Source organism: Manihot esculenta, chromosome 10, assembly GCF_001659605.2.
Source record: "Manihot esculenta cultivar AM560-2 chromosome 10, M.esculenta_v8, whole genome shotgun sequence".
Classification (NCBI taxonomy): Eukaryota; Viridiplantae; Streptophyta; class Magnoliopsida; order Malpighiales; family Euphorbiaceae; genus Manihot; species Manihot esculenta.
Genome location: NC_035170.2, coordinates 26,010,655 through 26,154,833, shown reverse-complemented (window position 1 = coordinate 26,154,833; position 144,179 = coordinate 26,010,655). Strand labels below are relative to the sequence as shown.

General features: G+C 36.7%; 6 protein-coding genes and 1 long non-coding RNA gene across 15 annotated transcripts; 1 reads left to right on the top strand and 6 right to left on the bottom strand.

Annotated features, from left to right (window-relative positions):
* The first annotated feature begins 25,622 nt into the window (after nt 1-25,622).
* Nucleotides 25,623-25,904, top strand: LOC110625338. The gene is made up of 2 exons (XR_002489571.2): nt 25,623-25,660; nt 25,800-25,904. It is a non-coding gene; the product is annotated as an uncharacterized LOC110625338 (long non-coding RNA).
* Nucleotides 25,905-30,177: 4,273 nt separating this feature from the next.
* Nucleotides 30,178-31,169, bottom strand: LOC110623909. The gene is made up of 3 exons (XM_021768931.2): nt 31,041-31,169; nt 30,848-30,950; nt 30,178-30,636 (listed from the first exon to the last, which is right to left on the bottom strand). The coding sequence occupies exons 1-3, from the start codon at nt 31,046-31,048 to the stop codon at nt 30,352-30,354; spliced, it is 396 nt and encodes a 131-aa protein (XP_021624623.1). The 5' UTR covers nt 31,049-31,169; the 3' UTR covers nt 30,178-30,351.
* Nucleotides 31,170-43,345: 12,176 nt separating this feature from the next.
* On the bottom strand, nt 43,346-45,201 carry LOC110624730. Its single transcript, XM_021770001.2, has one exon. The coding sequence runs from the start codon at nt 44,596-44,598 to the stop codon at nt 44,119-44,121; it is 480 nt and encodes a 159-aa protein (XP_021625693.1). The 5' UTR covers nt 44,599-45,201; the 3' UTR covers nt 43,346-44,118.
* Nucleotides 45,202-45,562: 361 nt separating this feature from the next.
* On the bottom strand, nt 45,563-52,746 carry LOC110624729 (auxin response factor 1). 3 transcript variants are annotated; one of them, XM_021769999.2, is made up of 15 exons: nt 52,413-52,742; nt 51,582-51,671; nt 49,925-50,040; nt 49,704-49,799; nt 49,485-49,541; nt 49,218-49,370; nt 49,039-49,123; nt 48,335-48,425; nt 48,083-48,247; nt 47,843-47,962; nt 47,686-47,761; nt 47,352-47,517; nt 46,768-47,264; nt 46,285-46,475; nt 45,563-46,192 (listed from the first exon to the last, which is right to left on the bottom strand). In XM_021769999.2, exons 2-15 carry the CDS (start codon nt 51,628-51,630, stop codon nt 46,015-46,017), a joined length of 2,040 nt encoding a protein of 679 aa, XP_021625691.1. In that variant the 5' UTR covers nt 51,631-51,671; nt 52,413-52,742; the 3' UTR covers nt 45,563-46,014. The 3 variants fall into 3 exon arrangements, with proteins under 3 accessions (XP_021625691.1, XP_043816885.1, XP_043816884.1); XM_043960950.1 differs by having other exon boundaries at nt 46,768-47,517; nt 51,582-51,699; nt 52,413-52,746; XM_043960949.1 differs by having other exon boundaries at nt 46,768-47,517; nt 52,413-52,746.
* Nucleotides 52,747-56,341: 3,595 nt separating this feature from the next.
* LOC110623950 (auxin response factor 1) lies at nt 56,342-123,500 on the bottom strand. 4 transcript variants are annotated; one of them, XM_043960575.1, is made up of 14 exons: nt 119,121-119,319; nt 118,363-118,478; nt 118,101-118,196; nt 117,927-117,983; nt 117,660-117,812; nt 117,445-117,529; nt 116,955-117,045; nt 116,695-116,856; nt 116,441-116,560; nt 116,285-116,357; nt 115,828-115,984; nt 115,376-115,743; nt 114,582-114,772; nt 56,342-56,632 (listed from the first exon to the last, which is right to left on the bottom strand). In XM_043960575.1, exons 1-14 carry the CDS (start codon nt 119,152-119,154, stop codon nt 56,554-56,556), a joined length of 1,782 nt encoding a protein of 593 aa, XP_043816510.1. In that variant the 5' UTR covers nt 119,155-119,319; the 3' UTR covers nt 56,342-56,553. The 4 variants fall into 4 exon arrangements, with proteins under 4 accessions (XP_043816510.1, XP_021624675.1, XP_021624674.1 ...); XM_021768983.2 differs by lacking the exon at nt 56,342-56,632 and adding an exon at nt 114,127-114,246 and having other exon boundaries at nt 115,376-115,740; nt 119,121-119,318; XM_021768982.2 differs by lacking the exon at nt 56,342-56,632 and adding an exon at nt 114,127-114,246 and having other exon boundaries at nt 119,121-119,316.
* LOC122724794 (cationic amino acid transporter 4, vacuolar-like) lies at nt 81,341-84,285 on the bottom strand. Of its 4 annotated transcripts, none has more exons than XM_043960578.1 (5): nt 84,118-84,285; nt 83,712-83,825; nt 83,487-83,605; nt 83,306-83,402; nt 81,341-82,368 (listed from the first exon to the last, which is right to left on the bottom strand). In XM_043960578.1, the coding sequence occupies exons 1-5, from the start codon at nt 84,223-84,225 to the stop codon at nt 82,342-82,344; spliced, it is 465 nt and encodes a 154-aa protein (XP_043816513.1). In that variant the 5' UTR covers nt 84,226-84,285; the 3' UTR covers nt 81,341-82,341. The 4 variants fall into 4 exon arrangements, with proteins under 4 accessions (XP_043816513.1, XP_043816512.1, XP_043816514.1 ...); XM_043960577.1 differs by lacking the exon at nt 81,341-82,368 and adding an exon at nt 82,632-83,048; XM_043960579.1 differs by lacking the exon at nt 81,341-82,368 and adding an exon at nt 82,632-83,044 and having other exon boundaries at nt 84,118-84,283.
* Nucleotides 123,501-125,014: 1,514 nt separating the features above from the next.
* On the bottom strand, nt 125,015-127,340 carry LOC110623949 (pentatricopeptide repeat-containing protein At5g46580, chloroplastic). Its single transcript, XM_021768979.2, has one exon. The coding sequence runs from the start codon at nt 127,256-127,258 to the stop codon at nt 125,111-125,113; it is 2,148 nt and encodes a 715-aa protein (XP_021624671.1). The 5' UTR covers nt 127,259-127,340; the 3' UTR covers nt 125,015-125,110.
* Nucleotides 127,341-144,179: the final 16,839 nt, after the last annotated feature.

Below are 144,179 nucleotides of genomic sequence, written 5' to 3'. Positions count from 1 at the left end.
TTCGGGCTCCAAAGAGGCTATGGGCTGCTGAGAGGTCTGTTTTGACTTTATCTTCCTTTGAGGAGGAAATTTCCCCGACGTCCAGGTTATCTTCTTTTGATATAAATGGAAGTGGCGAAAATGATCAATTTATTACTCCCTTTGGTGTGAAGTACCTGTATTATGAAAGACTGAGATCTGCTGCACTCAGTCAAGCTTCCGACGATACTTCCGAACATCTGCTTTGTGATCTTCTTGAGGTCGTAACTCGAAGACTTATGTTTTTCATGCGTGAAATTCGAACAGCATATAATATCTGAGCTTGTTCGAATGTACCGTGCCTCACACTTGGGCAACCGAATATTTGTCCAAAGGGAAACAATGAGAAATGCTTATGGGAATCAACTTATTCAGTTCTCCTATAATAACGAAGCAGGGTTCGGCCGACCTACCGAGCTCGTTTCCCGTATTGAAGAGTTCCTCTGTATCGAAAACTAGGATAATGATAGGTGATAGTGATGTAAACGCAGACGATGTATCTGGTCATGTAAATCCTCTAAGGATAGCTTTTCGTTCTGTTATGTGGGTATTTGTAACGCGCTGTAATGAAACTCTTGTTTTTCATTTATACTTGAGTTGTTCTTCCTTTGTCATGGGTGAAGTACTGGGACTGCTTTCTTCATAGTTTTATCCAACTAAATTTTGTTTTGCTTTTCCCGAGCTGGACTGACCATATTCGTGAGCTCTTGCTTTTAATCGATGAGCTGAGCTCCGGACTCACTTAGCCAACTGAGCTTTCGGTTAACTTTTTCCGAACTAGACTATCCGACCTGTGAGCTCTGTTTATTCATGAGTTGGACTCTGAGCCCTCAGCTCTTGTACAATTCCAGAGTGCCCTCATCGCTTCTTTCCGATCTCGTAGCCTTTGTTTAATAACGATAAGTCAAATCTTATAACTTTTTCAGTGGTGAGCAGGTCTGACCTTTATCATGCTCCTATCTGCTTGTATTTTTGGGCCTTTTCATGACTTGCCCCCTTATTTCCTCGGTATTTACCATAGGGGTGGTGAAGTGGTAAATTTTTGTAAGTTAAGCTGCACTAACTGGGAAATCCGGGTAGAGCCTTGTCTTCAAGGTTCGGACGAGTTGGGCTCGTATTATGTAAACGGCGAATGGGCTTTTGAATGATGGGTCGTCGTCGTGGACCTGGCTCTTGATGGATGTGGATAAGCCCAGCGATCATCTTTTTGCCCCTTTACCTTCTCGCCGGTTATTACTAACCGTTGAGAGGGGAAACTTCGAGAGTAATTAATGATCGCACCGTTCCAAGACAAAATTGTTCAAATCAACGTTCCTTCTCATTATTGCCTTTCATTTCGACTTCTTTCTGTCTTCTGAAGAAACTAGCTCTCTTCTGCTTTTTTCACCCTATTGCATTTTCAGGTACGCTTTTTGTTCTTCCATGGAAGGTCCAAAGCTCCCCGATGTCGTTAATCTTAGGTCGCATATTACTTCCTCCAACATAACTAAGCACATTTCCCAGAGGCTCTTAGATACTCCTCTGTATCTTATTCGAGCGCCTTTGCAGAACGAAAGGATAGTCCTTCCTAACCCTCCTCCTCCTGGTTTGATGGATCCCCAAAGGGGTCGCTGTATAGTGTTCTTTCTCAAACAGAGGGATTTCGGTCTACCGTTTCCTTTTACCCCTTTCTTTATTGAGGTTTTCTGGTACTTCGGGGTGACCCCTCGGATGTTATCCCCAAATTCTATTTTGTTTCTGTCCTGTTTTGAGTCTATCTGCCTGAGTTGGGGTTTTACCCCCACAGCGTGTTTGTTTGTCACTTTTTTTCGTCTGGTTAGGGCGGCCCAGAATTTTTATTACTTTCCCCCCGTAGTGGGTTGTCTCTTTTCATGGGCTACAAGGATTTCATAAAGGGATGGGTAGAGAATTTTCTTGTGGCAGAGCTGAAATTAGAGTCTGCTCGATCATGGGAGGTGGATCTAAGTTGGGAGGAGGTCCATCCGGGTTGCAACGATCTGCCCCAATTAAGCCTTATTGAGCAGGTGGGGTTGCTTCGACTGACTTCCGTTGAAAGGAAGTATGACGTCGAGAAGTGTATGTTCATGTCCAATCTTAGGGATATCCGGGACACGGGTATATTGCTTTGTCTAGTGATTCTGTTTCTTCTTTGCTCATGATATCAGAAAGTATGCTGACTCTTTGTAATTTCGTGTTTTTTGTAGCTTCTGAGGCTAAAATGGATGGAATCAAGTTCCCCAAGAACTTTGTCCTGTCTCGGGACAATATGCACGCGGTTTTCGACGCTTTTTCGGCTGGGCATTCGGTGTCTGAGGCTGCGGCGGAGGTGGTTCAAGCTGTTTCCTCCAAAAAGGTTAGCCGACCTCCTGCCAAAGCTTCTTCTCGAGCTTCTAAACCAAGCTCTCGCGGTACCAAATCATGTCGGCCATCTAGCCGTGGTGGATCAAGCTCAACTCTTAAGCCCGCTGAAGGGTCTAAATCTACTCCAGCTGCTTCGGAGGGCGCGGGGAAAACCTCCCTAGCCATTGTGGAGCAGACCCAAGTCGTTGAACAAGTGGAGTCGGGTCTTGTCCATTCTCCTGAAGGGGTGTCAGGGGGAAAATCTAAGTCCCCCGTTACTGAAGACAAGGAGGCCTCTGGGACAGGGATGGAGATCATCCTCATAGAGGACCAAATCCTAGATGTTCCTCCCCGAGATGCCCCTGCCTCTGTGGGGACTGGGCTTGAGGGGTCTGAAGGCATTCCACTAAAGACCGGGGATAAGCGCCCAGCCCCTTCTGGAACATCTTTCCCCTCTCCTGCTCGGAAGAAATCCAGGGCCGCCACAGGATCTTCTCCAGCTCTTCCTCCCATTGGGAAGGAGAAAAGTGTTCCTGCTGTGCCTTCGCTGTCTTCTTCTGACAACGCTCTAAACGCGTCGGGCATTACCTCTGAATCTCCGGCCAGTGCTGTTGCCGAACTTCTTAGAGAGCGAATGTTCGGCGGAATATCCGAGGCCTCAGATCCGCGTCTTCTTGCCCTGACTGGTCTCTTAGCCAGTTCTACCAAGGAACAGGCGTCCTTTCGGTCTCGCTCTCGTGAGGAGCTCGGATCGACGATTAGGGAGATGCTTCTGATGGTAAATTACTTTTCCACTTCTCATTTAATTTGCTTTATTTCTTTTTGACGATTGTTATTCCGTACTAGGTGACAGGCCTCTTTATGGAGGTGGATGTTCGTGATCGCTCCTTTCGGGAGTCTGTAGACCGTCGGATTGAAGAGGCACGTCTAGATGAGAATTTGTCTGCAACTAGTGACGCCAGGGGTGCCCTTGCAGCAGCTCGGGAGCACACCCAGTCCCTCCAGGTAGAGTTGCACTCTGCGTTGGAGGTCATTAAAAAGGCTGAGGAGAAGGCGGCTGAGATAGCAGAGCACACCAAGTCTTTGGAAGCAGAGCTGTCTCATACTCGCAAGGTCCTCAAGGAGTCTGATGAGAGAGCAGCTGCCGTGGAGGCTCGTTGTGCAGAAGTTTTAAAGCAGCTGTCCTCTATGACGGAGGCCCTTCGAGAGAGAGATGAGGCTGTGAGCCAGAGAACTGAGGTCCAGCGTCAATATGAGGCCTTAAAGGCTGAGTCTGAAGGACTGCAGGTTCACCTGAAGGAGGTGGAAGCTCAGAAGGAAGGGGCCCTAGCTCGGGTGGAGGTCCTTGAGCAGGAGCTGAGTGCGAGCTCTGATCGTATTAGGGACCTGGCTTCGTCGGCTGAAGAGTTCAACCTTCGCCACCAACAGCTCAACCATGAAGTCAGGACCTTGGAACGTAAGTGTTCAGCCCTGCTCAAGGTAGTAAAACATGTTGAAGACAGGGCTCAGCTAGAGCGTGAGCAATATATAGCGGAGTATCAAGAGTCTGATGAACTGAAGAGGAAGATCGAGCAGGCCTGTGAGGTTCACCTTCAGGACTACAAAGATTCTTCTGAATTGAAGGCGTTTGTAACTGAGGCTTGCGAAGCACATCTTGATGAATATAAAGCTTCTGCTGAGATGGAGTCGGCTATTTTTAAGAAAGCTTTCCGTATGTACGTAACCGGTTACAATCGTGGTTTAAGGGAAGCTAGACACGCTCCTGATATTCCTTTGGAAAAGCTTCGTAAGCCCGAAGTGGACTCGGATGGCGAACCAGTGTTATATGGGGAAGATGATTTTCCTATGCCCAGAGGGGATTGTCGCGTCGCAGGCCGGCCATCTGTGTCTCCTTCAGAAGAATCCGATTCGGAGGGGGAGGACGAGGAAGTTCCTGGGTCAAAGGGAGATGACCCTAATTCTGAGAAGGAGGACCCCCACCTAGGGTCAGAGATTGCCCCTGTTGTCAATGTTGAGAGGCTTGATCCAAAGGAGGCCGTTCTTCCTCCAGATGTAGCTGTAAATAAAGATAGTGTAGGTGAGGATGTTCTCACAGATGTGAGTCCTTTGAGGACTATTTTTCCTTCTACTTCGTCCGAAAAATAGATTGTAACAGCTATTTTAATGAAACTTTTGATTCCTTGAACTATTTCTGTTCTTCATATTTATCTCTGCTTTCCATACTTGTAATTTTTACACTACGTGTTCTTATTCATAAGCTTTTTCCCCACTGAATCAGTCAAGTTGTGAGCTCAGTTCTTAGCTAATTTTCTGAGAGATCAAGTCTCGTATCTTTTAATAGCAACTAAAATGTCTGTTTTTCTGTTTTTAACCCTTTCTTCTTGGTTGTGACTTCGGATGTCTGTTCCAGACAAACTGATTTGGGCTTTGAGTATAGCCTTTTTTCCTTTATTTATCTTTCTGCTGGTTTCTTCGTTTATGAGCCTTTTTATAGAGGGAGCTCAGCTTTTCGCTCGGCCTTTATACTTCGAGCGTTAGGGTGCAGGACTATCCGAACTGGGAGCTCGGCCCAGGCTTTAAGTATTAGCAGTCATTTCGAGGTCGGTGTTTTTTAGCTATTATGCCTTGAACCCCTTCAAGAGGTTGGAACCCCTTTTGGAGGTCGGAATCTGATTTTTGCTTGATAGCTTTGAGTCCTTCTTTTTGTGAAGCTGGAACAGTATTGTTATAAGTTGTCCCTGCGTATGATATGAGAAGTTTGTACTTCGGGAGGTTTTTGGGACCTTCACCGACCGTTCTTGTTTTGTTTTTCCGGGAGTTCTTAGGGGATCCCATCTTTCATGCTCTGGGAGGTCCTTTAAGGTCCTTACCGGCCATTTTTTGTTCCGGGGTGACCTTGGGGCCCCGCCGGTTGCTTTTGCGCCAGGAGATCTTACGGGATCCTGGTTAGTTTTTGTTCTGGGGTGACCTCGGGGCCCCGCCAGCTGCTTTTGCGCTAGGAGATCTTACGGGATCCTGGTTATTTTTTGTTCCGGGGTGACCTCGGGGCCCCGCCGGCTGCCTTTGCGCCAGGAGATCTTACGGGATCCTGGTTATTTTTTGTTCCGGGGTGACCTCGGGGCCCCGCCGGCTGCCTTTGCGCCAGGAGATCTTACGGGATCCTGGTTATTTTTGTTCCGGGGTGACCTCGGGGCCCCGCCGGCTGCTTTTTGCTTCAGGAGATCTTACGGGATCCTGGTTATTTTTTGTTCTGGGGTGACCTCGGGGCCCCGCCGGCTGCCTTTGCGCCAGGAGATCTTACGGGATCCTGGTTATTTTTTATTCCGGGGTGACCTCGGGGCCCCGCCGGCTGCCTTTGCGCCAGGAGATCTTATGGGATCCTGGTTATTTTTGTTCCGGGGTGACCTCGGGGCCCCGCCGGCTGCCTTTGCGCCAGGAGATCTTACGGGATCCTGGTTATTTTTGTTCCGGGGTGACCTCGGGGTTTTGCACAATATCCAGGCACATTGGCCTTACTGTCGCTTCGTCATCTCCGCTGGTTTTGTGTCTAACTGAGGTCTTGTTTTTCAAGGGGTCTCTCTGAACCCTATTCGTTCTTTTTCACAGAGGAGTATTATTCACAAAGATAATCACATTGTATAGACAATTTTATTCACTCATGTGTGTCAGAATACAATGTTTTTCTTTACAAATATATTAAGGGAAATACCTCTTTAAGTGTTTACAAATATATTAAGGGAAATACCTCTTTAAGTGCTGGATGTTCCAAGCGTGGGGCTCAGGGTTTCCTTGCATATCTTCGATCCGGTATACCCCTGGCTTGACCACTTTTGTCACCCTGAATGGACCTTCCCAGGTCGGTGCTAACTTGCCCGCGGCCGCTCTTTTCCCTGTAGCTTCTAGGTTTCTTAAGGCCAGGTCTCCCACTTTCAAGCTTCTCTCTCTAACCTTTTGGTTGTAATATCGTGCTGCCCGTTGTTGATAAGCAACAGTTCGGATTTGGGCTTCTTCCCTAACTTCTTCAAGAGCATCTAGGTTGCTTCTTAACTTGTCCCCGTTACTATCTTCACTAACGAATTGGACTCGGTGAGTGGGAATCTGCAACTCGACTGGGACTACGGCCTCCGTGCCATAAGCAAGTGCAAAGGGTGTTTCTTTAGTGGGTGTTCTGGGAGTGGTTCGGAGTGCCCACAGGATACTGTTGAGTTCTTCAGCCCAATTCTCCTTTGCGCCATCTAGCCGTTTCTTTAACCCTTGGAGGATAGCTCTGTTAGTGACTTTTGTTTGGCCATTAGTTTGAGGATGGGCCACAGAGGAGAATTTGTGCCATATTCCCATGTTCGTCGTGAAGGCTCTGAAGGTACTGCAGTCAAATTGCCTGCCATTGTCTGAGATAAGCACTCTAGGTATGCCGAATCTACAGATGATATGCCCCCACACGAAATCTATCATCTTGCGAGCTGTGATTGTGGCTATCGCTTCTGCCTCTGGCCATTTTGAAAAGTATTCTACAGCCACCACTACAAATTTCCTTTGCCCCGTAGTCTTGGGAAACGGTCCCAGGATATCGATTCCCCATTGTGAGAAAGGCCATGGACTGGATATGCTTGCTTGAGGAGTGGCAGGGGTTCTGATGGCATTAGCAAATCTCTGACATACGTCGCACTTCCGGACAAACTCTTCTGCTTCTTTTTTAACAGTGGGCCAATAGTATCCTTGCCTGAATACTTTGTTGGCTAATGTTCCTGCTCCCTCGTGGGCTCCACACAGGCCTCTATGTATCTCTTCCATTACCTTTGTAGCCTCTTCCGGGCTCACACATCGGAGCCATGGACTGGATTTTTCTTTTCTGTATAAGGTTCCCCTTATGGCTTGGTAATTAGCGGCACGAGCTGCTACCTTTCTGGCTTCATCTTTATCTTCGGGGAGCTCGCCCTTTTCCAAGTATCTCAGGTATGGGGTCATCCAAGTTGGGTTTTGTTCTACCTGCAATATCGTATTAGTTTTATTAAAAGCAGGTGTATGGACCTGTTGTATGTATACTTCATCGGGAAGCTGTTCCAGTTCTTCTCTGGATAATCGGCTGAGCAGATCTGCTTCCTCATTTTCCTCTCGGGGTATTCTTTGAAACCTGATGGTTACTCCTCGACCCATGAGCTCGGCTTCCAAAGTTTTTACTTTATCCAGGTAGTTCTGCATGACGGGGTCTCTAGCCTGATATACTCCCGTCACCTGGTTGATCACTAGCTGAGAGTCGCTATTCACCTCGAGGTCGGTTACCCCTACCTCCAAAGCTACCAACATTCCATTCACCAGGGCTTCATATTCTGCTACATTATTCGAGGCTTTGAACTCTAGACGTAGGGCGTAACACACCTTAAACTCCTCTGGCCCCTTGAGCATTATTCCGGCACCATTGCCCTCAGTGCTTGATGCTCCGTCTACATACAGCTTCCAGTTAAATTCTGGATGAGGCTCCCTCTCACATTGCTGTCTTGCTGTCCCTGAGGATGATCCTCCCTGCACCTCGTTGAATGAGCACTCTGCTATGAAGTCAGCCAAAGCTTGGGATTTTATAGCTGTCCTGGGTCGATATTCTAGACAGTAAGGGCTGATCTCGACGGACCAAGCCAACATCCGACCTGAAGTTTCCGGCCTGCGTAGAATCTTCTTTAAGGGTTGGTCTGTCATCACAACTCCTTGGTGGCCCTCTAAGTAAACCTTGAATTTCCGAACTGCTAGCAATAGGGCGTAAGCCATTTTTTCAATGTTTGAGTATCTGACCTCGGTATCTCTGAGTACTTTGCTGACGTAAAAGACGGGTTTCTGCTCCCCCTCTTCCACCCTCACTAATACTGCGCTGACTGCTTGTTCTGAGGCCGCCAAATATATCAGAAGTTCCTCTCCTTTTATAGGGCTGCTGAGTACATGGGGTGAGCTAAGATATTTTTTAAGCTCTGCGAAGGCTTTTTTGCAGTCGTCCGTCCACTCGAAGTTCGGTACTTTCCTCAACTTTTGGAAGAACGGCAAGCACTTTTCTGCCGATCTTGACATGAATCGGTTGAGCTCCACTACTCTCCCAATTAGTCTCTGGACGTCCTTTACACAGGTTGGCTCTGGCATATTTAATATGGCTTCCACCTTCTCCGGATTAGGCTCGATGCCTTTTCCGCTTACCATGAATCCCAGGAATTTTCCTCCTCGAATAAAGAAAGCACACTTTGCTGGGTTCAACTTCATTCTATACTGGTTTAATACCCCGAATACTTCCCTCAAGTCTGCCATGTGCTGTTGGAAGTTTGGGCTTTTGACCACCATATCATCTACATAAACTTCTACATTCCTGCCAATCTGATTTTTGAAGATTTTATTCATCAATCTTTGGTACGTTGCCCCGGCATTCCTCAATCCGAATGGCATAGCTCTGTAGCAATAAGTCCCATCTTCAGTTATAAACGAGGTCTTTTCCTCATCCGACCTTTCCATTGGGATTTGATGATAACCAGACATAGCATCCAAAGAAGACATATAATCAAAACCGGCTGTAGAGTCGACCATTTTATTAATGTCAGGAAGTGGATAACAATCTTTAGGGCAGGCCTTATTTAGGTCAGTAAAATCTATGCACATCCTATATTTGCCATTGGCTTTTTTGACTAATACAGGATTTGCCAACCACTGTGGGTACATAACCTCCCTAATAAAGCCTGCCTCCTCAAGTTTCTGCACCTCTTCCCTGGTAGCCTGCTGCTTTTCTCTTCCTACTACTCTCTTCTTCTGTTTTACCGGCTTGGCTTCGGGGAGTACATTCAGCTTGTGTGTCATTACCGTGGGGTCAATTCCAGGCATGTCGGAGGGCTTCCAGGCGAAACTAGACGCATGACCTCGGATCAAGGCCATGACTTCAGCTTTTTGTTCTTTAGTGAGGCCGGCATTGAGACTGAAAACTTTTTCTGCCTCTGCTTCCGATAAAGGGAATATCTCTAGCTCCCCCACCGGTTCTGTCCTGACTTTTGTTTTCTCATCCCGAACCTCTAGAACTTCCGAATCTAGAGCTTCTCCAGTGGAGCTCGGTTCTGCTACTGTGGCCAAGTACACTGCTCTTGCTTCTTCCTGGTTGCCCCGGACTATTCCCACTCCTTCTTCTGTTGGAAATTTGAGCGCCAAATACCTGATGCTGGTGACAGCTTCGAAATTGAACAGCGCAGGCCTCCCCAAGATCACATTATAGCTTAACGGAAGTTTGACCACTAAAAATACCTCGTGGTGAGTACGAGTTCTGGGTGCTTCGCCCAAGGTGAGAGCCAGCTTCACCTTCCCTTCTACGACCACCGGTACTCCTCCAATCCCCTTGATTGGTGCTTGGTCTCGGACCAACTGTTCTTCCGGAATTCCCATCTGCTGGAAAACCCGGTATGGTAGCAAGTTGACTTTGCTCCCATCATCCACTAAGACCTTCTTTACTCGATAATTATGAATGACGGCTTCAATGACGAGCGCGTCATCATGGGGCATCTGAATACCCTGAGCATCTTCTGAAGAGAAGGTGATTGTCATGGGAGAGTGGTCAACGATCTGCATGACCTCGGTGCTGCTGGTCTCTCCCTCCCGATTTCTCTTCTTCCCTCGGCGGCCCATCCGTCCTCCCGTTCCTCCTACAATCATGTTGATGGTCCCACTGGATCCATCGTTCACCGGTCCCGCTCCTGTTCTCCTCGGTGCCTGAACCGCCGGGCTGGATTGAGGCCTTTGTCCCTCTGATTTCTTTACAAAATTCTTTAGGTGCCCCCTCTTTATCAACCTCTCGATCTCTGCTATCAACTGGAAGCAGTTGTTGGTATCGTGGCCATGCGTCCGATGATATTGACAGTATTTGTCAGGATTCCGATGATCCGCTTCCGACTTCATGGGTTTGGGCCACTGGAGAAAATCCTTGTCCTGGACAGCCATGAGCACCTCGGCTCTGGACGCATTTAATGGAGTCGGCTATTCAGGGACCCAAGGGGGAGGCAACCTTGGCTCAAGGGCCCGTGGAGGGGGAGGCCTTTGATCCCTTCGCTCCCAGGCCTGCTTGTACGGTTCGGGCCTCTTGCCGTGTTTCCTTTCATGTTTCTCCGGCCTCCTTTCTTCTGAGGCTTTTTCTTTTCCTGCCATCCTTTTGGCAAATCGGCTCGTTACTAAGGCGTCATCCTGCCTTATATACTTCTCCGCTCTCTGCATCAGCTCGGCCAGGGATGTGGGAGGCTTCCTGCTCAAGGAACCGAAGAACTCGGCAGAGGTCGTTCCCTTTTGCATTGCCTCTACCGCCCTTCCTTCATCAAGATCAGGAATCTGCAGGGCCTCCGTATTGAAACGAGCGACATACTCTCTGAGTGATTCACCCTCTCTCTGCCTTACTGTCTCCAAGTAGCTCGTCTTCCTCTCCGCTGGCACCCCGGCTATGAATCGACTGATGAAGCGAACGGCTAGGTCTCCGAAACTCCTGATACTTCCGGCCTCAAGGCTGTTGAACCACGCCCGCGCTGGTCCCGAGAGCGTCGTTGGGAATACTTTACACATTAAGGCATCAGATAGAGTTTGTAACTCCATGAAGGTCTTATAGTTCATGACGTGCTCCCTCGGGTTACCAGTTCCATCATAAGCCGCCATTGATGGCATCATAAACTTCTTAGGGACAGTCTCTTGCTGCACCCACTTGGAGAAAGGGGAAGAAGTAGGCAAAGAGGTTTGGCTTTGGTCCTTCTTACCTAACTCGGCGAGGAGCTGTTCTCTCAGTTTCTTCAACTTTTGGTCCACCTTCTCGTCTTCTGGGCTGAGTTTTTTCTCCAGGTGGTACTCCTCCTCCTCTGCTTCAGTTCCCGTCCACCCGGTTATTTCGGCGGAATAGTTATCCACCTCCTCATTTTCTATCATCTCTCTCGCCCTCCTCCCATGGATTCGGGCCTCCGGTCCTTCCTCTTCGCCGGCTCTTCTTCCTCTTTCTTCAGTATCGCGACTGCTGGTTTGAAGACGATCAGGTGCAGGTCGGGGGTCATTGGTCTGAGGTTCCTCTACAACCGGGAGTGTATTTGCTGGGGTGTTGAGGCCTCTCTGTTGCATTATCTGTCCCAACCATTGGGCTGTATTCTGTAACTGGAGGGCCATGTTTTGAAGATCTTGGTTAGACAAGGTAACAGCGGGAGTATTCCCTGCCAAACTTGACGAGGGATTAAGAGGAATAGGTGTTTGGTTGTTTAATGTCGTAGGGCTAGAAAAAGAGAATTGTTGCCCGTCTTGGGCAGAGCTTAGGTCATTTGGGACGTTAAGGTTACTTTCTTGGTGATTAGCCATTGTGGATCTCAGTGGGTTTTGTTAAGAGTGAGAACTTCGGTGATGAAAGGATCTCCGTCGTTTCCCACAGACGGCGCCAATTGATGATCTGAGATCCAATAGAATAGGGGTTTACAAGGGTTTTTGTATTGAATCCTAAAGCTTAAACATTCTAAGGAGAGGACTCCCCTTTTATCCATTTCGTCTTGCTTGCTGGTGACGTGTAAAGGTCTCTCCAGGATTGGGCCACGCGTCTCTGCCATGCAGATTCGGGCGTACGAGGGTATCAGGCGTCTGTCCCATGCGTAACGGCCTCTGATTCTCCCTGTGCGTACGTTCGAGCGGATCTGCCAGGCTGTCTGGTGAGTATCATTCTGGATACTGGGTCGGGCCGAGAGTTGGGCCAGAGAGGAAGGGTCTGTTTTGAGCGGATTGGGTCGATCTGGACGAGGAGGTTTGGTCGAGCCCGGCCTTGGAAGTTAGATGAGCCGGGCTTGCTTTGGGTGCCAAGTATGTGGGCCTTTACTTTGTGGGCTTTAGGTTTTGGTCGAGGTCCTGGACTGGGATGAAGGAATCCAGCGGTCATCATTGAATATTTTAAAAATGAGCTTAATCTTAAAATTGAAATGTTTAATCAACAGGTCAATTAGGATAGGTGGAAAGGGATAAAACTGGTAAGAGGCCAGGCTAGATGAGAAGAAAAAAAAAAAAAGAAAAAAAAAATTAATTTGTAATTTAAATCAGAAATTAACAATAAAAAGAGTTATTATTTTGTTAATTTAAGCCTGAGATTACATGTAGTGATTCAGTAGCTAGCTCTTTTTTTTCTAATATTACGTACACTGATCCTTCCCACTGCATGATCAACTTGGACCACCAGGAGGACTGCAACTAGGGTTAGCAGGAATAGAAGAACAAGGAATTCCTTGTAGTAGGCTTCTGCTCATTATCATATGATTGTATCTAAAATTGGCATCACCATTTTGGTTGGAAGCTGAAGCAGCAGTTTGTATATTTTCATGTTTGCTTCTGAAATTTCCTATCATATTTTTCATATGATTTCTCCTCGCATGATCTTCAAAACCCAAGTAGCTCTTCTTCCCAGCATTTGATTTCCCTGCAACTTGAGAACCAAAACTTTTATTTTCTGAAGCCAAGCTTTCAAGTTCAAATCCAAGAGAACAAAGGACTGTTCCACCAATAATCAACATTAGCAGTAGCAGCAGCTTCATCATCAAACTGGACAACAGACATTATATACTTCAGATTTTATATATGCATGTATGAAAGGAAAAAAAAGAAAAAAGTAAGGTGTAGGTGAAATTTAGTGTTAAGAAAAGAAGAATTATTATGAGATTATATATATTTTTATTAAAATGTAATTCTAATTAAATTATTAATTAGTTTAATATAAATATATTAAATTTAAATATACTGAATGTATACTTTATTCGTCTAAGTGTAAATATATTGTATTAATGAATATTTTAATCCATCTATTAAGAAAATTATTTTCTAATTTTATAGCCCACCAATTAAGAAAATTAGGAGAGTATATCAAGTTGCATGTAATACGGATGTGATTAATCTTAACAATGCACTTTTAAGTCTCAACTCATTTTTCTTCGGAGTAACATTTTGGCAACGACTTGACAAGATCAGAATATTAAAATACTAAATTTGATAAAAAAAAAAAATAATGGATTTGTTACTAATTTATTTTTTAAGCTAATATTTGTTACTAATCCGTTATTACTTAGAAATATATTCATTATTATTTTTTGTTTTTATCCGCTTTTATTTTATGGTGAATGAGTCTAAGATATAAAAAGTTGATATCATTTATTTTTAATTTGTAAAGAGATTTACTTATTTATATTTTGAATTTATAGTGGATAAGATGAAGGCAAATTTTTTTCAATTAATTGGATAGACTTGTATTATCAGTCTCTCACTTTATTAATTAGTCAATACCGACACTAAACACAGTCACGAAAAACTTAGAAAAATATTTACTTGGATCTAATATAAACAAATGTGGATCCCTATATAAAAAAGAGATGAAATCCACTTAATAATCATCTCATAATTTGGAAAATCATGCAGCACTCTTGATCAATATTTGAGAGTACAGAAAAGGGCAAAAAGAAGTAGAAGAAGAAAAAGAATGAAAAAAAAGAGATGATAGAAGAAAAGGCATCCATGGCTTGAGTGAGAGGAAAAGACAGAGTTAATGTATAGATGAGTGGGTGGATAATAATCATTTCTTTTTATTTTATAATTATGCCCTGTAGGCTTATTAAGAGTCATAAGATATTTTCTGTTGGTTTAATTAATAGTCAAAATTTTGTATTGCAAATTAACATTTTTCAAAAAGTATTAATGGGATAGTTTTGATAGACTTGGACTATAGAATCATAAATCTATTAAACATTGATATTTGATTGATAGCATTGAATTTTGATGCCATGCCACCTTCCTCGAAAATTCAGAAAATTTTCAAAGGAAGAAGTGATGAGAAATATTGAACCCCTTATATACCAGGCTTGATATAACTCAACAGCACCTCAAAGAGTTAGGCAAGACCTTGTTATTCTCTGATTTGATTTGATTTTGATTTTGGTAGATGATGAAGTTGGTGATGTTAATGGTGTTGATTGTTGCTGCTTCATCCTCATTTGCTATTCAACTTAAAGGGGAAGCAAGGAAACAGATCATTACTGCAAATTTTGCCTATGAAGAAGAAGAAGATGCAGGAAAGCATATGATGATGGAAAAATATGATCCCCACCAAATTAAAAAAGCCAACTTTGTACACAATGATGATCAGATGCCACAACTACGCAGGATTCTAAGAAATGGTGATGCTCCTCCTAGTCGCACCACACCAAGTGGACCTGGTTATTGATCAGGAAGATGCAGACACACACACACGAGGAAACTTCTCAAAATTAGATTGTTTGAATTCAGGACTTTTCAAAATTCAATTAAACACACTTATCGCGAAATAAAGTCAGTAAATTTGCATATTTTCTTACTTTCACTGTAAGTGTCTATCATCGATTCTTACTAATACTTAATGTTTAATTATTGATCACTATATACAATAATAAGACCTAATGTTTAATTAATGATCACTATATATAATGATACGTGTTAATATTCTGAGATTCAGAGAAAATAGAGTTTATAGAGATGTGTAAATTTAGTCTAAGAAGTTATGTATTCTTCCTTTATTATTATTATTTTTTTTATCCTCTAGTGACGCATAACCACTATTCTGCTATACTGTCACCTATCACTCAAATCCGTACGTGCGGACGTACCACCGCGAAGTAGCTGGGCCTGCTATCTTACCTCTCGTCATGTCACTGAGCTAGGCTTTCCTCTGATGGATCAGAGTCTAAGGTCAGTTCGATCTACTTTAATCATAGGATGGATGGTGCGATAATGAGTCGGCCTGCTCGGTGGAGTCTATTAGGCTTTGAACTTATTTTCTTTTTCAAGATCTGGTCTCAGTTCAGATATCAGAAGTACGATGATTATCAAGAGTGTCATCATTTTGCTAAGAATGTTTAATTAGTTATGTTTTAATTAAATTATGAATACTTTCTTATTTCACATATTATGGAATTTGATAATACTTTCTTTAGTCCCTTTTGATAATAATAATAATAATAATATGAAAAATTTGTAGAAGAGATTGGATTGCATATTTTGGTAATTAAGGATTCACTTGAACTTCCGCTAAGAAAGGGGAAAAGGAGTAATATACAAATTTTTCCTAAATTAGATCCTTTATGCCATGAAGACATTTTGGTCCAAGTCTTGCCACCAATTCCTAAATTATAATAAAGGTTGACTAGTTAGTATGCAGAGGGAATTTCATTTTGCAAAATTTTTGCTTATCGTATTTTAAATAATATTTTCTTTAATTTTATATAACATATCATATCAATACAGTGATTCAGTAAGCTAAAATATATATATTATTATATATATAGTAAAAAATTGAAATTTTTTTAATTATTTTAAATAATTATTAAATTATTATTTTAGTATTATTATGAAAAAATATATATTTTTTTTAATCTAGGATGAGAATTCTCAAGTTAATTTTTGCACACTCCCTCCTTAGGCCATTTTAAGAGACGAATCTCTCGTTGTATCTGATGCATTTAGAATAAATAATTTTGAAGTACTGTACAATAGAATCAAATCTTGTTGATAAAAAAGGAAGAGCTCTTGTCCTTACCAATTGAACTAACTCTATTGGGTTATTTTAAAATAAATTTCATTACAAATACAAAAATTTTAATCAACTGAATAAATAAATTCTTAGAAAAAATTTTAAACAAATAATAGAATCACTATTAAATTAATAATATTCATACTTTAAATTCAGGGCGTCTTAATTTTCTTCTGCAATAAATATATATATATTTTTTAAATAAATAAATTACTAAAAATCCCTTTAAATTATATATATATATATATATATATATATATATATATATATATATATATATACATACCAATTAATTTTATTAAAAAATTAAATATATTTGATCCAATAAAGAGTAAAGGGTGGAAAAATCTCAATTTCAAGTTTTCTTTTTACCTATTAATTGTGAGACTTATCTCTTAAATTTATAATAAAAATTATTATTATTTTTTTAATTAGAATAAAAATTATATAACAAAATTATTTTCAACTATATATAGCCCACCAATTAAATCAGACATTTAATTAGTTTAGTGGAAATTAACCTTGAGTGAAAGGTAGAGGTTGACCAGGAATTCCATTTCTAAGAGCACGAGATTGAATTTTTAGCATTATTTCTAAATTAATTAATTAGGAGATTAAATATATCAAGTTGGCATGTCATACGGATGTGGCTAATCTCAACTATACCCTTTTTAAGTCTTTACTCATTTTTCTTTGGAGTAATATTTGGGAAAGACGACTGGGCAGAATCAGAAAATTGTAAACTCTGCATTAATTAGTTTTTTTTTTTTTTATCAAAAATAAATTTCATTAATAAAAGTGATATTCTAACATTTAAAAAATAAAATTTTAGAATTTTATAATGTGTGCAAACTTCGTTGGGAAATATCATCAACTTTTCCTTTTATACCTTTTTGTTTTATCTGCCGGTACCGTATAATTGTTTTTCTACTACAGCATCACCTGTCTCTATATCTCAAATCGTACGTACGTACGAGTCAGAACACCCATTCATATCAGGCGGTCATTTAATACTTTCGACGTGTATGCTAATAGGGCTGCGAAGTGACTGCACCGGCTATTCTTCCTCATGTCATATCACCGGGTTAGATTATCTTCTGTTGGACCTGCGCTCATACCTAATCCGGCCTATCCCTACGCCTCCAAATTAGAGTTTGCGATATTGGATCAATCTGCTTAAGAATGACTTAATGAATTTTGAATTTGTATTTTTCATTAGAGTACGACTTCACCCTAAATATAGAAAGTCCGGCGGTAATAAAAAAAATTCAATGCTAGAATACAAGAAAAGTCCATAAATCTACTAGCTATTGAATGTGGGTTTGATTAATAGTCAAAATTTTGAATTACAAATGAAAACTTCTAAAAAATAATTAATGGGTAGTTTTGGTAGACTTGGACTATAGAATCATAAATCTACTAGCTATTGAATTTTTTATTGATTGCATTGAATTTTGATGGCATGCCACCTTCCTCGAAAATTCAAGAAGTGATGAGCAATATTAAACCCCTTATAAAAACCAGACTTAATACTACTCAACAGCACCACAAAGAGTTACTTGCTTGATACTAATTAGGCAAGCTCTTCTGATTGTTTGCTTTGCTTTTGTTAGATGATGAAGTTGGTGATGCTAATGATGTTGATTGTCGTGGGTTCAATCTCATTCGCTATTCAACTTAAAGTAGAAGCAAGGAAAGACAAATTTGGCAATCAGAGGATCATTGCTACAAATTTTGCCTATGAAGAAGAAGATGCAGGAAAGCATGTGATGTTGGGAAAATATGATTCCCACCAAATTAAAAATGCCAACTTTGTACACAATGTTTATCATCAGATGCCACAACCACGCAGGATTCTAACCGCGGGTGGTGCTCCTCCTAGTCACAGCGGACCTGGTGGACCCGGTCGTAACTGATCAGGAAGATTCAGACACACACAGGAGGAAACCTCTTCAGATTTATATATTTATATATTCTGCTTTGAGTGAAATTAATCATATTTTACATTTTTACACTAGGAATCTATATAAATCTGATTTCGATAAGAATTTTCTCTTATTATTTTATATTATTTATTATATATAAATAAAATATTTATATGTACATATTTTTGCATGTATGCTTATACATATATACATGTAAAATAATTATATAAAATATGTAGGAAATAAAAATAACACAAAACATCAAACTATAAAAGATTTTTATTGATTAAAAAATTATAATAAAATCTTTACAATGAATGTAATAATATTATAAATTAAAATTATAGTTTATACCATTAAATTAACAGCTATCTAATTCTTATATAATTCAAAAAATTATAATCAAACTATAAAATAACAAGATTAATTATTATATGGTATAGTGACAAAAGATAAAAAAAAATAATGATCATCAAAATTAAATTAAAACTTTGAAAAAAAAATTAACAAATACACACGTGCAAGAAAAAAAAACTTGACAATTTAGTGTTAAGAATTAATTACCTTTCCATTAGAGCAACTTAATTGAGATGGAAGTTGTTAGATAAATATTTAGTCGGTTCAATTTAAAATCGAATTAAATTAAATAAATTATAAATTAAAATTTTGGTATTTATAAAAATTAAACTAAATCGATATTAGTCAGAAATCGAATTGAATCGATTTGATTCAACTCGATTCGATTCAGTTTAGTTTGATCAATTTGAAATTTTAATAAAATTGTTTATTTTTTACTTCTTATTTTTATTTTTAATATTTTAAAATTTAATTAAAATTTAATTAAAATATTTTAATTTTAATAATAAAATAATAAATATATTAATTTTATTAATTATAAGTACCACATTATTTATGCCGTATAATTTTCCAAAAAAGCACAGGATAATTTCTTGATCAATGAGATATTTGTGTGTGTATATGTAACATTATTAAAGTTAAAAGACCCGCGTCACGAATTTTACGTTATTAAAATATATTAATTTGTAATTTAATAGTGACTCCATTAGAATAAATTTGATAGAGATATTAAATTTTATTTTTTTTAATTTTTATTTTTTTATTATTTAGCCTAAAAAATTAAAAAATATATATTTTTAACATTATTTATAAATTAATTAGGAGATTACATCAAAGCTGCATGTCATAAGAATGTTACTGATCTCAACTATCCACTCATTTTTTCTTTGAAGTAATATTGGGGCAAGATGACTTGACAAAATTAGAAAATGATGCCAACTCCGCATTTATCCACTCATTTTTTTCTTTGAAGTAATATTTCGGTAAGCTGGCTTGACAAAATTAGAAAATGATGCCAACTCCGCATTAATTAATTGAAACGACGTAGTATTAGTATATGAAAAAAAAATTTTAATTTAATCTGTCATAGACTCAAAATAAAAAAAAAGAATTTTTTTTTGTATAAAAATTAAATGTAATCTTAAATCCATGATGAATTAGATTAAAATAATAATTTACAGAGACAAAATTTGTCTCACTATATATTCTTAAAAACTAAATTATTGTCTCTAAAACTATTTTAAGAAATAATAAATTAAATAGCTAATTTTAATAAGGTAAAATAATAATTTTTCCCTAAATTTATTTTAAAAATTAAATAAATTTAACTCTATTAATATTTTTAGAGATAAATTGCCTCATGTTTACAAATTAAATTTTCAAATAACTTTAGTTAAAAAGATTAGACAACAAGGTTCTAGAAGGACTTATTAAATTACTACTTGAAATTGGAGGAGGCATCTATAAAAAGGAAGAAAAAGATAAGTCCCTCGTGGTTTTTCTTATTTTCTAATAGATTGTCATACTTTAATTTATATTTCATGATTTAAAATTTCAATTTATTAATATACATAATTAATAAAGCGTTATAATTAAATTTATTATAATTATTATAATATTTATAAGTTTTTAAAGCTTTTTCAGGTGTAATTATAAATTTTTTTAAAAAAATTTAAATTATTTTTCTTGAAATTAAAATTTATAATATTAAAAAAATTTATTACTACTATAAAGTTATTAATTTTATTAATGATTTGCTATATCAATTTATTTTAATTTTATCCAAAATTAACCCATATTCTAATTTTTTTAAAAAATTTATACTAATTATTATTGTAATTTAAAAAAAATGTCCCATCAACAATATATATTAATTATATTTCATAATAAAAAATATAAAATTATATTTCACATAATTTATTTTTAAGAATATAAAATAATAAATAATTATAACTATTTTTTAATACATTTTTTAAAATAGTATTTTTTTTATTTTCAACAATATTATTAATTATATATTTTTTAAGCTACAATAATAATTAGAGTGACTTTTAAAAAAATAATTTAAAAGGTGAGTTAATTCAGAATTAAATCATAATAAAATTAATATACTAAATTATTAATAAAATTTAAAATTTTATAATAATTTTAAAAATTATTTTTTAATATTATCAATTCTAATTTTAAAAGAAATGATAAAAAATCTTAATGTTTAAAAAAATTTATAATTGCTGATTTTTAAAAATTTATCAAATTTAAAAGCCCGTAATCTGACGTCACAGAATGATATAACAATAACGTGTTGGATGATATAATAATTTTATTAAAAATTAATGAAAAAATATAAAAATAAATATAAAAATATTAAATTTAATTGGTCATATATGATAAAAAAGGGTTTTCTTTTGTCATTAATTAACTCCTTAATTAAATTATACATACTTCTTATTCCACATAGGAAAATTTTTTAATTATAATATATGAATAAAATATTTATATAACATATTAGCATGCTTATCTGTATACATATAGAATAATTATATAAATATGTAGTAAATAAAAATAACACAAAACATCAAACTATAAAATATTTTTATCGATTAAAAAATTATAATAAAATCTTCAAAATAAATGCAATAATATTATAACCATTAAATAACTTCATAATGATAAAGAAAAATTAACATCCATCTAATTCTTACATAATTTAAAAAAAAAGCAAATTAAATTATATATAACTCTTCATTTGAAATTAAAAATCTCACAAAAATTTAATTCAATTAATTAATTTTTTTAATAATTATTTTATTTGAAATAAAATAATTTAATTATTTTTAATTAAAAATTTTAAAAATTTTCATTTTAAAAATAATTAGAAATTTTACATAATTTTATAGTAATTTATTTATTTTTTTACAAAATAAATCATATCAAATAATTACAAATAATTATTATAAATAATATATATATAAATATAACAACAATAAAAATTATAAACAATGTTATTATAAAATATTTATTATTATTTTTATAACAATAATATATAACAAGTTTTTTTTAAAATGGTAATAGAAAATTAGAGAAATAAAATTTGAAATCTCTCGAATTTAATCAAATGCACTTACTGTAATACCCGGCTAGACTCTGGCATCGGAATTCCTACTTTCCGGCGGTATTTCCGTTAGAATCCGGAATGTCACGGATGTCGGAGCCTTCCTGAAGGGTAAAACAGAGGTTTTTCAAAATGTTTTATCATATTTTTATGTTTTGATTAAGGAAAAATGAGTTTTGAAAGGAAAAGATCAAGGAGGGAAAAGAGAAGTTCGGCCGCCGAAAGTGAAGTTCGGCCGCCGAAAGTGAAGTTCGGCCGTCGAAAGTGGCTTAGTTTTGCTGCCCCCGAAAGCCATGTTCGGCCGCCGAATGTGGTAGAGTTGCGGGTGCAGGTTAGGCCGCCGGAAGTGGTTGACCAAGTCACCTATAAAAGTCCCCTTGGTCAGCAGAGGAGTAAAGTTTATTCCTCTTTCCGAACCAAGGTGAGTTCATACCCTCCTTTGGTTGATCTCGTGTTTTCTTCAAGTTCTTGCAAAGGTTTAAAGAGTTTTAACTTGGTTTTGAAGGTTTTAAGCAAAGAAGCTAAGTTTTGAGGCTTGGAGAGTTTGGATCGGTTTTCCTTGACATCTCCGAGTTTGGATCATCAATCATCTCGTTCTTCAAGAGGTAAGCATGGATCCTCACCTCCCTTTATGTTTTAAGTGAGTTTTATGAAGAAAAAGGGTTAGGCATGCATGAGTTGCATGAGTTGTGCATGTGAGGGTTTATGTACCATTTATGCTATGATGATGTTTTTGGGGTTTTAAGCTTGTTTTAAGCCCCTATGTGCATAGATAAGGGTATATGCATGTTTTTGAGAGGTTGGCTGCATGTGTGGAGTGTTGGGAAAGGTTGTGGAGGCTGAGTATGTGTTTTGGACTCGAGTTCTGCCATCTTGGAGAACTCAGGTAAAGGGAGTTTCGGCCGCCGAACCCCTTGAGGAGGCTGTTTAGGCTGCCTAAACTCGCCCCCGAAAGTTTGAACTTTCGGCTCTGGCAGAGAGTTTCGGCCGCCGAAGGTTGGGACTTTCGTCTCTGGAGGGTCTTTCGGCCGCCGAACCTTGCCCCCAAAAATGCATGACTTTCGGCTCTGGAGGGACTTTCGGCCGCCGAACCTGCCGCCGAAAGTGCCCTGTCCAGCCTTCTTTTACCTGTTTTTCCATGCATGTTTATGATGTTTTAGGGGAGTTTTGGGGAGATGTTTATGGTTATGTTAGAGTATGTTTGGTACCTCATTTGAGTCGACATGTGTAGATGCGGACCTGAGGAACCAAGGAGGCCCCCAGAGTTAGTTTTTTCAGAGGTGATCAGCAGTTGCTAGAGGTGAGTGGAACTAACTTATGATTTTAAATTAAATGAAAGTTTTAGCATGAATCATGCATCATCAATGCCATGTGTATACTAGGTTGTATCGCATTAGAAATCACGAATATGACGCATTGCATTATTTCTTGTGAATGGGGACGGACACAGAGTATTATCCACTAGCCCTTGGGATATAGAGTCAATGAAGTCCTGAGGAGCCCCATGAGGGCCGGGCACAGAGTTCATGTTTATGTGTAACAGAAGTCTTGAGGAGCTCCTTTTCGGGCCGGGCACAGAGCCGAGGGAATTTTGGATCCGTCCGTCCGAATGTGATTACTTGTGATGTGATGCATTCCATAATAGCATATGTATTTAAATGTTTTTTTATGTTTCTGCTCACTGGGCTCTAGTAGCTCACCCCTCTCCCTAATCTCCATATTTCAGAGCCTCAGACAGAAGACAGAGTATAGCAAAGGGTAAAGTTTAAGAGTATGTATAGTAGTGGACATGATGATGTAAAGCAATGATGTAAAGAAAAATTATGTAATGTACAGAGATGATGTCATGTAATATAATGTATATGGAGTTATAGTATTGTGCTTGGCCCTAGAATACGTTTAATCCCTTTTTATATACATGATTTTTATAAATGAAATGAAATGTTTATGATGAAATCCAGCTTGATGACCCATCTAGAGTATTTGATGAGGACTCTAGTATGTGGTTCTATATTAGTGCATGTAGGGGTGAGCAGTAGTCGGTTCAAACCGAAAAAATCGATCGAACCGAACCGATTTGAAAATTTGATTCGGTTTTTATACATTTCGGTTCGGTTCGGTTTTTATTTTCAGAAATTTTGGTTATTTCGGTTCGGTTCGGTTTTGATCAGAAAAAAACTGAAAAAACCGAACCGAACCGATTAGTAATAATAATATGTTTTTTCAATAATATAGAGAAATTAAATTATATTAATATTAAAATATTTTAATTAAATTTATTTTAATATTAATTAAATTTTAAAATACTAAAAATAAAGTGTAAAAAATAAAAAAATTATTAAAAATCGAAACCGATCAAACCGAATCGAATCGAACCTAATCAAACCGGTTCGGTTCGGTTCGATTTCTGACCAAAATCGGTTCGGTTCGGTTTTCATAAACACTAAAATTTCGGTTTTCTGTTTATTCGGTTCGGTTCGGTTTTAAATCGAACCGACCGAATGCTCACCCCTAAGTGCATGCATAGGTCGAACTTGGATAATGAAAAAGTTCAAATTTTTATAGAAATATATGATCATGTATGGGATTGAACAGGTACACAGAGTTTACAGCAGACTTACTACGGGTTCCGGCGGCCTTAAGCCGACTTGAATCCTAGCGCCGGTAGCGGTCCGGTTTCCGGGCTCTTATACTTACCACCAGATTAAATATGTGAGTGCAATATACAACAAGCTATATATTAATATTTAAATTTATATTAATAAATTTAATAAAAATATTTTTACTATTCGTGTAATGTATGTATATTAGTAAATTAAAAAATTTATATATGCATCAATTATTGTGGCGTAAATTTGGTTTCGTGGCATCAAGACTTTTGGTCCAGGCTAGGTCTTCCCACTAACTTCCACGATGTTCATGCACATCAATTTGATTATTATCCGCTTTATATTAGCCACTGATTTGCGAGAAGACAGTTATGTTATCCTAATAAAATTCAATTCCCCTTCATTAGTATTTCATCACATACATAATAGTGAATTTCCAAAATAAATAAAAAAAAATATTGTATTTCATATTAATCTTTTTCAAGATAAGTTGAAATAATTGCCAAGCTCTAACAAAAAATTATGAGGATAAGAAAAATAATTCATGAAAATAAATTTAATTTTATTTTTAATTTTACAGAGAAAGATAAAACAAATTTAATTATTTAATATTTTTTTGCCTGGCTAGACTTTAAAAGGCTTAATAATAATATCAATATAAAAATTACTATTTAATTCCTATGATATTGAAAAAATTTGTTAATTAATTTTTTAATTTTGATGCATTAAAATATTTTTAACATTTTAAAAAGTCTACTAGCTAATTTTTTTCGTTAATTTTATCGTTATATTATTTATTATTTAGTTTCTACAATTTTTAAAAATTTATTAATTAGTCCCTCAGATTTTTAAAAAATTTATTAATTAATATTTGCATATCATGGCATTTTAGACTTTTTTATAACATTTAATGGATAAAATTAATATAGAAATTAATTATTAGACTTTTTAAAATGTCAAAAATATTTTAATATATTTTTTAAAATTAAAATATCAATTAATGAATTTTTCACTTCTATTAATAATATATAAAAAAAAAAAAAGAATGGAAGAGATTGAATTGTAGACTTTGTAATTAAGCTTGGACTAAGAATTGAAGGAGAAAAAATAAATGTATTGATTAAAAGAGTAATATATTGATTTTTTTCGGAAAAATGACTATTTTTAAAAAATAATTATTTTAAAAAAATTAATTTATTTTAAAAAATAACTTATTTAAATAAATTATTTTATACGTTGAAAATATTATTAACACAACTATATAAAAAATTTTAATATATTTTATTTTTAAAATTATAATTAAACAATAAAAAATAAATTATTTTATAAAAAGATATTTTCTATTAAAAAAGTATTTTTTAATATAAATTATTTTTTGTAAATAAACGAAACCTTAATTTTAAATTGTGTTGAAAATAAAATAAAATAAAATAAAGTTATAATTATTAATTTATATCTTAACTATAATTAAATGAAGTAGACTATATTTTAAGATAAAAAAAAATTAGATAAAATTATGAAATAAAGAGGAATTAAAATTTTTGAAAAAGAATAAATGGGGTAGTTTATGAATATTGATTGATTGCTTTGAATTTTAATGCCATGCCACCTTCCTGGAAAATTCAAAAATCAACGGACGAAGTGGTGATGAGCAATATCAACCCTTTATAAGTACCAGACTTGATACAACTTAGCAGCACCATAACAAGTTGCTTGTTTGATACCAATTAGAAAAGATCTGGTAATTCTTTGATTCGATTTTGCTTTTGTTTTTGCTTTTCCTTTTTAATTATATTAATTTTGTTATTATTTGTGCTCATCATCTTATTTTTACAATAATTATTAACATCTTAATTAGAATAATATATAACTGAGTGCAGCGTTCTTGAAAGTAGGTAGACGATGAAGTTGGTGATGCTAATGATATTGATTGTTGTGGGTTCAACCTCATTTGCTATTCAACTTGAAGTGGAAGCAAGGAAGGAGAAAATTGGGAATCAGAGGATCATGGCTATCAATTTTGCTCATGAATATCCAGGACAGCATACGATAATGGCAAAATATGATTCGGACACAATTAAAAAGGGCAGCCTTATACTCAATGCTGATCATCAGATGCCAAAACTAATAGGGGAGCAAACACCTTCTCCTCCTAGTAAAAGCGACCCTAGTATCAGCAACCCTGGCGGATCCGGTTGAGAAGATGCAAAAATAAATACATATTAAAAAAAATTTTAATTAAATCGAATTTCCATATATTCGTAATATAAATGTATGAGTTGAAATGTGAATAAAATATCGAAGTCGATTCCATAACATACAAAGAAATTCCATTTGTAATACCATGAGATTGAATTTTTAGCATTATTTGCAAATTAATTGGCTTGGAGCTAATATCAAGTTGTATGCTTGGATGTGACTCAACTTAATTATATACTTTTTAAGTCTTAACTAATTTTTCTTTGGAGTGAAATAAAAACCCAACTCATTTGTGATGAAAAATTTTCCATGATTCAATTCTATAATTTTAATATTTTTATTTATTAAACACTTAATCATAATCTAATAAATATTTAAATTTTAAAAAATATTACTTTCAAATACTTCAATTTTAAAAAAAATATTATTTTATATACTTAAACTTTAAAAAAAAATCTACTTTTAAACACAATTTTAAAATTATAAATTTACAAAATTACTTTTAAATACAACTTTAAATTCATAAATTTAATTATGAATTTAAAATTTTACTTTTAAATATAATTTTAAACTATAAATTTAATAAAATTGTATTTACAACTATTTTTAAAAAAAATTTTAAGTATTTATTAAATTACAATTAAAATTAAAATATTTAATAAATAAAAATATAAAAATATAGGGCCATAAGTATGTATTAACTTTTTATATATAACAAAAGATTTTAAAAATTTTTAACTTAAAATTTTTCATTTTAAAATAAATTAAAATTATATAAAATTTTATAAGAATTCATTTAATTTTTTTTTATTATAAAATGAATCCTTTCAATCATATATCGATATTTAGAATACCAACTCTAAATTAATGGAATAGACTTGGCTTTTTTTTTTTATAAAAAATATTTTTAAATTTTTTAGTGTTGGATACTAAAAGTATTAATTAATAAAAAATATTTTATTGTTAAAAAAATTTAAAAAAATTTTAAAAAAAAGATATTATCATTTAAAAAAATATTTTCTGCATTTTAAAAATTTTATTAACGTCGTTTTTTATAAATCTATTAATTTATTTTATTTTTTAAATTAAAATTAACAATAAAAAATAAGTTATTTTTTAAAAAAATATTTTTTAAAATTATTTTCACAAATAAACGGGTATTAGTATTACTATTCGTAGTCTCACAATTAACCAATTAGTTGACGACAACATTAATTAATTAAGGGTCATGTGGGACAAAGAAACAAAGAAGGATTGGAAGATAATGGAAGAAAGGGTATCCATGGCTTGAGTGAGGAAGAGGGAAAGATACAAATATGGATAGGGCCGGGATTGGGTAGATAGATTTAAATTTATTTGGGGGTAAATAAGTAATTCAATTACTTTAAATTTTAAAATTCTGCCCTGTACACTATGATTTGAAAATTAGAGATTAAAAGTGATAAGAGATTTTATATTAGTTTAATTAATAGTCAAAGTTTTGTATTACAAATTAAAATTTAGATATCTCACTATTATATACTTTTTTCTCCTATAATTTTATTTATTTTATTTTTTTAATATATAATTATTATGTAAAAAAATAATCTTAAAATAATTAAAAAAATAAATAAAAATTATAAGAGAGATAAAATATTTAATAATTTTGGACACTTTCTTTTAGGATATTGTAAATATAATATGCCTCTAAGATGACCCTAAAAACTATTAGGAGAGACTATATCTTACATTTTTAAATAAAAGATATATATAATTTTTTATGGATTTAGTTTTACTATTTAATTTTTATTCTATAAACTAACTTATTAATTAATTTTTTAATTTTAAAAATATATTAAAATATTTTTAATATTTTAAAAAATCTACTAATTAATTGTTTTTTTAATTTTATTCATTAAGTATTTTATTATTTAATTCTTATAATATAAAAAATTTATCATTAATCATTGTAATGAATTAATTTTTTTTATTAAAATTATTTTAAATTTTTATAAAAATTAATAAAATAATTAATTATTAAATTTTTAAAATTTCAATAATATTTTAATATATTTTTTAAAATAAAAAATTAATTAAAATTTTTTTTAAATTATATGTACTAAATAATAATTTTCTTTCTTTTTATCTACATAGGATAATTTATTTAATAATACGGAGTAACATACTTTTATGTACTTGATGTTTATTATATTGTTTTCTCATTAAGAATTTATTTTTTCTAATACATGGGTCCTCACTGAATTACCTGAAGGCAAAAGAGCTATTGGCTCCAAAGGGGTCTATAAACTTAAACACAATCCAGATGGATCCATGGATAGACATAAAGTTAGATTGGTTGCTAGAGGGTATAGCCAACTCCCTGGAATTGATATCCAAGAAGTTTTCTCACTTGTAGCTAAACTGGTCACAGTACAGGTTTTTCTTACAATAGCTACAGCCTTTGAATGGCTTATTCACCAATTGAATATCAACAATGCCTAGCTCTATGAACATATTGATGAAGAATTATATATGTAACCTCCAGAAAGTTATCAAAAAGCTAAGTCGGGACAAGTTTGCAAACTGGTTAAGAGTCAATGGAACAAGGAGCTTATTGCTTCCCTACAAACTTATGGGTCTAAGCAGTCACCATTTGATCACTGCTTGTTTGTTAAAGGGTCCAATTCTACTTTTCTTGCTTTAATTGTCTATGTTGATGTTCTCATTTCAGGCGCTAATGAACAAGACATTACAAACCTCAAACACTACCTGGATACTCAGCTTCTCTATTAAAGACCCAGGATTTGCTCATTATTTCCTAGACATTAAAGTAGTCGGATCCACTAGTGGTAATTTCCTTAGCCAGCTAAAATATATTCTTGACATCCTTGAGGATGCTAGCTTCACAGAAGCACAACCTATCCTTGTACCCTTTCTCGAAGGGGTCAAACTGATAGCCGAAACTGGCAATCTGCTTCCCGATCCAGAGAAGTACAAACGCCTGATGGGTAGACTCTTGTACTTAACTCTCACACACCATGATATTACTTATGCTACTCAACAGCTCAATAAACACATTCAACAATCCGAAGACACACATTGGCAACTTGCCATTCATGTTCTTAAGTATCTCAAAGGAAGCCCCAACAAAGGTCTCTTCTTTCCCACTGGCAAAGATTTCAAGCTTCGTGTTTTCTGTGACACTGATTGGGCCGCATGTCCCATCTCCCACAAATCTCTCACTGGCTTCTACATCTTCCTTTGTCCCTCCCAAATCTCTTGAAAAACGAAGAAATAGAACACTGTTAGTCGGTCATCCATGGAAGCAGAGTACTACAGTATGGCCTCCACTGTTTGTGAGATCAAGTGGATAAGTTATCTCTTGTGAGAATTTCATATACAACTAGACTTACCTATACTTCTCCATTGCGACAATCGGGCGGCTCAACACATTGCCACAAATCCCATTTTCCATGAATGCACCAAAAATCTCGATATCGACTGCGATAATCGGGCGGCTCAACACATTGCCACAAATCCCATTTTCCATGAATGCACCAAACATCTCGATATCGACTGTTATGTCGTTTGAGAACAAGTACAACAAGGATTCATTCTACCGGTGTATGTCCCCTCTAAGCTCCAAATCACCGATTTATTTACAAAACTACCTTCTAACTCTTGTTTTCATGCCCTACTTAGGAAAATGAGACCTCTCTCTTTTAACTCGTTCTCATCTTATGAGGGAGAAATAAAAAAAAAAAAAAAAGTGTAAAGAGATTGCAAAACGGTGCGTTGATACCAAAAGCTAAATGGGGCATTTTGGTATCAGGCTGAGAAAACACGTTTCTTTCCTTTTTTTAATTCTTTATTCTTTCATTCTTTTTCTTATTCTTTTAGCCTGTTAGCATTATACAGCTGTATAAGGAATAGATTATTCTGAAAACTATACAGGCCATCATCCAGAATCATCTTCATTCATGTACAAATTCATAGTCCTACAGTAATAAAATTATCGTTGTTTGGCCCATTTCCTCTGTTATTCTCTTGCTCTTTCAGTGGCGCCATATGAATAACAAAATAATGATCATCAAAATTAAATAACAAAAAGAAAAGCTTTCTATTTTATTAATGTAAGCCTAAATTTGCATACAGTGATTCAGTAAGCAAGCCCTTATTTTAGCCTTTTTAAATGCTCGCTTAATTTTGACATTATCTCAACTTTTTAATAAAAGAAAAAAAAACACTACATAATCAACCTCTACCACCAGAAGGACTGCAACTACCTTTACCAGTGGTATAATGACAAGGAATAGGTTTAGAAAATGATGCCCCCTTTTGTAGTAGTCTTCTCATTATCATATGATTGTGTCTGAAATTGGCATCAATAGTTTTGTCGAAAGCTAAAGCAGTTTGTATATTTTCATGTTTGCTTCTGAAATTTTCCCTCATATGGTTTCTCTTCACATGATCTTCAAAACGCAAGTAGCTCTTCTTCCAAGTATTTGATTTTCCTTCACCTTGAAGATCAAACCTTCCCTTTTGTGGGTTTTTTTGAAAAGAGAAGAAGATAAAAGAGTTGATATTTATCATATTGCTATTCAAATATAATTGAAAAATCTAAATACAACAATAATAAATAATTTAAATTTTAAACAGATATTATTTAAAAAATTTAAATAATTATTTGAACTTAAATATTAAATAAAATATTATTAATTTACAGTTTACTAAATCAAAATTTTCGCACCTTTTTTGAAGCCAAGCTTTCAAGTTCAACTCCAAGAGAACTAGGGATTGTTCCATCGATAATCAACATTAGCAGCAGCAACAACTTCAGCCTTGTAATCGAACTGGACAACGAAGAATATATATTTCAGATTTCATATATGCATGTGCAAAAGAAAAAATATACATGAAATTTAGTGTTGAGAATTAATTACCTTCCCATTAGAGCAACTTAATTTTGATGGAAGTTTCTGAACATATAGTTTGCCTAAATTGTCTTCCTCATCATAGTTTATGGGTACTATATATGAATATGAGATTATATTTTTTTGCTATTACCAAAATTAGACTTTGGGAACATTCAAGAATTAAATCTCTTAGACTCCATTTATTTTACGAAAAATATTTTTTAAAAAAATATTTTTCATTTTCTTAATGTTTTGAGTATTCAAAAAATTTTAATCAACAAAAAAATATTTTTTTAGTTAATAAAAAAAGTAACCCATTTAAAAAAAAATAATTTTCTCTTTTAAAAAAATTATTTTTCATATATTAAAACTTTTATTAAAATCTTTATATATAAATTTATTAATAAATTTTATTTTTTAAATTAAAATTAAAGAATAAAAACATTTTCTATGAAAAATATTTTGAAACGAAAAGCATTTTCAAAGTCTTCCCACCAACTCCCACTGCATTAATGTATGCACATCAATTTGATTCTTATCCGCTTTATATTAGCCACTCATTTGTGAGAAGAGAGTTATGTTATACCAATAAAATTTAATTCATTTTCAGTAGTATTTCATCATATACATAATTCTGAATTTATAAAATTAAAAAAAAAATTATTTCATATTAATCTTTCCAGATATAAAGTTGAAGTAATTGTCAAGCTCTAACAAGAATTATGAGGCTAAGAAAAAAAAATACATGAAAATGAATCACCCTTCTCATTTTATTTTTAATTTTACAGAAAAAAAAAAGACAAGCAAATATAATTATTTAATAATTTTTGTAAATTACTTGGGTGATATTCTATCAAGTTGCATATAATATGGATGTGACTGATCTTTATTATACGTTTGATAATAAAGTCTAAACACGCACTTATAGAATTAGTCTGAAGATAAATACATTTAAATATCTTTAAAAAATTTCAGATTCTACTATCCTAATTTTTAATTTTTATTTTAAAAGAAAATAAAGTCTAAACACACTAATGATATTTGGAACCACATGACATATGGACTTGGAAAATACGTCTAACTTCCATTTATTTCAAAAAATAATTTTTATAAAAATACTTTTTAATTTTTTGATATTTGAAACACTTAAAAAATAAAATAATTAATAAATAATTTATTTTAATAAAATTTTATAATTTTCTTTTAAAAATAAAAATATTATATATTTAAAATAATTAATAAATAATATGTACAATACAATTGCATAAATACTAAAACTTTGCCTATGAAATTATCTAAATTAATATCTAAAAATTATTTATTAATATTTAAAATAAAATTGTATCTAATTAATATTTTTACTATTAATAAATTTTTTAGTGTGATTTAAAAATAAAATATAATAATATTAATTAAACTATTAAAATAAAATAATTAATAAATTATGTGAGTAAATACAAAAAAAGAAATAAAATAAAAAGGCAAGAGAGAATAAAAATGGAAGATGGATGATTAGAAAGAAAAGAAAAATTATATTTTTTATTTATTGTAACTTGAAATCTGTAGTAATAGGTGAAAAGGAGTTTATGAAATTAAACTAAAATTTAAGAAGTTTTAAGAAAAAAATTACAATTGAGTAATTAAATTAAAAATACACTAAAAATTAAATAATTTAAATAAAAATTATCCCTGAATTAAGAGACAGGATAATGCTTATCCGCCCAAATCATTAAAAGTTATTAATATATTTTTGTAAATAGCAGAATCTACTATGATTTCAGCAATTTTAAATTTTGATTGGACAAAATAATTTAAATAGTCAAAATTTTGCATTGCAAATTAAAATTTTCCAAAAAGAATTAATGGGGTAGTTTTGGTAGACTTGGACTAACTAGTTTATTGAATATTGAATATTGATTGCTTCTGCTCGGAATTTTGATGCCACGCCACCTTCCTGGAAAATTCAGAAATCAAAGGGAAGTAGTGATGAGCAAGTACCAGACTTGATAATAACTTAACAGCACCAGAACAAGTTGCCTGTTTGATGCCAATTAGGGAAGATCTGGTAATTCTTTGATTTGCTGTTGCCTTTTCTTTTTAATTATTATTATTATTTTTTTTGTTATTAACATGAACTTTATTCTTGCTCATCATCTTATGCATACATTAATTATTAATATTAATTAATTAGAGGTGATGAGCATTATTAACTCAACAGCACCGCAAAAAGTTATACTAATTAGGCAAGCTCATTCTAATTCAAAGCCATCTCTCTCAAAGTTTCTTAGAAATTCTCTAATTTCTTTGTGTTGGTCGTTTAAGATAAAAGGCCTTCATCACTATTATATCTAACTTTTATACATAAAAAATTAAATTAAACTATAAATTGCTAAATTCTATATAATAGCATATGATTAAAAAATAATTATCATTAAAATTAGACCAATTAATTTAAAAAGGCTAAATATTTGCATGTACTTATATTTTAATCTAAATCTTTTAATTTTGATTTGATTGGTCAATTTTGCATTTTTATATAAATTTAATTAATTTATAAATTTTTAAATTTGATAGTGTTACATAACAATTTGATTGTTTAACGTATTATTGTTTTTATTATTTATATAAACTAATCACCAAATGAATTGAAAAAATCTAATATTTATATTATTTTAGACTTTAATCCAAATATTTAAATTTTAAATTAATTATCTCAACATTTACATTTTTTAATTGATTTTGAAATATCAAAATGTATCTGTCAAATACAATGACAAATTTAATATTTTATTTTTTTAAATATAAACTAATTTTATATATAAAATAATATTAATTCATACGTATTTAATTTTAAATCTAATAATAATCTTACAGTTAAATATGCAGTTGGTAATTTTAACAGTAAATAAAATTTATTTTGCATTAATAATTATAAAAAATTTATAATAAATATAATATTTTTAATTATTTTATATATGTTATTATTTTAAATTAAATAATATATTTTTTATAAAATATTTATAATTATTATTATAAAATAAAATTTATTACTGTTAAATATATAAATTATATATTTAATAATTAAATTATTTATTTTTAAAAATTGACTAAAATTATATTTAAATATAAACAACGTTTATATTAAAATATAAAATTAAATAAATGTTAGATTTTTTTCCATCGATTAATTAATTAAAATAATAATAATATATATGTCATCCAGTTAAACAATTAAAATTAAAAAATTTAAATTAAAATACAAATATATATAAATGTTAATTTTTTGGATTAATTAGCCTTGAAATTAAATTATGAAAAAACTAAAGATTACTAAAATATATAATATAATTTTATCATCTTAAAATAAATTTATATTTAACAAAAATTTGTATGAGGATTGAGATTGCAAATTTTATCTAGTGGGAAATTGTACATAAAATAATGTTTATTTTTTATTAAATAAAACAGAAAACAAAATGAGAGGAAGGTAAAAAAATAATAAAAAAAAAAGTAAAAATAAAATAGAAAAAATTTCCATCTAATTTTAGGTTGTGCAATAAGAAAAATTGTTAGACCAAATTGGTTTAATTTAGTAATATGTAAGTTCGAGATGGACTGAAGGATTGAATTACATGGTCTGAAACATTTACACGCACGTGATGAGCTTCGTTGAGCCATTGTTGCTCGAACTTGTGTCTACTGTGGAAAGGAAAGATGATCTTAGAAGTTCAAATCAGAGTTTGTAGCAGAAGACGTGGAACTCAACTCTGCAACTGTTCTTGACATCCCTCAACTCTTCATATCTGTTGATTTATAATTTTGGCTTAATTTTAGTTATGAACAAAAATCAATTTTAACCAAAATTCAATTTAACTATTTGTCATTTTACTTGATTTTTTTAATTATCTATTTTTTTCTCTATCTTATTATTATTATTATTAATTAATAGATAATTCTATTTTTTTAAAAGAAAATAACTTCAATCTAATAATAATTAATATGCATATTTAATCAAATTTATTAATCTTACTATTATTCCTAATAAATATATAACCTTTTATTTTTTTAATATTTAACATAAAAAATTTAAATACAATTAATATATATGTGTGAGAAAAAAAATTTTAAAAAAATTCTTAAATTTAAAATTAATAAATAAAAATAATTAAAAACACGTAATAATTAACCAGTTAATCATAATTTTAACACATGTTATATTTACTTTTTAGTTATATTTAACTCTTAATTGTTGATATTTTTTTCCTGAAACAATACTTCTTATTGGTCTTATTAAATATATAGTCATATTTTTATTATTAATTACTCATTGATATGATTATAAAATATTTATTTAAATCTAAATTTATTTAAATATTATAACATTGAATTTGTAATTAAAGCTGCAACATAAAATTGAATTATAATATGAATATAAATATGTAAATGACAAGTAAAATGAAAAATAATTAATAAATTATAATAATGAATACAAAAAGTTACAACCATAAGTATATAAACATGAATGAATGTCAAATAAAAATAATATTAAAAAATAATATACTCTATTTTAATAAAAAAAATTGTCTATAAATATAAAATCATTACAAATCTCTATTGTTAAAATTCAGAAGCCAAAGCAAAAATATATTTGAGCATGATAGAACAAAATTTTCACAAATATTTATAAGATATGTTCTCAAAATTTTATTTTTAATATTTTATCTAAATTTATATATTATATTTTTATTTTATTAATAATTTTAAAAATAAAAATACTTATATATCGCACGGACAAGCATTTAGTTCTTACAAACAAGATGACGACTAGGGTAAGTCAGAAATATCAGGAGCAAAGTAACCGTGATATATTCAATATTAATAATTTGAAAAAATTACTCTTTAGTTTTTAAAATATGAAAAAATTTATTAATTAATTTTCTATTTTAAAAAATATATTCAAATATTTTTAACGTTTAAAAATATACTAGTTAATTTTTCTATTAATTTTTTTATTAAATATTTTATTATTTAATTTTTATAATTTTAAAAAATTTATTAATTAGTAGATTATATTTTTAAAAAGTTTAATAATTAGTCGCTCTAGGAGTATTTTAGATTTTTTTTATAATGTTTAATAATTAAAACTAATGGAATAACTAATTAATAGGCTTTTTAAAATATTAAAAATATTTTAATATAATTTTTAAAACTGAGATATTAACTAGTAAATTTTTATATATTATAAAAATTAAATAATAATTCTCCCAATCGCACACTCATCCTTCCCACTGCAAAATCAACCATGACCACCAGGAGGACTGCAACTAGGAACACCAGAAGTGTAGTGACAAGGATATCGCTTCATAAGTAGTCTTGGCATTATCATGTGATTGTGTCTGAAATTGGCATCAAAATTTTGGTTGGAAGCAAAAGCAGTTTGTATATTTTCACGTTTGCTTCTGAAATTTCCCCTCGTATGGTTTCTCTTCACATGATCCTCAAACCCCAAGTAGTTGTTCTTCCCAGCAATTTGTGAACCAAACCTTCCCCTTTGAGAAACCAAGCTTTCAAGTTCAACTCCAAGAGAACTAGGGATTGTTCCACCAATAATCAACGTTAGCAACAGCAGCTTCATCATCAAACTGGACAACAATCAATGTATGCTTCAGATTTTGTTATAAATATACATGTTAAAATACATACATATACATACACGTGTGAATGAATTTGGTTTTAAGAAAAAGAATTACCTCGCCATTAGGGCAATTTCACATGGAAGTTGCAGAATACTTTGCCTTATGGCCTCATTGTACGTATCTCATGAATAGTTTATATAAAAATAAATAAATGATTATAATAAAATATTGTAAATTTCTCATTAGATTAAATTTTATGGTAAGAAAATATTTGTTAATTATCTTTTGATTTGTTAATAGATTTATTATTAGCCTACACAAACTCTCTAATTTAATTAAATTAATTGCTTATTAGTTGATAGTCAAAGTTTTGAATATATACTCTTCCATTAAGAAAAGATGCTGCAATTTCATGGTGCTTAATTCCTCAGAAATTTCGGTCCAGATAATTCTTGGTGACTTCGTGCACAAGTTTAAAACATGATAACATTCATTAGTTTAAAAAAAATAATAATAACATAGCTAATCTAATTTTTTTTAAAGAATATTAGTTTGAATATATACTAAGAAAAATACTAAATAAATTTATTATTTTAATTAGAGATAGTGATTAAAAAATATCTACTAGTTGTTGAATTTTATGCCTTGCCACCTTCCTCGAAAATTCAAAAGCCCTTTTTAAGTACCAGAACTTGATATAACTTATCAACAGCACCACAGGAAGTTGCTTGCTTGATATTAGGCAAGGTTTGGTAATTCTTTGATTTGTTTTTTTTTTTTAAAACGAAAAACCATTATATGTTTTTATTTTTAATATTTAGACGTTGAGTGTAATTCTTGAGAATTAAAGTCGAATGACTAGTGTCAGGGTCATAGAGTTTTCAGGGACCAAAACTGTAATTTTCCAACATTGGAATTCCTAGAAAGCAATATTAGGATAAAATAGTAGAAATTAGTAGGAAGATAATGGCCGAGACAATTTGTTGTAATTCTTTTCCATGTATTTGTTTTAGGGGGGGTGTCATATGAGACATGTTGATGTCTCCTCCTGCCATAGGCCAAGTTGTTCTTAAGGCTCTTTAGGGGGGAGTGACTAGTTGGCCACCAGCTGGGGCTGGGCCCAGTTGGCTACCGTAGGCCTACGGAGATCCAAGTTGTTCCTTCACTCCTTGTAGACCGTCCCCCCTGTCTACAAGAGAGGTGAGAATTATTGTAACGATTGCATCGATGATAATGTATAATTACTATTTTGCCCCTATAATAAAATAAGTAGCCTGTTCATGAATTTCCATGTTCAGTTCTTATCTTTTGTACCTACTGTGAGGCTTCTGATGGAATGCTGTCTGTTGGCTTCGTTGTTCATTTATATAACATTGACTAATCAGGGTATTCATGTTCACAGGATATTGGGTGATTCTTAAGGCTGACTTGGCTTGAAGGTGTTCAAGTCAAGTGCCGCACGGTTCCTGGCGATTGCTAAAATCTGAAACCGTGACAATTGGTATCAGAGCAAGAAAGATCTGCGAGCAATATAAAAGAAATGCACGAAGACCATTGAGAGAAGGGTGAGAATCGTGCTGCCTGGTGGGTTGTCTATACCACTTAAGAGGAGAAGGCGTTGGAGATTGATTCTGGTTAGAAGTGCTTTGAGGCACTAGAAATGGGAAAAAAAAAAATGAACGTTGTTGGCAATGATAGCCAAATTGGCGAGAGATTGAGGCCATCCAAAGCCTCTTTCATGCGAATGACACCCAGTGGGGTGATCTTGAGCATAAAGTGGGGAAAGGGGGAGGTAGTGACCTCCCAATTATGAAGCTACGTGGAGTAATAACACATTGTGAGGCAAAGAAGACAAAAGCATGAGCCTTCGGGCTAGACTGGCCATATTAACTAGAGGTGCTGCACGCTCCATCGGGACACCATTGGGAGTGAGGTAATAGCCTAGTACTGCACACTCCATTGGAAATGTCTTCTGGAGAGAGGGTAATGACTAGGTGCTACCTACTTCCTTTTAGTGGCCCTTGGAGAGGGAGTAATGACCTCAGGTATAGTGATAAGGGGGAGGATGAGCCAATAGAGCTTGAGGCCATCTGAGAATCCCGAGACCATTTCACTCAAAATTAAGGCAAGAGGCCTTCTGAGACACAATTGAGGCAAGAGGCCTCCTGAGATAGAATTGAGGCAAGAGGCCTTCTGAGACAAAAGTGAGGCAAAAGCCTCTCATGTATTGTTTTTGCTTGCAGGAATGGTGCAAGAATATTAAAGATAACATAGGAGAGACTATGAGCAATACTTCAGAAGTGAACCAGAGGAACATTTATTAATGGCGTGCATTACGAGCTAATGCCTATGAAGTAGGCAATGGTGGAATCCCAGAACCTCAATCTGTGTCGTGGGATGGAGGTAGATGATTTTCTCTTTAATATGAACTTATTTGTTAATATTATTGGGAATTGTGATTGTGCATATATATAAAGAACAACATTTATGTGATCGAACTATAAAGCTAAATTTATTCCAAGGATGAAAGTGTAAAGTCTTATGGATAGAGAGCGTTCCCACTGGACATGAGAAAAGGGATATGAAATGGTAAGCTTCAATTTTACTACAAGTAACATTCGTTATTCAAGAGAGTTGGTAAACTCCAACAAAGTGTTCATAAGGAAAGTACATAAAGGAATTGTTTAGCATATATGGCTAACACGAAAGAATGTGGCACTTGACTTTAATAGAGTAAGCGGATTGTGACAACAGATTCAAGAGACATGGATGAGCTTAAAACCTTCCTGAATATGGTGTAGAGCAAAGGATGACTAAGATTGAGTTGATTCTATTACCAAGGAGTTAAAGAGATGTTCAACTCTGGTATCTAATTGATAGCCGCCTAAGAAGATGGGCTAAAGCAGTAAGTGGGGGAGCGATCTGAAATGTGATTAACAAGATGACATAGAAGTGGCATAACTAAGCAGTATGAAGTGTTCTCTATGAAGAAAGCCATATTATTCTACAAATTGCTTGGGCAAAAATGCTTCGAAGGTCTTGAAGGACTTGGTGAGTAAGGGAGGAGGGAACATAAGGTATAAATCATAGAGTTGTCAACTCTAAGTTGTTTGTATTTTCTTGTTCCTCCTCGTCTAAGGTAGTATTGTTCGCGTGAAGGGATCAAGCATGATGGAAATATTCTGCGAGTTATGTGTCAAATAAGGGACATGGGACGGACGAGGAGATCTTTAAAGTCTCATAGAGGACTTTAAGAGAGGAAATGAGAATCGGACCTAGTATAAAACAACATATCATTGCCCGGTGTCAGGTACATTGGAGTTGATGCTACGAAGCGGGCACAAGATACAAGATTCGTGGACCGTTTACACAATTGCTAGAATCAAGACTAAAACTGAAGTGGATGATATGAGGAAATAGAGATAAAGCGGACAACTTGAGTGCAGGGATTAATGTGAGCATGTCCTTTGACAAACTCGCTTAATCAAGGACATCAAAAAGCAAGATGGACTTCACAATTCCTTCCTGTAGTGAATCCGAGACGTTAATGGGTGTGGCGTCTCCCAAGAAAGGCACAAGTTATCTCTGTATTGTCCAATAATTGTTCCTTGATAAAGGAGAGGTAAGCAAGAGTAGTGAAGAAGAACCTAGTGGCTATCTAGCACGAGGGGGTGCAAGAGTAAACTCGACAAAAAGTAGCATTCGATGAAGTATTGTCTATTTGTGAGTAAGTGGAACAAAATAGGTAAATAAATAAATGTGGTCATTATGAGAAATGAGTACCATGGTTATCAACTGTTATGATATTCTTTTATAAATTACTTGATCCTGGTGCGTAATTAGTGAGCAAGTTATTGCTCCTGTAACTCTTGCTAGGTTGTGCAATGTTGTTAGTGCAGAAAGAAGAGCCTTGAGGGATCCATGTGAAACACTGGTGTGGATGAGATGGTGATAGATCAAAAGTGGTAGTTGCCTCATCTCTCAAAAACATATCCTTTACAGGAATACAGAAAACGAGCATCAAAATAGGAAAGGCATACCCTAAAAAGGAAAATAACAATTACAAGAGTATGAAACAATGGATGATAGGTGCCAACCAACTATGATTGCAGAGCACATGTTCATTCTCTTTGAGGTAAGTGAACATTTTGATCGGACAACCAAGAGGCATGTAGGGTGACATTGGGCGAGAGTTGTATCAAATTCCATTGAGAGCAACAGGGCTGTGAAAGCAAGGAATTCACTCGTCCTACGACACAAGAAGGAGGATAAGTGGAAACTGGCAAAAGTGAGGACCAGTGAGCTAGTCAAAGGAGTGTGGGGCTCAAGGTAATGAGGAGAGGTGGAGATCCTTAGTGACAATTCAGTACGAGAGAAGGGAATTTAACAAGAGGGAACTCTCTCACACCAGACAAGTATAGTGCTTTGGTGTTTCCTGATATTATTCTTTGTCTTACTTCATTTTAGTTATTCATTTTTTAGATATTTTGTGTATTATTGAGCCAGGTTCCTCGTGATGTGGGACTTGACAAGTTGGTGCTAACAGATATTGTGAACATACAGGGTATAGCTTCCTTAAAAAGAGGATTGGAAAATAATGTATAATTAAAAGGACAAATTTAGTCCTACCCTTGTTGTTGAGCAGGAAAGAGACCTCAGGGCTAAACAAAAGTTCTCACAAGTGGATCAACATGGAAGAGGACCGAGATAGGTCGAGAAGCACAGGTTGCTTAAGCTAAGTTGGTGAGGCAAGTCGATGTTGAGAGCTATGATGAAAGCGGCATAATAAAGGGGGTATCTTCTAGTAATTTCTTATTATTGAATCATAATGATGATATTAATTGCTTTATGTATAGTCAATCTTAGTAGCTGTTTTGAGTAGTCTTCTGCGGCTCATAGGGTTCAGTGGTCGTGGTTATTTGGTGTGTGATGTGTGTCATTTTGTAAGCATTTTGCTTTAACTACATTCTTAGGGAGAGAGAAAAAGGAGATTAAGTGAGCATAATACCAAAGCTTATGAAGGGAGGACTGTAAAACGGACAAAAGAGAAAGAGAGTGTGGAGTGATCTCTATTGACAATGGAGACACCGATTTCTTAGGAGTATTCGCCGAGCTTCGCTGCAAGTGGGATAATGTGGTGTTATGTCAAGGGAATGGATAAAATCAGTTCAAGTCTTAGTGGTCAAGTGTGATTGGCACACCTGTTGAGTTGTAATGGGTTGTATTTTAGATGACTTGCTATACTAATTTGTATTTGAATCTGACATGGGTGGTACTAATCTTTCTTATGAGACTATTACAGGTTAATCACGATGTCGTGTGGCACGAGTGTATGCAGGTTGATAGATTTGTTGCCTGATGGGGTCATGCTTTTTGAGGCGAGGAGTAAGGTCGACAAGTAAAGACGAGTAATGGCGAGACAGGTTTAGGAGAAAAGAACTAGTGATCAATGACTTCAGGCAATGAGTTCGTGCAGAGAAAAGAACCAGTGATCAATGACTTCAAGCAATAAGTTCGTGCAGAGGAGGAGAGCAATACTTTCTAGCACCGTTTGCAGTAGTCTAAGGAATCAAGGGCAGAACATTTACCACCAGAAGATAGAGCTTTTGTAGTCTCATCATCATTAAGAAGTAGCAGTCCACAGAGATCAATTGGGAGGAGATACTAAGGATTAAGGCTGTCCAACAATTTAATGGAGCAGGACTGGGATCAAATCACACTACAAGCCTAAGAATGTCGGACTCAAAGATTGAAGAACCCCAACAAACCCAGTCGACGAGGACGTCGACCGTTTAAGTGGGGGAGTGTCAGGGTCATAGAGTTTTCAGGGACCAAAACTGTAATTTTCCAACATTGGAATTCCTAGAAAGCAATATTAGGATAAAATAGTAGAAATTAGTAGGAAGATAATGGCCGAGACAATTTGTTGTAATTCTTTTCCATGTATTTGTTTTAGGGGGGGTGTCATATGAGACATGTTGATGTCTCCTCCTGCCATAGGCCAAGTTGTTCTTAAGGCTCTTTAGGGGGGAGTGACTAGTTGGCCACCAGCTGGGGCTGGGCCCAGTTGGCTACCGTAGGCCTACGGAGATCCAAGTTGTTCCTTCACTCCTTGTAGACCGTCCCCCCTGTCTACAAGGGAGGTGAGAATTATTGTAACGATTGCATCGATGATAATGTATAATTACTATTTTGCCCCTATAATAAAATAAGTAGCCTGTTCATGAATTTCCATGTTCAGTTCTTATCTTTTGTACCTACTGTGAGGCTTCTGATGGAATGCTGTCTGTTGGCTTCGTTGTTCATTTATATAACATTGACTAATCAGGGTATTCATGTTCACAGGATATTAGGTGATTCTTAAGGCTGACTTGGCTTGAAGGTGTTCAAGTCAAGTGCCGCACGGTTCCTGACGATTGCTAAAATCTGAAACCGTGACAACTAGCATAGACTATAAGCGTCGTTTTTTAAAATTGGGATTGGAAATTGAAAAAGTAGAATTTAAAACCTTTTATTTATTCAGATTCACGTTAAACCTAGTATGTACAAGTGTCTTTATCACTCCGGTTTAGATAGATATTTCATATATTTTTATTTTTGATATTTAGAAACAGGTGTAATTTTTAAGAATTGAAGACTGCAATACACTGCGCAAGACCTTCAATTTGTTTTTACTTTTTAACTATATTACTTTTTTGTTAACTTTGAATTTTATTTATGCTCATCGTCTTATTCATACATTAATTATTAACAAAAGTGCAGCAAATTTGAAAGTAGCTAGGTAGATGATGAAGTTGGTGATGTTGATGATCTTGATTGTTGCTGTTTCATCCTCACTTGCTATTCAACTTGAATTGGAACCAAGGAAAGAGAAAATTGGGAATCAGAGAATCAATACCCATTCATATGCTTATGAAGATGCAGGAAAGCATCCGATGATGTCAAAATATGTTTCCGACCACATTCAAAAGGGCAACTTTATTCACGAAGATCAGATGCCAAAACTCCGCAGGATTTTGACAGGGATTAATGCTCCTCCTAGTCACAGCTCACCCGGAGGATCTGGTTGAGAATATGCAGACACAGACACAGTCACATTCTATTATTGTATGTATAATAATTTATTATAATCACCTTTGTTAAGATTGTTTAACTATGTTTTGATTAACGTTGTAACTTCTTTCTATTCGAATTATGGAATTATCAAGAATTTTCCACCAATAAACACTGTTTATCATCGAAAATTACTCAAAAACACTATATATAGCATGTTATTAGCGATTTAATCTACAAATATTCATGATGAGCTAATTCATACAAGAGCCTTTTCTTTTCTTCTTCTATTGATTAACAATAACAAATAGAAACCAAACGATATATATGTATATATAATCATTAATAAGAAAAAAGGAAGGAGGGGAGATCTATGCGCTGCGTCTTTTATCAGCTAGACTTCCATGCTTCAATTATCAGTCAACTTCTCGAATGCGAAAACAAGGACAGAAGCAACGAATTAGATCCACACCATAGCTAATAAGACATCCAAAGAACCCACCTGAGCTCTCTCTTCTTGGCGTCTCCACAACAGGCACCCCATAAACAGGATTTGGAACTGTATATTGCTGGTACGTTAATGGGGTAGTCTCAATTGGTAACGTAGGACAAATGGGATTTGTTTCCACAATAATTTCTTGAGATTGGAACTGGATTCGACTTTGGTAGCTTACTTCTGGAAGGTACTGCTGCACCCCAGGTGCAGTAACGGTCTCATTGGTCTGGTCAGGCACCAGCCATGGCGGCAGCGGTGGAGCAGAAGGTTGAACTGGAGAGGAATAGGAGCAGCAACAGGGGCACGGTGGCGGAGGAAGATAATGAGGTTCTTGATGGGTCTTCTTTCTTCTCTTCTTTTTTGGCCAGAGCTTCTTCAACTTCTTCACTGCCTTTATCATTTTCTTGGTAACTTGGTAATGGCTAGATTACAAGATGGTGGAATTGGAGGCTTTCTGGTTTTTGGCAATTGTGAATATAGAAATAGGCTAGAACATTGGATACATTAGTGCTTTTGAAAAGAGAACTTGATGGTCAGTTGAAAGATCGTAAAAGCATTACATAAAGCTTTTTGCAAGGATTAAACTTTCTTTGTTACAAAATTTTCAAAAATTATGACCGTTGCCCACCTACTTTCCCAGGCCCCAGCCTATCTTTTAGTAAAGGACAAGGAGGAGCTGGGTTAAGCCGTTGGGATCACCACCATCACACAAATGGGAAAAAATTGCTTGGAACCGGTCCTACTTGGATCATCTACAAGGTTAAGCTATTAGGGTCACCACCACCACATAAACGGAAAAACTTGTCTGATCCGATCGAATTTGGACTTAAGACAGGCAAATAGATTTTGTATGAAAAAATTAAATGAAATCTATTATCATGTATTTTAAATCAATAGTGAACTAAATCCATTTAAAAATTTCTCCATACATCAGAGAGTCAAAAGGCAAACATAAGTAAGTATATTTACAAAAGCTGAGGCTCCAGCAATTGGGCATTGAGAACAGTAATGGCTTAACAAATTTACAAAAGAAAACATGTAACATGTAGCATGTAGTTAAAAAGCAAATCGATCAAATAGTTTGTAAAGTGACGATTAAATGGTAAATTTTTTGACAAAAGTGCACAGCTAATATCTATAAGCAATTTGAGCACAACAGGAACCACAGAAAATTTGCCCTTTGAAGTTGTGGGAAGGTAAACAACATCTAGAACAGTAAGCCAAAGTTGAGGAGGCCTTGCTCTTTCCTCTGGTGAACTGAAAACTGAAACCTTCAGACAATTTTGTGAAGATTTGAATAGCAAATCAAATACAAATATAGTAGCTTTTCAAAGGTGAAGGTGAAGTATGCAAAGGAAAGCAAGTGATAAGAAGGCTGCATGCTTATATACAAAAGGCTGGCTATGCCATAATGTAAACAGTGGTCAATTCTCAAAAGAAAAAGAGGAAAGGCGAAATTGAGAGAAACTGAATATTCTCCATTCTTCATTTGCTGAGCAGAAGAGGTGGAATGGACAACTTTTCAGCCTTGTTGAATCCAAACAAACAAGCACTATTAAGTTTCCCTTGCAAAAATACAAACTTGAATCCCAAAACCTATTTTTAAAGATAAACAGTCTCACTCTCCACAAATGACGTTCAGCAAACAGCCACCATCCATCTCAACAGTTATTTAGTGCTGCATGTCTGGAAATGTCACTGGCCATTCCACGTACACCACTGTATTATAAACATCATCTTCACCGAATTCTCCCTCTTCATCACTCCTTTTCACCACCCCTTTGATAGCCATTCATGGTAAAACGACACAGGCCTATTAGCACCCAGGCCCAACAACAGATGATTGGTCCTCCATGTTAACTGCAGCATCAGGGTCACCATCAGCTTTGGTTGCTTTGATCTCTTCATTGACTGGGAGTTTAATCTTGGGTGATAACCTCTTCACTTCCTCAGATGTATATATGAAAATCTTCCTCACCATGCTGCAGAACTCACTGCCATCAAAAGAAGTCATCAACATAAAAATCCAACACAAGCAAAAACATGTATAGCAAGAACAATGAACTAGCACGTCAAGTTAACTTACTGCCATGGGTCATCCCCAACCATCATCATGTCATCTTCATCATCCGTGTAGACAACTTGCCATTTCTTTGTTGATCCACTGAGCTCACCTTCAATGTCAAACATATCCTCCAGCTTCATCAGCAAGTCCTCATAACATTCAAACCGTGTCAAATCAACAGCTCTACCAACAGCAATCCCTTGCATGTGAACCTAATAAAAAAAGAAAACCATATAAGCCACAGCCATTGAGCATTTAGATCAGGCAGCACAAAACAGAATATCACATCAGAATTAAAGCATACTCATGTTCGAACATTCAAAATATCAAGGTCAATAGTCTTCAACATTTGAACTATATTAATTTATAGAAAAATACCTAATATGCCTAACTACATCTGTAGGAAGTCGGAGAGATCTGAAGAACGAAAAGGACAGCAAGAGAGATATTGAAAATTCTTCCATAATATTCACAAGAATTCAATAAGAGAATACAAGCTATTACCTTTGTGCAGCTTCTGATTTGACGGCTTTGTGACTCTTGAGGAGATCTGAGGCATGATTTCTCAGGCTCACAACTTATTGAAGGGATTTCAGATCGATTAATATTTGATGGCTCAGAATTTTGATCAGATTCAGCATCCAAGGACACAATAGGGCAATCATCCCCCATTCCTGAAGCAACAGCTAAAGGTGAAGTTTCTTCCACATTGGAGTTGTCAACAAGTTGAATCCCAAAAAGCCTGTAACCATTTCCAGTGCTTTGTTTTCTCTCTCCAGAATCTTTGTTAATAACTGGGACAAAAGAATCTGTAACACTTTCCACCCGGTTAGGCCAATACATTGAGTTGGGGGAGACACTAGACAATAGACTATTGCCACTAAAGCCAAGAGAGTTGGCCTTTGCAGTTGTAGAGAAATTGTGAGATGGATAAAGATCTCGTCCACGTTGAGAGTCCCCATATGAGAAAGCAGGAGACTCAGTTGGGGGTTTCCACACATCTAATGCACACAGGCACCACAAGGTTATCGTTACAAACCAACATAAACAAATGAAAAGATGAAACGCTAAAGGGAAAGATAACATACCAAGTGCAGACAGATTTGGCGTTGGTGAAGGTAAAACAGATGGCCGAGCGCGCTTGTTCCTTTGCACAGGTTGGGAGTTTGAAGGAGCAGATGCAACGAGTGGCTCCAATTCCCATGGTGATACTCTATCTGGACGCAAGATTGAAGAAGGCTCATCCCATTGAACCTGGCAAAGAAAATGATACAAGCCACAAATGAAGAGATGATAAGATGACTTCTAAGTTTTAACATGAAAGCAGAAGAGACACTTTGTTTGATCAAACAAACTTCCACAAACCATTAAATCAATAAATCTAGAAACCAAAGCAAGAAACTTATCAACAAATTTGTCAACCTTTAAGGATCTCCACTCAGAATCAGCCCAACCAGACGACATATTATCTCCAACACCAACAATGGTGCCGCTAAACCTGCAGCTCAATATAAACTAACAATTACAAATAATGTTATTACCTTCTAAAGCTAAATGCCAATCCAGTATAAGATGATACCTTCGTTCAGGTACTTCTTCGCCCTCAAATCTCATCTTAAACCTCATCCCAACAGAAAGCTTGTGGCTCTGAGCTTCAAGATACTTGTTGACACTTACAATGAACTCAGAACGACTGGTTCTGAAAATGAAATGCTTATTTAGTAACATGATTATGCAGGTAACACAATTACAAACAAATTACTAAAACACAAAAGCAAAACAACATTAAATAAATGAAACACATTGAACAGAACAAAACCTTGGCTTGTAGAAGACAGAAAAAAGAGTTCCTGTATTAATTGCATGAGATGCAGTGGCAAGAACCCCAAGGTGCATGCTTTGGCAAGATATAACAGAAGATGGCATACTAATCTGCTGTCTCATAAGCCTCCTTACACCAACCCGAAGTTCTCCATTTTCTCCCCTGTAAAAAGCATATCAATCATCAATAAATTTAACGGAGACCAAAGAAGTCACTGAACAAGGAAGTAATAATATATGATAAACTTGCCTCAAGAAGATGAATGCATCTCCTGCCACTAACTTCTTTGAACTAACAAAGACACTCCACCCGGTTGTAAGTAGATGGCGTCTAGGTTGACCTGAAATTAACATTTTGATCAATGTCCAGCAACTAAGCCAGCATTACCTTGCCAGTTTCATTCCGAGTATAAAATGATAGGCAAAACAAATTATCCAGCCGAACACATACCAAATATCAAACACATTTAAACAAAAAATAATAGGGACTTTATGTGATCCATGAACAGGTTGCAACCTATTTGAATTACAACAGATCACTACTGTACTAGTGATGTTGACCAGCAAAGGCTCAAGAAAGTAGGACGCAAATCATGCAATAATCACATATTCACATTACCTGAAAATAAAAAGCAGTAGGCCAAATCACAAGCTAAATAAAACTTCATTTGAAAGTTCTTAGAATTGATTTAGTTCAAACATCCAATTCCAAAATACAATCATGTTATCCACTAGATTGGAGGAGTGAGCTGAACATTTAATAGGCATAAACTGAAAAACTGTAGACAGAGCAATAAAACAATTAGAGATACTAGTACATGAAGAAGAATAGAGGTAACCGCTTCAAGTCTTCAGCAATAGTGGTAATCAAATTGCCAGCTATAACCATTTGGCATCATATGAGAAACAATAATATAATAATAATAATAACTAAACAAAGCAAAACTTGCTAACCCCGAAAAATGTGTCGGAAATGCCATGAATTCCCATGCAAGTCACTGGCAACCAACTCTTGCCAAGGTGGCTGCTGGGACATATCCTATACAATAAGAAAGAGAATGTCAACATGCAAACAAATGAATTTGAACTGCATAATCAGAAGCGCAATAACAAATTAACAGTTAGGTCCTGACCAGGGGAGGCAGACAATCATCTGCATGCCTTCGAAGAACAGAGAAACCACCATGAGTGCTTGTGTCAGAAGCAGTAAGTGTCTTACAAAATGAATGAACTGTGCATCTTTCAGGTTCTGGTAGTGGAGGATCAGGGCTAGTAACCTCACTTTGCTGATTTAAGGAGAAATACAGTAAGATCAAGGAAGCAAAAAATAATTAAGCGGAATGGACCTGAAAGCTAAATGGAATGCATCTGAAAGCCTTGTGTAAAAATATGTAACTTACGTCTGGTTCTGGAAGCAGGGTAATCTGTGCATAAACTTCATCTGTTTCAGGTTCAGCCTGCAATCGACAGTAAAATAGCAAATGAAACAAAATGAATGGAACTGCGAAAAGATTGCAATATTACTTCATCCATATAGCATACCAAATAAGCAATACTAAGAATCATCAAAATTTGACAAAAGCATTAGCAGAATTACAATTATCATAAAGCAAACCCACCCTACGCTGAACATTGACCACTTTACAAAGAATTTTTGATGGAAGATTGAATGATGGCATATGTTGCTCCAACCCTTGATGCATTGAAGCTTCAAGCTATATAGGAGATAACAGAAGTCCGTAAGACAACATAAAAAGACAGTGCACAGCAACATGGATATATATAGTACCAGAAAAGCAGTAAAGTTATATGATTTTAATTTCTACTGAATTCAATCTACCTGTTCCATGTGACCTTGTGGAAAATAATAAACTCGCTCCCCATCACGAGGAAGGTTGACAAGAGGTCCGGCACAGGCATGCCATAGTTCTTTGTAAAGAGCATCATTGCATCCTCCTATTAATAAATGGATAATGTTTCACAGAAATGCAAAGAAAGAGGCATATAGGGGGAAAAATGAAAATTAATATCATGCACTTCCAGAAGCAATAACACAATTGCATAAAACAAGGTAAAAGAAGTAATAAGTAAATAAATAAACAACATCAGAACATATGATCAAACAAGCTTCACAAAGGCTTTACGTTGCACTGTTGCAGCAGTAAGATTCTTCAGATCAAAAGATGATTTCAAAAAACTTGTTTGATAGTTTGTGGTTAAGAACTCTTGCCTATAGTTGTCAAATCGAGATTCGCATCAAGAATCGAAATCTTCATTTCATGAATCCAGAATCAAGAATCAAATCGCATTGTAAGACTTGATAAAAGGAAAGTTCGAGATTAGTTAATAATGGTATAGGTTCTAAAAAATAAATAAAAATATAAATCACAATGACATATTTATGATAAATATAGAATTACCATTTAGCTAGTTAAAAGTATGCTTTACAACAGAATAACATACACTTGTATGTTGTATAGTTTTATGCTATAAATTATGAACTCTTGAAACCCTAACTTGAATTAAGTCAAAAAAAATTAAATAACAAAAAGCAATAGTGGAAAGGTCATAATATTTTAACAGAAAATGTCATAATTTGACAACAATAGTTAGAAGCAAACTGAAAAAAGGAAAAAAGAAAGAAGAGAGAGATGGAAAAGAATGAACTGTGAAAGAAAAATAACTAAAATAAAGACGCAAGTGCGCCTTTCAAAATAAAGATGAAGTGAAATCTTAAATTTTAAAGTTATAGAGTCTAAAAGCACTCTAGAAAAAGAATTAACTAAAATGGTCAATTCATATATTTAACACTGGGTTTTATGATTTAGTCATGATTCAACTACATTTGTGATTCACTCCATATATTCAAAATCACAGTTCTGACAAAATGCTCTTGCCTCTACGAGCAATTCTCTGCTGTTTCAAAGTTGTTTTAAGTAATAAAGTCACAAATAAAGAGGCTGACAAAAAACTTCAGTTCATATAGCTTCCAATAGATCCAGTATTAGATTGTTGGTCAGCAGATTTATTTAAAAAAAGGGGCAAAGAACTGGAATTTATATGAGCTTGAGATTTCCAATTTTCCACAGCCTTATCCTACAGTAAAGACAAAATGAAGCCTACACAAAGATCAAACAATACTATATAGCAAGCTTTAACTTAGTCACATGTCAACCACTACCATATAGCAAACTTTAACTTAGTCACATGTCAGCCCCCTAACTCTTAAGAATTGTGCAACAGAATTTACTTCATTCAATTAAGCTGAAGACAATGCGTAACACTTTCAACATCAATCATCAACACCATCAGAAGCTCAGAATTTAATACTGAAAACAATATCCTTGAGTACATATATAGAGTCATACACCCATTTCAAAAAAATGTCTCATTATCATTGATTTGTGTATTATTCAGCCTTATAATCACATTATTTAGTCCCTTTTTGCCACACAACTATTGAAATGTGATAAAACAAAACTGCAATAAGTTCAAACCTGCATGAGGATGTCCAACAGGTGTATGATTGGTGCTCGTGAATGCCATAACAAAACCGCACCAAGTCCTCAGTGATCAGCCAACTCAATCTATGGAAAAAGAATAAGTGGAAAACACCTAAAAATATATTAAACCTGTAATCAATTATCACACCAAGCTAAAGGAAACTCAATAACCGTAAATGCACTTACTATAACTAAATGGCAATACCATTTCTTCAGTTTTAGCTACTTAAAAGTTTAAACTCCTTAATTGCTCACCATGTGTCAGAAGTGAAGAGCTTCAGAATTTTGTTCAGAATAATGCTTAAAAGTCAGCTTCTAAAAACCTTTAACCCCCAATTTTACAAAAGAGATGGCAACGAGTTCAAAAAGCCTTCTTCACTTTATACAACTCAAATCCATCTTCTATTTTTTCAAAGAGAGTATTTTGAGCTATGAAATATTTAAAAAGAATATTAGACAACAAATTCAAAACCAATTAGAGAAAAAATCAAATACATAAACAAATCAATGATCAACACTAAAACAGCATGAATCAAAATACCCACAAACAAAATACCAATTTAAGCACATATATTACAGACCAATAAAATCAAAACATACGAACTAGCTGTTTGGACATCCAGAAACATGCCAAGAGAAAAAATGAGTGAAAACAAGAACAGATTAAGGGATCTGATAAAGCCAAAAACAAGTTTTCCCCAACTTTGCAATCCAAAAGGAACATCACAGATGCCCACTTTAAAATCCATCATTTATCTACAATATCCCAAACCAAAATAAAACACCCATCGGAGAAAAATACATAAACAAATAAAATCGACTCACCTCCTCTTGAACTCTCTGAATCCGTAGGATCCAAAAACAGCAACAGCAACAGCAAGTTAGGGCTTCAATAAACAGATAACGACTGGATCGAAAATCACATACACACGCAGTGACCTCTCGCTCGCTCGCTCGCTCGCTCTCTCTCTTCTTCTTCTTCTCCTTCTTCTTCTCCTTCTTCTCTCTCTATGTCTGAATATATAAAGTGTATATATCGTCAATGTTCGGTCGAAGCCGACACGACTTGGCTTTGGCTCTGCTTTCTGTTCCTCTCTTACATACACTCTCCTCTCTCTCTCTCTCTCTCCCTCTGGTCTTTTTTTTTCCCTTTTTTTATTTTTTTTCCTTCTTATTTTATTTTTTATTAGTTAAAAATCCAATGTGTGTCTCTAATAAATACTTAATAACTCTGAGGATAGACCAAAGGTAAGTTGGCCGTGGGGGCTTTATTGTCTTTTTAGATATAATTTTTTCCAATTCTTAACTTAAAAAAAAGAAGAAAATTAATTATACAAAAATTTTATTACAAAATTAATAAATGGAATGACAAATTTATCCCTACTCTATACAGATTAATAATAATTTAAGAGTACATTTAAATAAAAAATTAATGTAATATTTTATAAACAAATTTCACTTTTTAGCCTAAAATTAATTAACATTACATTGAGACTAAAATATTTTATAAAATTAAGCTAAAAAGATTGATTAAATAATAGTATTGATTATAGGATAATTAAATTTTGAATTTTAAATTTTAATTTTTAAATTGGGATAAAAAAAAATTAAGCATCAAAAATAAAAATGATAAAAAAAATTAAGAATTGATTGTGTTGATTTATCATTAAATCTTCAGAATTAGAATGATTAAAAAATACATTTGGTAAAAAAAAACTTTAAAAATTTAATTCTAATTTATTCAATAAAAAATTTTAAAAAATATAAATAAAAACAGTGCCCTGGAATCCCTACATGGGTACATCTCCTCTGGCTACACCCTGTCTCCAAGACATCAAGCTTTTGTCTTAATTAAGCGAAAGGCTCAGTACTCTAATCCTGGTTCACTTTACAATTACCCTTTTGCCCCTAGTATTTCTATTACAATGACACTTGTGCCCCCCAAATGTTTAATATTTTGTACTTTGCAAGGGAGGAGAATTTTGGAAATGCAAATGACAAACTCGCACTAATTTAGTAGTATTTTGATTAATTGCGTAAATTTCTTTCTTACCCTTTAATTTTGAGTGAAAAGACAATAATGTCCTTTACATCTATCCTCGGTTCTTTTTTAGTACTTCACAAACTCCAAGAATCTACTAGGGATTGGGCTTTTATGGTGGTGGCTTTATTGTTAGATTTTTACCCCATAAATTTAGTCAAATTACCTTTCTGATTTTCTTTTTTAAAAATTTATACTATTTAAATCCCTTAGGATCTTTTATTTTAAAGAGGAAAAAAATATTGGGATTTGTTTGATTAGGCTAAAGTAGGTAGGTGTGAGGTCTGGTTTCTGGTGGAATTAAAATTGATAATTAGTTACTTTATTTTTTAAGGTTGTAAATTTAGATATATTGCAAATTTTTTATTAATTTTAATTTTATTATATTTAATTTTGTTTAGTTTATTTCATTTGTTAAATTTAGTAGTCAAATTTTTTATAAATTTTTAATTAAAACAATAGTGTGCATTGGTAATCAAGGATAATCCCATCATAAATTAAATTATTCTCTATTTAATTTTTTTTAATCGACTTAATTTTTATTTTTAAAAATTGATAAAATTAAATCTAACTGATTAATTAATAATAATATATTATTTTTAATAATATAAAGAGATTAGATTATAATTTAAATTAAAATATTTTAATTAAATTTTAAAATAAAAAATAAAGTACAAAAAATAAAATTTCATTAAAAATGCAACTAATCAAATCGAATTGAATCAAATCAAATTAGACTAACTTGATTCAAATCTATTTCTATTCAAAATCGATTTGGTTTAGTTTTCACAAATATTAAAATTTTAATATTTAATTTTTCAATTTAGTTTATTTTAAATCAAATCGACCGAATTTTCATTTCTATTCTCTATTTTACGGAAAATAAAATTGTAACTATTATTTTATAAATTAAAAAAATTATAATTAATATAATTAAAATAAAAATGTTTTTGTTTTTGTTAATATAACCACAATTCATTTTACTCTATCATTAAATTATCATTGAAATTAATTTATTTTACTTCTTTATATATATATTAAATAAGAGTATAATAGTAAGCTTATAAATAAATTATCATCTCAAAAATTAATATTATTTTATAATTTAAGATAAATGAAAAAAAAAAGTTTTGTTTCAGTGAGTCAAAGATAGTTGAAAAGTGTAACTTTTATCTTCTAATTTATAAAATGTAACTATTGAAAATAATTCACATTTTAAATAATTAAACTTTATAAAAAAAAATTAAATATTAAATATTAATTATGAAAAAAATGAAATATCAACTTTTTGCACAAAAGTCATGATCACATAACATATTTAACTAATAATAGAATTGTTGCAATACCTTTTTATTTGTGTTATATATTATATTAAATTTTTATTTATATAAATGAATTTTCACCATGTATATTTCATATAACAATTTTTCTAATATGAATAAAATTTATTAATTATTCTTTTAATTTTATAAAAATTAAATTAATTAATCACTTTAATTAATAATATTTTAAAATTTTTTCAATAATTAGTGACTAAAATTGAAACAATAAACTCTTAATGAATAATTCAGTTGATTATCTAGTATTAATGCAGGTATCATGAAACTCTCTTAAATTCTCCGACTTACTTTCGACGCAAATTTCCTCTATAATTCTTTTGTGACTCAATATTCTCGTCTTTTTTTCTTCTTTAAATCTAATTTCTTATTTCCCCTTCTCCATAAAAGATAATCTGCGTCAATTGACTATCGATGAAAAGAAGATGTTGTTGTCCCTATTAAGAGCTCTAGAGATATTTTGATCATCACTTATGATTTTTGTATGGTGGAGATGTTTTTCACATACAATCCAATAAATTTTCAGAATATACAGACCTCTTTGACAGATTTATGGTGGCAATCCTCGGACAGTTATTGTATTGAAGGATTTGGTTTCTAGTTACAAGCCGGACATTTTATTTTTGATGGAAATAAAAGCTCTTAGTTCTCGTATGGAATTTTTTCGTAATTTTTTACATTTTGATGGTTGATTCTCAGTCAATAGATAAGGATTGTGAGGAGGTCTTTCGTTAATATAGAAGAGTCATGGGTTTGTTTTTGCGGTTGGTTTTTCTTCAAATTTGATTAGTTTGATTGTTTTGAAAGGTAATATTCAATTGAAATTTGCTAGTTATTATGGGTTTTCAGAATCATAACGACGAAATTAGTCTTAAAACTTTATTTGAGCTTTATCTCGTAGAAAATCTCTTCTGTGATTTTGTTTGGAAGATTTTAATGATTTATGCTCGAGAGATGAGAAAGAACGAGAAGTATTTTTGCCAAATTATCTTATACAAGGTTTAAACAAGCATTTGAAGAGTATTTTTGCCAAATTATTTTATGTAGGAGTTTGTATTTTGAATAATTGTAAATTTTTGTTAGATTTTAGAACTGATATTTCTGTTAGATGGGTTTGTCGTAATACTACTCTAACTGCTCATACTTTAACTAGAGAATCTATCAGACATAATCGTCTCTCTGTTTGGGATGATATCCCTCCTTATTTAATGAAATTTTATTAATACAATCAGTAATTTTGCTTTCAAAAAAGAATGTAGTTATCATGGAATACCATAAATAAAGATATTCTCATGAAGAAAATTAAAAAAAAAAAAAACAAAATTCACCATATAAAATACTGAAGTTACTTAACAACTAGGATATCAAAGATATGTAAATGGAACAATTAGGCATATTCCAGTCAAATTTAATTTGTTATTGGTAAGGATGAGATGGAAAGTCTTTGTCAACTTGTGCAATAATAATAGAATTACATATTGGCATTTCCCTTTATTATTTTTGAATACTTTGACCCATTTAATTAGAAAATCTTTCAAATTTTAATTAAAAAAAATAAAAAGAAAGAGGAAGGTGATCAACTATTGTGTTAGCCTGATCTGGATTTCATCCTCCTGACCTCATCTGATGCACAGATGAAGATCTCCCTCACCATGCTACAGAATTCACTGGCAACACAGGAGTAGAGCTAGCCGCGGATATTTCTAATTTTGTAAATTATTAAAAAAATAAATAACACATTATAGTATCTAAATTTAGAAAAATGTTAAAGCATACTGAACTAAGAAAATTATGAGGTCTGAAGTTTCAATTCCAGTCGGAACGAAATCAACTAAAAGGACAAGAACATGAAAACAAGTAGGACCGAGTCAGATGAACTTACAGCCATGGAAAATCCCCAAACAACATCATGTCACCTTCTTCATCAGTGTAGATAACCTCTCATTTCTTTGTGGATCCTCTGAGTTTACCTTCAATGTCTGAGACACGAAATAGATAAATAGTAGACATTTTTATAAAATTAAGCGATTAATTAATAAATTTTCATATATCATAGAGATTAAATGGTAAAACACTTAATGGGTTAAAATAATGGAATGGTAATCAGTAGATTTTTTAAAATTTTAAAAATTTTTTATCGTATTTTTTAAAATTAAAAAATTAATTAATAAATTTTTTCATAATATATAGACTAAAAGCTAAATTTTCCTGTAAAAAAAAATAGTCAAGTGGTTCGTGAGATAGCGGGCAGTGTTTCTTAGGCTCACAACTTCCTGAATGTATTTCAGACTGATTAATATTGTTCAATGTTTCAGAATGCTGGTCAGACGTATCTAAAGATAGAACTGGGCAACCATCCCCCACATTTCCTGGTTCTTCATCAACAGCATAGGCAGAAGACTCCACAACATTTTCCACTCGGTTGGGGGAAATGCTAGCCTGTGAACGAAAGCCACTAAAACCAAGAGAATTGCTCTTAGAAGTAGACGATGAACTGGATGATGAATAGAGGTCATAACAGGAGAAAGCAGCAGGAGACTCAGAAGGGAATTTCCACGTATCTACTGAACAGAGATGAGAAGTTTGTCAATAATTATCAAAGCAAATCAGGACTAAAGAATACTAACAGCAAAGCTGACATGTACCATATTATCGTGCAGAAGAGGGCAAAAGAGATGGTAGAGCTCGCTTCTTCCATAGCCCAGGGAGAAATTTTGGAATAGAAATTGCTACAAGTTCTAATTCCCACGGAGAAACTCTTTCCAACAAAAATTGAAAGGACAAGCCTTGATTTATTAGATCAAATGGGAAATTCTTAGATGTATCCGGTCCATCATTAATTCAATATATATAAAAATGGGTCCCTATTTGATTTTTTCACGATAAAATCAATTGTCTGTGTCCAAACAAGTTTTTCACATATCAATTGAGTATATAATTTTAAAATCACATTCTATTACATTATTTATATAGTAAAATAAATGAAAAATTAGTAATCTTGCGGTGATATTTATTTGAATTTTTATAAAATTAACATTAATGATTAATTTCTATTTATTTATATTAAAATATAATAAACACGTATATTTTAGATTAGATGATTATTAATAATATATACAAATTTTAAAATATTATTTTATACATTTTAACATATATTTTCGAAATAAATGTTATGTAAACTAATAATTATTTATGTTCAGGTATTAAATTAATAATAATTTATTTGAAAAATAAAATTTAATTATTAATATCAGACTTTATACTGTTAATTACATTAAATTAAAATAATAGGATTCAATTAGATTGAAAATAAAATTTGAGGATAAATTATTATTAAATTTCAGTGTGTTTTGTTAAATATACTAAGCCCATTTATAATATTTCATTAAAATGTATTCATTTATGAAATCACACTCTCTAATGCTTTGACTAATGAAGTGCAAATTAATTTATAAAAAAGTTAATTAATTAATTTTAAATTAATTTGGATATTAATAGTATAAATATTTAAAATTATTAAAATAAATAATATAAAAAATTAACATTAAATAACATATTTTATCTATATATATTTATCTACATTTATCTATACTTTACTTTTATAAAAGGGAATAAAATTTTTCATAATGCACTTAAACTTTTAAATTATTTATAATAGTATTTAATTTAATTATTTAAATAATTTATAATGTATTATTTAAAACTTAATTTTTAAATAGATGATCATTTTATTCATATATATAAATATAATAAGATTAAAATTTTTAAATATTAAAATTATAAGAATATAATTTTATTATAAATTTTAATTCCATCATAGCTATAGGTTTGGGTTTAAAAATATTAAAATTAAAGTTATACTTAAATTCTTTTAGTTATTTTTTATTATAATTTAATTTTTTTAAAAAATTAAAATGGTTTAAAAGGAAAGTTTTTATTTTTTTAAATTTCACAAATTAAATACTAAATTTTATGTAAACATAAATCGCTGTTGTAAAAAAAAAAAAAATTCATCATTAAATTGAGTAATATTATAATATTTAAAAATTAAAATTTTATAATATATTAAATTTATAAATACTATTAAAAAATTAAATTAATAATATATAATTATTGCCTATTTAAATATAATTGATTTCTTATAAAATAGTAATTGAGAAATTTATTATATCATTATTATAATAATTTTTCTTTTATTAACAATATGAATATTATTTTTTATTTATATAATTCTTTTATTTTAAATAAAGTTGGATTATAATTTTTAGAAATTATAATTTTTTTAAATAAATAAAATGCAATTTAAAAATTCTCTTAATTCTTTACTTCATAAATGAAAATCAGAAAGTTATAATAATATTAGAATATATAAGAAATTATTAAAAAAATAAATAATAAATTATAACTGTTAAAAAAGGTGCAATGTAGGTTCAATAAAGCTAGTAATTATAAAGGTGAGATAAAAAATAATTGATAATAAATATTAATTTTGATTAGTAGATGATATTAAAATATAGAATAATATATAGAGAGAGAGACAGAAACACCCGAAATTACTTAAATATTCTTACTATGAATATGTAATATCCGGTTAGACCTCGGCATCGGAATTTCTACTTTCCGGCAGAATCTCGGATGTCGAAACCCTCTAGAAGGGTAAAATATGTTTTTATGAAATATTTTTACATGTTTTATGGTTTTATTGAAGAAAGAAAATTGAGTTTTAAAAGAAAAAAACCAAGGAAGAAAACCCAGGTTCGGCCGTGGAACCTCAAGTTCGGCCGCCGAACATGGGGAGCTTGCGGAGGCACCTTTGGCCCCCGAAGGTGGTCTGGCCCCCGAAGGTGGTCTGGCCAGCCACCTATAAAAGGCCCCTTATCCGAAAATGAGCGAGTTTTCTCTCTCTATTTTCGGGTATAGGTGAGATTTCGCCCTTCCATGGTCGATTTGTTGTTTTTCTTCAATCCCTTCATGTTTTTGATGAGTTTTTACTTTGTCTTGAAGATTTTTAAGCTAAGATCAAGTTTTTGAAGTTTGGAGACCCCCGGAGCTCGATTTCTCCCATTCTCCAAATTTGGATCACCCTCCTCTCGATCTTCAAGAGGTAAGTGTAGATCATTCTCTTCATGCATGTTTTAAGTAAGTTTTAAGAAGGGGTTAAGGGTTTTGATGCATGTTTAGACTAGGGGTAAAATTTTAGGGTTTATGCTAAATGTATGCTAAATGTGATGATTGTTGGGGTATAGGTTAGTTTTATGTCCCTATATGCTTGGAAATGTGTTTATGCATGTCTTAGTATAGTTTTGATGCATGTTGGGTTGTTGCGGGTGGCTGGTTTTGCAAGGCAGAGTCGGGTTCTGCCCTTTGGGAGAGCCCAGGTTCGGCTGCCGAAGCCAGTTTCGGCCGCCGAACCTGCTTGTGGAGGTAGTTTGGCCGCCTAAACTCGCCCCCGAAAGTTTGGACTTTCGGCTCTAGAGGGGAGTTTCGGCCGCCGAACCTGCCTCCGAAAGTGGGTGGCTTTCGGCTTTGGAAGGACTTTCGGTCACCGAACTCTGCCCCCGAAAGTGCCTGACTTTCGGCTCTGGAGGGACTTTCGGTCGCCAAACCTGCCGCCGAAAGTGCCCTGTCCAGCCTTCCTTTGCATGTTTTCTATGCATGTTTTGGTGATGTTTTAGGGGGTTTTTGGGGAGTTGTTTAGAGTTATGTTAGAGTTTGTTTGGTCCCTCATTTGAGTCCACCTGTGTAGGATCGGACCCGAGGAACCGAGGAGACCAGCAGTGCTAGCTGTTTTAGAGTCAGCTAGAGGTGAGTAGAACTGAACTATGTTTTAAAGTAAATGAAATTTTTAGCATCTTCATGCATCATGAATGCCATGATATGTACTAGGTTGTTTGCATTAGAAATCCACGACTATGGTGCATTGCATAATATGATGTTGATGTGGATGGATATTGGATGACCCACTAGCCCTCGATATGACATGTTATGATACGGTATGGAAGTCCAGTGAAGCCTATTTTATGCCCATGGCACGATGTGAGAGAAAGACCAGTGAGGCCCATTCTACGCCCCTGGCACATTGGATATGTTATATTATGTGATGTTAAGAGAAAGACCAGTGAGGCCCATTCTACGCCCCTGGCACAATTGGATTATGTAGAGGGTTATTGGTGACAAATCCATCCGTGATGTGAATTGTTTGTGATGTGATGCATTTCATAATGGCATATGTTTATAAACTGTTTTTACTGTTCTGCTCACTGGGCTCTTGTAGCTCACCCATTTTCCCTAAACCCCAGGTTTGCAGGTTCAGAATAGATCGGGAAGTCATCAAGGGTAAAAGTTATGGTTATGTAATAGATTAGTAATAGACATGGAATGTAAAATAATGTAATGTAATGTAAGGTATTGTACAATGATGTAATGAGGATTAGAATTGTGCTTGACCCTAATGTATGGTAAATCCCTTTTTGTACATGATCTATATGAAATGTTTTAATGATGAGTTATGATGAACCAGGCTTGACATATGATATTTTGACCCAACTAGAGCATTTGATGAGGGCTCTAGTATGGGGTTTGTATGTTTTCAGTTATAGTGCATGCTCAGGTCAAGCTTGGTGTATGAAAAAGTTTAAGTTTTTATGGAAATGTTGATCATGTATGGGATTTTAGCAGATGTACAGGATGTATGTTAGACTTGCTACGGGTTTCGGCGACCTTAAGTCGATCTGAATCCTAGCGCCGGTAGCGGTCCGATTTTCGGATCGTTACAGAATAATAACTTTATTATTTAAATTAATAAAAAAATTAAATTCTAAAATAAATATGAATACTAAAATATTAAAATTTATAAATAAATATAAGATAATTTTAAAAATTGATAATCTGAAATCCAGAAAATAGGGTTTTACAAGGGGTTTATAAACTTGGTCCGAGAGGGAGGTGCTCTTCTCCTTTTACTCTTTTTCTTGGTTTGTCAGTAACGTATAACAACCTTCTCGTCATTGGGCCATCTGTCCCTGCTATGCTGATCCGTATGTACGGAAGAATCAGGCCTCTGCGCCATGCTAAATGGTCATTTAATTCTCCCTTTTAGCACGCGTGTGAATCGAGCAGTTCGGGGCTGGGCTAGCGATCCTTATTTTGCTAAGCCTCTGGGCCGGGCTCAGGAAGAGAAGGCTGGGTCTTGAGCAAAGCCCGACCTCAAGGATGAATGGGCTGGACCTTCTCACTCGTGGGACTCCGCGGGTCCTGGGCCGACTCTGTCATTGTGGGCTCAGCCTCTTACCAGGATAGTGAAACCCAGCGGTCATCAATTGCCCCTTTACCTTCTTATCAGTTATTTAATGAATGATGGGAGGGTAAATGCCGAGGATCCATTATAACCGCGCGACCTGAGAACTTTCCCCCATTAAAACATTTCTCTTTCTTTGTACTGTTTTAAAATTTGAAATTTCTCTGCTTTTCCAGAACTCTTGTGCTTCCCTGTTCTCTGTGCGCTTTGCTTGCTCTGTCCTTCTGCTCTAACCACTTTTAAGGTACGCTTCTTATTTCCCCATGGATAGCCCTAAGCTTCCCAATGTCTTTAATCTTGAGTCTAGCATCACCCCTTCTTCTTTAAAAAATTTCATTTCTCGGGAGTATTTGGACACTCCCCTTTATCACATTCGAGCTCCTTACCAGAACGAGAGGATCATTCTTCCCGATCTTCCTCCTCCCAGCTTAATAGACCCCCAGAAAGATCTCAGCCTAGTCTTTTTTGTCAAGCAACGAGAATACAGTCTAACCTTCCCCTTTTCTCATTTCTTCATTGAGGTCTTCTGGTATTTCGAGATAACCCCTCGAATGCTGGCTCCTAAATTCCATTCTTTTCATGTGTTCTTTCGAATCTATCTGCTTGAGCTGGGGGTTCACCCCCACGGCGCGTCTCTTTGTTACCTTTTTTAGGCTGGTTAGGGCAAGCCAAGGCTTTTACTATTTTGCCCCTCGTGGAGGGCTATCCATCTTCTCGGGTCATAAGGACTCGATAAAGGGTTGGGTGGAAGGGTTTGCTGTGGTTGAGCTGAAGAAGGACTCCGGGTTGTCTTGGGAGGTGGAGTTCTCCTGGGAGGATGTCCACCTAGGCTGCAACGACCTGCCCCAGCTAAGTCTTACCGAGCAGGTCGAATTCCTTCGACTGACTTCTGTTGATAAGAAGTATGATGTCGAAAGGTGTATGTTTGTGTCCACCCTTCGGGATTGCAGGGCTGCCGGTACTTTATTTCACTTAATTGTTTTGTCTTTTCTTTGTGATTTTCACTGAGGGTTGTTCTAATTTGTTTTGGTTTTGGATCTTTGCAGCTTCTGACGTTAAGATGGACCAAATTAAACCCCCGAAGAACTTTACCTTGTCTCGGGAGAGCATGAATGCCGCTTTGGATGCCCTCCGAGCTGGGCGATCGGTGGGAGAGACTGCCTAGAAGGTGGCTAAAGTCATTTCCTCCAGGTCAGCTGGCCGGCCTGCTGCTACAGCTCAAGCTTCTTCCCGAGCTCCCAAGCCGAGCTCCCGAGGTGTCAAGACCTCCAGACCCTCCAGTCGTAGCAAGTCGAGCTCGATTCCTCAGTCTTCCCAGGCCCCGAAATCTCAACAGGTCTCTACTGTGAGGACGGAGGGGGCTCCCAGGGTTACTGACAGGTCGATTGAAGATCCTGGGAACGTGAGGACGGATGCCGCCACATCTTTGGAGGGTGTCCCTGAAGAAAGGTTTGAGGCCTCTTCGACTGAAGGCGGGGCTCCTGAAGGCGAGCTGGAGGTCATCCCTGCGGATGAGGGTGTTCAGGGAGCTGCTACTGAGGGCGCTCTTGTTATCGAGGGCACCCTTACGGAGGGGGCTGAGCCCAAGTCGGTTGAGGGCGTTTCTCTTCAAGAGGAGTCTTCAGACGTTCCTGCGGGTGCTGCTGAAAAGACCGAGGGCAAGCGTCCTCTCTCCTCTGACACTCCTGTCCCAGCTTTCAAGAAGTCTCGGACCTCCAGGCGTCCGGCCCCCGCTTTGCCTCCGCTCGAAAAGGAAAAGACTCCGGTGGTGCCCCTGCTCTCTGCCCCTAATAACGACATCTTGAACGCAGAGGACATCACCCATCAGTCCCCGGCGAGCGTGGTCGTGGAAATTCTCCGGGAGCGGATGTTTGGCGGGGTGACCGAGGCCTCGGACCCTCGCCTACTTGCTCTCACTGGCCTTTTGGCCAGCTCTACTCGAGAACAAGTAGCGTTCCAGTCTTGGACTCGAGGGGAGCTCGGAGATACAATCAGGGAGATGCTTCTCATGGTAAGTTGTCCCTTCTAATTTTTGCTTTTATTTTGGTTCTCTTTGTTTCCTTGTCCTAACAGTTTTCTCTTTGTGCTAGGTGATGGGCCTCTTTATGGAGGTGGATGCTCGTGACCACTCTCTCCGGGAGTCTGTAGATCGCCGGATTGAGGAGGCATGCCTAGAGGAGAATTTCTCTGCCACCAGTGACGCTAGGGGCAATCTTGCGGCAGCCCACGAGCATTCGAAGTCCTTATAGGCGGAATTGACATATACCCTGGATGCTCTCAAGAGAGCTGATGAGAAGGCAGCTGCGGCAGAAATTCGTTGTGATGAAGCTTTGAAACAGCTGTCTTCCCTGGAAAAGGTCCGGCGGGAGAGGGACGAGGCTGTGAGCCAAAAGAACGAGGTCTGGCACCAATATGAGGCCTTAAAGGCAGAATCTGAGGCAGCCCAGGCTCATTATGACGCTGTGATGGCCCAAAGGGAGGAAGCTCTGGCTCGGGTAGTGGTTCTTGAGCAGGAGCTGAGCAAGCGTGCTGATAATAGCAAAGACCTGACCTTGGCAGCAGAGGAGTCTAAATTTCAAAATCAACAACTCTGCCAAGAAGTTAGCGCTTTGGAGAAGAGATGCTCAGCCCTGCTCGAGGACGCTAAGCTCACGGAAGACAGGGTCCAGTTGGAGTGTGAGGAGCGCCTGAAGGAGTACAAGGAGTCGGCAGAGCTGAAAAAAGAGATCGAGCAGGCCTGTAAAGCTCGTCTTCAAAGTTACAAGGACTCTTCTGAGTTAAATGCAACGATAGCCGAGGCCTGCGAGGTGCGACTTGCGGAATACAAAGCCTCTGACGAGATGAAGAATGCAATATGGCATAAGGGCTTCCGCATGTATGTCTCCAGTTTCAATCGGGGCTTGAGGGAAGCCAGGCATGCCCCTTCCACCCCGCTAGCTCAAATCAAAACTCTTGAGCTAGACTCTAATTGTAACGACCCGGAAACCGGACCGCTACGGGCGCTAGGATCCAGATCGACTTAAGGTCACCGGGACCCGTAGCAAGCCTACTATACATCTTGTACACCTGATAAAATCCCATACATGATCAACATTTCCATAAAAACTTAAACTTTTTCATACACCAAGCTTGACCTGTGCATGCACTATAATTGTAAACATACAAATCCAATACTAGAGCTCTCATCAAATGCTCTAGTTAGATCAACATTACATATGTCAAGCCTGGTTCATCATAACTCATCATTAAAAAATTAACATAAGGTCATGTACAAAAAGGGATTAACACTACTATTAGGGCCAAGCACAACACTAACCCATAAAGCATTACTTTACATCCTTAAATTACATCATATCATTTTACATTTTATATCCACTACTAATCTATTACAATTAAAATAACCTTCAACCTTGACGACTTCCCGGTCTATCCTGAACCTGCAAATCTGGGGGTTAAGAGAAAGGGGTGAGCTACTAAAGCCAGTGAGCAGAGCAGTAAAACAGTTTATAAACATATGTCATCATGAAATGCATCACAACACAAGTAAGTCACCTTAAGATGGTACTGTCACCAATAACCCTCTACATATCCAATAAATGCCCGGCCCTCGACGGAGCTCCTCAGGACTTCCTCTTAAACATAACATAAACTACCTTGTCTCTGCAATCCAAGGTAGCACCATGAGTAGATAGCCAATCCATCCCTAGAATGACATCAAAATTCGTCAAGTCTAGAACCACAAGGTCGGCTGGAAGGCATCTACCCTCAACAAAAATTGGACTGAACCAGCAGACTGACTCTGCCACTGATGGGTCACACTTGGGTCCACTGACCCAGAAAGGACACTCTAACCTAGAGACTATCAAACCCAATGTAACAGCCCGGAAACCGCCACCCTTCTGTAACGGCTCCAAACTGCTCAGCGCTAGGATCCAGATCGGCTTAAGGCCGCCGGGACCCGTAGCAAGCCTAAACTGAACTCTGTGTACCTGATCAATCCCATACATGATCCAACTAGAACACTAGCTTTTAAAACCTTTTCTGTAAAACTACCAGGCTTAACCGTAAAACCATAGCCGTCAAGGCCTACACCAGTGATCTACTACTAAGCTGAAAACATAGAACCCACTCTCTTAGGGTCCGCATAAGACAAGCTAGCCTTACTTTCCGTTATGGGTCAAGGGGTTTTATACCCTTTCTTCCCTCTCAGATGGGTTAAGGGGTTTTATACCCTTTCTTCCCTGATCACTGGAGTTTTATAAACACATCATATGTTAAGCCTAGCTTGACACATTTCTCATCAAGAAACGTAAAACAGGACACATGCATACACTAGGGATTCAGCATACACTGGGCAAAGCACAACTCTAGACATTATCTTACCACATGCTCTTTCCATGCATAACCTGTATATACATCATGCTAAAACATCATGTCCATACCTCATGTCCATACATCATGTCCACGACTATACTATACAAACATACATAACATAACATAATATAACATCCTTTCATCTATACATCGACTCGCATAAACATATACATCAAACTTCTTTGATCCATATACATGCCACATGCCACTCTATCACAACCTAGCTATGCTATTACAGCCAAACACGGCAACCCATGCTTCAACTCTGCTCTCCCATAACTCTCTCTGCTGACCTCTGGCCCTGCAAAACTGGGGTTAAGGGAATGGGGTGAGCTACTAGAGCTCAGTGAGTAGAAACCATAAAACAGTTCATTCATTACATGCTTTCATGGAATGTGTCATAGCACAAATATCTCACATCTCGGATTAGACATGATCCCAGAACTCCCTCTGTCGGTGCCCGGCCCCTATGGACTCCCAGGTCACTACATGTACTAGAGCCCGGCCCCTAACTGCGGAGCTCCCAAAGGTCTTATCTAGACATAACAGGTAGCGGGCTACTGAGATCGCCTTGGTCCATCCCATCAACAATAATAATGCAATGCAGCATATTCGTGATCTCTAATGCAGTACAACCTAGTATCATATGGCATCCATGATGCGTGTCTCATGCTCATACTATCACTATCTTTAACCATTCGTTTGAAAACATGCATAGTTAGCTTTAAAACATGCATAGTTAGTTCTACTCACCTGAAGCCAAGCTGTGGCTAACTCTGGGCCAACTCTCACACTGGAGCTAAACACCTCGCCTCAGGTCCGATCCTACACAGGTGGACTCACATGATGTGCCAAACAACTCTAACATAACTCGAAAACATCTCCCCAAAAACCCCCTAAAACACCATAGACAAGCATGGAAAAACATGCAAAGGAAGGCAAAACAGGACACCTTCGGCGGCACTTTCGGCGACCGAAACTCCACGCCAGAGCCGAAAGTCCAAACCTTCGGGGGCGAGTTTAGGCGGCCTATCCCACCTCCTCAAGGGTTCGGCGGCCGAAACTCCTTTCGGCGGCCGAACCTGAGTTTCTCCAGAACCCAGATCCATGCACCAACAAGCCTCCCTAAACCTTCCTAACCCTCTTAACATGCATATAACCTCTTAAAACCATGCACAAACCCTTAACCACACATATAGGAGCTTAAACAACCTTACACTCCCACACACAACAACACATAACCACATATAGCAAACAAAGGCATAAAGGATGCATAAACCCCTTCATGCACAACTCATGCAAACCATGCAACCTACCCTTTAACCCTCCATAAAGCTTGCTTAAAACACCATAAAACATAAGGATCAACACGTACCTCTTCAAGAACTAGAGTTGGTGTGATCCTAACTTCAAAACATGGAGAAACCAAGCTTCAAGAGCTTCAAACTCCAAAACCTTGCTCAAAGCTCACAACTCTTCAAACCAAGGATAAAACTCATTAAAAACCATGCAAGAACTTGCAAAAACCATGAAATCATCTCAAGGAGGACATGAGCTCACCTTGGGTGGGAAGAGGAAGACAACTTACCTCTTGAACCGACCTAAGGGGCTTTTATAGGTGGCTTGGTCAACCATCTTTGGCAGCCAAACTTGCACCCGCAACTCAGCCACCTTCGGCGGCCGAACCTAGCTTTCGGGGGCACAAACTCTACCACCTTCGGCGGCCGAACATACCTTCGGCGGCCAACCTCTATTTTTCCCTCCTTGACCTTTTCTCTTCAAAACTCATTTCCTTTCAAAACCATAAACCACGTAAAACCATGTTAGAAAACCTTTCAAAACCCTTGTAGAAAACGTCAGTTTACCCTTGCAATACCCTTCAAAACGAATCCGACATCCGAGATTCCACCGGGCGGTAGGAATTCCGATGCCTGAACGAGCCGGGTATTACACCCAACCTCTCTACGGCTCTCGGAGCAACAAAAGAATGAGATGCACCAGGGTCCATTAAAGCATACACATCTGAACAACCAATGATGAGATTACCTGACACCACGGTGTTAGATGTGTTTGCCTCTTGCTGTGTCATAGTCAAGATCTGAGCTGGAGCTGACGGACCTTCACTCCAGGAACCTGCCGAAGAAGAGGCTGCCCCTCTCCCTCTGTCTCTACCCTGAGTCATGGCTGGAGCTACTGGCTATGCCACACTACCTGAAGCCGTCTGCTGGGACTGTGATATAAAAGGTGCCCTAGGACACTCCCGAGCCATGTGTCCCTCCTGTCCACACCTGAAGCAGGCTGTTGTCCCAAACCAGCATACGCCCTTGTGTGGCTTACCACACCTCAAGCACTCTGAACCATCTGAACTTGAGCTTGAGCCATCGCCCAAACCCAGACCTGACTTTAACCTATTCCAGAACTTGTTCTTCTTGGGTTTGGATCTACCCCACTTCTTACTACCTGAAGCTGCTGCACTCAGAGAAGAGGGATCTAACTTTCCCCCACCTGGGGTCTTGGAACCCAAGGACTGTGCCACTTGCTGTTTAACTGTCCCCTGAATGATGGCACTAGCCTTCATCTTTCGTACTGCATCCACTATGGTGTGGAAGTCCTCTCTCTCTGCTGCTAGAATTAGGGAGGAATACCTGGGGTGGAGCCTTATGGTGTACCTCTTGGCCTTCTTCTGATATGTATCATAAGCTTGGCCCACATATTGCAGCAACTCCAGAAACCTATTTGTGTATTCATCTACACTCATCTCCTCTGTTTGCCTTAACTGTTGAAACTCAACCACCTTTAGCTCCCTTGAACTATCCGGAAAAGCCCATCCTGCAAACTCATTAGCAAACTGCTCCTAGGATAAGCTCTCCAACCTCGGGTCCACATAGTTTTTGAACCATTCTCTTGCTTTCTTGCACTTCAACGTGAACCTCGCCATCTGAATGGCTCTACTGTCACTAGCTCCTAGCTCATCCGTTATCATCTTCACCGTCTTGAGATACTCAAACGGGTCATCTCCTGTTTTAAACTTGGGGGCATCCAACTTCAAATAGTCGGTCATCTTTACCTTGCTCCCCACAAATGAGCTAGGTTGAGGTGTTTGGATATCAAGGACCATAGGTTCTGCTAGTGGAGGAGGAGGTGCAGCATTCCCTGGGTTAGGGTTTGCTAAATTTGGATAGAAGGGTGAGGGTGGATACATAGGGTACTGGGGATATGGTGGGTAAAAAGGAGGGTAAGGCATGTAGGAGGGATATGGGTTGAAGCTGGAGTAATCCGATGTACCCCCCATCGGATACCTTGGGCCCTATGGAAAGGGTTGATACTGGGGTGGATAACTAAACCCCGAGGCCTGAGCGTCTCCTTGAGATTCTCCCATGCCCTCTTTCAATATGCTCACGCCCAAGCTACCGTCTCTTCTCTGAACATCCTCCTCTGATCCCCTCATATCAGCTGACATTCTACCCTGAACTACTCCCCTTCTGCTTACATCAAAAGACCTTCTAGGGTCCCTTGACGTTCCCTCTCTACTTGATCTGCATGACATTGCCCTTGGCAAAGCAGGGGGACGAGCATCCATGCCCTCATTCTCTGGTGGGACTCCAGTCAATCGTGCAGATCGACGAGTGCCTCGCATCTTACTTCTGAAAAACAAAATACAACACATAAACATTAACATCATATGGTTCATGTGGAAGCACATGAACCCACATCACATACATCACATAACATTAATGCACATGCATATCATCATGGTATTTCACACCATTATCAAGACAGGACTCTATATCCTATCCTAGTGGACATGATTTTTCCTATTGTGCATGCCCTTCTATGACATCTATGAGCTCGACACTCTCTAGGTCCGACCACATGAACCTAGGGCTCTAATACCACTCTGTAATGACTCGAAAATCGGACCACTACCGGCGCTAGGATCCAGATCAACTTAAGGTCGCCGGGACCCATAGCAAGCCTACTATACATCCTGTACACCTGATAAAATTCCATACATGATCAACATTTCCATAAAAACTTAAACTTTTTCATACACCAAGCTTGACCTGTGCATGCACTATAACTGTAAACATACAAACCCAATACTAGAGCCCTCATCAAATGCTCTAGTTGGATCAACATTACATATGTCAAGCCTAGTTCATCATAACTCATCATTAAAACATTAACATAAGATCATGTACAAAAAGGGATTAACACTACTATTAGGGCCAAGCACAACACTAACCCATAAAGCATTACTTTACATCCTTAAATTACATCATATCATTTTACATTTCATGTCCACTACAATCTATTACAATTAAAACAACCTTCAACCTTGACGACTTCCCGGTCTATCCTGAACCTGCAAATCTGGGGGTTAAGGGAAAGGGGTGAGCTACTAAAGCCAATAAGCAGAGCAGTAAAACAGTTTATAAATATATGCCATCATGAAATGCATCACAACACAAGTAAGTCACCTTAAGATGGTACTGTCACCAATAACCCTCTACATATCCAATAAATGCCCGGCCTTCGACGGAGCTCCTCAGGACTTCCTCTTAAACATAACATAACATGTCCAATTGTGCCAAGGGCGTAGAATGGGCAACCCTGGTCTTTTCCTTACTCTGTGCTAGGGGCATAGAATGGGCAGCTCTGGTCTTTCCGTATCACATCATATCATATCGAGGACTAATGGATCATCCAATAACCATCCACATCAACAATAATTAATGCAATGCATCATATTCGTGAATTCTAATGCAAAACAACCTAATACATATCATGGCATTCGTGATGCATGGATCATGCTAACAAGATTTCATTGCGTTGAAAATAAAAGAAGTTCTGTTCTACTCACCTCTGGCTGACTCTGGACTAACTCTGAAGCAGCTAACACTGCTGGCCTCCTCGGTTCCTCGGGTCCGATCCTACACAGGTGGACTCAAATGAGGGACCAATCAAACTTTAACATGACTCTAAACAACTCCCCAAAAAACCCCCTAAAACATCTCCAAAATATGCATAGAAAACATGCAAAGGAAGGCTGGACAGGGCACTTTCGGCGGTAGTTTCAGCTGCCGAAAGTCCCTCCAGAGCCGAAAGTCAGGCACTTTCGGGGGCAGGGTGCGGCGGCCAAAAGTCCTCTCCAGAGCCGAAAGTCTAAACTTTCGGGAGCGAGTTTAGGTAGCCTAAACTGCCTTCCCTGGTAGGTTCGGTGGCCGAACATGGCTTCGGCAGCCGAATCTGGGTTCTCCAGAATGGCAGAACCCGATTCCGCCTCATGCATTCAGCCATCCAAAACCTCACAACATGCATTCAACTATTTTAAAACATGCATAAATACTTATTCAAGCATATAGGGGCATAAAACTAACCTATACCCCAACAATCATCACATTTAGCATACATTTAGCATTTAACTAACTTAAACCCTAACATTCTACAACTAGCCTAAACATACATCAAAACCCTTAACCCCTTCTTAAAACTTACTTAAAATATGAAAGAAGAGAAGGATCTGCACTTACCTCTTGAAGTTCGAGAGGAGGGTGATCCAAACTTGGAGATTGGGAGAAATCGAGCTCCGGTGGTCTCCAAGTTTCAAAAACTTGATCTTAGCTTAAAAATCTTCAAGACAAAGTAAAAACTCATAAAAAACATGAGGGGATTGAAGAAAAACCACAAATCGACCATGGAAGGGCGAAATCTCACCTATACCCGAAAATAGAGAGAGAAAACTCACTCATTTTCTGACAAGGGGCCTTTTATAGGTGGCTGGCCAGACCACCTTCGGGGGCCAAAGGTGCCTCCGCAAGAGGCCAATGTTCGGCGGCCGAACATGAGGTTTGGCGGCCGAACCTGGCTTTTTCCTTCCTTGGTCTTTTCTTTCAAAACTCATTTTCCTTTCATCAATAAAACTATAAAACATGTAAAACATTTTATAAAAACATATTTTACCCTTCTAAAAGGTTCCGACATATGAGATTCCGCCGAAAAGTAGGAATTTCGATGCCGGGGTCTAGCCGGGTATTACACTGATGGTGAGGAGGTGCGTTACGGGGAGGATGACAGACCCTTGCCAAAAGGAGCTTCTCACACTGCCATTGGGTCTCATGAAGAGAGTGCCGAGCTTGGAGAGGGAGGTGAGCAGGAAAGGAGTGATGCCAGGCCTCAAGAAGAAGGTGCCAAATCTCCTGAGGACGCCGGACCCTCCGGGAGAGAAATCATGCCCTTTGTGGGTGATGGGGAGTCAGAACAGCAGAATACTGGCCCTCCCAAGACTAATAGTGTAGATGATGATGTAAATAATGAAGCTCCTAGGAATGTAAGTCCTTTACGGACAATTTTTCTCCCCATAGTATTAGATGATTAGGTGAAATTGTAATTTCCTTTCTTTTCAATTAATGAAATATAGCTTTCATTTGTGTTTATGCTTTGAATTATTTTTGCTTTTCTTTATCTTTTTTATTAAATTGAGCCACTTAATCCATCCAAGACTTAATCTATTTTCTCCATTTGTAAATATTATCCGAGCTGGGTTATCCTCAAGAAACCTTCCAATAATATGCTTATTCAATAATCTTTTAAAGGGTTAAGTTATACTGTACTGGTCAACTCTATCACTATCCTTTCTCCCCGTGGACCCATCTGGGCTGGAATTTTAGTGGCTGACTATACTTCTGTTTCGTGAATTTCTTCAATCCAATTAAGACAATCTTGTGAATAATTGTGAGCTCGTGTATATAACTTACATGCAATTAAAGCAAGTCAAATCATGTACCTTCTTAGCATGTTGAGCCCAACTCCCATGTTTTGTTCTTCGTCCTGCGTTGAGTGGAACTGAGGCTATGGTTTTACTTGCTGCTTTGTGCCTTCAATTTATTTTGCTTGGGTCAGAGAGGATTTGTAACCCCTACTCTGTCATTTGCCTTCCCCGAGCCTTGATTATTCTCTCGCTTGATTCTTTCGAGCTCAAATATGTGTATCTCAGCTCGGGATTGTGGTGCCGGGGGCATTTGGAGAGCCCGGTCACCTACCTCACTGAGGTCTCGCGCAAGATTCAGGCACTGTGGCCTTACTGTCGCTTTATCATCTCAGCCGATCTTGTGGTGCCGGGGGCGCTTGGGGAGCCCGGTCACCTACCTCACTGAGGTCTTATGCAAGATTCAGGCTCTGTGGCCTTACGGTCGCTTCATCATCTCAGCCGATTTTGTGGTGCCGAAGGGCGCTTGGGGAGCCCGGTCACCTACCTCACTGAGGTCTTGCACAAGATTCAGGCTCTATGGCCTTACTATCGCTTCATCATCTCAGCCGGTTTTGTGGTGCCGGGGGTGCTTGGGGAGCCCAGTCACCTACCTCACTGAGGTCTTGAACAAGATTCAGGCTCTTTGGCCTTACTGTTGCTTCAGCATCTCAGCCGGTTTTGTGGTGCTGGGGACACTTGGGGAGCCCGGTCACCTACCTCACTGAGGTCTTGAACAAGATTCAGGCTCTTTGGCCTTACTGTCGCTTCATCATCTCAGCCGGTTTTATGGTGCCAGGGGCGCTTGGGGAGCCCGGTCTCCTACCTCACTGAGGTCTTGAACAAGATTCAGGCTCTTTGGCCTTACTGTCGCTTCATCATCTCAGCCGGTTTTGTGGTGCCGGGGGCGCTTGGGGAGCCCAGTCACCTACCTCACTGAGGTCTTGGGCCTTTGTGCCTATTCTTTTTTCTTTTTTCTTTTAATGGAAGCAAGGCAAGTTATATCTCACAGTATAATTTGGCAATAACATTTATTTTATTTACACATTTCAAAAATACAGCGATTTGCTTTACATTTGGTAGGAATTTAAGGAAAATACCTCTTTAAATGCTGGATATTCCAAGCATGAGGCTCAGGGTTTCCTTGCATATCCTCAATTTGATATACCCCGGGTTTGACCACTTTGACTACTCTGAATGGGTCCTCCCATGTCGGCGCTAGCTTTCCCACGGCAGCTCTTTTTCACGTGGCTTCTGTAACGCCCCGGAAATCCGGACCGCTACCGGCGCTAGGATCCGGGTCGACTTAAGGCCGCCGGGACCCGTAGCAAGCCTGACATATAACCTGTAAACCTGTATAATCCCATACATGATCAACAACATGCATAAAAATTAAAACTTTTCTTCATACATACTGTCATCAACTAACTCAACCTGTGCATACTCTGAACATATACATAACATAGTCCCTCTGTGGGATCTCATCAAGCCTTAAAGGCAAAACAACCTGTGTTGAGTTAGTTTACATAAACATCATAACATAAGATCATGTATATACAAAAGGGATTAACAATATATTATGGTCAAGCACAACTCTATCCTCAATAACCTCCTTACATAACATCCTGAATATTTTTACATTTCATCATAATACAATTGTCATGTCCACAAACTAACTATTACATACATATGACTTTTTCTCTTCTTGCCTTCTCTATCTATCCCGTACCTGCAAACCTGGGGGTTAGGGGAGAGGGGTGAGTTAGATGCCCAGTGAGTAGAACTATAAAAAGAATATTTAAACCATGCTATCATGAAATGCGTCACTGCACAAACAAATCACACCACGGATGGACTGATTCAAAAATCCCTCAGCTCCATGCCCGGCCCTATTATGGGCACCACAGGACTTTGTATTGCCCGGCCCTATTATGGGCACCACAGGACTTCGTACTCGGAGTTATTGCCCGGCTCTATTATGGGCACCACAGGACTTCGTATTGCCCGGCCCTATTATGGGCACCACAGGACTTCGTATTCAGAAGGCTAATGAATCATCCTAATGTCCATCCACTATCATCTATCACAACAATACAATGCGGCATAGTCGTGAATTCTAATGCAAACAACCTATAATATGATCATGATGCATGAAGCATGATAAAAGCATTTCATTTCTTAATTTAAAAGGTTAAGTTTAGTTCCACTCACCTTTGGCTGACTCTGACAAACTCTGTAGCAGCTGGCTCACTGCTGGGGTCCTTGGTTCCTCGGGTCCGAACCTACACAGGTGGACTCCAATGAGGGACCAAACACACAAAAACATAACTCTAATATATTCCCCAAAAACCCCCTAAAACATCCTGAAAATATCACATAGAGATATGTATGAAGTGGCTGAACAGGGCACTTTCGGCGGCACCTTCGGCGGCCGAAAGTCCTGGACAGAGACGAAACTCAGGTAGGTTCGGCGGCACCTTCGGCGGCCGAAAGTGCAAGACAGAGACGAAAGTCTCTTTTCGGGGGCAACTTCGGCAGCCGAAAGGCCTGCCTCCCCAGCCATGTTTAGCGGCTGAAAGTGCCTTCGGCTGCCGAACCTGGTTTCTGCCAAAGGGCAGAAACTTGGCTCCTTTGTGCATTTTCGCCTCCAAACTCACCAATCATGCATATATCTCAACCAAATCATGCATACAAGTTCCTAGGGGCCTCAAAATATCAAATACCCCAACTACAACACTTCAAACACCCACAATCAACACACATTGACCAAAACATCAATATTAACCCATAACTCAACATATAACCTAACATGCATTTCTACCCATAGATCTAGCATAAAACTTACTTAAAACATATAAGGAGCTTAAGATCGGCCCTTACCTCTTGAAGATCGAGAGGGAGACGACCTAAACTTGGAGATTCACGAAAATGAGCTCCTGAGTTCCCAAAGCTCCAAAACTTGGTTTAAATGTTCAAAACTTGCAATGTGAGTTTAAAACTCAAGAAAAATGGAAGAGATTTGGAGGAAGAACACAAGAGTTGCAAAGGGAAGGTCGGAAGCTTGCTGTGGCCGAAAATGGGAGAAAGCTCGCCTGTTTCGGCTAAGTGCCCCATTTATAGGTGGCTGGCCAGGCCACGTTCGGGGGCCGAATGTGCCTCCGCATCCATGCAATGTTCGGCGGCCGAACTTGACTTTCGGCGGCCGAACCTGAACTTCCCTAACTCATGCTTTCGGGGGCCTAACGTGCCTCCAAAACGCATGCATGTTCGGCGGCCGAACTTGACTTTCGGCGGCCGAACCTGGGTTTTCCTCCAATGCTATTTTCATGAAAAAACTCATTTAGTTTCATACTTTAAAACCATTAAAAACATGAAAAAATTTTATGAAAGCATGGTTCTACCCTTCTAGAGGTCTCCGACATCCGAGATTCCACCGGACGGTAGGAATTCCGATACCGGAGTCTAGCCGGGTATTACAGCTTCCAAGTTTCTCAACGCCAGGTCCCCCACCTTTAGACTTCTTTCTCTGACTCGTTGATTGTAGTAACGAGCCACCCTTTGTTGGTATGCGGTCGTACGAACCTGAGCTTCTTCTCTGATTTCCTCTAAGGCATCCAGGTTACTTCTTAACTTATCACTGTTGGTGTTCTCATCGCTAAACTGGACTCGATGTGTGGGGACTTGCAACTCAATTGGAACTACGGCTTCGGTGCCAAACGCGAGTGTAAAAGGTGTCTCTTTGGTGGACGCTCAAGGTGTAGTTCAGAGTGCCCACAGGATACTGTTGAGTTCATCTGCCCAATTTGCCTTTACCCCATCCAGTCGCTTCTTCAGTCCCTGAAGGATAGCTCTGTTAGTGACCTCTGTTTGGCCGTTAGTTTGAGGGTGGGCCACCGAGGAGAATTTGTGCCATATGCCCATGTTTGCTGTGACTGAAGGTCTTGCAGTCGAACTGCCTGCCATTATCCGATATGAGCACTCTTGGTACTCCGAACCTGCAAATGATGTTTCCCCATACGAAGTCTATCATCTTTCTCGCCGTAATAGTAGGGACTGCCTCTGCTTCTGGCCATTTTGAGAAGTATTCCACGGCCACTATTACAAACTTCTTCTGTCCTGTGGTCTTGGGAAAAGGCCCCAGGATATCTATGTCCCACTGGGAGAACGACCATGGGCTAGATATACTGGATTGAGGGGTGGCTGGCACATTGATGGCATTGGCAAATCTCTAGCATACATTGCACCTTCGGACAAACTCTTCAGCCTCCTTTTTAATAGTGGGCCAGTAATACCCTTGCCTGAATATCTTATTTGCCAGTATCCCTGCCCCCTCATGGGCTCCTCATATTCCCCGGTGTATTTCTTCCATCACCCTTGTAGCCTCTTCCGGACTCACGCATCGAAGCCATGGGGTAGATTTCCCTCTTCTGTATAGGGTCCCTCTCACTGCTTGGTAGTTAGCTGCCCAGGCCACAATCTTCTTTGCCTCGGCTTTATCCTCAGGGAGTTTCCCTTTCTCCAAATATTCCAGGTACGGGGTCATCCAATTCTGTCCTACTTCAATCTCCATCATAGTGTTTGTTTTTTGAAAGGCAGGAGTGTTGACATGCTGTATGTATACCTCGTCGGAGAGCTGCTCCAGCTCTTCCCTAGACAATCAGCTGAGTAAGTCCGCTTCTTTATTTTCTTCCCGAGGTATTCTCTGGTATCTGACCATGACCCCCCGACTCTTGAGCTCTGCTTCTATGGCCTTTACCATCGCCAGATAATTCTGCATAGTAGGGTCTCTGGCCTGATACGCCCCTGTTATCTGGTTGACCACTAATTGGGAATCACTATTCACCTCGAGGTCAGTTTCCCCTACCTCCATTGCTACCAGCATCCCGTTTATCAGGGCCTCATATTCCGCTACGTTATTAGAGGCACTGAACTCTAGGCGTAAGGCGTAACAAACTTTGAACCCTTCAGGTCCCTTCAGCATTATTCCTACACCGCTGCCCCCAGTCCCGGATGCCCCATCCACATACAGCCTCCAGCTGAACTCTAGTGAGGGCTGCCTCCCTCTCTCATTCTCCAATGCTTCCGAAGATGACTCACCCGGTTCTGCCTGTTCTTCATTGAAAGAGAACTCTGCTATGAAGTCAGCAAGGGCTTGAGACTTTATGGTAGTGCAAGGTCGGTATTCCAGACAATATGGGCTGATCTCGATGGACCAAGCAAGCATCTGACCTGAGGTTTCTGGTCTGTGGAGGATCTTCTTCAGCGGCTGGTCTGTCATCACTACTCCCTGGTGGCTTTCTAAATAAACTCTGAATTCTCTGACTGCCAGTAACAGAGCATATGCTATCTTTTCAATGTTTAGGTATCTCACCTCAGCATCTTTGAGCACTTTACTGACATAGAAAACTGGCTTATGCTCTCCTCCCTCCACTCTCACCAGTACGGCATAGACAGCTTGCTCTTAGGCTGATAAGTAGATTAGAAGCTCTTCTCCTTCCAACGAACTGCTGAGCACATGTAGCGAGCTAAGATAGCTTTTGAGCTCTTTGAAGGCTTCTCGACAGTCCTCGGTCCATTCGAAGTTCGAAACTTTCCTCAACTTTTTAAAGAACGGCAGGCATCTTTCAGCCGACCTCGACATAAAGCGATTGAGCGCTACTACCCTTCCAGTAAGCCTTTGGACGTCCCTCACGCAAGTCGGCTCAGGCATCTTTAATATGGCTTCCACCTTTTCTGGATTGGGCTCAATGCCTTTTTCACTCACCATATACCCCAAGAATTTTCCTCCCTTGATGAAGAAAGCACACTTAGCAGGGTTCAGCCTCATTCTATATTGCTCCAGTACTTCGAACACCTCCCTCAGGTCTACCAAGTGCTGCTAAAAAGTTGAGCTTTTCACCACCATGTCATCCACGTATACTTCTACATTCTTGCCAATCTGGTCTTTGAAAATTTTATTCATTAGCCTCTGGTACGTTGCCCTGGCATTTTTTAACCCAAAAGGCATGGCTTTATAGCAGTAGGTCCCATCTTCCGTTATGAACGAGGTTTTCTCCTCATCCAACCTGTCCATTGGAATTTGGTGATAACCTGACATTGCATCCAGAGACGACATATAATCAAAACCGACCGTAGAATCGACTATTTTATTAATATCAGGGAGGGGGTAACAATCTTTGGGGCATGCCTGGTTGAGATCAGTAAAATCTATACATATCCTATATTTGCCATTGGCTTTTTTGACTAATACAGGATTTGCCAGCCATTGCGGGTACATAACTTCTCTAATAAACCCTGCCTCCTCTAGTTTTTGCACCTCCTCCCTGGTGGCTTGCTGCTTCTCTCTTCCCGCCACCCTCTTCTTTTGTTTCACCGGCCTGGCTTTTGGAAGGACGTTCAGCTTATGAGTCATCACCTTCGGGTCTATTCCAGGCATGTCGGAAGGTTTCTAGGCGAAGCTCGATGCGTGACCTCGGATCAGGGCCATTACTTCAGTTTTCTGCTCTTCAGTCAGGCCAGCGTTAAGACTGAAGACTTTATCTGTCTCTGCTTCTGATAAGGGAAAAGTTTCCAATTCTCCTACTGGCTCCGTTCTGGCCTCTTTTTTTTCATCCCGGACTTCTAGGACCTCTGAGTCAAACTTTTCCCCTGCCGAGCTCGGCTCTGATACCGTGGCCAGGTACACTGTTCTCGCCTCTTCTTGACTTCCTCTGACTACTCCCACCCTTGCTTCTGTTGGGAACTTCATGGCCAAGTACCTTATGCTAGTTACAGCCTCAAAGTCATACAGCACCGGTCTTCCCAGTATTGCATTGTAGTTCAGGGGAAGCTTCGCCACCAGGAATACTGCATAGTGTGTCCGAGCCAACGGTGCTTCTCCAAGAGTGAGAGCCAGCTTTACCTTTCCTTCTACAAGTACTGGGACTCCTCCGATCCCCTTCATCGGGGCTTGATCCCCTTCATCGGGGCTTGATCCCAAACCACACTACAAAAAAACAGTGATTTAGCGACCAAAATTTTGGTCGCTAAAAGGCAGATTTTGGTCGCTAAAAGGCAGATTTTGGTCGCTATTATGAAATAGCGACCATTTAGATACCAAAATGAAATGGTCGGTGTTTGGCCAGTCGCTAAAATTTTGGCGACAATATGAAAATTGGTCGCTATTTAGCGACCAATCAGCGACCATTTTTTGGTCGCTAATTTGGTGTCATGGCAGATAATGTATTGAAAAATGGTCGTTAAAATTTGGTCGCTAAATGATCGCTGATTTGGTCGCTATAATTTGGTCGTTAAATAGTCGCTGTTTTGGTCGCTATTACATTATTATTTGATCGCTTCAGAGAAGAGCATTTAGTCGCTGTGTGGAAGTAAATTGGTCGTTAATTTGTAGTCGCGATTTTGGTCGCTATTTCGTTGTTATTTGATCGCATCAGGGAAGAGCATTTAGTCGCTGTGTGGACGTAAATTGGTCGTTAATTTTTGATCGCTAAATTAGTCGCTATTTCGTTGTTATTAGATCGCCTCAAAGAGCATTTAGTCGCTATTTCATCGCAAATTAATAGTAAAATCAAAAAAAATATTTATTATTTAATTTGCTTTTGTGGCTGATTAGTCACTAATAAATACATTTAAATCTGATTCATATCATTTTTCCAATAAATTCATAAACCTGCTATAATATCAATATGTACACACACATTCCAATACATAAAACATCAAAGATAATATATACACATCAACTTCATTTCATAATTTGCAATCTAAAAGTCCAAAACATTATTATAGTTCAACACTAAGAAACTTAAAATATCTCAAAATACATAATGTATCCAAATAGTATAAAATTCATATCATAAAACATATTATTTAAGTCAGTGAGATATGACATCATGCTAATCCATATTTAAATCAGTAAGATCTGATGCTTGTCTTACATATGAAGATTTAGAGATCCCCTTGCACTTGGCGAGCCCTTGATTGAACTTGTGCAGGCATCAGCCATGGCAACATCATTATCAAAGAAACTCGATGGCCCATTTTCTTTTGCAGAAATTCTTTCAGTGATATGTTCCAAAGCAGAGGCTATATTCTGCAAAACCCAATCATGGACTTGTACTGCAGGAACAGGAACTGCAAGCATGTCAGGATCTGAATTGGCAAAAAATGGAGCAGCTTGACTTAATGAAACTCTTTCAGAACCCTTATCACCAAATTGAATCAGAAACCCAAGGTGCTGAAGACCTTCTACAGTCAAAACCTAAGACAGTGTGGTTAACCTTACAAATTAGGACCAAGCTGAAGATGATATCACAAAGCAGAAAAATAAATTTCAGAAGAAACAAAGAGTTATACGTATTAATATTTCCTTCACTTTGGGTTGCTAGAGAATTTTGGGTTGCTATTGTTGTTTAAAAAGAGTCCAATTCAACCCCCTCTTGGACCTTATTTAGGACAACAAAGCCTCTTCAAATAGAAAGAACTACCACATGACATTCTACATTTGAAACATTAATCAAGCAAAAGAAGTTCCCAAATTTTTTTTTTTAAGAAAATCCACTACCAGGAGTTCTTCTACAAGCATTCCATTTGAAAATCCAAAATGAAAAACATTATCACATGCTTGTAGCAAAATGAGCCCTGCAAAATCCAATGCAAATCCTCCCAAAGAGGTTTTCATTATTTTATATAAACAGAATCAACCAAGCTCTATATTTGGAATCACACACAGCTTTTTTGAAATTTCTAAACAACTTATAGGAACATTGATCACAGCCCAAAGCAACTAATAAGCCTTAAAAAGTAAAATACAATATATATGCCAAAAATCGGTAAATTCCTTGCAGATTTTCATTTTCATTATTTGAGGAACTATATCACTTCCCTGCTTCCAGACTAAGTAAACAAAAAGAGTTCAGGAGTACTTGCTTGTGTAAACAATTTCCTCTTTCCACTAACATTCACTCTTCCAGTTCAACAAGGTTTACCTAAACCATCCATGAAAAAGCACAGCAAGAGCGCATTTGCAAAGTAACAGCAGCATGACATATTCAAAAACAAAAAACAAAGAAAAAAAAAGAGTTATGTTGCTCCAACCATAAAAAATTTCATTAAAAGAACAAAAATAATATTAGAGAAATACAAGGAAACCAATACAAATAAATAATAATATTAGAATTGATGAAGCCCGATAGACTTCTAGCATACAGTCTGGTATTTACAAAATAACCCTACTGAAAGTTGGTATTTATGCACATTGTTAGTGTACAAACACTTGAGCCATCAATTGAACTAAATAAACAGGACTTTCCCGCATAGATAATGAAGCCATTCTTAGATAGACCAACTAGGTTAACAAGTTTAAAGCCCCAAATATTTATTGAAGCTCAGTTAATGCATAACTGGGTATTGCAGAACACCAAGCCATATGGAATTTGCTATTCATTGATTCATGCAAAGAAGAAGAAATAATTAAAGATCATTGCCAAATGTATCTTCCATAAAGGAAAAGGAAGGGAGAAATAAAGCCATAATCCCTGGAAAAAATTCTTGCAATTTTTGAATTTATTAATATGTGCATATTTATGAGTTCAACATTAGCAAGAGTACTCCATACCTCAAAACAATTTCAGTGGACAATTTATGAGTTCAAGCAACCTGCATCTTTCTTAGAAGGAGAGGTAAGGTCAGGTATATGAATGGTAGAAATATTGACTTGACTTGTGACCTAAGAGTTAATTATACCCAGTGCACAATCAAGAAAGCCAACAATGCACTGATGGATGAATGAAATTGAATTGCCATAATTTTAAGAATTTTCAGGTTGGCAATTTCAATAATTAAATAAATACCATTCTTTCTTTTTCCCTTTTTTTTTTCCGCTTATAACAACTACTCATCAATCACCACAAATTACAAAGTTACCTCTTCAGCTGTGCTAGCAACAACGTCAAAACCAATGAATGAAAAGAATACTACAGCAGAGCCTCCAAGCATCCCATTTAAACCAAGAGGGAAGTACCTACAAAGTTGAAAAATATTGGGTGAATCCAACCACTAGCAAAATATACACTGAAACGAAATAACAAAATCATACAAAGCTTACCCACTAGGAAGTTCATAACCAATCCATCCAGTCTTAAAAGCCAAATATCCGCCCACTATTATGATAAACAGCATCCCACATATATTCACTGTTGTAACAATGGCTTGCGCCAATGAGCTCTGCATATAAATAAATAAAGCAACTAAAACAAATATACACCAATACAAAAGGAAAATGTTACAAATGGTTGTTTTTTTCTTAAAAAGAAAGAAAATAAAAGAGTACCTCCTTGATTCCCATGCACAAGAGTACAGTGACAGCAAGAACCAAAACAGCTGCAGATGGGTCTACAACAGTACCAAGCACTGGAATGGTGTGACGGGCCAAGTAAGAAGGCAGCTTATCCTCAGACACTGCCGAACCCGATTAAGTCATAATCACAACAAAAACAAAAAATAAAAAATTCACACAAAATCCACATTAACAATATTCTAAAACACATCTCAATATCACGAAAACAACTCTGAATGGTAGTGTTTATTTCAAAAATTTTCAATAATCTCACTAAAACAACTCTCAGTCCGTTCACAATAATCTTTATTACAAATAATTTTCAATAATCTCACAAACGAAAACTTCACATAAATCTTAATATTTTCACAAATTTAAGAAATAAATAGATCTCACAAACCTGCAGTGACCGAGGACGCGGCGAGGAGCAGCACCGGACAGCAAGACTGGAGCAGAGGAAGCGGCGGAGAAGAGCAGGAACCGAACGCAGAAACGACGTTGACAGCATGGAGCACGATCGGCGGGAGGCGCACCAGACGAGTGACGTAGAGGCCGAATGGGGGAGGGGAGGGCGGCAGTAAACTTTGAGAGTTGAGAGAGATTTAGGGTTGGGTATTATGGGTTATTTTGATTGCAGGTTTGTTTATTTTTATTTATTTTTTATCTTTCAATTAAGATTTTATTTTTATAGTTTATATTATTTAAAATATTTTATATTATATTTAAAATGTTTTATGGATTATTTGGGTAGTTATAATTGGATTTGGATTTTAAAAATAATACCCGTTGAGGGTTCGGATCGGATTCGGATTTTATGTACAGACTACCCACTATCCGAATCCATTTATATAAATAATTAATCTAATATAAAAAATATATTTTATAATAATATTTATAAATTTTTTTTATATATTTTTATTTAAAAATTTAAATTTAAATATTCTTTAGAAATATTATATTTTTTAAATGAAAATTATTAATGAAAAATATTTTTTATATAAATTATTAATTAAAATATATAAGATTAAACGGGTTCGGGTTTTATTCGGATAATAATAATCGGGTTTGGGACGGATTCGGATAGTTTAAATTAATTTTTAATCGGGTTCGAAACGGGTTCAAATATTACTAATATAAATCGGGTTCGAGTTTGGGTAGTTTAATTTTCACGGGTACCCTACCCGTTTACATCCCTAGGTTAGAGCATCCCTTAAATTGTCAAAACGACGTCCTTTTATATATCGAATTGAAATTACTTAATTTAAAATTTTAAATAAAATAAAATTTAATTAAAAATTAAATTAAAATTTTAAAAATAAAATGGTCGCTGATTGATCGCTATTTTAGAGATTAAAATTAGGGATTAGGGTTAGGGATTATGAATTAGGGATCAGGAATTCGGGATTAGGAATTAGAGATTAGGGTTAATTTTATTATGAATTAGGGATTAATTAGGAATTAAGGTTAGAGATTACAAATTAGGAATTAGGGTTAATTTTATTTAGAATTAGGGATTAATTAGATATTAGGGATTAGAGATTAGGATTAGGAATTAGGTTAGAGTAGGGATGTAAACGAATCGGGTATTTTCGGGTATCCGATCCGATCGAACCCTAATAGGACAGATTTGGGTAGTTATAATTGGGTTTGGGACGGATTCGGATTTTAAAAATAATATCTGTTGCAGGTTCGGATCATATTCGGATTTTATGTACAGTGTACCCACTATCCGAATTCGTTTATATAAATAATTAATCTAATATAAAAAATATATTTTATAATAATATTTATAATTTTTTTTTATATATTTTTATTTAAAAATTTAAATTTAAATATTCTTTAGAAATATTAGATTTTTTATATGAAAATTATTAATGAAAAATATTTTTTATATAAATTATTAATTAAAATATATAAGATTAAACGGGTTCGGGTTTTATTCGGATAATAATAATCGGGTTTGAGACGGATTCGGATAGTTTAAATTAATTTTTAATCGGGTTCGGAACGGGTTCGGATATTACTAATATAAATCGGGTTCAGGTTCGGGTAGTTTAATTTTCACGGGTACCCTACCCGTTTACATCCCTAGATTAGAGCATCCCTTAAATTGTCAAAACGACGTCGTTTTATATACCGAATTGAAATTACTTAATTTAAAATTTTAAATAAAATAAAATTTAATTAAAAATTAAATTAAAATTTTAAAAATAAAATGGTCGCTGATTGGTCGCTGCTTGGTCGCTATTTAGCGACTAATTATTTTAGTCGCTAAATATGGTCGCTAAATATCCCCGCCCAAAAAGTTGTCGCAATTTCGTCGCAAATATGGTCGCTAATAACTCGCGCCATTAATTCCCGCTAAATTAGCGACCATTTTATATTTGGTCGCTATTTAGCGACCAATTAACGACCAAAAATTGGTCGTTAAGCTTTTTGTTAAATAAAAATATTATTTCATTCATTCAGTCGTAGAATGGTCGCTGATTGGTAGCTATATAGCGACCAAAAAATTTGGTCACTAATTTTAGTCGCAATTTCACAGTTTTTTTGTAGTACCAGCTGTTCTTCAGGGATTCTCATTTGTTGGAAAATCCTGTACGGCAACAAGTTCACCTTGCTACCATTGTCGACGAGAACCTTCCTAACTCAGTAGTTGTGGATGATGGCCTCGATAATAAGAGCGTCATCGTGAGGCATCTGAATGCCCTGGGCATCCTCCGGAGAGAAGGAGATGGTCACTGGAGAGTGCTCAACTAACTGCATGACCTCGGCACTACTACCCTCCCCATCTCGGCCTCTCTTCTTTCCTCTTTGGCTCATCCATCCTCCAGTTTCCCCCACAATCATGTTGATGGTTCCACTGGAACCATCATTCACCGGTCCTACTCCCGCCCTCCGGGGTCTCTCTGCTGCAGGGTTCGGCTGAGGCCTTTCTCCCTCTGGTTTTTTCATGAAATTCCTGAGGTGTTCCCTCTTTATCAACCTCTCAATTTCGCTGATCAGCTGATAGCAGTTGTTGGTGTCGTGGCCGTGTGTGTGATGATACTGGCAGTATTTGTCAGGATCTCGCTGGCTCGCCTCGGCCCTCATTGGTTTCGGCCATTGGAGGAACTCCTTGTTCTAGATTGCCTTGAGCACTTTGGCTCTGGAGGCACTGAGTGGAGTCAGGTTTTTTGGAACCCGCGGGGGAAATGATCTTTGTTCTAGAACTCGAGGGGGGAATGCTCTCTGGTCCCTTCGCCTCCAGCTTCTTGCTTTGCTTCTTCTCATGCCTTTCCAGCCTCCTTTCTTCCGGGGCTTTTCCCCTGTCTGCTGACTCCTTAGCAAATCTGCTCATTACCAAGCATCATCCTGCCTTATGTACTTCTTTGCCCTCTTCATCAATTCTACCAGCGTGGTGGGGGGCTTTCTACTTAATGAGCCAAAAAACTCGGGGGAGGTCGTCCCCTTCTGCATGGCCTCCACTGCTCTGCCCTCGTCCAACTCGAGGATTTGTAGGGCCTCCATATTGAAACGGGCGACATACTCCCTTAATGACTCATTCCTCCTCTGCCTGACCGTCTCCAGATAACTCATTTTTGTATCCGCTATGAACCGGCTAATGAAGATGCTGGCTAGGTCCCCGAAACTCCTAATACTTCCAGCCTCTAGACTGTTGAACCAAGCCCGTGCCGGACCTGTGAGTGTTGTGGGGAATACCTTGCACATCAAGGCATCCGACAGAGTCTGCAGCTCCATGAAGGTCTTATAGTTGAGGACGTGCTCCCTTAGGTTTCCCGTTTCGTCATAGGCTGCCATGGGTGGCATCATAAACTTCTTAGGGATGGTCTCCTACTGCACCCATTTTGAGAAAGGTGAAGAAGTGGGGAAGAGAGCCTGGTTGTGATCCTTCGCCCCCAACTTAGCCAGGAGCTACTCCTTCATTTTCTGCAACTTCTGATCCACACCCTCTTCTCCTTGCCTGGGTCACTTCTCCAGGTGATATTCTTCTTCTTGCTCTTCATCTTCTGTCCTCCTAGTTGTCCTGGAAGAGTAACTTTCTGCCTCATCATGTTCTATCAACTTCCTTACCCTTCTTCCCCGGATTCTAGCCTCCAGCTCTTCCTCTTCGCCTGGCCTCCTCCCCCTTTCTCCGGTTTCTCTACTGTTTGTTTGAGGGTGGTTAAAGGTAGGCTGGGGTTCATTGGTGCGGGGTTCTTCTACCACAGGCGACATATTTACCGGGGTATTGAGGCCCCTCTGCTGCATAATCTGCCCCAGCCAATGGGCAGTGTTTTGTAGTTGGAGGGCCATGGCTTGGAGGTCTTGGTTGGATAAGGTGTTTTCAGGCATATTCCCTACCAAGCTCGGCGAGGGATTGAAAGGGATTGGTGGTTGGTTGTTGGGAGTTGGGAGTTGTGGGGCTGGAGAAAGAGAACTGCTGCCCCTCTTGGGCAGAACTCAGGTCATTGGGGGTGTTGACGATGTTGTTTTCGTTATGGTTAGCCATTGTGGATCTCAGTAGGTTTTTTAAGAGTGGAACTCCGGCGATGAAAAGATCTCCTTCGTTCCCACAGACGACGCCAATTGATAATCTGAGATCCAGAAAATAGGGTTTTACAAGAGGTTTGTAAGCTTGGTCCGAGAGGGAGGTGCTCCTCTCCTTTTATTCTTTTTCTTAGTCTGTCAGTGACGTATAACAACCTTCTCGTCATTGGGCCACCTGTCCCTGCTATGCTGATCCGTATGTACGGAAGAATCAGGCCTCTGCGCTATGCTAAACGGCCATTTAATTCTCCCTTTTAGCATGCGTGTGAACCGAACAGTTCGGGGCTGGGCCAGCGATCCTTATTTTGCTAAGCCTCCGGGCCGGGCTCGGGAAGAGAAGGCTGATTCTTGAGTAAAGTCCGACCTTAAGGATGAATGAGCTGGACCTTCTTACTCGTGGGACTCCGTGGGTCCTGGACCGGCTCTGTCATTGTGGGCTCGGCCTCTTACCAGGGTAATGAAACCTAGAGGTCATAAAAAATAATTGTTAAATATTAAAATATATTATTATTTAAATATTATATAATTATAAAAATAAATAAAATATTACTGATAATAAATAATTGATTACTTTTAATTTCATATAGATTTCTTTTAATTAGTGACGGATGCAAAATTTTAGTTTAAAATTTCTAATTTAAATAAGTAATTAAAGTAAATAAAATATATTTTATTCAGTTTATTATTTTTATTGATTTTTTTATTGTTCTAAAATTATTATTTAATTTTTTTATTATAATAATATATAATTGACTATTATAATTCTATTTAATTTTAGATTATTTCTAAATTAATTTATCATTCATTGTTATTTTTTAAAATAAATACTCAAATAAAATTGTTAAAATATGTACTCAAAATATATTTTTTAATATAAATTATCAATTAATTATTTATAATTTATCACTAATTTTATTAAAAAAATCGATTTTTAATCATATTTATAATAAAAAAATCTCTTTCAAACACATTATTAAAATAATTAATATTTTAATACATAGTTTATTATTGATTTTTCTAAAACAAATAACTATTCTAACTCATTAAAATTTATTATAAATAATTAAGTGAGATAAATAAAAAAAATTATTACTTAATAATAAAAATAATATTCACTTTTTATTATTATCACTTAAATGAGAAATTAATTCGATTACACTGAATCAAATTATCACTTAAATGATAAAAATTAATACAGGGGAGCAGAAAATTAAAAAATTAAATTGAATTGAATTAAATTAAATCAATTCAATTTAATTGATTCAATTTTTTAATTTTTTCATAATTTCAATTTTTAATTCGATTTTAATTTTTTATTGAAAAATCGAGAAAAAAAATTAAAGCCATCATTAAAATTACATAGTTTTAAGCCCCTATATATACTACATTATGATAATCTAACTCTAAATTTCTTTCGATTAGATCATTCATCTTTTTGGCCGGTGATGGCCATTTGCCTCATCATTCTTATTTTTTCTTTTTATTTTTCTCCTCCTCTTTTGGAACAAAACATCTTATTCCTCCTACTCCTCTTCTTCTTTATAATTGCTGACAAGTTGCAAACACTTGCATGTGAAAGGACTTTATTGAGCATTAAAGAGAGATTATCTCGCAACGGTTTGTCGCACAACACTACAAGCCACTCTACATGCGAAGGACAAGCATCAGCGCCATCAAAGGCACTCTTTGCTTCTTTTTTTTTTTTTTTCAGTTTACTGATTTTGTTTTGTCAATTTGTACTGAAAATAGAATTATTTTTATTAAATCTATTGCTGTCAGTTTATTCTTATAAATCTGGGTATTGTTAATAAGAGATAATTTATTGTAAATATATTTGGATTTCAATAATTTAGAATAATTCTTATTCTTTGTAAATATATTTGGATTTCAATAATTTAGAATAATTTCTTATTCTTTGTAAATTTATTTGGGATAATTTCTTCTTCTTTAGAAACCTGTATTTGAGATAATTTTATTGCTGTAAATTTATTCTTGTAGATCTGAGTAATGTTAATTAGAGATATATTTGGATTTCAATAATTTGGAATAGTTTCTTTTTATTTGTAAATCTATTTGAGATAATTTCTTTTTCTTTAGAAACTTTTTGGCTATATTATATTGAGTATTTGAGATAATTTTATTTTTAAATATGCTTGGATTGCACAATTTGTCTTTGATTAAATTTAGGATAATTGATTTGTTAAACTCAGTGCTTGAAATTTAGATCGGAATGAGGCAGGAGATCCGCAACATAGATTTTTGGCTGTAAGGAATAGTGTGATTATACCAAGCTGAATTATTTTGATGAGGAATCTATTCGATTGCACCTAAACCAATTATTTCGATTTGGATTGCACCTAAACCAATTATTTCGATTTGGTTTAGTCCAGTGTTAAGATATAGGTGAGCTGGTAATTAGCTAAAGCGGCTGTGATTAGTCAAAATTTAGACCACTTTATTATGATATTATTAATATTAATTTACACTTTTTCTGCCTAATTTTGTGATTTTGATCTTATTCTTCAGAAAATAGTGTAAAGAGGTAATTTGGAAAAAATGTCCATAAAACTGCCTAAAATGGAACAAAGGACAGTAAGCATGCCAAGTTGAAACTGAAAAGAAGATAAATAAGGAAAGTAATTTGAAATTCAAATTTCAAATCTCCAAGAGTATTCAAAATTCAAAATTCAGCTTGTTTAGAAAGCCAAATATCAAGAAGACATACTTGCCTCTCAAGCCTTGCATATTCAAAATTCAAAAAGAGGCTTCACATCATCAATGCAACTTGGGCGGCTTGGGCAGACCTAGGGCAGCACATAAAGACTATAAATACATCTCTTCAAGTGCCGCACAAGGAGACCCTTCACTCTTCAATTCGGTCGCACCTCCCTTTGCATTCCAAGGCCACCGGCCACCTTGTTCCTTTCTTTTATTTTCTTGTTTTGCTAAAACTCTTTTTTTTTTTTAGTTGAAGATGGGTTGATACTTTAGTTATTTTATGGATTGGGAAATCTAAACACACATTATTTAACTTTTATTTTTCAATATTTATGCAATCTCATGCTTAATTCCATTGTTACTTTGTTATTTTGATCAATATGGCCAATTGATTCTTGATTGTAAGGTAATAAATTGTTAGTTTGGATAATTTTAAGTCTGTAATTGCTTGAATTGTTCAAACATAAGTAACTCTTGGTGTAAAAACTAAAGAAATTATATGATCTAGCGATATCACCATGCGTTTGGGTAGCTAGAATTAGGTCTCTCTACTTCTTAATGCAATTGACAGTTGTTAGATGCCTAAGGTCACGTTTATTGGCGACTTGTTGATTAGTGATTAGTTAGAGGACGTTCCCTAATTAATTTATGCTTAAGGAGAGATATGGTAGTGAGAAGCGTTTTCCATCTCCATAACTAATTTATTGAATCAAATAAAGGAACCTAAGTATCAATGATCATTCCCAACAACTGAAGTGGATCCAAATCTTCAACTAAAGCTTTTCTCATAATTGAATCTCTTTATTTTTATTATTCACTTACTTTTTTGCTTTTATCGTTAGTTTAATTGAATCAATCTCAAACCCCCTTTTTTACTTTACTTGCAATTCACTTTTAATTTATTTTCAGTTTGTTTTCTTGGAGGCAGGTAAGTATCAATTCCCTGCGGATTCGATCCTTTCACCATTATCTGCAGTTGTAAGATTATTAATAACCGAAAATATTATTTTTGACCAATTTCGACAACTGCACAGTCAGACTGTAAGGAATAGTGTGATTAATGTGTAACTAATCCGTTATAATTAGTTAATTATAACTGAATATAGATGTAATTGTCAATTGGGTTTATATTAATTATAACTGGAGCATAAACATGTATATGTACTGTAACAAAGAATCAGAAAATCGGATAATAGGATAAACCTCTTCTTCGTCCTCTGTTTTTCCTTCCCCCTCCCCTTCTTCTATTTTCTTCTCGCAGTTATAGCCCTGCTATAACATTCGGTCTTTACAAAATAAATACTTTATCTTTCTCCTCTTTCAATTTCTGGTTTCTTCTCACTCTCTTTACTCTATCAAGAATTTATACTCCATCAAGAACCTTTTTCGGTAAGTTCTCAATTTTTAATTGAATTATAAGTGATAGAATATTTATAATAATTTATTTTTATTAAATATGAAGACAACTGATATCCAATTTTTGTTTCTTCTCATGCTCTCTGCTTTATCAAAAATCTCTACTCCATCGAGAAATATCACGAGATCCTTTCTTGGTAAGTGTAACGACCCGAAAATCGGACCGCTACCGGCGCTAGGATCCAGGTCGGCATAAGGCCGCCGGGACCCGTAGCAAGCCTAGCATTCAACCTGTGAACCTGTTTAATCCCATACATGATCAACAACATATATAAAAATTTTGAACTTATCCTTACATTCATTCATTCATTCATTCATTCATTCACCAAACTCAACTTGTGCATGCACTATACATAAGCATCATCATAAACCATAACCCCTCTTTGGAGTCTCATCAATACCCCAATGGGGTGACATAACATGGTGAGTTTGGTTACATAAGCATTATTAAAATCATGTATTCAACGGGATAACAACATACTAGGGTCAAGCACAACTATAACCTCAATAGACATCATTACATTACATTTGTATGCTATACTTTTACATGACTGTACTTAACATAACATATCACCATTTATCATGTCCACACTAGCTATTACATGACCATGACTTCATTACTCTTGCTGACCTCCTGGTCTACCCTGTACCTGCAAACCTGGGGGTTAAGGGAGAGGGGTGAGCTACTAGAGCCCAGTGAGCAGAATAATAAAACATAGTACTTAAAACATATGATATCATGGAATGCATCACAACACAAACATTTCACATCAAGGATGAACTTGTCACCACTTAGCCCTCCATATAGTCTAATTATGCCAGGGGCGTAGTGCAGACACACCTGGACTTACATAGCATAACATACATATCCATTCATGCCGGGAGCGTAGTGCAGGCTCACCCGGACTTCCATAGTCTATCATGTCTTACCATATAAGGGCTAATGGATCATTCAACATTCATCCACATCAACAACATAAAGTGCAATGCGACATATTCGTGAATTCTAATGCAAGCACCCTAATATATCTCATGGCATTCATGATGCGTGAATCATGCTAAAAACATTCATTATTTACTTTGAAAACATAGAGAGTTATTCCACTCACCTCTGGCTAGCTCTGACAAGACTCGAAAGCAGCTATCTCACTGCTGGGGTCCTCGGTTCCTCGGGTCCGAACCTACACAGGTGGACTCAAATGAGGGACCAAACATCTATGATCAATGACTCTAAAATACTCCCCAAAAACCCCCTAAAATACCTCAAAACATTCATAGAAAACATGCAAAGGAAGGCTGAACAGGGCACTTTCGGCGGCAGGTTCGGCGGCCGAAAGTCCCTCCAGAGCCGAAAGTCAGGCAGGTTCGGTGGCACCTTCGGCGGCCGAAAGTGCCCTCCAGAGACGAAAGTCCATTTTCGGGGGCAGGCTTTGGCAGCCGAAAGGCTTGCCTCACAGGCAGGTTCGGCGGCCGAAAGTCCTTCGGCTGCCGAACCTGGTTTCTGCCAAAAGGGCAGAAACTCGGCTCAAACATGCTCCTATGCCTCCCAAACTTTCAACATGCATTTTTCCTATTCTACAACATGCATACTCAAGCATACAAGCTCCTAGGGGCTTTAAACCATCAAGAACCCCAACTACAACACATCAAACAACCCACATTGCTCATAAACATACATAAACCCATAAACATAACAAAAACCTAACATGCATTTCTATCCCATAGGAACTTCATAAAACTTACTTAAAATATGAAATGAACTACGGATCTACTCTTACCTCTTGTAGAACGAGAGGAGAGACGATCCGACTCGGAGATGGGAGAGATCCGCTCTTTAGTCTCCAAGTTTCCAAAACTTGCTCTTTTTGCTCAAATCTCTTCAAATCAACATAAAGCTTGTTAAAACATGAAAGATCGGAGGAAAAACGTCAAAAACGAATCAAAGGAGAGCATGAACTCACCGTGGCCGAAAATGGGGAGAAAACTCGCCTGTTTCGGCCATGGAGCTCTTATATAGGGCTGGCAAACCACCTTTCGACAGCCGAACGTGCCCCCCACATCTCATGCAAGTTCAGCGGCCGAACATGAGGTTTGGCGGCCGAACCTTTGAGACTTGCGGAAGCCTAACTTGCCCCCCTAAACCATCCAATGTTCGGCGGCCGAACCTGGAAATGCCTCCTTGGTCCTTTTCATTTAAAACTCAATTTCCTTTTCACTTAAAAACATAAAATACATTAAAATATTTTATAAAAACATGGTTTTACCCTTCTAGAGGTTTCTGACATCCGAGATTCCACCGGACGGTAGGAATTCCGATACCAGAGTCTAGCCGGGTATTACATTCTTCCCCCCTTAAGAACATTCGTCCCCGAATGTTCACCAAACAACATAGCATAGCATAAGACATGAACATACAAAGCATAAAACATAAACATTCATACAAAGTACATAAAACTCACCTTAAAAGAGATGAGGATATTGCTGGAGCATGGACTCCCGTGTCTCCCAGGTACACTCTTCGATGTTGTGGTGATTCCAAAGGACTTTCACCATCGAGATTTCCTTGTTCCTTAGCTTTCTGATCTGGGTGTCTAGGATCCGTACTGGCTGTTCAACATAGGTGAGATCCTCTTGGATCTCCACATCAGGTTCACTAAGAACCTTGCCAAGATCTGACACGAACTTTCTTAACATGGAAACATAGAAAACCGGATGGATTCTCTCCATTGAAGCAGGCAAGTCCAGCTTGTACGATACATTCCCAATCTTTTGCAAGACTTCAAAGGGTCTGATGTACCGTGGAGCTAGCTTACCCTTTTTCCCAAACCGAATCACCCCTTTCATTGGAGACACCTTGAGCAATACCAAATCCCCCTCCTAAAACTCTACCTGCCTTCTGCGGATGTCTGCATAACTCTTCTGCCTGCTTGCAGCAGTCTTGATCCTTTCTCTGATGATGGGCACCACTCTGCTGGTGATCTCTACTAGCTCAGGCCCTGCCAAGGCCTTTTCTCCTACATCTTCCCAACAGACAGGTGACCTGCACTTCCTTCCATACAAAGCTTCATAGGGGGCCATCCCTATGCTGGCATGATGGCTGTTATTGTAGGCAAACTCCACTAAAGGTAGATGCTGCCTCCAAGAATCGCCAAAATCCAGCACACACATTCTGAGCATATCCTCTATTGTTTGGATGGTCCTCTCTGATTGTCCGTCCATCTGAGGATGGAAAGCAGTGCTAAAATCCAACCTGGTACCCATAGCGTTCTGCAGACTCCGCCAAAACCTGGAGGTGAACTGGGGCCCTCTATCAGACACTATTGAAACAGGGACCCCAAGTAGCCTGACGATCTCATCAACATACACCTGCACCAACTTGTCCACAGAATAGCCACTCCTGACAGGGATGAAGTGAGCAGATTTGGTGAGTCTGTCCACAATCACCCATATGGAGTCCAATCTGTTGGACGTCGCCGGTAACCCCAGCACGAAGTCCATAGCTATGTTCTCCCATTTCCACTCTGGAATAGGTAGTGGGTTAAGCATTCCAGCCGGCTTCTGATGTTCCAGCTTCACCCTCTGACATACTTCGCAGGCTGACACAAACCGTGCCACTTCTCTTTTCATAGCTGGCCACCAATAAACCTTCTTCAAATCTTGATACATCTTAGTGGCTCCAGGGTGAACACTGTATCTGGCATTATGAGCCTCTCTCATAATGTCTCCCTTCAGCCCTACATCATCTGGTACACACAATCTGCTCTCGTAGCGGAGGATCCCCTTGTTGTCGAATATGAACTCACTAAATTTGCCTGACTGAACAGTCCTGGCAATCTTCACTAACTCTTGGTCCTCATACTGTTTCTGAGCCACCTGCTCCAGAAACACGGGTGTCACTCTCATCTGGGCAACGAAAGTACCTGTACCAGACAACTCCAACTGTAGACCTTCATTCATGAGCTCGAAGAACTCCCTCACTATTGGCCTCCTCTCTGCTGAAATATGAGACAAACTGCCAAATGATTTCCGGCTTAAGGCATCCGCCACAACATTCGCCTTACCCGGATGGTACTGGATCTTGCAATCGTAGTCACTTAGCAGTTCTACCCATCTTCTCTGTCTTAAATTCAGATCTCTTTGACTCAGGATGTACTGCAGGCTCTTATGATCTGTGAAGATCTCACATTTTACCCCATAAAGGTAATGCCTCCACATCTTGAGTGCAAAAATTACCGCTGCCATCTCTAGGTCATGTGTAGGGTAATTCAACTCATGCTTCTTCAGCTGCCTAGAAGCATAAGCAATCACCCTTTCGTTCTGCATTAGCACACAACCCAGTCCCACACGGGACGCATCACAATACACTGAGAAGTCTTCATCACTAGATGGCAGGGCTAACACTGGTGCTGAAGTCAACTTCTTCTTAAGCTCCTCAAAGCTCTCTTCACACTGGTCGGTCCACACGAACCTCTGGTTCTTCTTGGTCAATCTGGTCATGGGAGCTGCAATCTTAGAGAAGTCCTGAACGAACCTCCTGTAGTAACCTGCCAAGCCCAAGAAGCTTTTGATCTCAGTCACTGTGGTGGGTCTAGGCTAGTTAGCTATAGCTTCCACTTTCTTGGGGTCTACCTCAATTCCATTTTCTGACACCACATGCCCTAAGAATGAAATGCTCCTCAGCCAGAACTCACACTTGGAGAACTTGGCATACAAGCCATGTTCCCTCAAGGTCTGCAGAACTAACCTCAGATGATGGGCATGCTCCTCTGCATTCCTGGAATACACTAAGATATCATCTATGAAGACAATAACGAAGTGATCCAGGTATTGACTAAACACTCTGTTCATGAGATCCATGAATGCTGCAGGGGCATTGGTTAACCCGAACGGCATCACAAGGAACTCATAATGCCCATATCTGGTCCTGAATGCTGTCTTCGGTACATCCTCTTCTCTTATCCTTAGCTGATGGTACCCCGATCTTAGATCTATTTTGGAGAAACAACCTGCTCCGCCTAGCTGGTCAAATAGATCGTCGATCCTTGGCAACAGGTACTTATTCTTGGTAGTGACTTTGTTCAACTGCCTGTAGTCGATACAAAGTCTGAGAGATCCATCCTTCTTTTTCACAAATAGCACTAGAGCACCCCAAGGTGAGGTACTTGGTCGGATGAATCCTTTATCTACCAACTCTTGCAACTGCTCCTTAAGCTCCTTCAATTCTGCTGGTGCCATTCTGTAGGGAGGAATAGAGATCGGTCTGGTTCCAGGCATCAATTCAATTTCGAACTCTATTTCCCTAGCAGGTGATAAACCTGGCAGCTCGTCTGGGAACACATCTAAGAACTCACTGACCACGGGCACTGAGGCGGGCTCTTTGACATGACTATCCAGCTCTCTCACATGAGCTAGAAAACCCTGACAACCCCTCCTGAGTAGCCTACGAGCCTGAAGGGCTGATATCAAACCTCTAGGTGCACTCCCCCTGTCTCCTCTGAAGACAACCTCTGACCCATCCCGACATCTGAACCTGACTAACTTGTCTCTGCAATCCAAGGTAGCACCATGGGTAGATAGCCAATCCATCCCTAGAATGACGTCAAAATCTGTCAAATCTAGAACCACAAGGTCGGCGGACAGACATCTTCCCTCCATAAAAACTGGACTACACTGGCAGACTGACTCTGCCACTGATGGGTCACACTTGGGTCCACTGACCCATAAGGGACACTCTAATCCAGAGACCATCAATCCCAACCTCTCGACGGCCCTCGGAGCAATGAAAGAATGAGATGCACCAGGGTCCAATAATGCATACACATCTGAACAACCAATGATGAGATTACTTGACACCACGGTGTTGGATGTGTTTGCCTCCTGCTGAGTCATGGTGAAGATCCGTGCTGGAGCTGACGGACCCTCACCCCTAAAACCCGCTGAAGAAGAGGCTGCCCCCCTTCCTCTGCCTCTACCACTAGCCTGAGTCGCGGCTGGAGCTACTGGCTGAGCCACACTACCAGAAGCTGTCTGCTGAGACTGTGCCATAGAAGCTACTCTAGGACACTCCCGAGCCATGTGTCCCTCCTGCCCACATCTGAAGCAGGCTGTCGTCCCAACCAGACATACTCCCTTGTGCGGCTTCCCACACTTCATACATGCTGTAATACCTGCACCCGAGCTCGAGCCACTACCTAATCCCAGACCTGACTTGATCTTGCTCCAGAACTTGTTCTTCTTGGACTTCCGGGAGCCTCTGTCCCACTTCTTACTGCCTGAACTCAGAGAAGAAGGGTCTAATCTCCCCCCACCTGGGGTCTTGGAACCAGAAGGCTGTGCCACTGACTGCTTAACTTTCCCCTCGATGATTGCTGATCAGGAATAATTTAGCCACATTTTTATCATAATTATTATTGCTTATTTACACATTTTTCAGTTTAATTTATGGTTTTTATCTTGTTTTTACAGAAAAGGAAGAAACTGGAAAATGGAAGAAAAAGTGCAGAAAATTCACAAAAGGATGATTTGCCCAGTGATTTGCCCAAGAATCTGCTCCAATCACTGCCCCGATCAAGCTAAAGCAGAAACCCGGAGGCAACAGGCAGCAGTGATTTGCCCAGTGATTTGCCCCAGACACTCAAAGATCACTGGCCAAATCACTCGCAGAGACATAGAGGACTGACTCACAGAGGCAGTGATTTGCCCAGTGATTTGCCCACTGCTCGCCCAAATCACAGGGCAAATCACTTTGACAGCAGAAACTTACAGCAGAGCGGGAAAATGGACAGAAAACAGAAATTTGATTTTTCAGAAGTCCAAATCCAATCCAATCACTTCCAACACAAGACCAAGAGCCACGAAAGAGTCTCTCACCCAAGGAATTCCAATTACAATCAAATTCAACATCAAAAGAGGAGTCCAAGATCAAATCAAAAAGGGATTTTGAAACCCTAGATGAATAAAATTCTGCAACTATAAAAGGAGAGCCTCCAAGCCAGCAAGGGGATCTTCTGATCAGCCTCATCCAGCATCTCTCCCTCGCCAGAAACTCTGCAGTTGTTCTTCTTTATTTTCTTTTCATCTTTTTGTGTATTTAGTCCACCATGAGTGGCTAAGTTCCTTGTTTCTAGTTGAAGTTGTGAATATTCAGAATTGTGATGAATTGGGAGGTTTAATACTCCATTGTTGAACTCTTGTTTGTTTCAATATTTATGCAATCTGATCTCTTCTATAAATATTACTTGCTTTTAGAATCAATAAGGGCCCATTGCTTCTAATTTGCTAAGTGATATTGTTTGAATGGTTTAGGTCCGTAATTGCTTAGGTTGTTCAAATACACATTTAATCAGGTTGCATAATCTAAACTTGACCACGCGGTTGGCAAGGATAGAATTAGGTTTCTCTAAGTCTTAATGCAATCAACAGTTGTTCGATGCTACAATGCCCCAAGGACGTTCCTTGGCAACTTGTTGATTAGTGTTTGATTAGCGAACGTTTCCTAATCAAACTAGAACTAAGGAGGAATTTGGATTGTGAGAAGCGTTTTCCACAACCAAAACTAATTTATTGAAGTCAAATAGGAGTCTTTAAGAAATCAATGATCAATTCTGAACAAACTGAATAACTCTCACACTTCAGCTAGAATCTCTCTCTTATTGATTTACTCATCTTTACATTATTGCTTTCTTTTGCTATTTTATTTTAATCATCAAATCAAAACCCCCCCTTTTATTTATTTGCTATTTACCTAGTCATTATTAGGAAAAACATTGGTGTCAATTCCCTGTGGTTCGACCCTATTACCACTATCTACAAGTTTATTGTTGATTGTTTAATAGGTTTATTTTTGACGGCTTCGACAACCGCCTATCAATTGCACTAGCCTCCATTCTCCGAGCCATATCCACTATGGTATGGAAACTCTCCCTCTCTGCTGACTGAATCAAGGAGGAATACCTGAAATGGAGCCTCATGATATACCTCCTTGACTTCCTCTGATCTGTGTCCAGATTCTGCCCAGCAAATGGTAACAGCTCCAAGAATCTGTCTGTATACTCATCCACGCTCATCTCATCTGTTTGCCTCAACTGTTCAAACTCAATCATTTTCAGCTCCCTGGAACTGTCAGGGAAAGCCCATCCTGCAAACTCATTTGCAAACTCCTCCCACGATAAGCTGTCCAACCTCGAGTTCACATAGTTCTTAAACCACTCTCGGGCCTTCTTGCATTTTAATGTGAACCCAGCCATCTGAATGGCTCTACTGTCATCGGCTCCTATCTCATCTGTAATTATCTTGACCCTCTCAAGGTACACAAACGGGTCATTACCGATTTCAAACTGGGGAGCACCCAGCTTCATATAATCGGTCATCTTGACCTTGCTCCCCCCAGATGAGCTAGGTTTAGGCATTTGGGTTTCTGGGACAGTAGGTGCTGCTGGTGGTGGAGGAGGTGCAACATCCCCTGGGATAGGGTTTGTTGTACCTGGATAGAAAGATGGGGGTAGGTACATAGGGTACTGTGGGTACGGTGGGTAGAAAGGTGGGTATGGCATCTGGGAGGGATAGGGGTTAAAACTGGGGTAATCCGATGTACCTCCCATCGAATACCCGGGATTATGTGAAAAGGGTGGGTAGTAAGGTGGCTGAACAAATCCTGAGGCCTGAGTGCCTCCTTAGGACTCTCCCATTCCCTCTTCCGACATACTTACTCCGAGACTGCCATCCCTCCTCTGATCCACATCCATCTGATCCCCTACATCCTCTGACATATCCCCTTGCACTATTCCCCTCACTGATCTGCTTCTACCCAGATCCAAAGACCTTCTAGGGTCTCTTACTGCTCTTTCTCTGCTGGACCTACTAGACATTGCCCTAGGCAATGCAGGAGGACGGGCATCAGTGCCCTCGTCCTGGGGTGGTACTCCAGTCAATCGTGCAGATCGACGAGTTCCTCTCATCCTGTTTTCTGAAAAATAGCACACATCACATGAACATTAGCATCAAATAGTTCATGTGCAAACACATGAACCCGCATCACATACATCACATACATAGCATAACATTAATGCACATGCATATAATCATGGCATTTCACATCATCATTCAAGACAGGACTCTTTATCCTATCCTAGTGGACATGATCTTCCTATTGTGCTTGACCTTCTATAACATCTATGAGCCCGACACTCTAGGTCCGACCATATGAACCTAGAGGTCTGATACTAATCTGTAACGACCCGAAAATCGGACCGCACCGGCACTAGGATCCAGGTCGGCATAAGGCTGCCGGGACCCGTAGCAAGCCTAGCATTCAACCTGTGAACTTGTTTAATCCCATACATGACCAACAACATACATAAAAATTTTAAACTTATCCTTACATTCATTCATTCATTCATTCACCAAACTCAACCTGTGCATGCACTATACATAAGCATCATCATAAACCATAACCCCTCTTTGGAGTCTCATCAATACCCCAATGGGGTGACATAACATGGTGAGTTTGGTTACATAAGCATTATTAAAATCATGTATTCAACGGGATAACAACATACTAGGGTCAAGCACAACTATAACCTCAATAGACATCATTACATTACATTTGTATGCTATACTTTTACATAACTGTACTTAACATAACATATCACCATTTATCATGTCCACACTAGCTATTACATGACCATGACTTCATTACTCTTGCTGACCTCCTGGTCTACCCTGTACCTGCAAACCTGGGGGTTAAGGGAGAGGGGTGAGCTACTAGAGCCCAGTGAGCAGAATAATAAAACATAGTACTTAAAACATATGATATCATAGAATGCATCACAACACAAACATTTCACATCAAGGATGAACTTGTCACCACTTAGCCCTCCATATAGTCTAATCATGCCAGGGGTGTAGTGCAGGCACACCTGGACTTCCATAGCATAACATACATATCCATTCATGCTGGGGGCGTAGTGCAGGCTCACCCGGACTTCCATAGTCTATCATGTCTTACCATATAAGGGCTAATGGATCATTCAACATTCATCTACATCAACAACATAAAGTGCAATGCGACATATTCGTGAATTCTAATGCAAGCACCCTAATATATCTCATGACATTCATGATGCGTGAATCATGCTAAAAACATTCATTATTTACTTTGAAAACATAGAGAGTTATTCCACTCACCTCTGGCTAGCTCTGACAAGACTCGAAAGCAGCTATCTCACTGCTGGGGTCCTCGGTTCCTCGGGTCCGAACCTACACAGGTAGACACAAATGAGGGACCAAACATCTATGATCAATGACACTAAAATACTCCCCAAAAACCCCCTAAAATACCTCAAAACATCCATAGAAAACATGCAAAGGAAGGTTGAACAGGGCACTTTCGGCGGCAGGTTCGGCGGCCGAAAGTCCCTCCAGAGCCGAAAGTCAGGCAGGTTCGGCGGCACCTTCGGCGGCCGAAAGTGTCCTCCAGAGATGAAAGTCCATTTTCGGGGGCAGGCTTCGGCAGCCGAAAGGCTTGCCTCACAGGCAGGTTCGGCGGCCGAAAGTCCTTCGGCTGCCGAACCTGATTTCTGCCAAAAGGGCAGAAACTCGGCTCAAACATGCTCCCATGCCTCCCAAACTTCCAACATGCATTTTTCCTATTCTACAACATGCATACTCAAGCATACAAGCTCCTAGGGGCTTTAAACCATCAAGAACCCCAACTACAACACATCAAACAACCCACATTGCTCATAAACATACATAAACCCATAAACATAACAAAAACCTAACATGCATTTCTACCCCATAGAAACTTCATAAAACTTACTTAAAACATAAAAGGAACTACGGATCTACTCTTACCTCTTGTAGAACGAGAGGAGAGATGATCCGACTCGGAGATGGGAGAGATCCGCTCTTTGGTCTCCAAGTTTCCAAAACTTGCTCTTTTTGCTCAAATCTCTTCAAATCAACATAAAGCTTGTTAAAACATGAAAGATCGGAGGAAAAATGTCAAAAACGAACCAAAGGAGAGCATGAACTCACTGTGGCCGAAAATGGGGAGAAAACTCGCCCGTTTCTGCCATGAAGCTCTTATATAGGGCTGGCAGACCACCTTTCGGCAGCCGAACGTGCTCCCCACATCTCATGCAAGTTCGGCGGCCGAACCTTTGAGACTTGCGGAAGCCTAACTTGCCCTCCTAAACCATCCAATGTTCGGCGGCCGAACCTGGAAATGCCTCCTTAGTCCTTTTCATTTAAAACTCAATTTCCTTTTCACTTAAAAACATAAAATACATTAAAATATTTTATAAAAACATGGTTTTACCCTTCTAGAGGTTTTCGACATCCGAGATTCCACCGAACGGTAGGAATTCCGATACCGGAGTCTAGCCGGGTATTACAGTAAGTTCTTTCCCTCACCCTTCTCTTTGATTCTTGTGTTAATCTTTTTAGTTTTCTAATTTTTTCTTTCTGCATGTAAATAAATTTGTCCTTCAGATTTTCATCCAAAACTGTTTTGAAACCCCTATTGTTTCTCATCTCTCCATATAAATAAAATTGTCATTCAAATTTTCATCCAAAACTGTTTTGAAAACCCTTTTTATCATCTCGTTTATAATAAAAAAAGAAATATTTTTTAGGAATAAATTTTAGTATAACTCAATTTTTAATTGGATTATAAGTGATGGAATGTTTAGAATAATTTAGTCTTATTAAATATGAAGACAACCGATATCCAATTTCTGGCTTCTTCTCATAGTCTCTGCTCTATCAAGAATCTCTAATTCAGAATCTCGAGAAACACCACCAGATCCTTTCTGGTAAGAAAGGTAAGTTCTTTCCCACCATTCTCTTTGATTTTTGTGTTAATCTTGTTAGTATTCTAGTTTTTTCTTGTTGTATGTAAATAAATTTGTATTTCAAATTTTCATCCAAAACTACTTTGAAAACCCTTACTTTTTCTCATCTCATTTAATAAAAAAAAGAAATGATTTTAGGGATAAATTTTAGCATAACGTAATTTTTAATTGGATTATAAGTGATGAAATGGTAGAATAATTTAGTCTTAATTAAATCTGAAGACAATTGATATTCAATTTATGTCTTTTTTTCATACTCTTTACTCTGTCAAGAATCCCTACTCCACCGAAAAACATCACGGGATCCTTTCTTGGTAAGTTTTTTCCCTTACTGTTCTCTTTGATTCTTGTATTAATTGGATTAGTTTTTCATTTTTTTTTCTTTCTGCATAAAAATAAATTTGTTATTCATATTTTCAACCAAAACTGTTTTGAAAACCTCAATTGTTTTTCATCTCGTTTATAATAAAAAAAAAATTGTTAGGGATAAATTTTACTGTAACTCAATTTTTAATTGGATTATAAGTGATAAAATACTTAGAATAATTGAGTCTTATTAAATATGAAGACAACTGATATTTAATTTATGGTTTCTTTCCATGCTCTCTACTCTATCAAAAATCTATATTCTATCGAGACTCTCTACTCTATCAAGAATCTATATTCCATCGAGAAACACCACCAGATCCTTTCTTGATAAGTTCTTTTCCTCACTCTTCTCTTTGATTCTTGTGTTAATCCTGTTAGTTTTTCAGTTTTTTCCTTCTGTATCTAAATATGTGGAAATAGATTAGAAATAAAATTTATATTTGATAAAGTAAAGCGATATAAAGTAAATAAATTATATAAATATATTTAATAAATTTTATAAATATATTTATGTTTATAATATTATATAATAAAATAATAAATTAAAAAATATAATATAATAAGTTATATTATATTTTTATTTTTATTATATTTTTTATATTAATTTATATCCCTACGGTTTCTTGTCTGATTTATAAAAAAAAAAAAATGTTTTTTAGGGATAAATTTTAGTATAGCTCAATTTTTAATTGGATTATAAGTGATGAAATACTTAGAATAATTTAGTCTTATTAAACTGAAGACAACTGATCCAATTTCGGGCTTTTCTCACTCTCTCTACTCCATTGAGAAACACCACCAAATCCTTGTTTAGTAAGTTCTTTCCCTCGTCCCCTCTTTGATTCTTGCACTAATTCTGTTAGTTTTCAGTTTTTTCTTTCTGCATGTAAATAAATTTATCATTCAGATTTTCATTCAAAACTGCTTTGAAAACCACTATTATTTATTATCTTGTTTATAACAAAAAAAACAGAAATGTTTTTTAGGGATAAATTTTAGTATAAATCAATTTTTAATTGGATTATAAGTGATGGAATACTTAGAATAATTTAGTTTTATTAAATTTGAAAACAACTGATATCCAATTAATGATTTCTTCTCATGCTCTCTACCGTGTCAAGAATCTCTACTCCATTAAGAAATACCACATCATGATAATCTAACTCTAAATTTCTCTGGGTTAGACCATTCATTTTCTTGGCCGGTAACAGCCACTTGCCTCATCATTCTTATTTTTTCTTATTTTTTCTCCTCCTCTTAGAACAGAACATCTTATTCCTCCTACTCCTCTTCTTCTTCATAATTGCTGACAAGTTGCAGATGCTTGCATGTCAAAGGACTTTATTGAGCATCAAAAAGAGATTATCTCGCAACGGTCGTGTCGCACAACATTGACAAGCCCTTCCATCTACATGGGAAGGACAAGCATCAGCGCCATCAAAGGCACTCTTTGTTTTTTTGTTTTTTTGTTTTTTTTTCAGTTTACTGATTTCCTTTTGTCAATTTGTACTAAAAATAGAATTATTTTTTATTAAATCTATTGCCATTAATTTATTCTTGTAGATCTAGGTATTGTTAATTAGAGGTAGTTTATTGTAAATATATTTGGGTTTCAATAATTTGAAATAGTTTCTTCTTCTTTGTAAATCTATTTGAGATAATTTCTTCTTCTTTACAAACCTGTTTAGCTATATTATATTGAGTATTTGAGATAATTTAATTGCCGTCAATTTAGTCAATTTATTCTTGTAGATTTGGGTATTGTTAATCAAAGATAATTTATTACAAATATATTTGGATTTCAATAATTTGGAATAGTTTCTTCTTATTTGTAAATCTATTTGGGATAATTTCTTTTTCTTTAGAAACCTGTTTGCTTATATTATATTGAGTATTTGAGATAATTTTATTTTTAAATATGCCTGGATTGCACTAATTCAATTTGTTTTTTACTAAATTTAGGATAATTGATTTGTTAAACTCATGCTTGAAATTTAGATTGGGATGAGGCAGGAGATCCACAACATAAATTTTTGGACTCTAAGGAATAGAGTGATTATACCAAGCCCAATTATTTCAATGAAGCACCTATTCGATTGCACCCAATTCAATTATTTCGATTTGGTTTAGTCTAGTATTAAAGATATAGGTGAGCTGGTAATTAGCTAAAGGGGCTGTAAGCAATAGTGTGATTACTGTGTAACTAATCCGTTATAACCAATTAATTATAACTGAATATAGATGTAACTGTCAATTGGGTTTATGTTAATTATAACTGATTACAGATATAATTGTCAATTGGGTTTATGAGCATAAACATTATATGTATTGCATAAACATGTACATGTATTGTAACAAAGAATCAGAAAATCAAATAATAGAATAAACCTCTTCTTGGTCCTCTGTTTTTCCTTCCCTCTCCCCTTCTTCTATCTTCTTCTCACAGTTATAGCACTGCTATAACATTCGGTCTTTACAAAATAAACACTTTATCTTCTCCCTCTTCCAATTTCTAGCTTTTCTCAGCTCTCTACTCTATCAAGAAATTCTACTCCATCAAGAAACACCACTAAGTTTTCAATTTTTAATTTGATTATACGTGATGAAATATTTATAATAATTTAGTTTTACTAAATATAAAGATAATTGATATCCAATTTCTGTCTTCTTCTCATATTCTATGCTTTATCATGAATCTCTATTCCACCGAAAAATACCACGAGATCCTTTCTTGATAAGTTCTTTCCCTCATCCTTCTCTTTGATTCTTGTATTAATCCTGTTAGTTTTTCAATTTTTTCTTTCTGCATGTAAATAAATTTGTCATTCAGATTTTCATACAAAACTGTTTTTAAACCCCCTACTGTCTCTCATCTCAATTTGTCATTCAGATTTTCATCCAAAATTATTTTGAAACTCGTACTGTTTCTCATCTTATTTATAATAAAAAAAAATATTTTTTAGGGATAAATTTTAATATAACTCAATTTTTAATTGTATTATAAGTGATGAAATACTTAGAATAATTTAGTCTTATCAAATATAAAGACATGTCAGATCCTTTCACTCTGAGAAAGGTAAGTTTTTTCCTCACCCTTTTCTTTGATTCTTGTGTTAATCATTTTAGTTTTCCAGTTTTTCCTTTCTCCATGTAAATAAAATTGTCATTCAAATTTTCATCCAAAACTGTTTTGAAAACTCGTTTCTCATCTCGTTTATAATAAAAAAAGAAATGTTTTTTAGGGATAAATTTTAGTATAACTCAATTTTTAATTGGATTATAAGTTATGAAATATTTAGAATAATTTAGTCTTATTAAATATGAAGACAACTGATATCCAATTTCTGACTTCTTTCTCATGGTCTCTGCTCCCCCGTAACAAAGGTAAGTTCTTTCCCCACCCTTCTCTTTGATTTTTATGTTTTTTTTCTTGTTGTATGTAAATAAATTTGTCATTCAGATTTTTATCCAAAACTTCTTTGAAAACCCTTACTTTTTCTCATCTCATTTAATAAAAAAAGAAATGATTTTAGGGATAAATTTTAGTATAAGGTAATTTTTAATTGGATTATAAGTGATGAAATAGTAGAATAATTTAGTCTTAATTAAATCTGAAGACAATTGATATTCAATTTATGGTTTTTTCTCATACTAGTTACTCTGTCAAGAATCCCTACTCCACCAAAAAACATCACGGGATTCTTTCTTGATAAGTTTTTTCCCTTACTGTTCTCTTTGATTCTTGTGTTAATTCGATTAGTTTTTCATTTTTTTTTCTTTCTGCATAAAAATAAATTTGTTATTCATATTTTCAACCAAAATTGTTTTGAAAACCTCAATTGTTTTTCATCTCGTTTATAATAATAAAAAAAAATTTGTTAGGAATAAATTTTACTGTAACTCAATTTTTAATTGGATTATAAGTGATAAAATACATAGAATAATTTAGTCATATTAAATTTGAAGACAACTGATATTTAATTTATGGCTTCTTCCCATACTCTCTACTCTATCAAGAATCTATATTCTATCGAGAAACCCCACTAAATCCTTTATTGATATATTCTTTTCCTCACTCAACTCCTTTCTTGATAAGTTCTTTATTCTTGTGTTAATCCTGTTAGTTTTTCAATTTTTTTTTCTTCTGTATCTAAATCTGTGGAAATAGATTAGAAATAAAATTTATATTTAATAAAATAAATCAATATAAAGTAAATAAATTATATAAATATATTTAATAAATTTTATAAATATTTATGTACTAAATTTTTATAATATTATATAATAAAATAATAAATTAAAAAATATAATATAATAAGTTATATTATATTTTTATTTTTTATTATATTTTTTATATTAATTTATATCCCTACGGTTTCTTGTCTGATTTATAAAAAAAAATATTTTTTAGGGATAAATTTTAGTATAGCTCAATTTTTAATTGGATTATAAGTGATGAAATACTTAGAATAATTTAGTCTTAATAAACTGAAGACAATTGATATCCAATTACTGGCTTTTCTCACTCTCTACTCTATTGAAAAACACCACCAAATCTTTTTTAGTAAGTTCTTTCCCTCATCCCTTTTTGATTTGTATTAATCCTGTTAGTTTTCAGTTTTTTATTTCTGCATGTAAATAAATTTGTTATTCAGATTTTCATTCAAAACTGCTTTGAAAACCACTATTATTTCTTTATCTTGTTTATAATAAAAAAAAAACAGAAATATTTTTTAGGGATAAATTTTAGTATAAATCAATTTTTAATTGGATTATAAGTGATGGAATACTTAGAATAATTTAGTTTTATTAAATTTAAAAACAACTGAAATCCAATTTATGATTTCTTCTCATGCTCTACTGTGTCAAGAATCTCTACTCCATCGAGAAATACCACCAGATCCTTTTTTGGTAAGTTTTTTCCCTCACCCTTCTCTCTAATTTTTGTGTTAATCCTGTTAGTTTTCCATTTTTTCTTTCCGTATGTAAATAAATTTATCATTAAGATTTTCATCCAAAGCTGCTTTGAAAACGTCTTTAAGGATAATCAATTTGCATACTCCTTTGTTTCCACTTCTAATATACCTACTATGAATGCAGGGTTAATTGCTGTAGCTATGGATCATTCCGCAAGACACCCACATGGTAGTTAAAATTTATTGTTTTTTTATTTTGGGCAAGATCCTTTTAAATCCTTGACAAATATTCAAATATCCCTTTAACAATTTTTTTGGTTCATTTAAGCCCCTCCTTTAAATAATAAAGGGTATTTAACTCTTAATTAAACTTAAATGAGATCAATTTAAGTAAATATTAAGTATGTGAATTGCACACATGTAAAAGACCTTAAAATGTCTGTTGGAGCAGCAACTTCCTCCATTCTCTTTTATTTTTTTTTTCTTCTCCCAGCAGTATTTTTTGTTCCCACGGGCCTCACTAGTAGTCAAAATGTTCTCCTTACGGTGGGCTTCATCGATGCGTTAGTCTATCGAGCTCTGAAGAGACTGATCTCGAGTTCAATCTCCATGAATACGCCTAGCGCCTGTCAAGAAAAGACAACAACAAAGATTAAGAAGAGAATAAAAAAAATAGGCTTAAAAAAAGTAAGATGGCCCACCGTGAGGAGCATCTTTCTAAGGCTATCTCCAAGATTCTCCCGAGACTACGAACAAAAGGCCTTTTGTCCAAAATAAAAATGCAATAAATTTAAATATTATTGATGCCCTAACAGACATTTTAACGCCTTTTAGGTGTGCAACTCAGTGATTAATATTTACTTAAATTGATCTCATTTAAGTTTAATTAAGAGTTAAATACTCTTTATTATTTAAAGAAAAGCTTAAATAAACCAAAATAATTGTTAAGGGCTCAAGTGGATATTTGAATATTTGTCAGGGATTTGTCAGGGATTTAAAAGGGCCTTTTGTCCAAAATAAAAGTGCAATAAATTTTAACTAACATGTGAGTGTCCTGGTGAATGATCCATAGCTACACCAATTAACCCTATATTCACAATAGGTATATTAAAAGTGGAAACAAAGGAGCTGCAAATTGATTATCCTTAGAAGGTTTTCAAAGCAGTTTTAGATGAAAATTTGAATGACAAATTTATTTACATGTAGAAAGAAAAAATGGAAAACTAACAGGATTAACACAAAAATTAGAGAGAATGTGAGGGAAAGAACTTACCGAGAAAAGATTTGATAGTGTTTTTCGGTGGAGTAGAGATTCTTGATATGAGAGCATGAGAAGAAACCAGAAATTGGATATTAGTTGTCTTTAGATTTAATAAAACTAAATTATTCTAAACATTCCATCACTTATAATCCAATTAGAAATTGAGTTATACTAAAATTTATCTCTAAAAAAATTTTTTTTATTATAAACCACATAAGAAACCGTAGTGGTTTTCAAAGCAATTTTGGATGAAAATCTGAATGACAAATTTATTTAGAAAAAACTAAAAAACTAACAGGATTAATGCAAAAATCAAAGAGAGGATGAGGGAAAGAACTGACCAAGGAAGAATATAGTGGTGTTGCTCGATGGAGTAGATATTCTTGATATAGCAAAGAGAGTGAGAAGAAGTCTGAAATTTGATATCAGGTGTCTTCATCACTTATAATCCAATTAAAAATTGAGCTTTTATAAACCATGTAATAAATAGTAGGGATATAAATTAATATAAAAATAAATTAAAATAAAAAATAAATTAAAAAATATATAAATTAATATAAAAACAAAATAAAAAATGAAAAAATATAATATAATTTATAATATTATATTTATTTAATTTATTATATTTATTATATAATATTATAAAATTTTAGTACATAAATATATTTATAAAATTTATTAAATTTATTTATATAATTTATTTACTTTATATCAATTTACTTTATAAAATAAAAATTTTATTTCTAATTTATTTCCATACATTTAGATACAAAAAGAAAAAAACTAAAAAATTTACAGGATTAACACAAGAATTAAAGAGAATGGTGAGGGAAAAAACTTACAAAAAAAGTATCCCGTGTGTTTCTCTAGAGATTTTTGATAGAGTAAAGAGTATGAGAAGATACCATAAATTAGATATCAGTTGTTTCATATTTAATAAGTTTAAATTATTCTAAGTATTTCATCACTTATAATTAAATTTTAGTAAAATTTATCCTAAAAAACATTTTTTTTTTATTATAAATGAATGAAAAACAGGTAGAGTTTTCAAAACAGTTTTGATGAAAATATGAATAACAAATTTATTTACATTTTAAAAGAAAAAACTAAAAAAATTAATAGGATTAACGCAATAATCAAAGAGAAAGACGAAGGAAAGAACTTATCAAGAAAAGATCATTGATAGAATAGAGAATATGAGAAGAAGTCAGAAATTGGATATCAGTTGTCTTTAGATCTAATTAAGACTAAATTATTCTATCATTTCATCACTTAGAATTCAATTAAAAATTATGTTACACTAAAATTTATCCCAAAAATTATTATTTTTTTATTATAAATGAGATGAGAAAGGGGTTTTCAAAGTAATTTTGGATGAAAGTTTGAATGATAAATTTATTTACATACAAAAAGAAAAAACTGGAATACTAACAAAATTAACACAAGAATCAAAGATAAAGGTAAGAGAAAAAACTTACTTTTCTTGCAAAGAAAAGATCTGCTGGTGTTTTTCAATGAACTAGAGATTATAAACTAAAAATTCTTTGATAGAACAGAGACCATGAGAAGAAGTCAGAAATTGAATATAAGTTTCTATTTTTATTATAATTTAGTCAATTCTCATCCAAAGTGCAAGATATGTGCATTTGTAATCAATAATGATCCCATCATAAACTAAATTATTCTCTATTTATACTCTCTATTTCACTAAAAGTAGAACTGTAATTATTTTCTCATAAATTTAAAAAATTGTAATTAATATAGTTAAAATAATAAATGTTATATTGTTTTTGTTAATATAACCACAATTCATATTACTCTATCAATAAATTATTTTTAAATTAATTTATTTTACTTTGTATATTAAATAAGAGTATAATAGTACGCTTATAAATAAACTATCATCTCAAAAATTGATATTATCTTCTAATTTATAAAATGTAACTATCGAAAATAGTTCACATTTTAAATAATTAAACTTTATAAAAAATTAAATATTAAATATTAATTATGAAAAAAATGAAATATCAAACTTTTCCTACAAAATTCATGATCACATAACATATTTAACTAATAATAGAATTATAGCAAACAACTCATACCTTTTTATTTGTGTTATATATTATATGAAAATTTTATTTATATGAATGAATTTCCCCGTTGTATATTTCATATAACAATTGATAATAAAAAACTATTATTTAACATTTTTAAAACTAAAAATGTTTTTATCATTTGTCTGAATTAATACATATAGTGCATATTAAATATGTTGAAAATAAAAATATATAGTAAAATTATCATTAGTCAATAATTAAATATTTTATAATTATTTAAAATTCATCATAGAAAAACTAGCTTTTAAGTTTAGGATTCACATTTAATTATTTAGATAGCAAAGTGTAAAATTTTTTCCCAATTGAAGTCCAAAATTTAAAGATGGGTAAATTAATTTTTCGAAAAGACCAAAATCAGAAAAATTATTATTTATAGAAAAAATGCTCCATTAAAAAAATCACTCTAAAAATAAAAATAATTGTTATCATTATCGTATAAATGATTTATATTGAATTTGATTATATACAGATATTGTAAAACAATGATTTATATTTTAATTCGGTATATTCTTTCTCTAATTAATAAATATATTTTCTTTCTTTTTCAAAAAATGCATATTTTTTTCTTTCATTTATTTTGTAAGAAAAATTTTAAATATATTTTATAAAATTATGTAAAATTTTTATTTTTTTAAAATAAAAATTTTAAAATTAAAAATAATTAAAATTTTTCATTTCAAATAAAATAATTATTAAAAAATAATTAAATTAAATTTTTACAAAATTTTTAATTATAAACTGAGAGTAAAAAACAAACCATTTTTAAAACCCATATTGTATGGCCCAAAAAGAAGGGTTGATAAGTATATTTTCACTTGGTTCTGATTTCTTTAGTTTTTTAAATCCGTATTATCTTCACTTGATTTTGATTTCTATATTTTTTTTTAAGAATATCACAGTTGGAGCCTTCTGCTGCTCTATTCTTGGTTTGAATACCATAAATAAAAATATTCTCATTCTTGAAGAAAATAAAAAAAATAAAAAAAAATAAAATTGATCATAGAAAATACTAAAGTTACTTAACAACTAGGATATCAAGGATGTGCAAATGGAACAATTAGGCATATTCCAGTCAAATTTAATTTGTTATTGGTAAGGATGAGATGGAAAGTCTTTGTCAACTTGTGCAATAATAATAGAATTACATATTGGCATTTCCCTTTATTATTTTTGAATAATTTGACCCATTTAATTAGAATATCTTTCAAATTTTAATTAAAAAAAAAAAAAAAAAAAGAAAAGAAAGAGGAAGGTGATCAACTATTGTGTTAGCCTGATCTCGATTTCATCCTCCTGATCTCATCTGATGCACAGATGAAGATCTCCCTCACCATGCTACAGAATTCACTGCAACCCAAAACAAAATTATCAGCAACACAGTAGTGGAGCTAGAACATGACACTTACCCACTACAGAATTCACTGCAACCCAAAACAAAATTATCAGCAACACAGTAGTGGAGCTAGAACATGACACTTACCCACGTGTTCCGTGGATATTTCTAATTTTGTAAATTATTAAAAATAAATAAATAATACATTATAGTATCTAAATTTAGAAAAATGTTAAAGCGTACTGATCTAAGAAAATTATGAGGTCTCAAGTTTCAATTCTAGTCGGAACGAAATCAACCAAAAGGCCAAGAACATGAAAACAAGTAGGACCGAGTCAGATGAACTTACGGCCATGGATAATCCCCAAACAACATCATGTCACCTTCTTCATCAGTGTAGATAACCTCCCATTTCTTTGTGGATCCTCTGAGTTTACCTTCAATGTCAAACATCTTCTCCAGTTCTCTTAGCAGGTCCTCATGGCAGTCCATCTGTGTCAAATCAACTGATCTCCCAACAGCAACACCTTGCATTTTAACCTGAAGAAGTTAAGATGAACAAGCATTCCATCATTCGGAAACAGACATGTTACACCACGAGAGCAAGCAGTCAACACATTGATATTTGATCTTACAGAAGAGGTCAAGAGGCCAAAAGAAAGGGAAAAAAAAAACTGCAATGAGATGCCTTCGTCTCAAAGCTCCCAACCCTTCGAGGGTCGTCACTAGTTAAAATTCTAGTGCTAACAACAAAAAATTATTATAAAAAAATTCATAGTTTTTTTATTTTAAAAAATTTATTAAAATATTTTTGAAATTTAAAAAAATATTTATTAATTAATCGTCTGTTAATTTTGGTAGTTAAATGTTAAACAAAACTCTAAAATATCTCGTACACCAAATGAATAAATAATAGACATTTTTACAAAATTAAGCGATCATATATTATAAAAACTAAATAGTAAAACACTTGAACTAAAAAACTGACTAATCAGTAGATTTTTTAAAATTTTAAAAATGTTTTATCGTATTTTTCAAAACTAAAAAACTAATTAATGAATTTTCTTATAATACATGGAACAAAGGGTAAATTTTTGAATAAAAAAAATAGAGTCAAAGTGGTTCGTTAATAGCATACATTACCTTTACATGCTTCCTGATCTGCTTGCCTTCAATTTCCTGAGGAGATGGCGGGCAGAGTTTCTTAGGCTCACAACTTCCTGAATGTATTTCAGACTGATTAATATTGTTCAATGTTTCAGAATGCTGGTCAGACGTATCTAAAGATAGAACTGGGCAACCATCCCCCACATTTCCTGGTTCTTCATCAACAGCATAGGCAGAAGACTCCACAACATTTTCCACTCGGTTGGGGGAAATGCTAGCCTGTGAACTAAAGCCACTAAAACCAAGAGAATTGCTCTTAGAAGTAGAAGATGAACTGGATGATGAATAGAGGTCATAATAGGAGAAAGCAGCAGGAGACTCAGAAGGGAATTTCCACGTATCTACTGAACAGAGATGAGAAGAAGTTTGTCAATAATTATCAAAGCAAATCAGGACTAAAGAATACTAACAGCAAAGCTGACATGTACCATAGTATCGTGCAGATGAGGGCAAAAGACATGGTCGAGCTCGCTTCTTCCCTAGTCCAGGGAGAAATTTTGGAGTAGAAATTGCTACAAGTGGTTCTAATTCCCATGGAGAAACTCTTTCTGGACGCAAGATTGAAGAAGGTTCATCCCATTGAACCTGACCAAAAGTGAAGGCAAGGAAACGAGAATCACTTCTAACAAGACATTGGAAGGACAAGCCTTGATTTATTGGATCAAGTGGGAAATTCTTAGGTGGATCCAGTCCACCATTGATCCAAGACATATAAAAGTGGGTGCTATCTGACTTTTTCATGTTGGGACGGCTTGTTTGTGTCTTGGATGTAAACCAGTCCAAACAAATTTTTCACAGATCAATTAAGTATTAAAGGAAATTTGGCAGTATACTTAAATGTATGAATGAATCAAACAGAGATATTGATCAAAGAAAATTCCAAACCTTTAAGCATCTCCATTTAGAATCAGGCCATCTTGAGGATATATCTTCAATACCAACAATTGTGCCCTTGAAGCTGTTGCTTGGTAATTAAACAATTAGCTGTTTAACAAAAACTTTGCAACTCGAGAACAAATATAATCCACAACAAGATGATACCTGCATTCAAGAATCTGCTCATCCTCGAATCTCATTTTAAACTTTGTCCCAACAGAATACATATATTTCTGAGCTTCAAGGTACTTATTGACATTAACAATGAAGCCAGACGAATTTTGTCTGAAAAAAGAAATGCAATTTCAAAACCCATTAGACTTGAAATAAATGTGAAATTTCTGAATATCGTTTATAGTTTATAGGTGAATGCAAAACATAGGTGAAACACAAAAAAGTAAGGAATGGAATAAAAAAACCTGGGTCTGTATGAGACGCAGAAAAGAGATCCAGTGGTCATGGCATGTGAAGCACTAGCAAGAACCTCAAGGTGCAAATTTTCACTTGACATAACAGAAGAAATATCTCTCTCTTGTCTCACAAGCCTTCTTACTCCAATGTGAATCCTTCCATTTTCTCCCCTAACAAAGATTATATCCACCAAAAAGCTCACAGTGATTCTTGGAAAGAAAGTCAATGTATGATCATGAAGGAGAAACAAAAGGTATAATAAATGTGCCTTAGAAAGATAAACACATCGCCTGCTGCTAACTTTTTGGAGTTAACATATGCATTCCACCCAGTTGTGAGTACGTGGCGCTTAGGTTTACCTGCAATAAGTATTATGTCAGATTAAAAATTCATAACACTAATAAGAGGAAAGCATAACTCTAACATTGATATATATAATTAGTCAGTGTAAAAACCTGGAAAACAGAATAATAGAATAACTATATCACACAATCAATATATATCAGAACTGAAGAAACTGAATAGTAGAGTTCTGCTAATTGACCAAGTGCGAGTTCTAACTGAGAACTATGGAAGTTCAAGCTCCTAGGAAGTACTAAAATTTTTTTCTTTAGTTTGCCATTTTTTCTTAACTTCATGGGAAGTTAGAGTTTTTCCTTTGGTTAAGTTATTTGGTGGGAAGTGACTTCCCAACAAGAAATCCATTTGAACCAAACAAAGCATGAAAGTATAAAACATTTGTACCCACTACTGTTTACCTCGAAAAATGTGTTGAAAATGCCACTTATTTCTATGCAGATCAGCTGCAATCAAGTCCTGCCTAGGTGGCTGCTGGGACATATCCTGAAAAAGAAATAGAGACATAGGCAGGAGATTTTTTTCTCAAAGAGAGAAGCAAGAGATTAACAAGGAAATAAGTAATCGTGTAATAAACAGCAGGGATGGAAACAAGGATTAAATTTTAGACGCTAACCAATGGAGGAAGACAGTCCTCTGCATGCTTTCGATAAATAAATAAACTGCCACGGGTGCTTATGTCTGAAGCAGTAAGAGTTTTGTGAAATGAATGGATTGTGTATGTTTCTTGTTCTGGAAGGGGAGGATCAGGGCTGGTAATTTCTGTTTGCTAATACAATACAAGAAAAATAAAATAATAAGGCAGATGAAGCGGAGGGAATGGAGAAAAAGGAATGAATATATGCTTAGAGCCTTTTCTTTGAAAGAAAGATGAACATCTTACATCTAGTTCAGGAAGTAGAATTATCTGTGCACAAACTTGGTCAGTTTCAGGTTCAGCCTACAAATTAGGCATACAAATCTCAGAAAAAATAAGCCAATTTCTGAATATGAAAACAGAAGCAATATTAAGAATCAACGAATAAAAAAAGGGGAAAATAATCCTGAAGTCACCCACCATACGCTGAACATAAATCACTCTACAAAGAATTTTAGACGGAAGAATGAATGGGAGCATTTCCTGCTCTAACTCTCCATGTACAGGAGCTCCAAGCTACACAAGAAAGGGACAAAAATCACATGCTTGTAGACAAAAGACGGTGTCTGAACAATAACATAGAAAAGTAATTTTCTCAAAGACCCCACTGTTCGTCTAAGGTATGCCATTTGTAATGAGTAAGAATAATGTACATGTATTATTAGCCTAATACTAAGTATACCTGTTCTATGTAACCTTGTGGAAAAAAATAAACTCGTTCTCCTGCGCGAGGAAGGGTAACAAGAGGTCCAGCACAGGCATCCCATAGTTCCTTATATAAAGCATAATGGTAACCCCCTATTAACAGAAGGGAAAAGAACATAATTTCATGAAAGTCGCAAGAAAGAAGCAGAGGAATAAATTAAACTAAAAACTCAATGCCATAGAATTCCCAAAGGTAAGAGCAATAACAGAATTGCACCTGTGTGATGAACACAGTAGTAAAATAGAACATAACATAAAATCAAACCAGCAGGATAACGCCTAAAGTAACAGCATGTGAAACCATACCTCGTCTCTAATATAATTTTTAGTCAAACACATGCGATTTTGCAATAGGAGCTGCTAGAATATTCATCTTATCATTTTTTGTTATTAAAACTTATGGTCTTTTTTTTTAATACAGGGCAAGGGAGAGGGAGTTGAACCTGGGTCCTGGTGTACCAATTCAGGACCTATTACCCAGCAAAGCAGCATGCAACATATTGTTAACGTATATTCATCATAAAATTAAAAATTAACGAAACTAAATTTAATAAGAATTTTGTTGAAATGAATAGGTCTTCAAGCTAAAATCCAATTTTGAGAACTCCTTTTTCCATGGCTAAAAAGCTTCTACCACATAGGATTTGCAGAGAGCACGAGCCTCTTGCTCAGTATGCTAGATCCCATCACACAACCATAGAAATTGTAAGAAAAGAACAATTCACAAATTCAAACCTCCTGTAAAATGATGAGTTGCTGTTGATGCCATAGCAGAATCAAAAGTACTCCTCAGAGATAAACATTAAGAATAGTATTGATAGAAACAAATATGAAATATAGCTCACTGAAACAAAAACATAAGTGGGTATAACATTTGGTGAAAGCAGGCACACCTCAAGTCTCCTTCCATTACTTTTATTCATTTAATATATTGTCTGTGTAGGAAATTTATGTCATTTTTAAATATGTTAAAGTGGGTTGGTTTCTTTTAATATTTTCTTTTTCATTTGGATGGTTAAGCAAACAGTCTTATTCTCCAGAGTTAGCAAAGGCAAAATTGGGTGCCTTCCATGAATGATTTCGTTGTCCTTTCCCCTTTTCATAATATTTCACCAATTTCCAGGAAGCTGCAGTCTAAACACTAAGAATGTCAAGTAGGCAAACAAAATTTAAGTTGTCAGAAATACAACTTATTGTATTGATAGAAAGGTATGGTTATAGCATTTGATGAAAGCAGCACACCTCTCTCCTTTTATTCCTTTAATTCCACTGATACATTTTCTATGGGTAAAAGCAAGTCTTTATGTGTCAAAGTGGGATGCTTTCTCTTTGTATGGTGTGTGTATATATATATTCATTTGGATGGTTAAGCAAGGTGGCTTGACTCTCCGGAGTGAGCAAAGGGAAAGTTGGGTGCAGTCCACACAAGCTTTCATTGTCCTTTCCACATTTCATAATAATTCACCAATTTCCACTAAGCTGGATTTTAGTAAGCTATATTGAATTGTACTAGGAAACTGGTTAGACTTTCCACGTTTCCGAGCTGAATGGTCAATTACAAAATCTCTTTATGTTGGTGACAGTATGGCCAAAAAATGAGATGCGTGTTCAGCTGTTCCATGGCACCTAAAGACTGGCTGACAAGTTCCATTCTCAAGATTAATTTGTATCCACAGCTAGCAGCCAATGGTGCTCATGTATGATCAATGGCCGGATAAAGCAATTTATCAAACACTAGAAGGTATTTCAAATTTTTATAAATTTATTAGTTACAAAAATTTTAAAATAATTATTTATAAAACATAATTTTTTTAAATATTTATTATTCATAAGTGATAAATAATAATTATTTATTAAATATTAATTGATAATGATGATTTTAAATAATTCTCCATAAAAATATTATAATAATTTTAAATAAATGAGATTTTATATTTTAAATTTAAAAATATTTAAATATAAAATTAAATTTACTATGATAACTAACAGTTATTTGACCAATGAGATTGCAATAGAACTCATCCTCTACTCCAAATAAATAACTATAAAATTTTTCTTATCTACGCGACTTTTTTTTAGATGAAAATATTTTACAAAAAGAAATTAAAGGTTTTGCCCCTTTCTCCTGTTCCCCATAAAATGAAAATTGTAAAGTGGTTGAAAGATTTACAAATTTGGTTCTAATCCTTAATTATAGTATTTTATAATACTAAATTTTAATTATTTTTTATTTTATTATAAAATAATAATGAAACACACTTTGCTATTTCTACTATTTGGCCATGGTTGAAAGTTTTTTATGAGAAGAGACTTAAAAGGTTACAGAAGTGATTGAAAGATTTTCAAGATGGATGCATGTCTGTGAAATTTTATATCAATCTGAAATTCCAATATTTTAATAAGATTACAGCTTATTTCATTAAATTAGTAAAAATTGTTAAAAACTTTATTTTGTCATTTTTATTTTTTTAAAATTATTTTAAAAAATAATTATGCTCATAAATAAGCCTTTATATATTTTATTTTGTTATATATAATATTTATTAATTACAATAAATTATTGTAGTCATAGCTACAATATTTACTTTAAACTTTGTATATTTTATTTTGTTAATGTAATATTTAATAATTATAAAATTAATTTATTTAGTATTTATAATAAATTTTTTATTATAATATTTATTTAGAGCTAAAAAAATTATAATATTATACAAGTGAAATTAATTTTTAATCTAACTAATTATAAATTTAGGAAAATTAAATTACTTATTATACAGACCAATAGAACAACTATATCACACAATCAATACGTATCAAAACTAGAAGAAACTGAAAAGTAGAGTTCTGCTAATTGACTAATTGCAAGTTGAAACTGAAAGTATAAAACATCAGATGTACTCACTACTGTTTACCTTGAAAAATATTTGTTGAAAATGCCACTTATTTCTATGCAGATCAGTTGCAATCAAGTCCTGCCTAGGTGGCTGCTGGGACATCCTGAAAAAGAAACATGGAAAGGCAGGAGATTAACAGGGAAATAAGTAATCGTGGATGGAAATAAGGATTAAATTTTAGACACTAACCAATTGGAGGAAGCTGTCACACGTGCTTATATCTGAAGCAGCAAAACTAGATTTGCGAAATGAATGGATTGTGCATGTTTCTTGTTCTGGAAGGTGAGGATCAGAGCTGGTAATTTCCATTTGCTAATACAAGACAAGGAAAACAAAATAATAATGCAGATGGAGATGAGGAATGGAGATAAAGGGAATGAGTATATGCTTAGAGCCAGTTCGTGGAAAGAAAGATGAACATCTTACATCGAGTTCAGGAAGTCAAACCATCTGTGTACAAACATGGTCAGCTTCAGGGTCAGCCTACAAATCAGTCATACAAATTTCTGAGAAATAAGCCAATTTCTAAATATGAAATGCAGAAGCAATATTAAGATTCAACAAATAAAAAAAAAATGTAAATAGCCCACCATACGCTGAACATAAATCACTCTATGAAGAATGTTAGACGGAAGAATGAATGGGAGCATTTCCTCTTGTAGACAAAAGACAAAATTACATGCTTGTAGACAAAAGAAAGTATCTGAACAATAACATAGAAAAGTAATTTTCTCCAAAACCCCATTGTTTTGTCTAAGGTATATGTATTGCCTGATAAGAAACAGATGTTACGAGACTTATCAGTTTACTACTAAATTGAAAAACACATGTTCCATGTAACCTTGTGAGAAAAAATAAACTCCCCTGCACAAGGAAGGGTACAAGAGGTCCAGCACAGGCATGCCATAGTTCCTTGTATAATGTATCACGGTAACCCCTGTTAACAGAGAAGGGAAAAGAATGTAATTTCATGAAAATCACAAGAAAGTAGCAGATGAATAGAACAAAAAATTCAACGCCATAGAATACCTGAAGGTAAGAGCTGCTAGAACACAACATTAAAATCAAGACAGCATAACACAACACAACATAAAATCAAACACATGTGATTTTGCAATAGGAGCTGCTAGAATATTCAACTTATCATTTTTGTTATTACAACTAATGGCCTTTATTTATTACAGGGGTAAGGGAGTAGGAGTTGAACCTGGGTCCTGGTGTACTAATTCATGACCTACTTATACACCACACAAAAGTTAACATTTTAGTATGTTTGGTCACCCAGGGATGCATGCAGCATGCAAAATATCCATAACATATTTCTTTCATCATAAAATTAAAAAACAACAAAACTAAGTGTAATAAAGATTTTGTTGAAATGAATAAATCTTCAAGCTAAAAGCCAAAATTTTGAGAAACTCCTTGTCCATGGTTTCAGTTAAAAAGCTTCTACCACATAAGAAATCCAGAGAGCAAATGCCACTTCCCAATATGCTAGTCTCATCACAAAATCTTAGAAATTGTAAGAAAATAAAAGAAAAAATCAGAAATTTAAACATCCTGTGAGATGATAGCTTTGCTGTTGATACCATAGTGGAATCAAAAAGTAAAGCAGAAATACAGATAAACATTAATCGCTTTTCATAATATTCTGTAAGTTGGGGTCTAAACACTAAGAATGTCGGCTAAACATCTAGATTCTAAGTAAAGTCCTTCAGCATTAGATAGAAGCTCCAGTTCAAGAGTTTGTAATTGAGAAATTACAGTCTGAAGTTGAGTTTCTAGGGAACTTTTTCCCTTCTCTAATGCCTCCAACCGGCAACTAGTGTTAAAGAACACAACACTGTTTTGGCTTTCTCTACAACAGGCCTTAGACAATCCAGCTTTAATCCAGCATCCTCTAACGCTTTGGGTCATGGGACTTCCAAGTTTTTTCCTTCAATGACATAGCAGAACCAAGTTCTCCCAGCACTACTGCTACTGTATTTGCTCCTGAAACCTGCAATTCTCCCAAAAATTTCCTCAATGCAGTGTATTCTGTTAAGGTGAGATATATGAGATTTTAGTACCTGAAAACCATACAAATCTTCATAAAAATCAACCATATCTAGACAAGAATTTTTTACTCTCTCTCCTTCAGATACGGGAACAGGAAAATCACCAGACAAATCATTAATTAAAGTATGAAAGTCGGGAAGAATTGGATATTCCGCTGAAACAAGACCACGCAGTAAAGGATTAATCCAAAATGCCATCATACTGATGGTCTTGACACTGAATATTATTGTAGACATTCAGTTCCATGGTTCTTCTGCTGAACCACTCTTTTCTTGTGGAACTACATCATCAGGAACCTTACCATCTGCTTCACTAAAACCACAAATGGTCACCTCAGTCTCACCTTTCTTTTCAGTTCCATCTCGCTCACTGATGTGAGCTTTAGTGCTCTGAGCAATGAAATTTCCTTCTAACTACATTGCTCTCCTTTTCATAAACAATGGAACCCTTAGCTTTAGAAGGTCTTAGTTGAGAAGTAACGCCAGTAGAGCTAGTTTTTGCCAGCTTGTTCCTTTGCTGGGAAAGCAGTTCCAATTCCCATGATGACACTCTTTCCGGAAGGAAGGGTGGACAAGGTTCATCCCATTGAATCTAGCAAGGAACATAGAACAGCCATAAGGCCCGTAACACCATAAGAGAAGAACAGAAAAATATGAGCTCCAAACTTGAACTAGGAAGGTTACTATTCTAATCGAAACAAAGCCAAGATGTATTCAAAAATGTAATAGCCAAATAAAGAAATTGTGATAATCAAATATACAAAACTTGCAGGTAGAGTTGTTTTGGTATCTAGAAACAACAATCAAAAGTCAACCTTTACATATGGCCATGCAGACTCTGGCCATCTTGATGATGCATTATCTTGAATATTAACAATCCTACAGCGGAAGCTGCAGTATGTATAACCGGTTAAAATATGTGCTTTTTGCCTTTTTCAAATAAAAAAAAAAAATTCAAATTTTGGTTAGGAAAAAATTTTTCCCAAATCGAGTGAAAGTTGACTCTTTTAAAACACGGTAAGAAAAAATAATTAAAAAAAAACACATTACCCCCATTTGGGTGCATTTCAATTAGTTTAAATTATAAATTTAATTTTTATTTAATTAATTATTATATTATATTTTATTTATTTAATTTATTTAATTATATATTAAATTTATAAAATATAATTATAAAAATTATACTTATATTAATATTAATTAATTTAAATTATTTATGATATAATATTATATTTATCGATTTATTTTATTAATTTATATAATTTAATTAATTATATATTAAATTTATATAATATAATTATAAAAATTATATTAATATTATTATAAATATTAATTATTTTAATTTATTTACATTATAACATTATCTTTTTCATATTTATTATTCTATTTTATTATTTTATTACAATTAATTTATAAATAGTAGAAATTATAAAAAAAATTAAATTTTATTTTATTTTATTTCATATTTTTTCTCATAATTTTTCTATTTCTCAAAATACTCCACAAATATTGATTTTTAATATTTTCATGACATATTAATTCTGCTGCTTTTAATATTATTATAAATATTAATTATTTTAATTTATTTATACTATAACATTATATTTTTCATTTTTATCATTCTATTTTATTATTTTTATTACAATTAATTTTTTTTTTTTGATAGACTGCAAAAATCAAAATAAATCTGCAGTTTTTCATTGCTCATGATCCAAAAACTATGAACTTCAAATTACAAATCTTAAGTATCTGCTGTTACAATTTGGTTCATCTCTTAGGCTATAATGGGAGATGGACTCCTTGATTGCACCCAAGTTACTAAATCATCCCGTGTTGCCACAAAACAACCAGCTCTTTCTTTACACTGTCTAAATGGTGCAGAAAGTTTTTCAACATGTGCAGCGAATGCATTGGCTAGCCCTTGAGAGAACCTGTGAGTTCCTGTACCAGTGTAAGCTGAAAACATTTCTGGCAATGCCTCGTCGCGCTGAACAAATTTGGTTAAAGTTCCCATCCATTCCTCAAGTGCAGTATGAGCTGCACCCACAGACAGTGAGCGAACATCCAAACTCCACTCATCTGCAGTTTTATGATGTAAATCTGGATATAATCCATAAAGAGTTCCCAGATAGAGCAGCTCATGTGCTCTACAATGAAGATTTCTACTACGACATATATCAATCAAGCAGTTACAAAAGGGTCTCCGTGCCTCAACTGCAGTGTCACTGACAATAACCCTAAACTCCTCCTTAACAGTCTCATAGCTAGTCTTTTCTTCTTCAATCAACCTCACCAATGCAACCAACCTTGGATTAGCTTGCTGTAAACAAGCAAGTACTCTGTTTGCATCCTCACTCTCCTCACAAAGTGACACAACAGAGAGCAAGCAACCACAAAGTCTATCATCTGGATTAACCCCTCGCTCAATTGAAACATTAAAAACCCTAACCAGATCATCAATTCTCCTAGATTTTCCTAAGCACTGAATCAAACAAGTGCATCCCATCACATTAATATCAACACCCAACTTAGACATCTCTTCAAATAGATCCATAGCCTTACTGGCATTCCCTCCGCTGCCATATATGTTTAACATTGCTGTGTAGCTCCAACTATCTGGCCTACAGTGCTCTGATCTCTTCATATCCTCAAACAATCTCTCAGCCTCCTCCTCCATTCCAAGATCTGCACACATGCTTAGCAATGTATTATACAAAATGAAGTCCATTGGCCAATCATTTGACCTCATCCTTTCCCATAATTCCATTGCATCCTTAGCCCACCTAGCCTTACCATAAATCTTGGCCAGTGCAGTTAATGATTTCTCATTTGGGGTTACCCCCGATTCCACCATTTCCTCGAACAAACTCCTAGCCAGACCAGGTTTCCCAGCTCTGCCCATTGCCTCTAGCAATGTATTGTACACAACCAAATTAGGCTGAACACCTAAAGATTTCATTTCTTGCAATACGAACCTAATGCCATCATAGTCCCCTGCTTCACCAAACATCTTTGCCAAAACAGAGAATGTAATAGGATCAGGCTTCCACCCACTAGCTACCCCCCTCTCATACAGACTTAACACTTCCTCAACCTTCCCCAATTTAGCATAAACATCTAAAACAGCGGAATAAGTAACCTCGTCAGGCATTAAACCAGTTTTATACATTCTCTCAAACCACTCCAATGCCTTATCAAACATATTGCACCTTTTAGCACAAGTTATAATAGTTGAATATGTAATGTTATCAAGTTCAATTTCATTGCTTACCATCTCATTTGCGAGGTTGTCAATGAGCTCAAACTGCCTCCCAAACCTTAAAGACTTCATTACCACATTGTAGAATATAGTCTCCATAGGAAACGAATTCTGGGTTTTGATCCAATTGAAAAAAAGATGAGCCTTTTGCCATGGTTTCAAGCTATTAAGTATCAAGAGCGCATTCTCTCTGGTGAGTGGATAAGGGATTTGATCAATAAGAGATAAGAAAGTAGTTTCATTTGAAGAATCACAGTCGTTCAGCTTCTGTGCAAAGAGTCTCAACTCTTTGACAATGGGATTCAGCGAGTAAGGAGAACGCTTTTGCCTTTGAAGTGAAAGCACAGACTTTCTAGGTTTTGTGGGGTTGACCCATGTGGACTTTGGCTTAGATAAGAGATGGGTTCTGCTGTCTTTGGTAGTGGAGAGGGTGGTAGCAGAGAGAGTCTTGAGTTGGTCAGATAAAGATGGGTTTTTGGGGTTGAGTGATTCCTTGAGATTTGGAGATGACTTTGGAGAAGATCCAGATGAATTGCAGGAAATGGTGAGTCTCTTTTTGGTAAGATTTTGCCTGATTGGGGCAGTGAAGAAAATAGGTCTTCTTTTATCAGATTGTGGTATTGTAAGATGAAAATCTGGAGCTGCAGAGAGATTAGAAGCCATGACTGAGTTGAGAGAGCTGTGTTTTTGGCTGAAGAAATATCTAGGTACTTATCTACTACGATTGACTGTGATGGGTGATCTACTCTGATATTTTGATGCCTTTCTCCTTATCTAATACAAGATTTTCTTCAAGAAAACCGTAAAAAAATAAAATATAATAAAATAAAACAAAATAAAAAGAAATTTAGGTTTTAAGCCACATAATTGAAATCCTAAAACATTTTGGTTAGATCCAGCAACTATTACAATCAATTTATAAATATTTTAAAAATTATAAAAAATTAAATTTCATTTTATTTCACATTCCTTCTCATCATCTTTCTCTTTTTTCAAAATACTCTACAAAATATTAATTTTTAATATTCTCATAATTTATTAATTTTTCAGCAATTTTATTATATAGAACCCGATGTCTACTGGAAAAATCTAAATAGAATTTACATGATTTTTAACCTCATATCTATAAAAAAAATTAAATAAAAAATAAGTCAATATATATAAAAATAATAAAAATAAGTCACTATTCTTAAATATTTACATATATTTTTTTATTTAATTTTTTTATAATTATAATAATATTAAGAATTATGTAAATGCTGTATGGATTGTCTCTTTCTTGTTTTTTATGTCGAGTTCTAAAGTGGCTGCTTATATTTTTAGTGACACAATTAATAGATTATGAAAATATTAAAAATTAATATTTATAAAATATTTTGAAATAAATAGGAGATAATAGAAAAAAATTATGAGAAAAAATATGAAATAAAATAAATTTTAATTTTTTATAATTTTTATGATTCATAAATATTTATATTAAATATTTATAAATTAATTATAATAAAAATAATAAAATAGAATGATAAATATTAAAAATATAATGTTATAGTTTAAATAAATTAAAATAATTAATATTTATAATAATATTAATATAATTTTTATAATTATATTTATATAAATTTAATACATAATTAATTAAATTATATAAATTAATAAAATAAATTGATAAATATAATATTATATTATAAATAATTTAAATTAATAATATTAGTATAATTTTTATAATTATATTTTATAAATTTAATATATAATTAAATAAATTAAATTAATAAAATATAATATAATAATTAATTAAATAAAAATTAAATTTATAATATAAATTCTTATTCATTACTATAATTAGTGTGGTAATGTATTTTATTTTTTTAATTTTTTTTTTTAAAAAAATGTGATGGATTTTTAAAGTGTTTTTTAAGTGTTATGGAATCAACGTTAAGAGAAAAAAAAATTCCATAGAAAAAAATTTTTTTAACTTAAAAAGACAAAAAAATCCTTAAAATATGATTTTTTCACTTCCCAATATGCTAGTCTCATCACAAAATTTTAGAAATTATAAGAAAAGAAAAGAAAAATAAGAAAAAAAAATCAGAAATTCAAACATCCTGTGAGATGATAGCATTGCTGCTATACTATAGCAGAATCAAAAGTAAAGCAGAAATACAGATAAACATTAAGCCCTTGTTCAAGAACGAGAGAGAGAGAAAACATATTGTTTTATTTCAGAGAGAAAAAAATATCGTTACACATGTTCTGGAAGCTTGTAGCTTCCTTATAAACCAAATAACAGCTCGTGCACGTCATGTGCAAAGAGACCCAACACATCTGTCCTAAAACGACACAGTTTAAACAATATACATATTCAAACTGAAATAACACAAACGATGTAGTTTTGACACCCCCTCTTCAAGTTGAAGCTGGTAAAGGCAAAAGGTTCAACTTGTGAGTGAGATTACTATGACGACATGCAGGCAAGGCTTTTGTAAAAATGTCTGCCAACTGTTCTTCAGTGGGAAGATAATGAGGCAGTATGAATCCCTGCTGAAGCTGATCTCTGACCAGGTGGCAGTCTATTTTGATGTGTTTGGTACGTTCGTGAAACACCGGGTTCGCAGCTATGTGCATGGCCGCCTTGCTGTCACAGTGCAGTGGGATTGGCAATGGGACAGTAACCTGCAAATCCTGCAAAATGTAGCTAATCCAGAGGAGGTCACAAACTGTGTTAGCCATGGCACGATACTCAGCCTCAGCTCAGGATTTAGAAACAGTAGGTTGTTTCTTAGTCTTCCAAGAGATAAGGCAAGGTCCCAAATATATACAATAACCAGAAAGTGACTTTCTGGAATAGGTACAAGCAGCCCAATCAGAGTCACAATATGCATTTAGTGACATATCAGCACTTACAGGAAAATAAAGGCCTTGATATAAGGACCCTTTAAGATAACGAAGCACATGTAAAGCAGCCTCCCAATGGGGCTTTCGGGGCATGCTCATAAACTAGCTTAAGTGCTGGACAGCATAGCGAATATCAGGCCTTGTGAGATTAATGTAAAGCAATCTGCCAAGGAGCCTTCTATACAGGTCAGGTGTGTAACGACCCGAAAATCAGACCGCTACCGGCGCTAGGATCCAGATCGGCTTAAGGACGCTGGGACCCGTAGCAAGCCTGACATGTAACCTGTAAACCTGTTTAATCTCATACATGATCAACAATATATATAAAAATTTAAAACTTTTCTTTCATACATTCTATCATACACCAAACTCAACCTGTGCATGCACTGAACATAGCCAAAATCATAAACTTGACCCCTCTGTGGGATCTCATCAATGCCCCCAATGGGTGGCATAACAAGTGTTGAGTTGGCTAAACATAGTCATCAATAAACATTAAGATCATGTATCAAAAAGGGATTACAATATACTATGGTCAAGCACACTTCTAACCTTAATATCGTTACATTACATATCCATACATCATTATACAATCTGTCATGTCCACATTCTAACTATTACATGCATAAGACTTCATTACTCTTCTTGACTTCTCTGTCTAACCCGTACCTGCAAACCTAGGGAATTTGGGAGAGGGGTGAGCTACTAGAGCCTAGTGAGCAGAATCATAAAGCATTTAAAACACATGCTATCATGGAATGCATCACATCACAACTAATCATATCAAGGATGAACTTGTCACCATTTAGCCCTCTACATATTCCAATCATGCCAGGGGCGTAGTGCAGGCCACACCTGGTCTTTCTCTTATACATAACATAACATACATAATCCATGGTGTCGGGGGCGTAGTGCAGGCCACGTCCGGTCTTTCTCTTACATAGTGCCAGGGGCGTAGTGCAGGCCACACCTGGACTTCCATACCATATCATCATGTCATAACATATGAGGGCTAATGGATCATTCAACATTCATCCACATCAACAACATATTATGCAATGCAACATATTCGTGATTTCTAATGCAAACAACCTAAAATATCACATGGCATCCGTGATGTATGAACATGCTCAAAACTGATTTATTTACTTAAGAGCATAAGAGTTATTCCACTCACCTCTGACTAGCTCTGACACTGACTGAAGCAACTGACTCACTGCTGGGGTCCTCGGTTCCTTGGGTCCGAACCTACACAGGTGGACTCAAATGAGGGACCAAACAACTAGAATATAACTCTAAAAACATCCCCCAAAAACCCCCTAAAACATCATGAAGCAACCATAGAAGAACATGCAAGGGAGGCCTGGACAGGGCACTTTCGGCGGCAGGTTCGGCGGCCGAAAGTCCCTCCAGAGCCGAAAGTCAGGCAGGTTCGGCGGCACCTTCGGCGGCCAAAACTCCCAGACAGAGACGAAACTCATGCATGTTCGGCGGCACTTTCGGCGGCCGAAACTCCCAGACAGAGACGAAAGTCTCCTTTCGGGGGCAAGCTTCGGCAGTCGAAGGCTGCCTCCACAAGAGGGTTCGGCGGCCGAAAGTCCCTTCGACTGCCGAACCTGGTTTCTCCCAAAGGGCAGAAACTTGGTTCAAACATGCACAAATGCCTCCAAACTCAAACCATCATGCATTTAGCTCAACCAAAACATGCATACAAGCTCCTAGGGGTCTCAAACTACTTTAAACCCCAACTACAACACATCAAACGCACATTACAAGCCACATTGCTCAAAAACTCATAAAAAACTCATAAACTCAACATAAGCATACTCATGCATTTTCTACCCCATGAACTTCATAAAACTTACTTAAAACATACAATGAGCTTAAGATCGGCTCTTACCTCTTGAAGATCGAGAGAGAGACGACCTAAAACTCGGAGGTGGGAGAGATTGGGTTCTTAAACCTCCAAGCTCCAAAACTTTGCTCAAAAGCTCAAATCTTCAAAACAAAGTCAAAACAAATGAAAAACTTGAAAGATCTAGAGGAAAAACATCAAAGAGCGGTGAGGGACGGCGGAGAGCTCACCTTGGCCGAAAATGGGGAAAAAGCTCGCCCGTTTTCGGCTAAGGGACCCTTTTTATAGTGGCTGTCCAAGCCACGTTCGGGGGCCGAATGTGCCTCCGCATGCACGCCATGTTCGGCGGCCGAACCTGGGCTCCCCTCACTTATGCCTTCGGGGGCCTAAGGCTCACCCGAAATGCATGCATGTTCGGCGGCCGAACTTTGAGTTTCGGCGGCCGAACCTGAGCTTTCCTCCAAGGTTGTTTTTATTCAAAAAACTCATTTCCTCTTTACTTAAAATCATCAAAACATTAAAACATTTCATAAAAACATGGTTTTACCCTTCTAGAGGTCTCCGACATCCGAGATTCCACCGGACGGTAGGAATTCCGATACCGGAGTCTAGCCGGGTATTACATTCTCCCCCCCTTAAGAACATTCGTCCCCGAATGTTCCTCAACTAACACATAGCATGGCATACACATAACATACATGCAAAGCACATAAAACTCACAGGGAACTAACCTTAGAAAAGATAAGGGTATTGCTAGAGTATGGACTCCCGTGTCTCCCAGGTGCACTCTTCCATATTGTGGTGGTTCCATAGGACTTTCACCATCGGGATTTCCTTGTTTCTCAGCTTTCTGATCTGGATGTCTATGATCCGCACTGGCTGCTCAACATAGGTGAGATCCTCTTGGATCTCCACATCAGGCTCACTAAGAACCTTGCCCGGATCTGACACAAATTTCCTCAACATTGAAACATGGAAAACCGGATGGATTCTTGCCATTGAAGCAGGCAAATCTAGCTTGTACGACACATTCCCAATCTTCTGCAAGATTTCAAAGGGTTCGATGTATCGTGGGGCTAGTTTACCTTTCTTCCCAAAGCGAACCACTCCTTTCATTGGAGACACCTTGAGCAATACCAGATCCCCCTCCTGAAACTCTACCTGTCTTCTGCGGATGTCTGCATAACTCTTCTGTCTGCTTGCAGCAGTCTTGATTCTTTCTCTGATTATGGGTACTGTAATACCCGGCTAGACTCCGGTATCGGAATTCCTACCGTCCGGTGGAATCTCGGATGTCGGAAGCCTCTAGTAGGGTAGAATCATGTTTTCATAAAATGTTTTAAGGTATTTCATGGTTTTAAGTAAAATGGAAATGAGTTTTTGCATGAAAACAACCTTGAAGGAAAACACAGGTTCGGCCGCCGAACCTCAAGTTCGGCCGCCGAACATGCATGCCTTCGGGAGCGCCTTTAGGCCCCCGAAAGCATAAGTGAGGAAAGTTCAGGTTCGGCGGCCGAACCTCAAGTTCGGCCGCCGAATATGGCATGCATGCGGAGGCACGTTCGGCCCCCGAACGTGGCCTGGCCAGCCACTATAAAAGGGTCCCTTAGCCGAAAACGGGCGAGCTTTTTCCCCATTTCCGGCCAAGGTGAGCTCTCCGCCGTCCCTCACCGATCTTAAGTTCTTTCCTTCCAACCTTACTCGATTTTCATGAGTTTTTACTTTGTTTTGAAGATTTTCAAGCTTTGAGCAAAGTTTTGGAGCTTTGAGGTTCAAGGGAACTCAACCCCTTCCATCTCCGAGTTAGGTCGTCTCTCTCTCGATCTCCACGAGGTAAGAGCCGATCTTAAGCTCATTTCATGTTTTAAGTAAGTTTTAAGTCGATCTATGGGGTAGAATGCATGTTTAGCTCATGGTTAGGTTTATGGGTTTTATTTGTGTTTTTGAACAATGTGAGTTGATTGTGTGTTGTAGTTAGGGTTTTTGATGGTTTGATGCCCCTAGGAACTTGTATGTTTGCTTGTGTATGATTGGGAATGTTGTAGAATAGGTTTATGCATGTTTGGGTAGTTTTGGAGGCGAATGTGCATAGGAGAGCTGACTTTCTACCACTAAGGGAGAAACCAGGTTCGGCAGCCGAAGGAACTTTCGGCCGCCGAACATGCTTGTGGAGGCAGCCTTCGGCTGCCGAAGCTTGCCCCCGAAAGGAGACTTTCGTCTCTGTCTGGGAGTTTCGGCCGCCGAAAGTGCCGCCGAACATGCATAAGTTTCGCCTCTGTCTGGGAGTTCGGCCGCCGAAGGTGCCGCCGAACCTGCCTGACTTTCGGCTCTGGAGGGACTTTCGGCCGCCGAACCTGCCGCCGAAAGTGCCCTGTTCAGCCATTTCTTGCATGTTTTTCTATGACTGTTCCATGATGTTTTAGGGGGTTTTTGGGGAATAGTTTAGAGTTATGTTCATGTATGTTTGGTCCCTCATTTGAGTCCACCTGTGTAGGTTCGGACCCGAGGAACCGAGGACCCCAGCAGTGAGTCTGTTGCCCCAGTGTCTGGTCAGAGCTATCCAGAGGTGAGTGGAATAACCCTTTATGTTTTTAAGCAAATCAATTGCAAGGATTGAGCATGATCATGCATCATGAATCCCATGTGATGAATTAGGTTGCTTGCATTAGAATTCACGAATATGTTGCATTGCATATTTTAAATGTTGATGTGTATGAATGCTGGATGATCCATAGCCCTCGATCTATGATATGACGATGTGATATGTACGGTACGGAATGTAAGACCAGAGGGACCCATTCTACGTTCGCTGGCACTATGTAAGGGAAAGACCAGGACCCATTCTACGTTCTGGCACAGTTGGACACTGTTATGTTATGATATGTAAGGGAAAGACCAGGACCCATTCTACGTTCTGGCACAGTTGGACCATGTAGAGGGCTATTGGTGACAGGTTCATCCTTGATGTGATTAGCTGTGATGTGATGCATTCCATGTTATCATATGTTTTTAAATGTTTTATTATTCTGCTCACTGGGCTCTAGTAGCTCACCCCTCTCCCAAATTTCCCCAGGATTGCAGGTACAGGGTAGACCATGAGGTTTACAAGAGTAATGAAGTCTGGTATGTAATAGATAGTGTGGACATGATAAACGTATTGATGTTATGTAAAAGTACAGTTTCAGTCATGTAATGATATTGAGGTTTAGAGATTGTGCTTGACTTTATGCATGAGGTATCCCTTTTAATACATGATCTTAAAACTTTTATGATGTTTATGTAGACCAACTCAACATATGATGTTTTGCCCATTGGGGCATTGAGGAGATCCCACTGAGGGATCATGTTTATGATTTTGAGTATGTTCAGTGCATGCACAGGTTGAGTTTGGCATATGAATGAAAGAAAAGTTTTCAATTTTTATGTATGTTGTTGATCATGTATGGGATTAAACAGGTTTTCAGGTTGCATGTTAGGCTTGCTACGGGTCCCGGCGGCCTTAAGCCGACCTAGATCCTAGCGCCGGTAGCGGTCCGATTTTCGGGTCGTTACAGAATGGTATCAGAGCCCTAGGTTCATAGGATCGAACCTAGAGTGTCGGGCTCATAGATGTTCTAGAAGGTCAAGCACAATAGGAAAGATCATGTCCACTAGGATAGGATGTGGAGTCCTGTCTTGTATAATGATGTGTAATGCCATGATTATATACATGTGCATTGATGCTATGATATGAATGATGTATATGTGATGAGGGTTCATGTGTGCCCACATGAACCATATGATGCTAATGTTTGTATGATGTGTACTGTTTTTCAGAAAACAGGATGAGAGGAACCTGTCGATCGGCAAGATTGACTGGAGTACCACCTGAGGATGAGGGCACGAGCGCCCGTCCTCCTACATTGCCTAGGGCAATGTCTTGTAGAGCCAGCAGAGAAAGAGTGTCAAGGGACCCTAGAAGGTCTTTTGACGCTAGCAGAAGGGGGACAGATAGAGGAGGAAGTTCTTCAGATATGAGGGAGGTTACGGAAGAGGATCAGAGGAGGGATGGGAACCTGGATGTGAGCATGGAGGAAGAAGGGACAGAGGAGTCTCAGGGAGGCGTTCAGGCCTCGGGGTATGGTTTTCCACCCCATTATCCACCCTTCCCACAAGGTTCAGGGTATCCGATGGGAGGCACATCGGATTATTCCAGCTTTAACCCCTACCCTACCTATATGCCTTATCCACCTTTCTATCCACCTTACACACAGTACCCAGCTTATCCACCCTCACCCTTCTATCCAAACCCGACAAACCCCACCTCGGGGAATGCTGCACCCCCACCTCCACCACCTACAGAACCAGCAGCCCCAGTTACTCAACCTCCCAGACCTAGCTCAGCCGGTGGGAGCAAAGTAAAGATGACAGATTACCTTAAGCTGGATGCTCCCAAATACAAGTCAGGGGATGACCCCTTTGAGTATCTGAGAGTAGTGAAGACAATAACTGATGAGCTAGGGGCGGATGATAGCAGGGCCATTCAGATGGCAGGGTTCACCTTAAAGTGCAAGAAGGCACGGGAATGGTTCAAGTGTTATGTGGACCCGAGACTAGACGGCATGTCATGGGAGGAATTTGCAAATGAGTTCGCTGGATGGGCTTTTCCAGACAGTTCCAGAGAACTGAAAATGATTGAGTTTGAGCAACTGAGGCAGACAGAGCACATGAGTGTGGAGGAGTTCACGGATAAATTCTTGGAGCTATTGCCTTTTTCAGGGCAAGCTCTAGATACAGATACGAAGAAAGCCAAGAGATATGTTATGAAGCTGCATTCCAGGTACTCCTCGTTGATTCAGTCAGTTGAGAGGGAAAGTTTCCACACTGTGGTGGATATGGCTCGAAGGATGGAGGCGAGTGCTATAGTTGAGGGGTCAATGAAGCAGTCAGTGACCCCGTCTTCAGGGGTTAAGACCCCAGGCAGAGGAGAGCCAGGTCTCTCTTCTCAGAGCTCAAGTAAGAAGAGGTGGGATAACACCACCAAGAAGCCGAAGAAGAATAAGTTTTGGAATAAGTTGAAATCCGGTCTGGGATTTGGCGGTGGCTCGAGCTCAGGCTCAGATGGTACAGAATGCCAGAGATGTGGAAGGCCGCACAGGGGAGTGTGTCGAGCTGGGACTAATACATGTTTCAGATGTGGACAGGAGGGACACATGGCTCGGGAGTGTCCTAGAGCACCTTTTATGGGCCAGCCCCAGTAGACAGCTTCTGGTAGTGTGGCACAGCCAGCAGCTCCAGCCACAACTCAGGGCAGTGGCAGAGGTAGAGGGAGAGGGGCAGCCTCTTCTTCTGGTTCCCGAGGTGAAGGTCCATCAGCTCCAGCCAGGATCTTCACCATGACTCAGCAGGAGGCTAACACATCCAACACCGTGGTGTCAGGTAATCTCGTCATTGGGTGTTCTGATGTGTATGCTTTAATGGACCCGAGTGCATCTCATTCATTTATTGCTCCGAGAGCCGTTGAGAGGTTGGGTCTGATAGTCTCTAGGTTAGAGTGTCCCCTATGGGTCAGTGGACCCAAGTGTGACCCGTCAGTGGCAGAGTCAGTCTGCCAGTACAGTCTAGTTTTTGTAGAGGGAAGATGCCTCTCCGCCGACCTTGTGGTTCTAGATTTGACAGACTTTGACGTCATTCTAGGGATGGATTGGCTATCTACCCATGGTGCTACCTTGGACTGCAGGGACAAGGTAGTCAGGTTCAGAGATCAGAACGGGTCAGAGGTCGTCTTCAAAGGAGACAAGAGGGGCACACCTAGAGGTCTGATATCAGCTCTTCAGGCTCGTAGGTTGCTTAGGAAGGGATGTCAGGGGTATTTGGCTCATGTGAGAGAGCTTAGCAGTCAGGTTAGGGAGCCAGCCTCGGTGCCAGTTGTCAGAGAGTTTCAGGATGTCTTTCCAGACGAGCTTCCAAGTTTACCACCTGCTAGGGAGATAGAGTTTGAGATAGAGTTGGTGCCTGGAACTAGACCGATCTCTATCCCTCCCTACAGGATGGCCCCAGCCGAGTTGAAGGAATTGAAAGAGCAGTTGCAAGAGCTTGTAGAAAAGGGCTTCATCCGACAGAGTACCTCACCTTGGGGTGCTCCGGTCTTGTTTGTGAGAAAGAAGGATGGGTCCCTCAGACTTTGTATCGACTACAGGCAGTTGAACAAAGTCACTACCAAAAATAGGTACCCTCTGCCAAGGATCGATGATCTATTCGACCAGCTAGCAGGAGCGGGTTGTTTCTCCAAAATAGATCTAAGATCGGGGTACCATCAGCTAAGAATAAGGGATGAAGATGTACCAAAGACAGCTTTCAGGACCAGATATGGGCATTTTGAGTTCCTTGTGATGCCGTTCGGGTTAACTAACGCCCCTGCAGCATTCATGGACCTCATGAACAGAGTGTTTAGCCAATACCTGGATCACTTTGTTATTGTCTTCATAGATGATATCTTAGTGTATTCCAGGAACGCAGAGGAGCATGCCCATCATCTGAGGTTGGTTCTGCAGACTTTGAGGGAACATGGCTTGTATGCCAAGTTCTCTAAGTGTGAGTTCTGGCTGAGGAGCATTTCGTTCTTGGGGCATGTGGTGTCTGAAAATGGTATAGAGGTAGACCCCAAGAAGACAGAAACTGTGGCTAACTGGCCTAGACCCACTTCAGTGACAGAGATTAGAAGTTTCTTGGGTTTGGCAGGCTGCTACAGGAGGTTCGTTCAGGACTTCTCAAAGATTGCAGCTCCTCTGACCAGACTAACCAGGAAGAATCAGAAGTTTGTGTGGACCGACCAGTGCGAAGAGAGTTTTGAAGAGCTTAAGAAGAGGTTGACTTCAGCACCAGTTTTAGCTCTGCCATCTAGTGATGAGGACTTTACAGTCTTTTGTGATGCATCCCGTGTGGGACTGGGTTGTGTACTAATGCAGAATGAGAGGGTGATCGCTTATGCTTCTAGGCAGCTGAAGAAGCATGAGTTGAATTACCCCACACATGACCTGGAGATGGTAGCAGTAATCTTTGCACTCAAGATGTGGAGGCACTACCTCTATGGGGTTAAATGTGAGATCTTTACAGATCATAAAAGCCTGCAGTACATCCTGAGTCAAAGAGATTTGAATTTGAGACAGAGGAGATGGGTGGAGCTGCTGAGTGACTATGATTGCAAGATTCAGTACCATTCGGGTAAGGCGAATGTTGTGGCAGACGCCTTAAGCCGGAAATCACTCGGCAGTTTATCCCACATATCGGCAGAGAGGAGGCCAGTGGTGAAGGAGTTTTACAAGCTCATTGAGGAGGGTCTACAGATGGAGTTGTCTGGTACAGGTGCCTTGATGGCCCAGATGAGAGTGGCACCCGTGTTTTTGGAGCAGGTGGCTCAGAAACAGCATGAGGACCCGGAGTTAGTGAAGATTGCCAGGACTGTTCAGTCAGTCAATGATAGTGAGTTCAGATTCGACAGCAAGGGGATCCTCCGCTATGGGAGCAGACTATGTGTACCAGATGACATAGGGCTAAAAGGAGACATTATGAGAGAGGCTCATAATGCAAGATACATCATTCACCCCGGGGCCACCAAGATGTATCAAGATCTAAAGAAGGTTTATTGGTGGCCGGCTATGAAGAAAGAAGTGGCACAGTTTGTGTCAGCCTGCGAAGTGTGTCAGAGGGTGAAGCTGGAACATCAGAAGCCGGCTGGAATGCTTAACCCGCTACCTATTCTAGAATGGAAATGGGAAAATATAGTTATGGACTTCGTAGTGGGGTTACCGGCGGCGTCCAACAGATTGGACTCCATATGGGTGATTGTGGACAAACTCACTAAATCTGCTCACTTCATCCCTGTCAGGAGTGGCTATTCTGTGGACAAGTTGGCGCAGGTGTATGTCGATGAGATCGTCAGACTGCATGGAGTTCCTGTTTCAATAATGTCAGATAGAGGGCCCCAGTTCACCTCCAGGTTTTGGCGGAGTCTGCAGAGTGCCATGGGTACCAGGTTGGATTTCAGTACTGCCTTCCACCCACAGACGGACGGACAATCAGAAAGGACCATCCAGACCATAGAGGACATGCTCAGGATGTGTGTACTGGACTTTGGCGGTTCTTGGAGGCAGCATCTACCTTTGGTGGAGTTTGCCTACAATAACAGCCATCATGCTAGCATCGGGATGGCTCCATATGAAGCTTTATATGGAAGGAAGTGCAGATCACCTGTTTGCTGGGAAGAGGTTGGAGAAAAGGCCTTGGCAGGGCCTGAGCTAGTAGAGATTACCAGCAGGGTAGTACCCATAATAAGAGAAAGGATCAAGACTGCTGCAAGCAGATAGAAGAGTTATGCAGACATCCGCAGAAGGCAGTTAGAGTTTCAGGAGGGGGATCTGGTATTGCTCAAGGTGTCTCCTATGAAAGGAGTGGTTCGCTTTGGGAAGAAAGGTAAACTAGCCCCACGATACATCGGGCCCTTTGAAATCTTGCAAAAGATTGGGAATGTGTCGTACAAGCTGGATTTACCTGCTTCAATGGAAAGAATCCATCCGGTTTTCCATGTTTCAATGTTGAGGAAGTTTGTGTCAGATCCGAGCAAGGTTCTTAGTGAGCCTGATGTGGAGGTCCAAGAGGATCTCACCTATGTTGAACAGCCAGTACGGATCATAGACACCCAGATCAGAAAGTTAAGGAACAAGGAAATCTCGATGGTGAAAGTCCTGTGGAACCACCACAATTTGGAGGAATGCACTTGGGAGACACGGGAGTCTATGTTCCAGCAGTACCCTCATCTCTTTTAAGGTTAGATCTCTATGTGTTTATGTGCTATGTATGTATGTTATGTTTTATGCCATGCTATGTGCTAGTTGAGGAACATTCGGGGACGAATGTTCTTAAGGGGGGGAGAATGTAATACCCGGCTAGACTCCGGTATCGGAATTCCTACCATCCGGTGGAATCTCGGATGTCGGAAGCCTCTAGTAGGGTAGAATCATGTTTTCATAAAATGTTTTAAGGTATTTCATGGTTTTAAGTAAAATGGAAATGAGTTTTTGCATGAAAACAACCTTGAAGGAAAACTCAGGTTCGGCCGCCGAACCTCAAGTTCGGCCGCCGAATATGGCATGCATGCGGAGGCACATTCGGCCCCCGAACGTGGCCTGGCCAGCCACTATAAAAGGGTCCCTTAGCCGAAAACGGGCGAGCTTTTTCCCCATTTCCGGCCAAGGTGAGCTCTCCGCCGTCCCTCACCGATCTTGAGTTCTTTCCTTCCAACCTTACTCGATTTTCATGAGTTTTTACTTTGTTTTGAAGATTTTCAAGCTTTGAGCAAAGTTTTGGAGCTTTGAGGTTCAAGGGAACTCAACCCCTTCCATCTCCGAGTTAGGTCGTCTCTCTCTCGATCTCCATGAGGTAAGAGCCGATCTTAAGCTCATTTCATGTTTTAAGTAAGTTTTAAGTCGATCTATGGGGTAGAATGCATGTTTAGCTCATGGTTAGGTTTATGGGTTTTATTTGTGTTTTTGAACAATGTGAGTTGATTGTGTGTTGTAGTTGGGGTTTTTGATGGTTTGATGCCCCTAGGAACTTGTATGTTTGCTTGTGTATGATTGGGAATGTTGTAGAATAGGTTTATGCATGTTTGGGTAGTTTTGGAGGCGAATGTGCATAGGACAGCTGAGTTTCTGCCACTAAGGGAGAAACCAGGTTCGGCAGCCGAAGGACCTTTCGGCCGCCGAACATGCTTGTGGAGGCAGCCTTCGGCTGCCGAAGCTTGCCCCCGAAAGGAGACTTTCGTCTCTGTCTGGGAGTTTCGGCCGCCGAAAGTGCCGCCGAACATGCATGAGTTTCGCCTCTGTCTGGAAGTTCGGCCGCCGAAGGTGCCGCCGAACCTGCCTGACTTTCGGCTCTGGAGGGACTTTCGGCCGCCGAACCTGCCGCCGAAAGTGCCCTATTCAGCCATTTCTTGCATGTTTTTCTATGATTGTTCCATGATGTTTTAGGGGGTTTTTGGGGAATAGTTTAGAGTTATGTTCATGTATGTTTGGTCCCTCATTTGAGTCCACCTGTGTAGGTTCGGACCAGAGGAACCGATGACCCCAGCAGTGAGTCTGTTGCCCCAGTGTCTGGTCAGAGCTATCCAGAGGTGAGTGGAATAACCCTTTATGTTTTTAAGCAAATCAATTGCAAGGATTGAGCATGATCATGCATCATGAATGCCATGTGATGAATTAGGTTGCTTGCATTAGAATTCACGAATATGTTGCATTGCATATTTTAAATGTTGATGTGGATGAATGCTGGATGATCCATAGCCCTCGATCTATGATATGACGATGTGATATGTACAGTACGGAATGTAAGACCAGTGGGACCCATTCTACGTTCGCTGGCACTATGTAAGGGAAAGACCAGGACCCATTCTACGTTCTGGCACAGTTGGACACTGTTATGTTAGGATATGTAAGGGAAAGACCAGGACCCATTCTACATTCTGGCACAGTTGGACCATGTAGAGGGCTATTGGTGACAGGTTCATCCTTGATGTGATTAGCTGTGATGTGATGCATTCCATGTTATCATATGTTTTTAAATATTTTATTATTCTGCTCACTGGGCTCTAGTAGCTCATCCCTCTCCCAAATTTCCCCAGGATTGCAGGTACAGGGTAGACCAGGAGGTTTACAAGAGTAATGAAGTCTGGTATGTAATAGATAGTGTGGAGATGATAAACGTATTGATGTTATGTAAAAGTACAGTTTCAGTCATGTAATGATATTGAGGTTTAGAGATTGTGCTTGATTTTATGCATGAGGTATCCCTTTTAATACATGATCTTAAAACTTTTATGATGTTTATGTAGACCAACTCAACATATGATGTTTTGCCCATTGGGGTATTGAGGAGATCCCACTGAGGGATCATGTTTATGATTTTGAGTATGTTCAGTGCATGCACAGGTTGAGTTTGGCATATGAATGAAAGAAAAGTTTTCAATTTTTATGTATGTTGTTGATCATGTATGGGATTAAACAGGTTTTCAGGTTGCATGTTAGGCTTGCTACGGGTCCCGGCGGCCTTAAGCCGACCTGGATCCTAGCGCCGGTAGCGGTCCGATTTTCGGGTCGTTACAGGTACCACCCTGCTGGTGATCTCTACTAGCTCAGGCCCTGCCAAGGCCTTCTCTCCAACTTCCTCCCAGCAAACAGGTGACCTGCACTTCCTCCCATATAAAGCTTCATATGGAGCCATCCCGATGCTAGCATGATGGCTGTTATTGTAGGCAAACTCCACCAAAGGTAGATGCTGCCTCCAAGAACCGCCAAAGTCCAGCACACACATTCTAAGCATATCCTCGATAGTCTGGATGGTCCTTTCGGACTGTCCGTCCGTCTGGGGGTGGAAGGCAGTACTGAAATCCAATCTAGTACCCATGGCATTCTGCAGACTCCACCAAAACCTGGAGGTGAACTGGGGCCCTCTATCCGACACTATCGAAATAGGAACCCCATGTAGCCTGACGATCTCATCCACATATACCTGCGCCAACTTGTCCACAGAGTAGCCACTCCTGACAGGGATGAAGTGAGCAGATTTGGTGAGTCTGTCCACAATCACCCATATGGAGTCCAATCTGTTGGACGCCGTCGGTAACCCCACTACGAAGTCCATGGCTATATTCTCCCATTTCCACTCTGGAATAGGTAGCAGGTTAAGCATTCCAGCCGGCTTCTGATGTTCCAGCTTCACCCTCTAACACACTTTGCAGGCTGACACAAACTGTGCCACTTCTTTCTTCATCGCTGGCCACCAATAAACTTTCTTCAAATCTTGATACATCTTGGTGGCTCCGGGGTGAACGCTGTATCTTGCATTATGAGCCTCCCTCATAATGTCTCCTTTTAGCCCTATGTCATCTGGTACACACAATTGACTCCCATAGCGGAGGATCCCCTTATTGTCAAATCTGAACTCATTGTCTTTGCCTGACTGAACAGTCCTGGCAATCTTCACTAACTCTGGGTCCTCATGCTGTTTCTGAGCCACATGCTCCAGAAACACAGGTGTCACTCTCATCTGGGCCACTAAAGCACCGGTACCAGACAACTCCAACTGTAGACCTTCATCAATGAGCTTGTAAAACTCCTTCACCACTGGTCTCCTCTCTGCCGTGATGTGGGATAGACTGCCTAGTGACTTCTGGCTTAGGGCGTCTGCAACGACATTCGCCTTACCCGGATGATACTGAATCTTGCAATCATAGTCACTCAACAGCTCCACGACATTCGCCTTACCACGACATTCGACTCAGGATGTACTGCAGGCTTTTATGATCTGTAAAGATCTCACATTTTACCCCATAGAGGTAGTGCCTCCACATCTTGAGTGCAAAGATTACTGCTGCCATCTCAAGGTCATGTGTGGGGTAATTCAACTCATGCTTCTTTAGCTGCCTAGAAGCATAAGCAATCACCCTCTCATTCTGCATCAGTACACGACCCAGTCCCACACGGGACGCATCACAAAAGACTGTAAAGTCCTCATCACTAGATGGCAGAGCTAACACTGGTGCTGAAGTCAACCTCTTCTTAAGCTCTTCAAAACTCTCTTCGCACTGGTCGGTCCACACAAACTTCTGATTCTTCCTGGTCAACCTGGTCAGAGGAGCTGCTATTTTCGAGAAGTCCTGAACGAACCTCCTGTAGTAACCTGCCAAACCCAAGAAACTCCTGATCTCCGTCACTGAAGTGGGTCTAGGCCAGTTAGCCACAATTTCTGTCTTCTTGGGGTCCACCTCTATCCCATTCTCTTACACTACATACCCCAAGAATG

Coding starts and splice junctions, on each gene's coding strand:
- LOC110623950 (XM_043960575.1), bottom strand. CDS start 119,154: ATGGCATCAACAGCAACTCATCATTTTACAGGAG. Junction 118,197..118,362: donor CACAAGGTTACATAGAACAG/GTATACTTAGTA, acceptor TTTCTTGTGTAG/CTTGGAGCTCCTGTACATGG. Junction 116,358..116,440: donor GAGCAGATTCTTGAATGCAG/GTATCATCTTGT, acceptor ACCAAGCAACAG/CTTCAAGGGCACAATTGTTG.
- LOC110624730 (XM_021770001.2), bottom strand. CDS start 44,598: ATGATAAAGGCAGTGAAGAAGTTGAAGAAGCTCTGGCCAAAAAAGAAG.
- LOC122724794 (XM_043960578.1), bottom strand. CDS start 84,225: ATGCTGTCAACGTCGTTTCTGCGTTCGGTTCCTGCTCTTCTCCGCCGC. Junction 83,826..84,117: donor CGCGTCCTCGGTCACTGCAG/GTTTGTGAGATC, acceptor TCTGAGGATAAG/CTGCCTTCTTACTTGGCCCG. Junction 83,606..83,711: donor TGTGCATGGGAATCAAGGAG/GTACTCTTTTAT, acceptor ATTTATATGCAG/AGCTCATTGGCGCAAGCCAT.
- LOC110624729 (XM_043960950.1), bottom strand. CDS start 51,630: ATGGCATTCACGAGCACCAATCATACACCTGTTGGACATCCTCATGCA. Junction 48,426..49,038: donor TTTCCGACACATTTTTCGGG/GTTAGCAAGTTT, acceptor TGTTAATTTCAG/GTCAACCTAGACGCCATCTA. Junction 47,518..47,685: donor CTGAGTGGAGATCCTTAAAG/GTTGACAAATTT, acceptor TTTCTTTGCCAG/GTTCAATGGGATGAGCCTTC.
- LOC110623909 (XM_021768931.2), bottom strand. Junction 30,637..30,847: donor AAAGCTTGGCTTCAAAAAAG/GTGCGAAAATTT, acceptor AACCCACAAAAG/GGAAGGTTTGATCTTCAAGG.
- LOC110623949 (XM_021768979.2), bottom strand. CDS start 127,258: ATGGCTTCTAATCTCTCTGCAGCTCCAGATTTTCATCTTACAATACCA.